A 113,577-nucleotide genomic window follows, 5' to 3' on the forward strand; every position below is an offset into this window, starting at 1 on the left:
ATTATCAAAATTTGTATTAACAATAAATGACTAACAGGTATATATAATAAATTTATATTTATTGATTCATGCATTCAATGAAATAATAAGACACAATATAATGATTACAAAACATGACATATGACCGTTCTCATATGATGGAAGATTCAGAACACGCCATTTAGCGAATATTTTATTGAAGAATAAGATTATCACAATTTCAATTGTTACTTTATTTCAATAAAGGTCCAAATCATGTTATACACAAATAAGCAGAAATGCAGAAAATATAGTGACGCAACGTTTCCCGATGACTCACACAAAATAGGAAGTTTAAAGGCAAATGATGGTTTGCCGACCTCGGAATACTCCCTAGGAAAAGCCTCTTGCTTCAGCAAGAGGCTTTTCCTAGCATAGCACGAAAACGAGCATCTTTAAATATTTCATAAAGATTTAAAAAAAAAAAAAAAAAAAATAACCCAAATACGCAGTATCATCAAAATGTTTAAAAGATTCATTATAATACACGTATTTCAAACTCAGTCTTTTTTCTCGGCAGGTTTTTCAAACACGACCATAGTACCACTCTGCACATGAGAGTGACTAATGTTTCGATGTATAATGATAATCGGTAGTTGAAAAAAATTATAAAGCCAATACAACGGTAACTGTCAATAAACCATCTCAAACACTATACATTTAGTACGTTTTGAGACGACCATCTTTGAACAATAGGATAAATAATAAATATATATTTATGCAAATTTAATTGTTATATTTTGCCCCTTCTTAATTTAAAGTCATAATGCAAGTTCTGTTTAATGTAATACACTATCTAAATTATGATATAATTATACTGTTGTTGATAAAGATATACGCTAGAAGCGAGCTTTACGTATCATATAACGCAGGAAAACATTGTGTACCATATTGAGTAGCGTGAGAACTGTCACGTGGTAAGAGTGTGTGACGTGACCAAAGAAAGTTATATACTGGCTAGGTGAACAGTATAGAAGGTACCATCATAGCGACGGTAGCCATGAAGAAATTCAAGGAGGTGGCGACGGCTACATTTGTTTTTATTATCTGTGCGGTGGATTTATGCGGCGGGCAATCTACAACTGTGAATGTAAACGGTGGACAATCTACGACTTCTCAGCAACCGTCTGTTCAAGGATGGGTTGAATTCGTAAACCAAGGAATGACGCTACTGCCGAGCTATATGACTTTAGAAGAACTACTTGGTACGATGAGCATGATTCCAACGCTAGACGAAAATACATTTGGAATGATTCTTCAAAGTTTAAACATAGATGTACCGAACTCTTCAGAACTTACTAACCTGATGGCAGTTTTGAAAAACCTTTTGAAGATAGTCTCTTGGGGATCTACACAACTTCCGGACGGCAACATTGGCGATCTAGTCAGTTTGATATCAACGATGGATGAACAAAGCCTGGAGTTATTACTTCAAAGCTTGAACGTAGAAATGTTAAGTTCTAAACAATTTGCCGATGCTCAGAGAATCTTACAAGATTTGATAGCATCAGTTCATGATGGACAATCGACTACTGCGAACACAAACACCGGACAGTCTACGACTTTTCAGCCACCATCTGTTCAAGGTTGGGCTGAATTCTTAAACCAGGGAATGAGCCTATTGCCGAGTTCTATGACTTTAGAGGAACTGCTTGGCACGATGTCCATGATTCCGTCGCTGGATGAACAAACCTTTGCGGCAATGCTTCAAAGTTTAAACATCAACGTACCGAATTCTTCAGGACTCAGCAACGCGATGACGGTTTTAGAAGGTCTCTTAAGCATAGTAACATGGGGATCCTCACAACTTCCCGGAGGAAATGTAGGCGACCTGGTCAATTTGATATCAAATATGGACGAAAACAGTCTACAGTCATTACTTCAGAGTTTGAACGTAGATACATTAAGTTCTTCACAATTTGTCGATGCGCTGGCAATTATACAAAATCTAAAAGATTCAGTATCCGATGGGAATGTTCTACCTCCTAGCGGGGATTTAAATGATATTCTGAATATGATATCTACGATGAACGAACAAGATCTGCAGTTATTACTTCAAAGTTTAAACATTGATATTGTGGATCCTTCAGAAATCAGCGGAGTATTGACTGGTTTGCAAACTTTACACACTTTGATATCTTCTGGGATTATCCAGCTTCCCAATGGTGATATTGACGACCTTCTCAATATGGTGTCAACTATTGACGCACAAACCTTGACATCATTGCTTCAAACTTTAAACATAGATGGATTTGACCCGTCCCAACTTGGTGGAGCGATGGCGGTGTTGCAGAGTTTAATAGCTTCAGGAAATACCCAAGTTCCAACCGTTGACACTGACGGCCTTCTCAATTTATTATCATCGTTGGACCCCCAAATATTTGCTTTAATACTCCAAAGTTTAAATTCAGATGGATTTGACCCGTCTCAACTAGGTGGAATGATGGCAATGTTGCAAAATGCAATAGCTTCGGGAGATATCCAAGTTTCAGCCGATGACATCAATGGCCTTCTGACCTTGGTATCTACAATGGACCCCCAAACACTTGCTTTAATACTTCAAAGTGTGAACATAGACGGACTGGACCCAGCACAAGTCGCCGATGTGATGAATATTTTACAAAGTGCACAGAGTGCATTATCTCAGGGTAATTTTCAGCTGCCAAACGGGACAGACTTTAACCCATTGGAATATTTAGACCTAAGCGGACTGAGTACTGGATGCAGTGCCGGTCTGAATTTTGTCATCTCGGAGATCCAGGCAAACAAGACGTGGGCCTTCCGAAGTAAGAAATTTAAATATAATTACAGTAGAAAAATAATCTTAATCCTCATAGCATCGGCATAACCAATGCTAAAAATGTCATCAGTGCGGACTATATAACGTTTATAGTTTTGTCCAATCAAAACGATGATTTCTAACTACCGCATTTATAATTAATGATTAAACGGTTCAGGACGAACTAAAACGAATGTTGAATGCGTGATTAGTTTGCTAGAACCATGAAAAAAAAGTAAAGAAAAAAAAAGAAAAGAAAAAAAGGTCTTCTGATCAAATACTTAATTACCCACAGTTTTGTGAGTAAAAATTTACGGGTAACAAGAGAAAACACTGAAATTGCGTTGGTCAGTCGATTCAAAATGGCGTCTTGTTTTCTAGTGCAACGTCATCACAATACTTAAATAGTATGCGTATTATGCTAATGAATGTTTTCCACACTTTTTACGTATGACTTCTTTTCACAAATAGAAAATTGAACGTTTTTGACAATCACATAAATATTACTCGTCTGAAACAATATATTAATATATGTATTTTTAATTCGCACTCATGAAAAATGTTGATATTCTGTCATACAATATTCTAACAGTAAAAACCATTCAATGCCTTTTACATGCAAAAAATATTTTCTTATGACAATATGACGATATGCTGATTGATTATGGGTAACTTTAAGTAAAGGGAAAGTTTCTCAAGTGTCCGTCCTTTATATAGATATGTTCAATGTTTTGTACGTCATTTGTATAGATATGTACATTTTGATGTCGGACAAGTATCTACATATCATACATTCTCATGTCAGATATTTACAAAGATAAGTACATTATTATTTCTGACATTAACGGGTTGATGGTTCCTGGTTTTCCGAGACTTCACAAAGTTACAATAAACAGGAGTTGGTCGATGTTCAAGTCATTATACACTTGGGATTGGTTGGTATTTTCTGAGATCTGAATATTTTTTCTTGTAGTGATTGACTCCTGGGGTAAGCTTCCATCTGGTGTTTTGGACGGACATATAAACTGGCTTGGTTCCTATGATCAGTGTTTAACCATAGAGGCTGATGTCCAGAAGGGAATTCAATTTGAAACCAACTATTGTGTCGCTGTGAGTATGTTAATCATCATCATCATCATCATCATCATCGTCGTCGTCGTCGTCGTCGTCGTCATGCCTCGAACGAATTTGCGTTTGCATGGGAGAATTTTTGTATTGTTTGCAAGCGATGGCAAGTTATTTTGTCGTCAGTAATAAAACACGTTTTCGAGTCAAGTTTATTAATAAGCGCTTCATCATCCAATCGCAACCTCAAGATATTTCAAAGATTTATAAAAAACATCTTCTTTTTACAATAATAATAATTCTATGAATTATTACCTGAACACTTTGAAAATATGGTCTCTTTATTGCAAAAATATTTCATTTAGAGGAATTGCAGATCATCAAGCAATCGGCTGTCCATTCACAATAAAAGCAGTATGATAAAAAGTTGTCTGACAAAAAAAAGTTTACATTTGTATCATCACATTTACTGAATTACAAAATATTTTCTGCTTAATGCATAGGTAAGTATGGAGGTCGGTGTACATAGAATTGTTGTTTACTACTGATCTGTACATAATCGCTATTTTAGGGCAACGAGGACGCCTTCAAGTTGGGTATGTGTCTGCCGAAGAGCTGTACTGTAGAGGATATTCATAATCTCGCTGGTGAAGGTATGTATAAACTGAAACACCCACCTATCCTCCATGGCCCTAATCACAGGAACCTTATTGTATTATAAAAATTAGAAATTCTATCATAAAAATATATACTGCAATTTTAATATAGACAACATTCGACTTGATGAAGTCACTAAAGTGGCATCACAACACACATGCACGTGACCAGCTTAACCGGTTTGTCAATATCTAGATCACATGTAATATGCGTTGTATTAATATTATGCGGATAGATATTGTAATGTAAACATTTTCTATTTTACAACTCTGGAACAACATGTATGACAAATATTGTACAAAAATGATTAGTTGTTGAATTCACGGGGCTGATATTTCGTGGTTGTCGGAACTAGTTAGCGGACACCAAATTTCGCTCAACACCGCCTTGTTGATATTCTGCAGTGAGAGTTTCTTAACACTTTTTCCCTGTATTTTCACGCCTCATTCAATGACCACAAATATAGTGAAAATGGGTCTCCCGCTAGTATAACAACTTTACCATATTCGTATGTAAGATTCTGTATTTTTGCCTGGCAGTGTTTGGCCTTATCCCTGTGATTGAGTTACCCGCCATCAACTACGTCAGATGTCAAAAAGAAATAGAATACGATACAAAGGCGATCGTAGCTATGTAAGTATATCTTTCTCGCCAGTTCACCGTTTGAGTTAGACGATTACGTCAGTTAAAATGATATTCTGTAATATTACACATTTTGCAAGATAATAATGCTTCAAGAATAATGCCAAACATTCCCTTTTGAAAATTTGAAACTTATTTCACTTTCGAAACGATTGAAATTTCTGTCTATATGAAGGTTAAGATATATATACAATAAAAACATAATTATTTTTGGTTACATAATGTTAAGCGCTTTCGCAGCCTAGCTGCTCCTCAGTACAGTATAACTAAGTAAAGTGTCTATGACGTCATACATCGTTTATATATCGTTTATATATATATACATGTGTAATATTGTGAGGTATGGGGAATTCGCTTTACGCTACATATCGTCAGACAAAACCAACAAACGTCTTTCCAGTTCCAAGTCTTTATATGAATAATCAAAATGTATCTTACAAACGAAAATAATTACAACAAAGGCGAATAACTCATATCCATATGGAGTTAGATTATCTCCCCTAGATTGTACAATTATAAGGTGTCTCACAGACCAGTAACACCATATACATAACACATGTTGATAAGTTTATTGCTGTAACCTTTATATTTGCAGAACAATCATACAATTTTGCAGGACGAATCACTAGTATAGCATTGTTTAATTATAGAACGACACGGTAATATTATTGACAGTTCACGATTTAGCAAATGCGGAAATAATGATATGTATGCAAACGTATTGAACTGGATACATTATTTCAGTGCTTTTGCGTTTGAAGCCTTTCCCTACAGCATAATTACGCTAACAGTATTTTCTATATACATTTTCTATATATATACATTTTCTATATACAATTTCTATACATTTTCTATATACAATTTCTAGTGAAAGTAATGTTGGTGCGCCTATCAATTATTGCGCTTATCTGTTAAAATTTGGAAATGCTCTTAAATTGAGTTCATCAAAATGTTTACAGCTGATGTTAAAATGGCATTTTGCTTTGGAAATAATAAACTTCTCAGATAATCCCGGCATAGGGCTAAACCAGTTGACAAAGAATGGTTCTATTTAACATAACGGACTGTAAGACTATCTACAAAGGTTGATACAATGTCAAGTTATTACTACGTATGTACCATTTGCGAGTGTGAATATCGCGGATACAAATGTAAGTGCATTATAATATTCCTTGTAGAAAATGTTGCCTCTTTTTTGTATTTGTACATGGTTGTGTGCTGTTGTTTTTATCCTGTTTCATATTTCGGAATTCGTTTAATAAGTAAACATTCTGAACCCTTTCCAAAACCATTTTGAGATATGTCTTTACGAAATTCTATATTACTCGTGAAGCTGGAAGGATTGTATGTTAAAAAAGTAATACAGGTAGATAACACATTTTGGTACAATTTTTATACGGGAAATATATGTTAAATATTGAATACAATGGAACGATGCTGTTTCTTCATTCTGGGATTACTAATGTGACTCTATGGACCAGAAATGAAATGTAGAAAGTGAGTGAGGGAGATAAAATAGATATAAACAAATTTAGACGAGACCTCTTTTAAACATTGCCCTCTGATTTAACTCCACGTTACTTTAGAGAGTGGTAAATGCCCCCGCCCCTCCTCGCCACCCCCCCCCCCCCCCCTACTTCCTGTCGTAAGTTACGGACAGTTCCTGACGCCTTTGTGAAACTGTCTTGCAAATGCAAAGTTCGTAGGTTTTGCGTAACATTTTCAAAAAAAAAAAAAAAAAAAAAAATACAATTCAACCAATTTTGTTAATAAATGAATGAGAATATCTAAATGATGAAAGTGATATTTCTACTTCTATTTATTTTTGTATTGTAATTGTCATGCGTATATGAAATATGTTACAGATGCGTGATTGGATCGTTCTTTGTCCTGCTATTATTTGCAACCTTGTTTGATGTTATCCTTGTGAGTCCGAAATTAAGAAGAAAAGCAAAGCAACCAGCAATGGTGGAGGAAAACGATGACGAAAAAGCAGAAAACGGCTTATCTGAAATATCCAGTGTGGATAAGGGAACAAGCATAAATCACGTTGAGATAAAATTCGATACAAAACCGGAGAGATGAAAACAAACGGCGCCGATCCCGGATATATGTATAAAATTAATGGTGACGCCAATCAAACTGAAAACACTACCACTCCATATTCGGGTAAATATTTTTGCTTTGTTTAAATTCCTGTATATGACTTTAATTATTTTCTTCTCATTGCGAACCTTGTCAATATCATATAAGTCGACTCCTGACACATTTGAATATAATCTTAAACATTCACTTTTTGAGCGTATCATTTCAATTCGATTGTAGTGTAGTAAAGCATATCACTAACTACTACAGTATGATATAGTACATTAAATGTCCTTGTATATCATATAAAAATCATATACCTACAGGAATTTGCTCAAGATTAATTCTGTCATTTTCCGTGTGGACCAATGTAAAGAAGTTACTGAATACCGACGACAAACCAGACACCATTGGAGCTATAAATGGAATCCGCTTCTTCAGCATGAGCTGGGTTATTTTAGCTCAAACTTTCAGCAGCGCCCTGGATTCCAACGTTTTTAGTAAGTGTTTTATGTACTAAAGTAGAATATCAAATGTATTACTGTAAAAACATATATTTTAGCGTTGATCTTATTTAAGCGCTTTTCGCGTTGAAAGCCTCCATTCATTTTCATTCCCGGAAATTATTCACTTCAGAATGGCACATATCTACGAAAGCCGTTTGAGACCATTTCCGTAGAGGAAAATGATATTTTTTCGAGTTATATCGCGACACTTTTCCGTTATTACACGAAACTAACACGTATCGCGAAACTAACGCTTTATATCGCGAAAAATAAGCGTTATTACGCGCACTAACGTGTTTTATCGCATAACTCACGCGTTGTTACTTTCGAATGATGAATGTCTTTGTCGACAAATCTTTACGAAAATATTAGTGTTATGATATCTTTTGAAAGAAGTTATAAATTTTCAATCATATGCTTACATCTGAAATCATGATTGTTCGTATTAAAGATTCCGCATAACCGACGAAGAGCAAGCATAATTGATTGAAAATAAGACAAGGCTGTTTTTGATACAATACCAAAAGTTACATATTTTACCCTATTATCATCTTCCTCAAAAAGGTTGGGCTTCTAATTATGTCTTTTGAATTTAAAGTGGATAAATAATTAGTTGCACCCCGAGGAAATTCTATAGTGTTCTGTAATATTTTTATATTTTTTTTATATTTTGTATGGAACTTTCTTCTTTGATAATCGATTATTACTATGATTCCTATTACATTTGTTGATGTTTATGATATACTTTTTAATACCTAGGGTGTCATTTTATGAGTGTTGTGAGTGAAAAATCTTTTAACAAAACTGAAGAAGCGATACAGTAATATTTATATATAAATACACATCTTACTATGATTGGTTGAATTTTAGCGAACCAATGGTCGGGCAAGACTCAGATGTTTGAGCGTCACAGTTTTATGGCAGTGTCCAATGGATTTTTGTCAGTGGATTCATTGTTTGCTATGACGTGAGTATAGATCTGTTGATGGAAATGTTTAAGTGATACATACGTTTGAGAATGCATGGCTCTCGTGTTACATGAACAGCATGTATCCTTTTGCATGAATATTCATTACACGGATTATGTGAATAATTATGTCTCGTGTTGCATGAATAATCATGAATACTTATTTTATGGTATGGGAGTGTCGCCATATGAGGATGCAAGATGGCAGTGAAGAATAAAGATACATTTTCGATGTATTTTGATGGTGATGTAAGTTCGACCATATTATCAAAATAAGATGTGGAGAGCATTTTGATATGTCAATACAATTATAATATTTTGTATAAATCTAATGGCACATACATTGCAAAAAGTGTTTTACTATACTGACTCAACTAGTAATATAGCACGTGAACATATGGTTTGAAAGAGAAATGGCCAGAACTGAAGAAAGGTGGTCAGATCTGACGAAACCTCGTCAGATCTGACGAAAGCTTGTCAGATCTGACGAAAGCTGATCGGAACTGACGAAAGCTGGTCAGAACAGACGAAATCTGGTCACAATCGGAGAGTAGGCCAGTTAGGAGTTTTATGACCCTCCTCCCCCCTCTACCTTCCAAAAAAAAACAACAACAAAAAAAAACAACAAAAAACAAAACAAAACAACAAAAACCAAAACAACAAAAAACAAAACCGATACTTACGACTTACGATATTTTGATCAAATGAATCTTGTATTCACACTACAAGTATGTTGAATTACTACATAAATACGTAGAATGAAAACTATGCTTATATATACAACCCAATAGGCATCAAAATGATGTATAGATTAGTTTGATTCCTTTTTGTATCCTCTTTTCTGTGCAGAATGGTTATAGAAATGTTTGTAGTATTGTGACATAATACATTTTAGTGTACATGTTTACATGACAATTGCATACAAATATGGATGAAGGAACAATAAAAATGGTCTTAACAAATGTAAAAGGTACACCACCGTAATTCATAATTCAACCTGAAGGGCAACATTCAGGTATTGAATAATATTGAATATGACATTAAATGTGTATATATTAGTAAATAGATGCCGTTATTCACAAGAACTTTGACTTGTAATTATGAGTTGTAGAAAAAACCTCGGGGACACAAAGTTCACCAGGAGGTTCTTACCAAACAGCGATCGAATTGAAGAGAGCGTTTAACTATAAATTTAGTAACAGAAGTTGTACAATATCAGATAATTTTCTCATACATGTAGTTCACGACCTAATGAATGCCTTGAACTAATGTAATCATTATCCTAATGCACTTTTAGCGACCACTTAAATTATGCATTAAGTGACGTTGGATTTTGCCTTCGGCAAAGCTTATGTACACCTATTTTCCTATACTGTAACAATTAAGCACGACTACAGTATAACAAATGCTAGGACAACATCTCCAGGGCACTTTCTACACTCCAGATTGACATGTTCACTCAACATATAAACCTATGTGTGATATACAATACAGAGACGCAGTTTGATAATTATAGAAATAATAATAAATTAATTTAACCTAAAAATAGACTCATGTTCCCTTGCTATGTAATATATTCATGTAAATGTTGCTTCTTTTGTAATTTCACTCTTAAAACACAATTTTAATGAAAAGAATGTTTATTTATCAATGAAATTATGAAGCATATATCTTTTAGTTTTTTCCCCCTTTTGAATGAATCTATGCTTCGTTATATTGCTTTGTTCCTGAAAGTAGAAAAAATCCTTCTAATTCAGAGAAAAAAGTTTTCAAAATCAAATTTAAAGTTTACATGGTTTTACACTAGTTAAGGGTTTATATTGTATGTTGACAGCGGGATTTTGGTCTCCTACTTTTTTATGAAGGAGATGAAGAGAGAGAAAGGTTGCATAAACTGGTTCAAATTCTACTTCCATAGGTTCTGGAGGTAAGTCAAGAATGCAAGACATGTATTAAGATCTGGAGGGCTGGTATAATTAGTTCTATTTCTATATATGTATACTACGATTGAATTTCAACATGATCTTGATCAGTATGCAGGGGTGCGGTAACTCAGTCGGTTAGAGCGTCGGCAACGTAATCTCAGGCGAAGACCCGAGGTGTGTAGTTCGACGCTCCCTACCCGTGGGGGTTTGTGTTTCTCGGGGAGCTAAAAAAATGGGCCGGCCTGTGTTGTTATGGCTGTGTTCTTGGGCAAGACACTTTATCTAATTGCTCTGGGTTTGCCTCGAGTGTGTTGTTAATTGAGTTAGTCGCCAACTACTATAAAGAGACTCCGCCTCTTAGTGACCCTGGCTGTTCAAGGTGCGAAAACATCAGCATGTTGTGATTTAGAAAGAAAAATATGTATATTTAAAGATATCCCAGTTAGCTTCACACGGGTGCACCTGTCACAAAACTGCATAAAATTGCACCCATGGTTTGCACACTATCTGATAACCAATAAATGAAAATAGACAACAGTGTCCTAATATCGCGTTTGAGACCTAGATGTATAATAATTGTGTTGACCTTTGCTTGACAGTCGAAAGGAAAATAGGTATCTTGCATAAGTGGTTAGTCAACATTTTAAAACGATGTCCAATACTTGTTATATTGACGTATCTCGGACGAAAAGGTCAACGCGAGAATTTTTTCGGGATGATTCTAATTATTTTTCCTATTTTAATTTTAAAAAACACAATAAAAAGCACGAACTTTTGAAGGGCTGAAATAGCATAACGTATTCAACGTTGGGGTTTTGTATAAAAATATGAAATCCTATTCTTACTTTAAATCAATCATAATTACTCTTTCCCGGCGCTGTAGCATCTAGAAGCATTATGTTATTAATTTTATTTGTCTTGACCTTTCAACATTCAGGTTGACACCACCCTACATGCTGGTTATGATGGTGGATATTGCACTGTTCCGTTATCTTGGCGATGGACCTATGTGGTCACCAGACGGAATCGAGACTAATTTCTGTAAAGACACTTGGTGGACAAACCCTCTATATATAAACAATTTCGTCAAAAGTGAAAACAGAGTACGTATTTAGTAATGTTAATCATACTTGTAACGATTATCAATTATTTTATGAAAGGATTGTCAACAATTGGTTTAATATACCTGAATAATGTTAACTATTTAAAACATAAGCATGAAATGTGGCGGCAATTCGCAGCATACTTATATATTTGCTAGACCAAGTTATTTGTTAATCTTATATTCCTGATATCGTATATAATGGTAAAGGATATTTTACGGTTTACCGTTTAACATAACATAACTTTAACGAGAATTACATAATATCGATATTTGAAATTTTGCACGTGTGATAAATATCGGTATATCCTGTCATGCGAGTAAAATATATGTCATATTCAATATATATGGGAATTTCTATTTATTTTATTTTAAAGCTTAAAGATAAAACATAATATATACGTAAAAAAACCCAAAAAAAACCCCACCAAACCCCCCCCCCCCAAAAAAAAAACCCCACGGTAAATAATAGCATCATCTGAGACATAGTCTTATGACGTTGAACCTGACAATAAACAGTGTCTTTTTGAATGGGCTGCTCAACGGAATTTCAGCAGTTTTGTTTCTGGTTTTGTCTTTTCTTTTGCTCTTACAAGGGTTCTGATTGCAGAAGTGTTGTCGAATGAGTATGCTTGTACGACTGCATTGTATATATCGTAGAGATGCATTACAATAACCAATCACTTTATGTTCGTTTCCTGTGGATTTAATAAAAAAAAGAAGACCTGAAATAAGCCGTGATGATATCATTTTTATCAAGTAAATATTATCTGATACTCATTAGTAACAACTTAGTGTGTTTTAGTAATATTAAAAGCTTATTAACAATTATATTTGACAATATATTAACCCTAGCTGCGCATGCATATAAATAGTTTTTTGTTTTGTTTTTGTTCTGTCGCTTTATACTTTTATAAACGTAGATATATTATTTACATGGAATGATATTCATTAACAGTATGTTAAGCAGCATATAACTTGCATGAAATACATTTGTTCTAATCAACAAAATTAAGTAATTTCATGAAATCAATAGTTGAGATGAGTCCTTATCTCGATAAAGGCATCATACTATGTTATTAAGATTACCGCAACCATCCATAGGGCAGTTGTTAAGTGTTCAAACTGTTTGTCTTCTATCACTTTGTTAAGTGTATGCTTGTGTTATGGTACTTTAAATATTTCTCAGTTACTCAGTTTATATCTTATCTTATCCTCTGTAAAATAACATTGTTCGTGAGACTAGTCCAAACACATGTACAATATTGTAAAATAATAAAACATTATTTCATATTCAATAACATTAACCATATGCATCTTCAGTGTTTTAGCTGGTCTTGGTATTTGACAAATGACATGCAGTTCTACGTCCTCAGTCCAATTCTGCTTGTCCCTCTGTACTTGTAAGTATTAATAAAAAACACCCGAATGTTCGTTTTTATACGTTTTACTTTAATATTATCATCGTGAATTTCTGTTCTTTATTTTTTTCGCGGGCTTTCAATAGTAGTGTTTGCTGGATTGATTCCGCGAAAATTATTAGCTGCTGTCACTAGCCCTCCATCTCTGGGTCACGAGCTCGAAACCCACGTGGGGCAAGTAGATAAGGTGTCCCGATACTTTATCATTAGCCCTCAACCTCTAGGTTACGAGTTCGAAATCCGCGTGGGCCAAGTGGTTAATGTGTCCCTACACTTTATCATTAGCCCCTTAACCTCTGGGTTACGAGTTCGAAACCCACGTTGGCAAATGGTTAAGGGGTCCCGTCACTTTATCATTAGCCCCCCCCCCCCCCCCCCCCCCTTCTTGGTTACGAGTTCGAAACCCACGTGGGGCAAGTGGTTAATGGGTCCCGACACTTTATCATTAGCCCTCAACCTCTTGGTTACGAGTTCGAAACCCACGAGGGGGCAGTTGCCTGAAATGACCGTAGGCAGGTGTTTTTTTTCCGGGTACTCCGGCTTTCCTCGATCTCCAAAATATGGCACGTCCTTAAATGACTCTGGCTGGTAACAGGGCGTTAAACAAAATGGACCGAATTTCATTTACTATACAACTGATGTTAGATATATATTTTTGTTTGTATAATGACATTTTCTGATCCAAGTTGTAGTATTATACCTTTTTTGGTATTGATATTTTTCAGCTCCAAGAAGATTGGAGGATTTATCGCCGCGATATTTCTGGTTGGTGTAACAGGAGCATCAGCTTATATTTCATACGCAAATGACCTCCCATTGTCCCGGTATTCGTCAGATTTAGCACAGTAAGTTTGTACAATGATGATCTATATGTTTTATTTTTCCATGTTTCATATCTACTGTATCTATGTATGTTATAACGGTACTTATATTTCGTTTGTCTCTTATAAAGGCCTTAAAGAAGAAAAGTAGGATTGCACTTGTTAGATATTTTATAAAAATTGATGGTTTGCTTTCTCGTCAAAAATGTAGTGACCGATATAATGAGTGTACTGTCAAATCGACTTCAACGGCCACATAAGTATAGCAAAAACCTGTTAATAAAGGCCACCTGTGTATAAACAAGACCTGTTTATAAAGACCAGCTGTTTATTAAGGCCATTTGTGTTTAACAAAAAGCTGTTTATATGGGCCGCATGCTTATTAAGGTTACCTGCTCATACTAAACTTGTTGATAAAGGTTACCTGTGTTTAACCAAAACCTGATTATAAAGGCTACCTGTGTATAAGCAAAACCTGTTTAAGAAGGCCACCTGTGTTAATCAAAACCTATTTATAAAGGTTACCTGTGTTTAACCAAAACCTGTTTATGAAGGCCACCTGTGTATTACCAATACCTGTTTATGAAGACTTTCTATTCATAAAGAAAATTGTTATATAGGTTACCTGTGTATAACAGAAACATGTTTATAAAGGCCAGTTGTATCTAACTAAGATTGTCTGTAAACATCATACGATTTATTATGGCCTTTTCTCAGAACTCGTCATTTGTTGTCAGAATTAACATTAACAAATGTTGTTCTTTTTAATTTCAGAAACACTGAAGATTATTTCGAGATGTATTACATTAAACCGTACTGTCGGATGGGCCCGTATATCGTCGGTGTAATTTTTGGTTATGCCCTATACAGATCTGGAGGCAAATACAAAATTAATCTGGTGGGTTCATATCATTTTGATAACACGGTTTTTGAAGGAAGCTCCGATATACAAGTTACAAAATATCAAAATGTTTAGAAATACCTGAACATTTTACAATTTTCGTGTTTGGCCATAATGCGTGTACGAGTAAATCGTTAAAATGAACATTCTAACTTTTGATTAGTTTATCCGTTACATTATCCTATCTGTTGTTTTTATAAGTCAAAATGCAGAACGATTATGTTATTCATACCCGTCTTCTTTAAAGTCCATGATGTATGTTAAGCATTGTGATTGCGATAATTCTCAGGTGAATGAGTTACAAAAACAAAAAAAACATATACCATATATGTTAATCTTTCAATACCAAATACGGTCCTCAACTCTATTTTTCCAAACACAGAGGTATTATTTACTGAAGCACTAACCTGAAAGTGAAAGGTAGCACTCGTGTTTTAAATACAATGGATAATGCACGTTTGTATGTACGTACTGATGCATGCATGTTTGAATTAGATGAATGAGCATGGAATCGCGTACGAAAAGAAATAGTACAGAATTTGTAATGCAAGTATGCAATGACGCATGAGATATATTGTGTATTGTAATGAATCGTCATAAGAGTTGATATCATTATTGACTATTGCTAGTTTGGCTGATGGTCATACTCTCTTGGCTCTGAGGGTAAAATTGTTCATAATGCAGCAACACACTACATACTATTTTCGATAGTTTACTAATAGTAACATAATGTTTACTTTTGCTTTCCTTTCAGGTTTTCAGCCGTTTTATCTGGATTTTGATGTCGGCGCTTGCCTGTGTTATGGTGTATGCTATTTACCCCGAGATGAGTGGTAGTTCTGCGAGTGCTGGAGTGACTTCCCTCTATAACGCTGTTCACAAGACCTTGTGGGGAGTCTGCGTCTGTTGGGTTGTGTTTGCATGCGTAACCAGAAATGGAGGTAATTTTTAAAATCAAATGTTAAAATATATTTTTCCAAATATATCTAATACTGTAAATGTAAATACTTTAGCGTTATAGCGCTTTTCGCGATGGAAGCTTTGCGCTCAATTATGATTGCGCTGAATATATATTCTATATAACTATTTCTTGACATATGATATTGGAACCTAATTCATCATTGCGCTTATTTGTTAAAATTATTGCGCGTATTTGTTAAAAATTGGTGATATGCTAAAATAAATGAACATTATAGTCTGAAACTCTGTTGTTGATCAGGCACTTGTCTCTCACCTACGTAGTAAACGAGTTCTAATACATATTTACAATGATTTGTAAAATATTATAAAGAAAAAGAAAATACACAAGATTATCATTATATATTATTCACAAATACTCTTTCTATATATATACTATACTTTCCATTATTGACTAATAACCGGATACTAATTATTTGAAATAAATGTAATATGTTATGGAGAGAACTTTAATATAGGCTAAGGCTGATGTTCAATCCATTTGATTTCCAATAAAATATGTTGAAATGAAATATGCTAAAATTTGAGTGAGTCAAAATTAGTAAGTGTTAAACGTACTACTGATTAGTAAACAGAAACTGTACGCTATTATAACCCTAAATAAGTTAGCATATCTCTTTGTTGTTTCAGTATTTGCACTATAAGCAATTATATCGTGTTCCGCCACTATATTTATCTCCAAGCTTCAGGTCTGAAAAGCGGTTACACTTCCGGTTTTATATGCAATATATTTCTGAACGCTATTATCATTTTATTGTCTTTATTCTTTTGATGTAAGTATACATATATATATATACCGTTGGCGTGACAAGCAAGGCATATGCTATCGATATTAACTTGCTAGTACTTTTTTGTCATGGTTTTGTCTTTTTCTTTGACACGTCTGTATTATCTTACTAATCAATTTCAATGATTCTTATTCTCAGGATTTGTGAACTCCTTTCTATCCTGGGGAGTGTTTGTCCCGCTAAGGCGTCTAACGTACTGTGCCTACCTCGTCCACCCGCTGGTCATTGCGTCGTATTACCAATCACATAGACAAGGCTTCTACATGACAGACTTCAATATAGTAAGTATAACCTGTGATAATGATCGGTATAGCATGACTTCTGGCCCTATGGGGCATTTCTTCCTTCCCTCCTATTTGAAATACGATTTCCATTTTAATTTCTTGGAAAGCGTACCACGATTTACAACCAGATAAGTATTATTGCATAAATAGTTGCAGGCAAAGATAAAAATTCATAAAATAACAAAATGATATTAATTAGTTTTCTTAATTCATTTCATGTTGATCATGCAACAAACACTATGAAAGAATCATTCTATTTATTGATTAAAAATTTCCTGTTTCAAAAATAATAGCGTTACATATTTGTTTATATTTCTTTCTATTTCCAATGGGTTTTTTTAACTACCATTATCATTTTATTTACCAGATCTATCTGTTCCTGGGACACTTGACCTTGACCTACATGGTGGCTTGTGTGATTTACCTCGCATTCCAGGCCCCTCTGATAGGACTTGAGAGAGCTATCATGAGGAGAGACAAGGAGGAGGAAATGGAGGAAAAGTAGTTGCTGAAAGGAATCATGTCTTTACTATAAATATTACACAGCTTCTATATCAAGATCTCTCAGTAGATGTTTCGTTGCGGTTTTGTTATATACATTTATGATATCTCTTTAGCTCAATATCTACCGCCGTCCATATTTATGTAGAATGTTTAAATGTATCATTGTCCTATGGAAAAGTTGATAATATATTTATATCTCTTTTATTCAGACGATATTATATTCTTAGCAATATATATATAAACATCATTATAATGAGCTTCCGATAACTGCACGATCTAAAAGTCTTACTTCATGAATGAATGAACAATGTACATATCTACAAGTATTAAAGGAATTGTCAAGAATTGTTGACATGTCACGTTGTATAATGGAACAGCGACGTTTAATTGTTTTACTACCTATATCAAGGACACCAATGCCATCTGACGCTAAAACTTGACTGCGCCACAATAAATTTGTTTAAAGTTTATATTTACATAACCTGTTATGTGTCGATATTACACTTTATCGTGATGAATATAATGTTCATGCATCATCGCTTCAAGATCCAAACCAATAAAGATATCATTCATATAGTATTGGGAATATAAAATTGGGTTAATTCGTATAAAACCTACATATCAAGTGCGGTTTAATTCAAATTCTGAATATATGAATATATTTATGAATATGTGTAGAGATTATATACATGAAATAGGGTATAAGTGGTTTATATGCTTACTTTTAGCATTATAGAATTGGCATTACATTTTTCATTCATTCTATCAAATACATGCGAGGTGGTTTACGATAAACCAATTAAATCATCTGAATACGTCATGTATCCCTGGTATATGTCACTGGTATTGTTGCGTTCTCCGTCCTCATTTGGGCCACTTACACATCATGCGATTGGTGTTAATGTCATATTTTCAGGAATAATTCTCTGATGTCATATTTCTTGTGGTTATTCTGATACAAAAGAACATAATCTGGTTATCTTTGTGAGCTTATGACATCATATACACGAAATGGTTTATTGACGTCTATGAATAATAAATCGGTAGAAATATTTTGTATTTTTGTTTTATTTATTTTATTAATGTTAAATTAAACACTGCATTTTGAATTTACAAAAGCAATTTGAACTTGGTTTGATCAAAATCAAAACACGGAATTTCCATCCAGGAAATTATCGTAGACTTATACAACTGTAGTTCTGACTGTCACTTTAATACATGTTATCTAGAGTTTTCTCTTCGTTTTCTCTTCACTTCCATTCTCTAACGAGTCATTGGCTTTAAACCTTGACCGTGACTTTGAACAAGGTCAAATATTTGAATACCTATTGTAGCGAGCCAGTCATGCTAATGATTTGCTTATTTTTAAGTCTGTATGTGTCAGAGTATCGGAAGAAAATCATTTCAAATGCAATTTGGTGATAATCTATAATTTTGGCGGGGAAACATTTTTGAAGTGTTTTTTCTACGTTATGTTTGGTGATTTGACCTCGAAACGTTGCACATATCTGCACAAGGACATTTTCCTGTCTATAAGATCAAATAAACCAGTTGAGAAAAGGTTTTAAATTTTCAATTTTTGGTCATTTGACCTCTGTGACCTTTAACGAACGTTAAGGTCAATGAAAGCAGTAAGTTATGTAGGCACCCGTACATGCTATCAACATTCTAAATATGAAATCTGTATGCATGGAGATAAGGAAGAAGAAATAAATTTCATTTCTTTTTTGGAGGGATTTGAATTTTGGTGGGAACTGAACATTGTCAAAGTTCCATTTCAGCACCATTTGTTGTCTCACGACCATACAATTAGCATAATTTGTCTCGGTGAATCATACTTTTTGATATGCAATGAAAAATAACTCATTTTGAATTTTGAATTTTCGACTTTTATTTGACTTATGCTAGGACCTTGACCCCGACACAATTCCTGATAACACGTTACGGAGAAAACTAAGGGACAAAGAACCTGATTTGAGAGATTTCTTTTTACTTTTATTTTAATTAATTATTTGACCTTGAATGAAGGTCAAGGTAAATGAAATGTCATATCTTTTCTAGCCATTCTAAGATGCTATGTCTGTGCCAAAAATCCTTTTTCTTAAAGTGCCGTATCGCCGTCATGTTTCATCCGATGACCAGCAATTTGAACATTTTATCTTATTTGGCAATGGTCTTTCATACGCAATGAAAAAATGATTCATTTTGATTTTTTTTTTTTCATTTTTTAAATATATTTGCCCTCGTACTTGGACCTTGACCTTGACACCTTTTCTGATAGCATTTTAGAGAGAAAAGTCAACTCCGACCATGATCTACATGACACACTGAGCGTGCATGAAATAGAATGATTGTTTGTGAATATATGGTCGTTCAAAGAAATTTTTAACAATCTTTTTTTTTAGGTCTGTGACCTTGACCATTGAATTTATGATTACCAAAATGTTAGTGTAATCATCATTTCCCTGGCATGTATTAACATATGAACGTTTTAACTGTTTTCGTTTTAGATTGAAATGTTTACAATAATGTTCACGAGAAGTGTTAGAATTGTAACAATTACGAAATAGAAATTCCTAAAAATAATCAAGCGGTAGATAAAGCATTAAACCGCTATTGTCCTTTTAGTCTCAATTGAGACTTCGTGTCAGGTGCAGGTGACCTAGACGTCTCAATTGATATAAAAGGTCAATGTTGTTGATAACGAACTTGATTTCATTCTGCCGATCAATAATGATAGCTGCCTTAATCTTACACAAACACAACGAATCTAAACAAACTATTTACAGTAGAGGTGAAATAAACCCTTACTGCGGAATCAAGATCATCCGTGCATAATGTATGTGAAAAGGAATGTCGCAGGTTATTTGATAGATGATACTTTTCATAACTAAATTGACATGTACGTTAGCTTTCTATTAACGTTGTGGAAAATTGCCTATACATGTTTGTAAAATATATTCATGTTCATAATACGTTACCCAGTTATTTGTCCCAACCTACTGGGTTATCTTCGAGTGCCTTAAGGTTAGATCCAAAGTCCACGAGTTATCAGGCGGTTGCGAAATAAACTCACTCATACAAATATCATTTGTGGTGAAGGTCGAATTGTGTGCTTGCTAATTGTTTCGTAGTAACGAAATTTATTTTGGTATATATATTAATCGTTTTTGTAAAGCAGGGAAAAAAGCAAAAGAAAAAAGAAAAAACAAAAGAAAAGAAAAAAGATAAATCTACCTAGTAAAAATACACACCTTTTCCGAAAAAAAGTCATGACTCACAACAAGATAATGTTAATATTTTTGCAGTCATACCACAATCAGGTTATAACAACACTTTTATCGCACATCTAATGCGTCATAGTACAAATTATAAGGTGTGGACCGCCAGATGAGGTGATAAAAAACAATAAACAACCATCATAGGGATAGGATGTATTCTAGCACTCGGCTCAACCTTTAAAATCTTACCCTCGGGTTGAAATATCCCTGTCTATATATCATATGGATTGAGGAATTTTATATAAGATTATATATTTATATATTCATCGCCTGCCATTTGTCTTGTTGCTTAGTATTTACAAAATGGAATGATGATAAAAAATGCACGAGGTTTATTTGGTTACGCTGTAAAAGTAATGACGTCATTGCATTGTGATGATTGTTAATGTGGAAAGTAAAGAAGCAGCATGTATACCATTAATGGCATCTAGCTTAAACGTGGTGCACTCAGTGTACAACGTCAGATACATAAACATTAGAAGAGATAAGGAGTGTCAACTCATCAAAACTGACAATTACACTGTATGTTGGAAAAATATCTATGCTGTCTGAATCAAATAATTGTTATGTAATTTTAATTGCAGAGCTTAAAAATACCTGAATACAACTGATGGCCAGTTTCATACACCGATATGAAGTGAAATAAATCAAATCGATACATGAACTGATTAGATGAGGTTTTTTTTTTAAATACAAATAATGTTAAATTAAACTAAACGAATAAGCGCAAATCTGGCGGTCTATATTTAGCTATGAGGTGTTAGGCGTGTTGCTATCCAGTGATATCTTTATATGTATGCTTATGGTGATCCCTTATCTAACCCACTTATGGATAGGTCTAAATTGTGACGGGATAACAACCACAGCGATGGTAGCCACCATCATGGCGAAACGTAGTACGTCTTTTGTGCTTTGTGTGTTAATTATTTGTTTAGTGGATGTGTACGGGCAATCTTCAACATCACCACCACCGGCACAGAAGCCTGCATTGAATCCACAAGATTATATGAGTCTTCTGAATCAGGGTTTACAACTGTTGAACACATCGATGTCTTCAGACATTTTAAAACAGCTGTCCGGTATTACGTCGTTACTACCAACGATGAACGAACAAACTTTGATGAACATTCTCCAAAGATTGAACATATCTGTAACAAGTTCACAAGTTGATAGTGCCATTAAATTTGCACAAGGTGCATTTTCAGCAGCATCGACCCAACTGAACAGCGCAAATAATTCAAATCTTTTTGGAAAAGCGCAAACAATTTACGGAATGATAAGTCCTCAATGTAAAGCTTCTATGGGCCTGCTGACCTCTCAGGTAGTGCAACAGAAACCTTGGGCACTGCAAAGTAAGTAACAATTTTAATGTTTATTAATGAAAATTAAAAAGAAAACCAATCTGAAAGTCACATTTGTCTTTATAAAACGACTTTATAATAGGTGGTTTAAGAGAGTGTCCTGTTTTGGTACAACGAAGGGGATATAATTAACATTACATACCATTTCCAAACAATCGTTTTTCTATTCTACAGTTTTAACTATCGTACTTTTTATCTCTTTTACGTCCAGTATTTGATACTGAATCTGTGCTTTTGATTTGACTTTGTTTATTAATGTTATAATATTTTCCCACCTTCACAGTAACTTGTCGCCTAAGTGTATATGGCGGGTCGTTTAAGTAGATGCTTACTGTTTCTAAACACTCAGTCTTATTATTCTTATACTTTTTAGAGCAAATTCATACAAATCAATATTTCAAATAATGTTTTGTCCTCTTTTATCGATTTTGAATTGGAATTAACGTTTCCTTATTATTTCGGTATCCCCCCTTATTATCCATGTTGAGGTAGAATTATAGATTTGTTATTATAACGGTATTCTCTGCTGTTTTACCCTCGTTCTACATTTGTATCTTTGTTTTTGGATTAGAGTTATGGTTTCGTAGTTATGTCGCGTTATTGACATTAACTCCTTTGTAATATGAGTTCTATATATAATAGTATCTGTGCTTTATTTTCGTGTTATTTTATTAAATAATTTTCGGAAGAGTTCATTCTAGGAAAATCCAGACATATATATATATATAACACATTTAGACAACTCCTGAAATCAACGAAGATGTTCAGAGCTTCTCGCTCTTTTATAGTATTACGATAGATATTAAATACTCAAAGATACGCCAAACTAACAAATCTTTTGAAAGTAATAACATCAAACAGATAACCCTGACAAGCTTGATATGATAATGTTGATACCACCATACCTGACATTTTACTAAATGTAGGCAATGCAAAATATTAATACACAAATGTATATTAGTTTTTGCATTCGAATGTGATATAAATGGTAAATGAGTTCATTTCAATGGTTTTATCAAATCATACTAATTAGTAGTTAATCTATAATTACAAAGCTAATTATTATATATTTTAAACAAATGACAGCCTTTGGAGGTTTTGAAACTCACTTTGTGCGTCTCTATCCTAAAAAATATTTATTTAATACACAAATGTAAGGAAGTTTTGTCTCCTCGCATAAAGTTAAGATCACTACGACTAATTAATTTAAATGGACCTGATTTTTTCACAATTTTTCTTCAAAAACCCATAGTTAGCTCAAACATCTCTATAATTGTTTTAATATTGAAATACAGACGGTTTCTAATATGTTAGTCCATTCAACACTGATAGAGTATGTTAAAAAGTGGAAATCGTTCTACACAGCCCACATAGTGCTAACAGTCCTTAGACCTTAGTAGCCAGGTGTAAAATTGGTGCAGATATCGGGTAGACATAGGAGCAGTACTCCCGGGTGTGATTTTAATTATCTTAAATTCATCAGTATTATATAATTATTTTCACACCACTATATATATAGTTGTCTACATAAATTGATTGCTGTACACAACATGATATAACACACTGGGCGTACGGGACATATCTAAGATTGTTAACAATAGCAATTCATGTTATAGGCCTATAATACCATTTGCTAAAACAAACAGTACTGCATAATATATCGCTATCTATATAGCTTGATTCCTGTACATAACATGGCGTACTCAACATAATTAATCTACGGCTTGAATTCTAACCGGACAGAAACCACAGCAACGGTAGCCACCGTCATAGCAAAACCAAGCGCGTCTTTTTGTATTTTGTGTGTTTATTATTTGTTTTGTGGGTGTATACAGGAATCTACAATAGCACACACTGAATCAAAATCCAATTAAATGAGTCTTTTAATCAGAGTTACTGTTGAACACCTCGATGTCTTCAGACATTTTAGAACTGTCCAGTATTACATCGATACTGCCAAAGATGAACGAACAAGCTTTGATGAACATTCTACATAGATTGAACACATATGTAACAAGTTCACAAGTTGATAGTGCCATTAGATTTTCACAAGGTGCATATTCTGCAGCAACGACCCAGCTTAAAAATGCTACTACTTCAAACACTTACGAAATTTCGTAAAACGTGTACGGTTTGATAAGTCCTCAATGTAAATCTTCTATGAGCCTTCTAGGCTGTCAAGTGGTGTAACAGAAACCTTGGGCATTGGCAAAGTAAGTTAAGAAGTTATAACGACTGTGAATTAATGTCAATAATGACATGTTATAACTGAGAAATATTTAGTACAGCTAAAATTAGTACGTTAACAGTAAATAACCAATGGTAACTAGGGTATTATATTACGGTTGTATGATATGCAGTAGCACTCATAACACGATTGATAACCCACCTGATTGGTTAATTATTATTCGGGAATAGATGCATGATAGTTCAAGGGCAATTCCGATGGGACGAAAATGATTCAAGTACTTAAATTGTTATATATCAATTGATTAACAACACTACCCATTAAAAATACATATGTAACGATATCTTAAGCAATGTATACCTTAAATTTAGTCCAAAACAGAGGAAATAGCTATATCTGCAGAGCTATGAATCCGGAAATAATTTGTATCAGTGTTTTCACAAGATGACACCGGGGTTTTTAATATTTCAGTGATTGACTCCTGGGGGAAGCCAAATGCCGGTATTTTGACAGGAAGTACAAAATGGATCGGATCCTTTGACCAGTGTTTGGGAGTACAGCCTGATGTCCAGGGGGCGACACCCTTCGAAGTGGGGTATTGCGCAGCCAATATACCTTTCCAAATCAATGTAATTATTCCAAATAAACATAACAGGTTTAACTTGAATATATTTTATTAGTTATGAGTTCTTTACACTAAATCGGAACGATTTATGATGATGATGATGATGATGATGATGATGATGATGTCGATGATGATGATGATGATAATACATTTCGACATTTGTGTTATGGCTTCATAATATTATATGCAAATTGATCCTAAATCTAATGAACACAATTTCTATGCAAATCTACTTTTATTGATGAACCATTCTCTTACAAGTTATCATCGCGACGCTGTATCGACAAATCAAGAGCAACGTTTCAAACGATGTTGTTTTTTTATTATGAAGTGACAACATAACTTTATAAACCAATGAAAATACTTGTTAAAAACCACAAGATTAACTCATTATAAGATTTACATAATTACACGAAAAGATTTGATAATCTATATTTTAATTGAAGCCTATTTATTACCCGATTTTAAGTTGAGGTGATCTTTCCTTCACCAAACAAACAATCTGACATTAAACTATTTATACATTTTGTACGTCAAAGCATATAATCTTTTTATAAAAATGCAGCATTCAGTGGTAAAACAAAACAAATTTGTTTCGAGAATTCATCATCCTTCATACTACATTTTGTATATGACCGTTCGTCTTTGCTCAATCAAACCCACTTTTTTTCGATGGTAGTTGCTCATTCCTCAGTTGGACAAATAAACTTCATTTCTATCCAGTTTTTCATTGTTAAATCACACACATATATTTCTTTGATTGCGTAACATCCATCGGAAAAACCAAACATACATTTTTTCTCTAACTATATATCGTCTTTCAATCAACAATGCAGATATGTTTTGACAATTCATTATATTAACGACCTCCACCTGCACACTTACGTACACACAATGCTCTTTCTTATTGTAAAAAGTATGCACAAGGACATATAGAAACAAACATTTTATCATATAACTCGTAAATAAATACCATATAAATAAACGGTATTTGTAAGCTGATAGACTTTGAACAACAATGTAGTATTGTCAGGCCAACAATACAAATATAACGTTACGTTAGTATACATCATTAGATGGGATGAAGTAAGTTGAATGTCTTTGATTATTCGCAGGGCCAGGCCGTCTCTCTGTACCTGGGAATGTGTATACCGTCAACTTGCAATTATTTCGACGTGCTCAATATTGCTAATGCGTGTAAGTATACTGCAAACTCCTCTTCTTCATTTTCAATAACACTTAATATCAAAATATTTAATCGAAAATGTGGCTAGGACAAGGTAGTCATTCGAAGCTAATATTTTCTTAATTAAGCAATTAACACCTGCTCAGGATATGTATACATTTGCATGACCACGGGCATCGCCCTCAGTCAATATGTGATTTTACCGGTCCGGAATAACAGCAAAATAAATGACCTAATGTACATAATTGATAACTATTAAATGGAGCATCTTTTACGAACTGACGTAGTAATAAAAAAATTGTCCATTGAATGGAAATGGATTGGAGAATGAATATTCCTTGCCTTAAGGTATCAAGAATTTCAACTATTACTGGGAATAGACATGTTAAGCTTCGTAATTTGAAATGGACAGCAGAGATAAGTTTTCCCTCCATTTGACAATATACTTTGTTACTCGCATAAAATAAGATTAAACCAATTCTATCTCTCGAGTTATATTTTAATTATATGTTAAAGTTGAAACATGTTGAAAGTTATGTCGGTGTCTGAAAAAGGTTTGACCACCATCAAAGAAAAATCTTAATAAAACAAGTACATATAATACGTGTCGATTTGACCTACTTTATCATCACGCCGATATTCCGTGATAAAGTACGAACCTGTTGGCCTACATAGCAACAACACCGTCAACCTACAATGTATACCTAGAGAGTCGTCTTTATTTCACAATATCAATATGGCACATGACAGTGTTGGGGGAGTGATAACAAATTACATGGTATGTGCAGATAAGACGGGTTAACAAGGTGTATTGCGAAATTACTTAAATATACCTATAGGTACATGTTTACTTACAGAGCTCGGGTACATCGTATCTGGATATATTTGTTCCTAATCTACCAAGTAAAACTTAACTATAAAATGTTCACTATATTGTGTTAAAACGAAAGCAATGATTAAACACTGTATTTGATTAAAAGTACGTTTTGAACATGAAAGACTTGAAAAAATCCCTTTTAATAGCTGATACATGGCCATGTTGCAATTATAAATGTGATCATGTCAGTAAATGAAGAAATATCAAACCCTCACGGTAGTGTTCCTCGAATCATCATACTCCTTTTTTTAAACTAAATAAATCTCCTGAAAATAATATGAGTATCCTCTAAAACTATCCAGGAATGCAAAGTTACTTTAAAAAACCATGATTTTTACCCAACGTTTCTCATATATATATATATAAATATGGGTCAAAGAAGTAATATAAACAGTATAATCCAGATAACACTGGATCCTCACATAAATGTATTGAGGATACGAATTACTTGTAATGATTATATGGGGCAAAGAAGTAATTCAAACAGTGTGGACAATGAGGCTTGTTAAATTTTCGAGGCAATCCGCCCCTTTATCAAAACACAAAAAATACAAATACAATCACATAATATATATAAGACGTACTGGAAATACAATAAAATACAATAAGAATAATGTTTTAGTAACTGGAGAAACAACACCTAAGATGTTTCCTAATTAATCAGAATAAAGAATGAAGTGTAGTAAGGGACGATAACTCGTTATCGTTCCTTACGGAACGTAATGATAGTATGAGCTAATTCGCGATTTTTGCCGGCTATTGTAGCGATTTGGGGGTGGAAAAAATGACACATACAATTTTGATAGGGTTTTGAACCATTGTAAAACTCGGCTCGATCTAGGTCTGGATGTATCTGGTATCCCTGTGGAAATTCGTATTTATGAGATATTTTGGGTCAAACATGCCAAAATCGTCACTTTGACCGGTAGCTTCTGTTTAACCGGTCCTTAAAAATCAGCGATTCAATCCAAAAATTTGAAACTCCAAATATAACAAGAAGAGATAGTTCTGAAGAAAAGCGTATCTTTAGTTTTTCTATATCTTTCATAGAACGGCCACAATAGGGTTTTGAAAAAGGGTCGTATTTTATCGAGAGGTGGCGGATGTTACGTCACGAGTCACCTAAATATCCAATCAGTAGGCCCGGATGCATTCACCTTCCTATTAAATCTTCTGCCCAAACGGGAAAAACCCACAATCTATTTTTGATTTTGTTCTGTGGTCCCTAGAAGCCCTGATTTTGACATCATAATGATATGCATGACATTTGTTTTTATCTTTGATCGTATATGTAATTATTTATCGATTAGAATACCGCGAGTACATCTGTTACTAAGATGAACTTAGGGTTGATTGTTTGGTTGTTTTATCACCACGTGTATATATTGCAATCAGGATCGTTTTGAGGCTGGGTCTCCTTATAGTAGTGGGTGACTACAACAACACACGAGAGACCCTAACGTATGCTTGCATAGATGCCAATTGCTGTCTCATAATCAATTAATGTGTCATATTCCAGAAAACTGAAGAATTATGAAAATTATTACAGTGGTAACCCCCAAACCTTCAATTTCCTCCCGCCAGTATCAATATTTAAACGTATTTGAGAGTTTTAAATGTCGCGCGAATAAATTAAGTGCAGGTGAGAAAATTAAGTGAAAGTGAGGAAATTAAGAGCAAGTGAAGGTATTATGCTAAATGAAAGGAAATAAAGGTTTTTAGTGTTACCAGTGTTATAAGATAACCAATAATCTATTTAGTGTCCCACTTAAAAAAAATGACACAAATGTTCTTCAAGGTCATGGGGTTTGCAACTGATCTTTTATTTTCCGATCGGTCAGCCAAGATGGCCGCCGCAGACTTATTTGCCTCTGCCTGGTGAAAATTTAGATATTCTTTGATTTCGATTACCATTGGTATATGGTATATATTGGTATTAGGGGACTGCAAATTCCATTGCATCGGTATCATTGCCAAGGCTTCCGATTGGTCGAAGTTTAGACAATGGATTTGGATGCAAAATGGTACATTTTTGTAAATAGGGGAATTCGTATTCAACCACATGGGATTCATTGCCATATAACCACGCTGATGCTTCTTATTGGTCGAAATATTGACATTGAACGATTTTGATATAAACCAGGACTCGTGCATGGAACCTCTGAACTCAAGACGGACATTTCTGTATCACCCTCAGCATTTATTTTTTTCTGTCTTTCGTGCTCATCCAGAGTTATCTTCCCTAACTACACTTCATTCTTTCTGTGACACTCCTTTAGGTGTCACCCCACTAGTAGGCCCTCGGCCAATTAAGTATCGGCCGAGGGGGATCGTTTTTACAACATTACGATATTTTTTGTTGTTTAAACCTACTATATTTGTGTAACTGTTCCATGTTCTATGTCTATATGTGATCGTATGTAATTTACCTGTGTCTTGATAAAGGGGAAGATTGCCTCGAAAATTCGACAATTTACTTGACTGTACTGTGGTTATTACTATTTGACATATATCTATTTCTAGTAATACGCATCCAACATTTGTTTGTTAGGATCCAGTACCTATATTGGTTTATACCGTCGTTATTACTTACTAGACCCAGTAGACAATATTGATCAATTCATTTTTGCAGTGACGTCATTAATTCCTGTAAGCAAACCGCCTACCGCCACCTACGCCCTATGTAACAAAGAAATAGAGTATGATACTCGAGCTATCATAGCTTTGTAAGTATTTTTCTCCAGTTAAATTTATTGTTTTAGAAGATGCTATCGCGTGGCAAAAAAAAACTAAAATAAAAAACTAAATAAGAAATCAACGAAACAAAACATCCTGAAATCAATATCTTCTCCAAACCCTTATCTTACTACAATGTACGTTTCAATTTTATGTAACACAATATGAAGAATGAAAGTAATTTTCTATTATTATTATCAAATTAAAATTGATTATCAAAATAGTATAATGTCTACACTTAGAAATGAAATTGGCCAGAGGACGAAAATGTCGGTATATTTGTAAAATGTAACATTATAATTGAACAATTATTTCAGGGTCGTGTGTGGTTTCTTCCTGGCTTTGGTGATATTTGCAACAATATTTGACGTGTTTATCGTGAGTCCAGAGTTAAAAAGGATAGCTAAACCAACTGCCGTGGAGAAAGTGGACGACACCACCAAAACAACTAATGGTATATCTTACATCTCGAAAGATTTGACAGGACCTAATCTGGAAAAGATGGAAATTGAAATGAACGTTGTAAACGAACACATGCAAACAAACGGTAACCATCCTGGGTCAATGTACAAACTCCACGACGAAACAGTCCAAGCAAAAATCAGAAAGTCTTCAAACTATCCTGGTGAATACTTCTTCAATTAATTTGATGCTTTATATTACTAGGTATTAACAAATTAATGGTATTGTTAAGCATAGTTATCCAGGTAAATTGTTTTTCTAATTAATAATAACATGTATTATTACACAGGTAAACTTTATTATTATTATTATTATTTTGTATTACTATCCAGGTAAATCCAGTTAAGATATGGTTTGATGTTACTTTCCAGGTAAATCTATTCATGATACATAATAAGTTGAACATTACCATCTCATAAACTGCCAACCGGCGCATTAATAATATGCCAAGTGAATCACACCGCAGTAGCGGAAAAAAATAAATACACATTTTTCTTTTGAAAATATAGCCGGACAGTTGATATTTTGTAGCTTCAACTGTTAATTTACATCAAATATTAATATTACACTGAATGTCCCTGTCTAATTTGTTTATTATCTTAGGCGCTATTTTTTATGCGGAATAATATTGTAGAACTGTTAACAGGCTCACAGCAGATAATGGCGATGGAACTTGAGTTCCGTTACTTATTGTGATTTTTTTTAAATCGCAAGTGGTAAATATAATTATTGAACTGCTATCAGTTAGCAGTTATAATCAATATCGAATTACAAAGAAGTTATGTATAATGAAGAACTTCGAGAAATGAGGTTTGCCATCATGATTTCGTTTAGACATATTGTATACATTTGTGAGATTTGAAAGTCGAGTTTGTTATTCTGGTTTATGTTGCTGATACTCTTGTATTTCACAGAATATGTTAATAGTTTTCATCCAGATTGATATGAAAATCGCCATCAAGGAATCGAACTACGGTTATATTTCCAAAACAACTGGTCTTATTCTCCTTGTATATAATAACAATTTCTTTGTTAATAATCCGTGTCCATTCTTCCTGTAGGTGTTAATTAACTTGTACTTTTCTTGACGTCAGGAATGTGCGCAAAGTTAGTCCTGTCCTTTTCGGCATGGACCAATGGCAAGAAACTGCTCAGTACTGAACAAGCGAGAGGAACTCTTGGTGCTATCAACGGTATTCGCTTCCTGAGCATGACATGGGTTATCCTTGGACACACCTATATTTTTGGTCTTATCTTCGGTGTCTATGGTATGTCTTAATCTGCACTACACGTTTACATTAGCATGATGGGTGGCACCGGTCTAGGTATCATCAATAACGGCCATAAAATTATCTTATCGCTTTCGCCCCTATTGGTGTCATACAGATTAATTAAGATCTATCTGTATATCACGGAAAATTCTACCTAACTCATTACTAGTAGATAATATAAAATACCAAAAATGCAATTGAACTACTCCTTAACAATCAAGACAGTTTTGTTAAATATACAAATATCCGATATTTATAGATTTCAAGAGTGATGCTATCATTTTGTTATCGTTCACCATTGTGCGATATTGTTTTCGAACAGTCTAAGCTACATTAGTCATGATGGCGATTCTGGTTAATACTGATGTTTATACTATCAACTTTAGAAAGTTAAGTCACCACTGGTGTAATGTCCATTCAATTATCTATTACGACCGTAATAAGATCGGAGTGAGACAGGCCTGTATTTTTATTAACTTCACTCGTGTCAAGGCTTTTCAGCCCAGGCCCCGATCATGTATATTACACAGGTGTATACCGACACTGTATTCTGTATCTGTATCAGAAGGCACCATAACCATGCAGGAATAAACATGTAGTTAGCATATACAACAGAGTCAGTCATTACTTTAATTACGGCCACACAAACGCAATATAACAATGGCGACCAGGATTAAACTATGAAGAAGAAATACATGGACTAAAATTTTCCAGTGTTAGCTACCGTGCAGTACACTTGTAGTTTTATCACAAATTGGAAAAATGGCAACTGGATTACCAACATTCCCGCATTTTTCTGTACACGAAAATGCTGTCGACATCAGATGGAAAAAATGGGTGAAGAGGTTGGATAACCTATTGGTTGGTATGGACATCAAAGACAAAGACAGGAAACGTGCATTGTTCTTACATTTTGCTGGAGATGAAGTCGATGGCATTTTCGATACTCTACCCGACACGGGCAACGATTATAAACCTGCTGTTGAAAGATTAACAGAGTACTTTGCGCCGAAGACACAGAATTTGAAGTTTTCAAATTTCGCCAGACAAGACAAATGTCCAGTGAGAATATTGACAGCTTCCACACCAGACTGAGACAACTAGGACAAAACTGTGAATTTGTTGATTGTGACAAGGAGATCAAATCACAAATAATTCAGGGATGCAGTTCAACCAGACTTCGGAGAAGAGCGCTACAGGAGGAAATGAATCTTCATAAGTTAATAGCGATGGCCCGAAGTATGGAGATTTCACACCTACAACCTCAGGAAATTGAAAAAAACTGATCGTTCCTACCCACAGGGAGAAGACACGAACGCTGTAAAAAGAAAATCAAATGGCGGTTGGAGTAAACAGAACCGAACACACTCAAACAAGCCATCACGGGTATGTCGAAACTGTGAAGGAAATTTTCCTCACGAGAAGCCCTGTCCAGCAAAAGGGAAAGTATGTCACTCTTGTCAAAAGTACAATCATTTCTCGAAAGTATGCAAATCGAAAAAACTTGTTAAACAAGTAGAAGACAAATCAAGTCAACCACGCAATGAAAGTTCATCAGACGAGTATCTTTATGGTATTTAGACAATCAACCAGGTTAAATCAAAACAACCTAAAACTGAAGTAACTGTTGATGGATTGACTCTTAATATCCTTGTTGACACAGGATCAAGCATCAATGTCATGGAGGAAAAAAGTTACAACAAAATCAGAAATAAGAAAAAGCTACAGAAAGCATCAACAAAACTGTTTGCGTATGCCTCAACAAAACCTTTACCTGTAATTGGAACTTTTGTTGCAAGCATAGAAAGTAAACAGAGACTTGTCACTGCGCTATTTTATGTAGTAAAGGGATGCAACGGAAACTTACTGAGCTATGAAACGTCAGTAAATCTTCAACTCGTTCCTGTTATCTCTGCTGTATCGGAACAGAGAAAAGAGAAGCTATACGAAAAATATGCATCAATTTTCGAGGGTATCGGGAAATTGGAAAACACCCAGGTAGATATACACATTGATGACAATGTTAAACCTGTCAACCACACAGACGTATTCCTTTTCATGTTAGGAAACATGTAGAAGCTTAGCTAGACAGACTTGAAAAATTGGACATCATTGAGAAAGTGACAGGACCAACACCTTGGGTATCCCCGATCGTCGTGGTTCCTAAACCGAAAAGTCCAGGAGAAATTAGGATATGCGTAGACATGAGACTACCCAATAAGGCTATACAAAGAGAAAGACACATCACACCGACTATTGATGACTTGATGGTAGATTTAAATGGTGCAAAAGTGTTCTCAAAACTAGACCTCAGAGCAGGTTATCATCATCTAGAGTTGACAGAAAAGGCCAGAAATATCACAACATTCTCAACACACGTTGCACTTCGAAGATACAAACGATTGAGTTTTGGTGTATTGTCAGCAGCAGAAATTTTCCAAGATACGTTACGGACATGTCTGGAAGATCTCAAAGGTGTAAGAAGTGTCAGTGATGATATCATTGTTTTTGGCAAGACCTAAGAAGAACATCACAGAAATCTCGAAGCAGTATTTCAAAGGTTGAAGGAAAATAACTTAACACTTAACAAAAACAAGTGCGAATTCAACAAGAAAAGGCTAGAATTTTATGGGTACATATTTGGAGCGGAAGGAATATCTGCTGATCCAAAAAAAAGTTGAATCAATCAAGAACGCTGCTACTCCAATAAACATATCAGAGGTACGAAGCTTCCTAGGTATGACAAACTACGTTGGACGATTCATACCCGACTATTCTACTACAACAGAACCGCTAAGGAGATTAACAAAGAGTACAACACCATGGAAATGGACAGACAGTCAGCAAAAAGCGTTTGAAAAGCTCAAACAAGACCTGACTAGTGACACTGTGATGTCGTATTTCGACCAGACGAAGCTGACTAATCTTGTAGTGGATGCAAGTCCCGTTGGATTAGGTGCTATCTTATCTCAAGAAGGAAAGATTATCGCATACGCAAGCAGAGCTTTGACAGATGTTGAACAGCGATACTCACAGACAGAGTGTGAGGCACTAGCTATTGTGTGAAGTTGTGAACATTTTTATCTGTATCTCTATGGACATACATTTACACTCATCAGTGACCATAAACCTAGAGTGCATCTTTAATAATCCAAAATCAAAACCACCAGGAAGGATAGAGAGATGGCGATTACGACTTCAACAATATGATTTCAAGGTTTTATACAAACCAGGCAAATCCAATGCAGCCGACTATATGTCAAGACACCCAACAAGTTTACAAAGCGGTAAACATTCTGAAATAGCGGAAAGCTATATACGCTATATCGCAACAAACGCAGTACCAAAGGCAATGACACTCTACGAAATATGTATGGCTACTAAGCAGGATATGGAAATGCAAATGATCATACAATCTGTCAAATCGGGAATATGGAAAAACATTACAACAGCAAAACCATGGAAACATTGTCAAGAGTACGCAGTAACCTGACAGTTGTTACTACAAAGGATGGTGAAGTGTTATTATGTGAAAACAAACTGGTTATTCCAAACACTCTACATCAACGAACAATAGAACTGGCCCATGAGGGACATCAGGGAAATGTGAAAACAAAACAATTACTGCGGGAAAAAGTTTGGTTCCCCGGCATAGACAAAAAAGTCCAAGAGATGTGTAAGGGATGTATTCCGTGCCTTGCATCAGTACCAAAGACAACTACTGAACCATTACGGACGACAGAACTTCCAGAAGCTCCGTGGACTAGAGTAAGCATGGATTTTTGTGGACCATTCCCGTCCGGATCATACTTAATGGTACTTGTGGATGATTACTCAAGGTATCCAGTGGTTGAGATACTATCAAACGTGTCAGCACGTACTGTCATACCAGTACTAGACAAAATCTTTGCAATGTTTGGAATTCCACAAAAGCTCAAAACGGACAATGGGCCGCCGTTTAATGGAAACGAATTTCAGAAATTTGCGGAGGATTTAGGTTTCAAACATCAAAAGGTTACACCATTATGGCCTCAAGCAAATGGAGAAGAAGAGCGCTTCATGAGGACTCTAGGAAAGTCGATTAGCGCTGCTCATGCTGAAAATCGTGTATGGAAACAAGAACTATTCCGTTTCTTACGTAATTATCGAGCAACACCTCACACTACAACAGGTGTATCGCAATCAGAATTACTGTTTGGACGAAACATTCGCATCAAGATACCGAGCATTGAAGTCAAAACTAGCGATGACTCCATTGTGAGAGAAACTGACAACAAAAGAAAACGAAAGATGAAGGAGCAATCAGATAGCACAAGGCATGCTACTGAATCAAAGCTAAAAGTAGGAGACACCGTTCTTGTTAAACAGAACAAACATGACAAGATGACAACCCCATTTGATCCAAAATCATACCGGATAAAATCTAAGAAAGGATTCATGGTGACAGCTGAAAGAAACAATCATCAAATTACCAGAAATTCTTCATTTTTCAAACGAGTTATGACACCACCATCGGAACAATGTCCCGAGGAGGAGGAAGAAAGAAACATGGATGATAAACCAAGCATCAGGAGGTCAGCACGACGAAAGAAACCACCGAATCTATGGAAAGATTTTGTGTATTCATGAAGTATATTTCAAGGGCATAATAATCCCTTGTATTCCTACAGTAGGATAGTGTGTTTAGTTAAGCAGTGCGTTGTGTATCAAAGGGCATAACAAAACCCTTAACTCACAATTAGATATTGTTATATATATATATAGATAATAGAGAAGACAATGATCAGAGGACAATATTCAGAACCAATCCGTGAAGGAAGTTTACATCATTTTAGAACATTTACCGTAAGGTGAAAATTCCATTTGGACGTCACCATCGTTAATCACAAGAGCCTGTGTGATTTTAAACAGACACTAATTGGACATGATTACCGCCAGACAGGACAGCCCCGTCCAGGACTCATTATAACAAAACCCCATATACTCCGAGGGGAGATCAAATTGAAATTTGCTGACCAAATTAATTGGTACAGATTGGACTTGGCTAAACTATTTGCTTATATGAAGTCTCATTCTGTAAAATGGGGAGAGATGTAATGTCCATTCAATTATCTATTACGACCGTAATAAGATCGGAGTGAGACAGGCCTGTATTTTGATTAACTTCACTCGTGTCAAGGCTTATCAGCCCAGGCCCCGATCATGTATATTACACAGGTGTATACCGACACTGTATTCTGTATCTGTATCAGAAGGCACCATAGCCATGCAGGAATAAACATGTAGTTAGCATATACAACAGAGTCAGTCATTACTTTAATTACGGCCACACAAACGCAATATAACAACTGGGTTTCATTTATTCAATGAAATACACATATCTGATTTCAACATGGGTATGGGATATTATATCATCCCTCACTACATAAATATTCACATATACCATTAAACACAAGACTTACAGTTTAAAGACCATGTTTTATCACTCAATAAACCATTAAATACCACAAACGGCATTACAATTAAACGTTTGCCGCCCATTAAACACAAGGTATGTCTTTTAAATACAATGCTTGTCATTCCATCAGCAGATATGTCTGTTAACTACGAATATTAACAATCCCTTTCTAGTTATCAATATAATTAGTTTAAGAAGTATTTATTGTTGCTCTTTGAGATACATGAACAGGCACATATTTCAATTACAAACCTATTACACTTTAGATTATGCTTGTATTGTATTATGTTTCAGCAAATCCATTGTCATTCATGTCTCAGATGCTTCAACGGCTAAGTTTCATGGCAATAACTAATGCACTCTTGTCAGTGGATACTTTCTTTACACTAAGGTAATGTTATATATCATTTCGGATATATGTCAGTTTAACATGACTGTTAATAAATACGTATTGGATATATTACTTACATAATAAGATATACTCATTCTTCTTCTCCTTTTGTCGTTGGCTTTATTCGTTTTTAAGGCTGATCTTTGTATTGTTGGTTTCGTTCGTTTTTAAGACTGATCTTTTTGTCGTTGGTTTCGTGCGTTTTTAACACTGATCTTTTTGTCGTTGGTTTCGTTCGTTTTTAACACTGATCGTTTTGTCGTTGGTTTCGTTCGTTTTTAACACTGATCTTTTTGTTTATATTTTCAGCGGGCTGTTGGTCTCGTACATGTTTATGAAGGAGATGAAGAGAGAAAGAGGTCGTATCAACTGGTTCATGTTCTACTTCCATAGGTTCTGGAGGTAAGTCTTTCTCACAGAAAGATGAAATGAAAAGATGTGTTACTGGCTGCCTACTGGACTCCTACCTCAGATTAAAGAAATAAAGAGAGAGAAGTCGACAACTTCTTATTCTATTTCCAAATGAATGTAGGTCTGTGGCATTTGTAAGCATAAAGCGAACGCAAAACTTGTAGATCAAAGAATCTATTACAGTTTTGATCGCTATCGTTTGCAACATTGTCCAACCTGGACTTTATAAATGATGACAGTAAATATAAACAATTATCTGATTCCAATGTTACAACCATGTAATGCACGATATACAACTTGTGTTCGTTTTCGATGACCACTGCCTGGTATTCCTGTGGATGACACTAGGTGACGTGGCTTATTTGAATCCCTGTTCAATCTCATACTGTATCCATTTCCGTTGTCTGTATCATTAGATGGTTAGCCAGCCTCATGACTAAATTATTATGCTTCTTTGTCTGTACGTAGCCTAACGTCCTCGCAACAGCCAATGTCGGAGCCGAAGTAAATACTATTTGGCTTACTTTTATAATTGAAAGCAATGTCTTTATTCGCTTCTTGTATTATCTTTTTCTTTAGGTTGACACCCCCATACATGCTGGTGATGATGATAGACATTGCATTGTTACGTTACATGGGGGATGGACCAGCTTGGGTTCCAACCGGTTTCGAACAGGATTTCTGCAAAGACACCTGGTGGACTAATTTAGCCTACGTGAACAATCTGATCAAGACGGACAAACAGGTACGTTACCAAAAAATAATTGATCATGGCGTGATTTTTGTACTGTACATATGTACGTATGAAATTACATAATGGGATATGATCCACTCATTACAAGAGTCTTATATCATAATAATAGCATGATTTAATCGATATTAAAAAATGAATTAGAAATTTAGATATTTCAGCAATAGGTATATTGGAACTATTTTTGAAATGTTGACATTCCGCCCACGCCATTTATTATCTAGCAATATTATCTAATTCATTACATCCTAAGAGGTACAAACTATAAAAATACTAGAATATAGGAACAGAAAATACCTTCAGTATCTTAGTGCATGACGGTGGTTGAGTTTCTGATTGTAATATCCGCAGAAATAGATTTAAGGTATCTTATTTATGCCTCAAATTTGATTTGCTCTCCCAATAACAAAGCTCGTCATTATCATCATCTTCGTCTTTCTCCTGAATGCTCTTTCTTTTTGTGTATTTTCCCTGTTCGAATCCTCCTTGATACCATGGACGTTCTATGGTCATTAATCCTGAAACAAATACCAGAGAGCACATTGTTGTGAGTGCTATGGTTTTCTATATGATAGTATTTTGATATCTTCACAGTGTTTTGCCTGGGCATGGTATTTGGCAAATGATATGCAGTTCTACGTCATCAGTCCTCTTCTTCTAGTCCCACTTTATTTGTAAGTACACCTAAAACTCATATACAGGTAAACAATACCATATAGTCTGGTTAACTTATAAAACTGATATTGTATGCATGTACTAATAGAGTTATTGTCGGGTAAGGAATCCTAGTTGTAAGACAAAGGGGGGGGGGGGGGGGGGGGGGGGGGGGGGGGGGGGAGATGACAGGGAAAATATTCATCATCTGTGATGGTTTTGTACGATATAGAAAATCTTTTCAATGTTAAATCTCATATATATATATATATATATATATATGTATATTTTAAAATATATCTTTTTAGAAAAAGTATATATCTCACATTCGTACGTTTCTTTATTTTCATAAAATCTTCCACCGTAGAGAGTGGCAAATGATTGACTGATGATGACGTGATGAAGTGGTTTTCCGATTGTCGTATGATTGATATTAGTTTTCTTTGTTTCCAGCTCAAAAAAGATCGGAGGAGTGATTACTGCAATCTTTTTGATAGGAATAACAATTATTACTGCAGTTGTTTCAGCACATTATCAGCTACCGGCTACACAATTCTCAACGGTACCAAACCCGTAAGTCTTTTTTTCTTGTGAGTTTCTTGCTTTAAGTTTGACATAATTAATTAATGGTCGTTTTTTGTATCGTCGACGTCAGTAGCAGTGGTGTGTTATATTGACGTATTACGTCAGTAGCAGTGGTGTGTTACATTTACGTATTACGTCAGTAGCAGTGGTGTGTTATATTTACGTATTACGTCAGTAGGAGCGGTTTGTTACATTTACGTATTACGTCAGTAGCAGTGGTGAGTTATATTTACGTATTACGTCAGTAGCAGTGGTGTGCTATATTAACGTATTACGTGAGTAGCAGTGGTGAGTTACATTTACGTATTACGTGAGTAGCAGTGGTGTGTTACATTTACGTATTACGTGAGTAGCAGTGGTGTGTTACATTTACGTATTACGTGAGTAGCAGTGGTGTGTTACATTTACTTATTACGTCAGTAGCAGTGGTGTGTTACATTTACGTATTACGTCAGTAGCAGTGGTGTGTTACATTTACGTATTACGTCAGTAGCAGTGGTGTGTTATATTGACGTATTACGTCAGTAGCAGTGGTGTGTTACATTTACGTATTACGTCAGTAGCAGTGGTGTATTACATTTACGTATTACGTCAGTAGATGTGGTGTGTTACATTTACGTATTACGTCAGTAGTGGTGGTGTGTTACATTTACGTATTACGTGAGTAGCAGTGGTGTGTTACATTTACGTATTACGTGAGTAGCAGTGGTGTGTTACATTTACGTATTACGTCAGTAGCAGTGGTGTGTTACATTTACGCATTACGTCAGTAGCAGTGGTGTGTTACATTTACGTATTACGTCAGTAGCTGTGGTGTGTTACATTAACGTATTACGTCAGTAGCAGTGGTGTGTTACATTTACGTATTACGTCAGTAGCTGTGGTGTGTTACATTTACGTATTACGTCAGTAGCAGTGGTGTGTTAGATTTACGTATTACGTCAGTAGCAGTGGTGTGTTACATTGACGTATTACGTCAGTAGCAGTGGTGAGTTACATTTACGTATTACGTCAGTAGCAGTGGTGTGTTACATTTACGTATTACGTCAGTAGATGTGGTGTGTTAGATTTACGTATTACGTCAGTAGCAGTGATGTGTTACATTTACGTATTACGTCAGCAGTAGTGGTGTGTTAGATTTACATTTGTACGTATTACGTCAGTAGCAGTGGTGTGTTAGATTTACATTTGTACGTATTACGTCAGTAGCAGTGGTGAGTTACATTTACGTATTACGTCAGTAGCAGTGGTGTGTTACATTTACGTATTACGTCAGTAGCAGTGGTGTATTACATTTACGTATTACGTCAGAAGATGTGGTGTGTTACATTTACGTATTACGTCAGTAGTGGTGGTGTGTTACATTTACGTATTACGTGAGTAGCAGTGGTGTGTTACATTTACGTATTACGTGAGTAGCAGTGGTGTGTTACATTTACGTATTACGTCAGTAGCAGTGGTGTGTTACATTTACGCATTACGTCAGTAGCAGTGGTGTGTTACATTTACGTATTACGTCAGTAGCTGTGGTGTGTTACATTAACGTATTACGTCAGTAGCAGTGGTGTGTTACATTTACGTATTACGTCAGTAGCTGTGGTGTGTTACATTTACGTATTACGTCAGTAGCAGTGGTGTGTTACATTTACGTATTACGTCAGTAGCAGTTGTGTGTTACATTTACGTATTTATACCCCGTTCTCTCTTTGGAAATACTGCATTATTTTGATGTGAAATAATCATATAACAGAAATGCGGATGCCGCCCGTGATGTAGAAGACAATTTCTTAAATAAAATCTCACTCTTAATAATGGTAGTTTTCCTTTATTCAACATTGTGATCAAATTAGTGGAATTTTTACCCTCATATGTTTACTGTATACAGCATACACGTATACCATTAATGGTAAATAAACATAGACGCTTTTACACTTCAAAATAGATCTTATTCGAACAGAGAAGAACCTAAATAATATCAGTTTACGTAACTTAGAAGAGAAGGAGGAAATGTCCTATTTCCAAACGATCGATTAACTATAAACATTAAAAACTGCATTTCAGTCACACAGCCGACTATTTCCCGAAGTACTACATAAAACCATACTGTCGTATGGGGCCATACATCGTTGGAATTATAACAGGATATATCCTCTACAAAACTGAAGGCAAATACAAAATCAAACCGGTGAGATGATTTATCTTAATTTTTATCTGAGAATATGCTGTAAAAGACTAACTTTTGATACATTATCAGTATGAGCCAAAACAGATCCATTCAATATCACTTTTAAGAAATGAGACGACAGGACACAAAACAGTTTGTCTAATTTAAACAGGTGATATCAAATAGATTTTACATTTAACACCATGGCAATATCCTCAGGACCATGATAGCTTTCCTGTATTTTTACGGTTGCAAAAAGTATTAGTAAGAGAAAAACACTGATATGATCAAGGTAGTTTCCGGGTGTTTTCATTAATAATACCATTAATTATTCGAATGCAGAAAATGCCTGTTTTTATTTGATATTTCAGATCTATGTCAAAATGTTCTTTTCATAAATTCCATCTGTACAGATTTGGACAGTTTACGAAGGTGTTACATTAAAGAACAATAATTAATTGTTTAAAATCAATTTACCTTTGTCAATTTCAGGCATTGAACATTTTAATCTGGGCATTTGTGACAGCCTTGGCCTGTATGGTATTGTACGGTACTTACCAGGAGTCGATCGGTCATGCCATGAGTGTTGGCATCGCAGCATTGTACAACGCTGTTCACAAAAGTCTGTGGGGGGTCTGTGTTTGCTGGGTCGTGTTTGCATGCGTAACCGGAAATGGAGGTAATGTAACTACGAAAACCATGTTTAATTTGCAATGTCTTATGGGATATTCAAACTAGTTTTGAACTAGTTATGATATCTCTTACTGTTTGTGCACGATACCCAGCAGATGTCAGAGACATGTAAATTATGACTTCACTAGTTGTAGTTTCATATATTGTTCTCAATGGTTAGCACCGTTGTTGTACCTATTTATTATTATGCTAATACGGTCTTAAATCAGTTATGCATTAAAATTTGAGATCCCCAAATCTCGTTTAAAACTCGTTTACAGTAATTCATTCATAAATGTTTAAGTTATTAATAAAGCCAAATACATAACAGCTAAGTAATGTAAAGCGTCAAAATATTATTATTCAATCATGTCAAAATAATTTCAACCTATCTATATTCTAGGTTTCGTGAACACGCTGCTATCGTGGAGTCCGTTTGTCCCACTTGGCCGTCTTACCTACTGTGCTTATCTTGTCCACCCGATCGTAATGACCATCTATTACAGAACGTTAAGACAAACAGTATATGCAACGGACTTCGTCATAGTAAGTATAAAAAGAGAATTAGGTTTGTTTATATCATCGACAGCATATGTATTGCTTGTCACAAAAAAAACCACAAAAAACTTGTATAAATTGACACACGCGGTATGGAAATATATCTAACCAACACCAACAAATGACACCTATGATATGGAAATACATGTGTATATCTAGTTAGCACCAACAATTGACGCCAATTGTATGGAAATATATCCTATTTGCGCCAACAATTGACACCAATTGTATGGAAATATATCCTATTAGCGCCAACAATTGACACCAATGGTATGAAAATATATCTAGTTAGCGCCAACAATTGACACCAATTGTATGGAAATATATCCTATTAGCACCAACAATTGACACCAATTGTATGGCAATATATCCTATAAGCGCCAACAATTGACACCAATTGTATGGAAATATATCTTATTAGCGCCAACAATTGACACCAATTGTATGGAAATATATCCTATTAGCACCAACAAATGACACTCATGCTATGGAAATATATCTAATTAGCACCAACAAATGACACCCATGATATGGAAATATAACTAACACCAACTATTGACACCTATGATATGGAAATATATCTAGTTAGCACCAACAATTGACGCCAATTGTATGGAAATATATCCTATTAGCGCCAACAAATGACACCAATTGTATGGAAATATATCCTATTAGCGCCAACAATTGACACCAATGGTATGAAAATATATCTAGTTAGCACCAACAATTGACACCAATTGTATGGAAATATATCCTATTAGCGCCAACAAATGACACCAATTGTATGGAAATATATCTAGTTACCACCAACAATTGACACTTATGCTATGGAAATATATCTAGTTAGCACCAACAATTGACACCAATTGTATGGAAATATATCTAGTTAGCACCAACAATTGACACCAATTGTATGGAAATATATCCTATTTGCGCCAACAATTGACACCAATTGTATGGAAATATATCCTATTAGCGCCAACAATTGACACCAATGGTATGAAAATATATCCTATTAGCACCAACAATTGACACCAATGGTATGGAAATATATCCTATTAGCACCAACAATTGACACCAATTGTATGGAAATATATCCTATTTGCGCCAACAATTGACACCAATTGTATGGAAATATATCTAGTTAGCACCAACAATTGACACCAATGGTATGGAAATATATCTAGTTACCACCAACAATTGACACCAATTGTATGGAAATATATCTAGTTAGCACCAACAATTGACACCAATTGTATGGAAATATATCTAGTTAGCACCAACAATTGACACCAATTGTATGGAAATATATCTAGTTACCACCAACAATTGACACCAATGGTATGGAAATATATCTAGTTACCACCAACAATTGACACCAATTGTATGGAAATATATCTAGTTACCACCAACAATTGACACCAATTGTATGGAAATATATCCTATTTGCGCCAACAATTGACACCAATGGTATGGAATATATCCTATTAGCGCCAACAATTGACACCAATGGTATGGAAATATATCTAGTTACCACCAACAATTGACACCAATTGTATGGAAATATATCCTATTTGCGCCAACAATTGACACCAATGGTATGGAATATATCCTATTTGCGCCAACAATTGACACCAATTGTATGGAAATATATCTAGTTAGCACCAACAATTGACACCAATGGTATGGAAATATATCCTATTAGCACCAACAATTGACACCAATTGTATGGAAATATATCTAGTTACCACCAACAATTGACACCAATTGTATGGAAATATATCTAGTTACCACCAACAATTGACACCAATTGTATGGAAATATATCCTATTTGCGCCAACAATTGACACCAATGGTATGGAATATATCCTATTAGCGCCAACAATTGACACCAATGGTATGGAAATATATCTAGTTAGCACCAACAATTGACACCAATGGTATGAAAATATATCTAGTTAGCACCAACAATTGACACCAATGGTATGGAAATATATCCTATTAGCACCAACAATTGACACCAATTGTATGGAAATATATCCTATTAGCGCCAACAATTGACACCAATGGTATGGAATATATCCTATTCGCACCAACAATTGACACCAATGGTATGGAAATATATCTAGTTAGCACCAACAATTGACACCAATGGTATGAAAATATATCTAGTTAGCACCAACAATTGACACCAATGGTATGGAAATATATCCTATAAGCGCCAACAATTGACACCAATGGTATGGAATATATCCTATTAGCGCCAACAATTGACACCAATGGTATGGAATATATCCTATTAGCGCCAACAATTGACACCAATGGTATGGAAATATATCTAGTTAGCACCAACAATTGACACCAATGGTATGAAAATATATCTAGTTAGCACCAACAATTGACACCAATGGTATGGAAATATATCCTATAAGCGCCAACAATTGACACCAATTGTATGGAATATATCCTATTCGCACCAACAATTGACACCTATGATATGGAAATATATCCTATTAGCACCAACAATTGACAACAATTGTATGGAAATATATCCTATTAGCACCAACAAATGACACCAATTGTATGGAAATATATCCTATAAGCGCCAACAATTGACACCAATGGTATGAAAATATATCTAGTTAGCGCCAACAATTGACACCAATGGTATGAAAATATATCTAGTTAGCACCAACAATTGACACCAATTGTATGGAAATATATCCTATTAGCACCAACAAATGACACTCATGCTATGGAAATATATCTAATTAGCACCAACAAATGACACCCATGATATGGAAATATAACTAACACCAACTATTGACACCTATGATATGGAAATATATCTAGTTAGCACCAACAATTGACGCCAATTGTATGGAAATATATCCTATTAGCGCCAACAAATGACACCAATTGTATGGAAATATATCCTATAAGCGCCAACAATTGACACCAATGGTATGAAAATATATCTAGTTAGCGCCAACAATTGACACCAATGGTATGAAAATATATCTAGTTAGCACCAACAATTGACACCAATTGTATGGAAATATATCTAGTTAGCACCAACAATTGACACCAATTGTATGGAAATATATCCTATTAGCACCAACAATTGACACCAATTGTATGGAAATATATCCTATTAGCACCAACAAATGACACTCATGCTATGGAAATATATCTAATTAGCACCAACAAATGACACCCATGATATGGAAATATAACTAACACCAACTATTGACACCTATGATATGGAAATATATCTAGTTAGCACCAACAATTGACGCCAATTGTATGGAAATATATCCTATTAGCGCCAACAAATGACACCAATTGTATGGAAATATATCCTATTAGCGCCAACAATTGACACCAATTGTATGGAAATATATCCTATTAGCGCCAACAATTGACACCAATGGTATGGAATATATCTAGTTAGCACCAACAATTGACACCAATGGTATGGAAATATATCCTATTAGCACCAACAATTGACACCAATTGTATGGAAATATATCCTATTAGCACCAACAATTGACACCAATTGTATGGAAATATATCCTATTAGCACCAACAATTGACACCAATGGTATGGAAATATATCTAGTTAGCGCCAACAATTGACACCAATGGTATGGAAATATATCCTATTAGCACCAACAATTGACACCAATTGTACGGAAATATATCCTATTAGCACCAACAATTGACACCAATTGTATGGAAATATATCTAGTTAGCGCCAACAATTGACACCAATGGTATGGAAATATATCCTATAAGCACCAACAATTGACACCAATGGTATGGAAATATATCTAGTTAGCACCAACAATTGACACCAATGGTATGAAAATATATCTAGTTAGCACCAACAATTGACACCAATTGTATGGAAATATATCTAGTTAGCGCCAACAATTGACGCCAATTGTATGGAAATATATCCTATTAGCGCCAACAATTGACGCCAATTGTATGAAAATATATCTAGTTAGCACCAACAATTGACGCCAATTGTATGGAAATATATCTAGTTAGCGCCAACAATTGACACCAATGGTATGAAAATATATCTAGTTAGCGCCAACAATTGACACCAATGGTATGAAAATATATCTAGTTAGCACCAACAATTGACGCCAATTGTATGGAAATATATCCTATTTGCGCCAACAATTGACACCAATTGTATGGAAATATATCCTATTCGCAACAACAATTGACACTCATGCTATGGAAATATATCTAATTAGCACCAACAAATGACACCCATGATATGGAAATATAACTAACACCAACTATTGACACCTATGATATGGAAATATATCTAGTTAGCACCAACAATTGACACCAATTGTATGGAAATATATCCTATTCGCACCAACAATTGACACCAATGGTATGGAAATATATCCTATTAGCGCCAACAATTGACACCAATTGTATGGAAATATATCTAGTTAGCACCAACAAATGACACTTATGCTATGGAAATATAACTAACACCAACAATTGACACCAATGATATGAAAATATATCCTATTGGCCCTAACAAACAGAAACAATAGCCCTGTCCCCATAATGCTTGCTTACAACATCAAAAGTTGCATACAAAATATAGAGGGTGGAGCAAGATAGAATTCCCTCGGGATGTATTTAATCATTTATCCAATTTGAAGTAATAAAATGAAATAAGATGCTCAACTTTTTGACATGGTGATATCGTAACGTATTTAGCTTTGGGCATTGTTTAAAATGTATAACAGACGATTCTTGATTTTAATCTGTCTTAGTTTCTATATGTCGGAGATAAAGTATCTTAAATCAACCAAAGTATTTATCGTAGATAACGACAACGCCAGCTAAAGAATGTGAGCAAAACTTATTCTAACACACTACAAGTATTTAATTTATCCTAATTTAATATATATTTTGAAACAACATATGTACGATTTGATATAGTTTTAACATTGTGAAGATACGTAATATGTACTGTACATGTAATGGTCGATAGCAAGTCTGCCCTGCAGGTAGGGCGTAAGAATTGTACCTGCTGCCCCCATTGCATGATCGTAAGAGGCGACTAAACTTGGGATCTTATCTTTTCTCTTCTTTCTTGATAACTTTCTTCTTCCTAATGTCTCCCTTGACAATGCCTCACTTTTGGCCTTTAGTTGAGCGTTCGCCGCTGTGAGGAAGGCTTTGGGTTCTGTACCCTAGCCGAAACATACCAGAGTCTATAAAAATGGCAGTTGCTACCCCTGCTTATCGCTCAGCATATTTGGAGTGGGACGACTGGTTGGCCCGTTGTCAGTATAATGTGACCGGGTGGGGTGTGCTGCTGGGTGTCTTCGGCAGTATGCTTCAGTGAGATAGCACTTTAAATCGGCAAAAGTTCCGGCCTATCACAAGGAGACTTAACACGAACATACCACAGCCTCCCAAAACACACATACGCACCCACCACACACATGCATGTCGCACGCACGGGAGGCCGTCCTTAAATGACCTTGGCTGTTAATAGGACGTTAAACAAAATAAACCAAACCAAACCAAACGATAGCAAGTAAACACAATGTTGTGCATTTTATCTTTTGGATATATAGATATACATGTGTCATGGGACATTGCACATATCTTAACTAGGATATCAAAACTCTAGAATTTTAGAACTGAAATACATATTTGTCTGAAATCATCTGACAGGAGTTGTTAGTGAAATTGATTAAAAGAAATAAAAGTATAACAATTTATTGGAATCAGAAGACACACGTGTTAAAATCTAACAACTCAAAAAACTGATGATGACGACGACGACGACGACGACGACGACGACGATGATGGCTATATACATTGTATTCCACCACTGTATAAATGATTTTTATGTCTTCTTCCTTAGATATACCTGTTCATGGGTCACCTGGTCATTTCTTACTTGGTGGCGTTTCTAACATCCCTGGCGTTCGAGTCCCCGATGATGGGACTTGAGAAGACACTTCTCGGAAAACTGAGGAAAAAGAACGTATAGATCTTGGAGTCAAATACATATTCATAATATAGTCGAATAGCTATTCATAATATAGTCGAATAGCTATTCATAATATAGTCGAATGGATATTCTTAATATAGTCGAATAGATATTCATAATATACATTTATAGATCAATACACTTTCCATTAAAGAGTAATTAAGGAAATCAAAGCTACATGCTTCACATGGATCAAAGGAAATCGATACGCTAATAGTATTATACTATTTCTAAACACTGTTTTTTTCTAGTAGGTATTTCTCATTTAATTAAGTGAAGCACGTTTCCTAGTTCATTGCATATTAATGTATGTAAATATTAGCGAACTTCTTCCAGAAAGCACGTGTAAATGCTAACAAAAACATTAGCATGTAGACTACTGTATGAGACCCCAAAATAATCATTAAAAATATCACATTTTACAGTTTTCGTGTCCATTATTTGTTTTTGTTTTAATGCATTTATTAAAAGAAAAAAGAATGTTTATGCTTAGGTGTATAAGGAGGCATAGATGACCTGTATCGCTCACCTGGTTGGAATTGACCAAATGTCAAAATAATGCTCATGTTTAACTCGTTAATAGCTTTGTTGATGTCAAACAATGGTATATTTGGTTATGGTATGATGATCTTAACTGATTAAAAGATATAACTGAGAATTTCAGTTCCTTTCGGTTAGAAAAGACCATAGGGACATTGTTTAAAGAAACTAAGTCCCCTGGAGTTTGGAAGGACATTTGAGCTTTTTTTACATCAGAATTGGATCATGTTCTAAAAAATATCACAAAGGAACTAATTATAAGTCTTTAGGAATTGCACCAGGGCCTATCTTTATAACTGGATTGTGTTGTATATGATTATTTGGTGATATCTTGGCGATTTCAAATATTTAACTAATATAGAAACTTAGTCAGTATGGATGAGGAAAGACCCCTTAGCCTATTTTTACAAATGGATTTTTGCTTTGCCCAACAACGCTATATATGATTATGGGGTGAGGATCTTGACGATTCACAGTATATAACAAACCCGAACAGAACAGACCAATCAAGAATACATCCAAGGGCCTATTATGACATTAGGAATGTGTTTATCTCCTGATGACCAACAATGCTATGTATATGGTTATAGGGGGGATTTCAACGGATTAGAAAATACGATTTTTGATTTTAAAGACTTTAAAGGCTCCACCCCTCTGGCCAAAGGCGAATTAGACTCACCATTTATACAAAGTTTGTTCCCCTTCCCCTAAGGATGTTTCTAGCCAAATTTAATTAAAATATATTTGGGGTCAGAGTTACATTATATGCAAAATCTGTTTCTCATCCCCGTAGGATGTGCCTGACCAAATTTGGTTCGAATCCATTCAGTACGTTGTGACGAGTAGCGATTTCAAGGACTTACTTTTATTTCCCTATTAGGTTAAAATCTATTCAGTACCTTATAGCACTGTGTTCGGGATGAGGAAGATATTGATGGTTTGTGGGATTTCGAAGATTTCCTAGTGACCATCAAGACATCCGATATTCGGGCCATCAACCATTTGATGTTTGACCACCTGGCTATGGAAAGCATGCAAAGATCAGAAATGCCGTGAAGGACTACAGAAAAAAATATTAAATTACAGATTATCTTTTGCAAAAACAAAGTTATGTTCAGACGCTCACTATTTATCCTGGCATATAATACTGATATTTCATAGTTTATCGCATTTATTTGCGTTTCTTGTCAGTGTATTCATAAATGTTTTAGTCAATTTGCAACAATGTTAGCAGGCTCCTGGTAACTTCAACTCAGCGGATTGTACAAAAGACACACAATGTCCACAACATTGATACCATTCGAGAGTTCAGTACGGTCAAGCCAAAAACGAATCAGACTTCATCATACAGCAATTTAGAACTTATCAGTGATACAAAAGTATTGCTGACAAGTCGGAAATCATCCCATTTTATACAGGTGTACAGGTGAAGTAAAACGTTAAGGTGTAAATAACTTAAAAAATAAAATGTACACGTCTTAGTCCAACCATAGTATAATGACCTAGCCTACTGTGTTCTGTTTACTGTTTTGATACACATGGCCGCCGAAAAATATAAAGAAAATATAATCGATAAATTACGTATATTCCCCCCGAAACATGCACAGTAAAGAAACTAAAAATACTTGTCTATCATTGATTTACTTATCTATACCCAAATTCTGAAACCGGCGATGCATCAGTAGCAATAATATTCGAGATTATTCCATCATGAGCAGACGTCGTGACAACACATGATAATGCAGCCCATAATCAAAAAATAATAATATGAATACTATACGTCTATATTCTTATAATGTATGTATCGTTTTCACAAAATATTATGCTGTAATGTGTACGACTCCGTATGTAAATCGCGTGTCTGTATGGCAAAGATAATTTTACCCATGTATTTTGTTTTGATATGTAATCGTGCACAATATTGTTTATTAAATAAACTATTGTTTTCGTGTAAAACTAATTTCTTTGTTCTTATTTATTGCTTATTTGTGATTATGTTATCAAGCACTTGTTCGGCATACATACGATGATACGAGAGTATTGTTGTCTCTGTATACACGGACATAGATTAGTCGAACCATCGAATAAGTCGAACCATCGGATAAGTCGAGTATTTTGCTTGAGTCCCGTCGACTTCGACTTATCCGAGTTTTACTGTATTTATCAAACATCTTAACGATATCGACTCGTACATCTCTATGCCTTAAGCCCAGTTCGCTATTTATATACGTAAAATTGCCGTTTAAGGAGCATGTCATCCACAGTTATATTCACCTTAATCCATCAATAAATCAGCAATTGTAATCGCATTTTATTTTAGACAAAACAGAGATAAAAGTTATAATAAAATATTTTTTTAAAACAATGTCACTCATCACATAATTCTACCCACGGGTAATTTCGACCACTATCTGGTGGCCTTCTTCAGCCCTTACTGTGGTCAGTCAGGGGATTCCGACTATTCTTGTGTGGGATTCAGTCACATGACCCACCTGTTACTCTAAACGTGCATATTTTGGCGTACATTACCGAATTTAAACAGATTAACGCACTCATAATACCTGTTATAGAAAACAATAGTAAGAAAATACAAGTATCCCAATAATAATATTGTAGAATGTCTACAGCTTGGAAATCGCTTAGATAGGATTACCATTAAAAGGTGTTAAAGTATGACTATGTCATGTTATCTTTAAAACGATATGGTCGTGGGAAAGTGATGTACATTTTTTCAGAACACCTTTTTCGACGGTTACTTTTTTTTTAAATTTGTTTTTCTAATGCGGATTTTTTTTTGTCTTCTCATTTAAAAGGTATCGGCATAAACACATTTTGTAGGTAATAATTTAAAAAAAAAACCGATTATGTCCTGTTATTACTTGAAAATGAAGGTTTATGGGTTTATCTTGTTTAACGTTCTATTAATAACCATGTCATCTAAGGACGTGCCAGGTTTGGAGGTGGAGGAAAGCGGAAATACCTGGAGAAAAACCACCGGCCTACGGTCAGTACCAGGCATCTGTCCCACGTGCGTCTCGAACTCGCAACCCAGAGGTGGAGGGCTAGTGATAAAGTGTTGGGAGACCGTAGTTGGAAATGAGGTTGTATTGAATCTAACATATTGTGTAGTATAACACTGACGTTAGATTTATCACATTCGAACTAACTACGCTGTTTCTAAGCAAAATTTGATATTCATTAATTCTAATTGAATTTTGATACCGATTTCCCTAGAAATATGCGATAATTTTATGATTAATATAAACTATACCAGTTATTAATGTTTCTTAGTTAACAATACGGGGCAATAATACAAACGTGTACACATTGAAAAAATAATCAGGGAAAATAGACACGTGAACCAAATGGCAATTCTTACTCGATAAAACCATAGTAGAATCTGAAGAAAATTATATACACTTTTATAGATTTCTATGATGTTCGATCAAATTCACCATTTATTTTACGGTGGTTTGCCAAACGTTTGGCAGTCGGGAGAGAATTTGAAGACAACCAACTCTTTTTAGTTTTTTCTTCACTCCTTTTCAAATTTTCATTTATGTGACATGTAAGAAAAATTCTTTAATATGAAAGTCGACGACATAACAAATCTTGCAAAAGATATCCTGCTAGCAGCTTGACTAGGTTTGCCATTTTAACCAAATTATCATCAATTAATTGCTGTTGATATCTTAAGTGTATCATGATTGAAATACAATGTAATGTCCATATTTTAAATGTATAGTCGAGGTGAAATAATTTTATAACGAATCCACACAACTAATAATAAATGGCCTTATCGCTAATGCCATATATACGTTGGGATACGAAAATGTCACTGTGTGTAACCTGTTACTCACACAAACTGCCTACACCCTCAAAACAATGTTGCTGTATGAAGGAAATCGACAATTATTAAGAAAAATACCAAGTATCGCAATTCCAGTTTTTGGAATTAAGGATGAAATTTCTTTGAAAAATTAAAATTGAAATATTATTTTTGACGTGAAAAGATGTGGGGTCACCTGCCTATACAAAGACCACTCGAGCGGTTCGATCCGGGCCAACAATAGTGTTCAATATCATTTGGTAGAACTTGTCTCGTAATTGTTGAAAATCAGTAGTAAACTTTACAATAACATTGCATTTTTCATTAAACGACCGCTAGGTACTTAAAATTGATTTTTCGCATGTTGATATAGATCTATTTTTAAAAGTAACCATAAATCACTTTCGATGCAGCACGCACCATCATAATTACATTGAAATATTCATCTCGTCTGTATCATAATTCGAGAAATAAAATGCAATACATGCTAATTATTACGGTACAAGTTGCTGATAACGCATAAAACTTACATCTAAATGATTTCTGCCTTATTATGATTCGATGATTCTATGCTTAGTGTTATAATATGAACTTAACGTACCAATATACTTATTGTCAATGTACCGAAGTACATAAACGTAACAAACCGTATATCGTATTCATTTTTATGTAAAAAAAACCCACAGCGTACCATATTGTACAGCGTGAAAGTGGTCACGTGTACCAGGTATATGAGACGTCTATGATTTAAGACAAGAATCATAGAGACGGAGACATGACCGTAGTGATGGTAGCCATGAAGAAATTCACGGTAGTGGCTAAAGCTTTTATGCTTATTGTTTTTGTTGTCCATGTCAATGGAGTAAAATCGTCGACAGAAAACATAAACAGCGGAAAACCTACAACTTCTCAACCACCATCTGTTCAAGGATGGGTTGAATTCGTAAACCAAGGAATGACGCTACTGCCGAGCTATATGACTTTAGAAGAACTACTTGGTACGATGAGCATGATTCCAACGCTAGACGAAAATACATTTGGGATTATTCTTCAAAGTTTAAACATAGATGTACCGAACTCTTCAGAACTTACTAACCTGATGGCAGTTTTGAAAAACCTTTTGAAGATAGTCTCTTGGGGATCTACACAACTTCCGGACGGCAACATTGGCGATCTAGTCAGTTTGATATCAACGATGGACGATCAAAATCTGGAGTTATTATTTCAGAGTTTGAACGTAGATATGTTAAGCTCTACACAATTTGCCGATGCTCAGAGAATCTTACAAGATTTGATAGCATCAGTTCATGATGGACAATCGACGACTGCGAACACAAACACCGGACAATCTACGACTTTTAGGCCACCATCTGTTCAAGGTTGGGCTGAATTCTTAAACCAAGCAATGAGCATATTGCCGAGTTCTATGACTTTAGAGGAACTGCTTGGCACGATGTCTATGATTCCGTCGCTGGATGAACAAACCTTTGCGGCATTGCTTCAAAGTTTAAACATTAAGGTACCGAATTCTTCAGAACTCAGCAACGCGATGACGGTTTTAGAAGGTCTCTTAAGCATAGTAACATGGGGATCCTCACAACTTCCCGGAGGCAATGTAGACGACCTGGTCAATTTGATATCAAATATGGATGAAAACAGTCTTCAGTCATTACTTCAGAGTTTGAACGTAGATGAATTAAGTTCTTCACAATTTGCTGATGCCCTGGCAATTTTACAAGATTTAAAAAAATCAGTTTCCGATGAAAATGTATCACCTCCCAGTGGCGATTTAAATGATATTCTTAACATGATATCGACGATGAACGAACAAGATCTGCAGTTATTACTTCAAAGTGTTAACATTAATATTATGAATCCTTCAGAAATCAGTGGTATGTTGACTGTTTTGCAAACCTTACACAATTTGATATCTGCAGGAAGTATTCAAGTTCCTAATGGCGATATTGACGAATTTCTAAATATGATGACATCTATGGACGTTCAGAGTTTGACGTTGTTACTACAAAACTCAAATATAAACGGGATCGACCCATCGCAACTTAGCGATGCGCTGGCTGTTTTACAAAGCTTACAGAGTTCAACATCTGTGGATAATTCCCAGAAAAACAACAGCACGAATTCAAATCTGATAAACAATGTGGACTTAGCTGAACTAAGCCCCGACTGCAGTGCCGGTATAAGCTTTATTGTTTCAGAAATAGTAGGACAGAACCAATGGGCACTACAAGGTAAGTTATTGATACGAAACAGAATAGATGACAATGGAGCGGTAGGATTAGTCTAATTATCTTAATATCTCCATTGATAATTATATTTCTGGAGAGGAACTCTCCTCCTTCTCAAATTTGTTATGCAAGCATGTCTTAGTTGGTGTGATATTTTGACCCTTGTTGCGAGTATAACATTTTTCGATATGAATGTCCCATGATAACATATAGACTTAGAGATTCAGGTAGATGGGGACCAATAGAAAGCTGTATTGTCGGCACTATGTTCTTAAAGGAAGTATTATGTTTCCCAATAGTGGTATTGTGTTTCTTATGCCATGTAGTTGGTTGTCACCGTTGTCGAAAATCTCTTATTTTTATACTGTTTCATTGACGAATCCAAATAAAACTGCATTTTGTTTTTTGACATTGTTTTCTCGAACTTTGGCTGGAATTGATTATCTTGTCTAAACTTTGGTATTCTCTTTCTTTTTGTTGATTAAGTTAGACATAACATCTTATACGCCTGTATAGATATCTATGCTGTGTTGAATTTTCTGAATCAGTTCAATTTTGTCGGTATAATGGAAACGTTTGATTGTGGATAGATACAATCAGATAGCTACATATATATATTATGTAATAGTAGCTTTATCTGAATGTTTATGTTACGTTTAGGCAAGTCTTGATTTATCCCGGGGGAAGACTTTAATTATTACACTGGCATCTAAAAGCTATGGTACTCTGGGCGTTTGGTCCCTGTTCATACCGTCACATTATATATAATAGATAATAAGTGACTGCATTTAAGATCATTCAAATAATGCTGTCATACTAGGCTAATAGATATTATCCATCTAGAAATATATTCGGGATAAACACCGAATCACACATATTTTTTGTTTGTTTTGTAAAAACACATAATCTATAGCTTGATTATTCCTCTTTTGTTACATTGAATGTATTGTCCTTCACTTTTTCAAAGACGTTTCGATAAACCGTCAACGGCATAAGATATCGATAAATTACATCAATTAGGAATGCTACCTGCATGAATTTAAATAGAGATATTTTGTACGAAGGAGATTTGCCACATCAGATAGAATATTAATTATTAATTAATATTATAGAGGCAGTTCGTACCTAATAATGGTGATTTTTCTATTTGAATCAAGTATATTGCTGCACAAATGGATATTAATATGGTTCAGGACTCTTCAGTCACCATTTAGAGAAAAATGGAATTATCCGTACAAATCGCAAACATGATGAAAGGTAATATGTTACAGAAATATCTACATGCCAATTAAACCGATAAAGGTAGGATACAAAAACTAATTAATGAATGATAACATCTCAAAAAGGAGAATATCTGCTCGTATTTCCTATTCGATATTACTAACAATACCAACACTGTTAAAGTTAAGTCAAATGCTACCAATGCCAATTCTCTAAATGGGAACCGGTGTAGTATCAACGAGATGGTCTAACTACTGGCGGAGATGTCGATCTTCCTATCAAAATAAGCATTTACAACAATATGATTTTGATCTACTGTTCACCAGCCTTCATCTCTGAAAAACTTACATAAACTGTAACTTAAAGTATATTGTTTCGTCAACCGTCGACATATATAAGAAAATAAGTAACACTTTGGAATATTAAATCAACAGTGGTGTGTTAACACCGTAGGTAGGCCTAGTGGGGTTGCTACTATCTAGAAATGGAAAGATATATCAAACAGCTTGATAATGGCATAAGAATTATTCTCTCATTTCGTGTGGGGATAACGGATGATATTTTTATTGATTTATTTGTTTTGTTTACCTAACCGTGTGTCAGTTTTCAAAATGTGTGAAAAACAACCCCGTATATCTTGCTTTACAAGACGGAAGTGAGATTCTAGGTTTTCCTATTGATATTTATTTATTTCTTTGTTGCAGTAATTGACTCGTGGGGAAAACCAGCCGCTGGTATTTTGGACGGAAATATTAACTGGCTTGGGTCATATGATCAATGCCTATCTATAGAACCCGAATATCAGGAGGAAAACACCTTCCAACTCAACTACTGTGTCTCTGTAAATATTCACAATTATATTCGAGTTCATGGTATTAAAGTTTGGTACAAGTCTACAGAAGCATCTTATTAAGTAGGTTGCTAAGATATTTCTCTTCTTAAACTGAAATAACATCGTCACCCTAAGTATCTATCTTCAGCATCGGCATATATATATATATAGTAATAATAATAAAAAACACAAACCAGAAATTCACACTAGCGCTTTCACATGCTTTGAGAGCAAGCTCTTCAGGTGTAATGAAAGGATTTATTTGTGACGTCATCACTGTGTGTCATGGGTACGTCAAAACAACATAGATTGATGACGTCAATATATATACAAATGTATATATATATATATAATCTTCTGGTTGCAATGCAACACGCGTTGCCTTTAAACGGGTTAATTATCTACCTGTTAACAAAATTATATTCCTGTACATTTATGGAATTATTGTTTTGTTAATATGCCCGGATCATTTGTTGAGATTTTACTACTTTTGAGGAGGTGCAGATTTTATTGGTGACTGTAAAGTATTTAGATTTATTTGTTGCATGTACTCTATATTTCCAGGGTTTCAAATACAACGCCCTGAACGTTCCGATCCTAGGAATGTGTCTTCCAAAAAGTTGTACTGAAAATGACGTTAAAATTATCACTAACTCGGGTAAATATATTTTCAATCAAACATAAGTTTTAAAGAAAAATATTTAAGGGCGGATTATACATGTGGACTGCATACAAAAGAGTGTTGTGTTTCAAAAATATCTGGTATCACCTTTTTTAAACTTTCTGATGAAACAAACAATGTGTATTTATTTAACACAACGAATACAACAGAGTATTATATCCAGCCTCGGTTTTAATAACTTGGTAAATTCTGTACAGTCAAATCAGCATTAGCGACTTCCTGAATTAAATGGCTTAATCTCATACGTGACTAAATTTCCCGTTCAAATATAATTTACTATACTAGTTCCATGGCTTAAGAGATCACTTGTAATATGTGATATTTTATTGCTACTCATGGAAGGTAAACTATGTCTGATTTTACTGGTTCACTGCAAATACTAAAACAATTTATTCTTAATACATTTACAACAAAAAATGTCGGATATGAATTCCATACATGTTATTACATAAAGATGAAGTAACAAAAACACTGACATCAAAGTACAAGATATTTGATAGTAAAACTTATATTAAATTTGATATTAATGTTCCTTATTTTTACAGTGCTTCAACAAATTTCTATGGATGAACCACTAACGGCCAACTACGCCAGATGCAAAAGTGAAATCGAACACGATACAATTACTATAGTAGCAATGTAGGAAAAAACTATCTTCTTCGTCCATACTTCTTTGTTTAGAATTGGATATATATAAATAATGAAAAGGACTAAGTTAGTAGTTGAAGTATTACATTTTTATTTAGAATTAGATATATATAAATAATGAAAAGGACTAAGTTAGTAGTTGAAGTATTACATTTGTATTTAGAATTATATATGTATATATCATGAAAAGGACTAAGTTAGTAGTTAAAGTATTACATTTGTATTTAGAATTAGATATACATAAATGGTGAAAATGACTAAGTTAGTAGTTGAAGTATTACATTTGTATTTCAAACACACAAGCAAAATCATAGTCAAATTTCGTTATCTTAAACTTTTATATCTCTAATAGCCTAATAATTACAAAGTACAAATTCAGTTCCGACGGTGAAATGTGTGTATATAATATACACTATATATAATATTACCTCAAGTATTCGAGATATTTCAATTTTTTATGGCATGGCTGATTTCGAGATCAAGAAGTTCGACTGTTATATATCAAAGAAACGAGTTGACTAAAAGATAAATATTTTATTTCGTTAAAGTTGGGTCAATGTCGTAAGGGTTTTTACAAAGGATACCCAAGTTAATTGCAAAATAGAATAACAATAAAAATGTAATACAATAGATACAGAATATAATATTTGTGGTGTAGTAATTTTCGCGGTTTCAGTGGAAGATATGTATCCACGAATACAAATGCTAGTTTATAGAAGTAAGTAGGACCTATCCACGATAATTGTACCACAGAAATTGTATAAATAGCTTAAAAACACGGAAGACGATACCTATGAATATATCTACACTGTATCTTATGCTGTACAACATGTTAAATGGTAAATATAACTTGATTCACATTACCTACAACGTTTTTTCAGATGTGTGTGCTCTATTTTCCTTGCTTTTATGGTATTTGCGACCTTTTATGACGTGTTCATCTTGAGTCCAAAACTAGAAAGCACGGACGAACCATCCGTTACAAAGATTGAGGAAGATACCAGTAAAACCACCAATGACTTAACTTTTGTCTCAGTAGAGAACAATGAAAGCTGTCAGGAGGCAGACCTAGAATCAAATTCTAAGGTCTACCACATCGATACAAAAGATAGTAATCCAAAACTTAAAAACCGAGACGGACATTTGGAGAGCAAAACGCCTTCTCACCATTCGGGTAACTCCCCTCCTATTTGTTTGCTTGCTTGCATTCAGAAAAATGTAATAGAGAAATCAGTGAAATACGTTTATGCAGTGTTCCTGATAATAATTTTCATTCCAATGGTATACCTTATACTTACTTTTATACAATTTATCAATATTTACGACTTCAACGCGTATTGGCATGTTTTGTTTTGTTTCACTAAGACATCCTCAATAACTAAAATAACGCCATGGTAATATCCTAATATCCTTTTTATCACAACAGGTTTGTTTGTAAAGCTAGTTCTGTCCTTTTCTGTGTTGACGAATGGGAGAAAGCTGCTTTGTACCAAAACAACGAGAGAAAACATCGGAGCAGTCACCGGAATCCGATTCATGACTATGGCATGGATTATCCTTGGACATACGTATTACACCAATGCCATACTGTCAAAGAATAGTAGGTCTTGTTTAGCGTCATTGTCAATAAAATTATCTGGTGGTGATCAACTTCGGACGAAGTTATTTATAGATGTCTCAAAACTATGGAGTTTATATGTGACAGTTTACGGGTATATTCCTATCCTCACGATGTCGACTGCTGATAAAAAAACCTCCCAACACTGTCCGTGAGACCTTCCAACACTGTCCGTGAGACCTTCCAACACTGTCCGTGAGACCTTCCGACACTGTCCGTGAGACCTTCCGACACTGTCCGTGAGACCTTCCGACACTGTCCGTGAGACCTTCCGACACTGTCCGTGAGACCTTCCGACACTGTCCGTGAGACCTTCCAACACTGTCCGTGAGACCTTCCAACACTGTCCGTGAGACCTTCCAACACTGTCCGTGAGACCTTCCGACACTGTCCGTGAGACCTTCCAACACTGTCCGCGAGATACAGATTGATAGGGAAAAGTCTATGGTCGACATCATGATAACCTAGGGAAACAATATCTTTCATTGTGCGATATGACGTTTAATTCACAATGATTCCGTTTTCCATCATCATGTCACTCTAAGTTTATTTTTGGGATACACCTTGATTTGCTTTGATTTGCAAAGTTAATGTAGTCGATACAATATTAGACAGGTACCGTTAACATCTGTACCTTTATTAACAACTTTCAGTTTAAAACTATAATTACATTATATTTTGTTCTCATTTTGTCGATTTTGAGTAAGAGAGCCGGGTTTACGGTATGAATCTTTCTCTCGTATTTATAATATGATTGTTTTATTGTATGGTCATTTTCTGTTTATTCGTTAAAAAAGAGTTATAGTGAGGAGATTGTAAGTGCAATCAAAAACAATAACAATAAATCTAATCTAATAAATCTGATTTCAGTGAGCATGCTGCCGTACTATAGTCGCATCCAGCAACGTCTAAGTATTATGCCTGTGGTAAATGGAATGCTTTCGGTGGATACTTTCTTTGTCCTTAGGTAATACTTGATCATATAAATACTTGTCTTTCTATTGATTCGCAATTTTGATAATTCCTGTGCCAAAACCTTATACTTGTATTTGTATGCCAAATATACGCTCGAGGTTTTGTATTTGGTAAATCATATTGTTCTCATTTTATTCGCAATTTTAGCGCATGATCTCCCGCGTCTCCAAAATATAATGATTTGTTTCGTGCAATATTACCATAGAAACTATTATTAGTTTTTACTTTTGGCTCATTGATATCTTTAATTGTAATACTTAGTATTATTGCCCCATATTTCTTAAGATTAGTATATTTTTCAATTATTCAATCACAACCGATACTAATATTGAATCACGTTTCGTACGGTTTAATTGCAGTTCCAGTTTATAACTAACGTTTCCGTTTAAAACACATCAATTAATAATATTGGCTCACTTTCTGTTTTGTATCACAGCAGTTACTAATATTAACTCACGTTTCGTTCGGTATCACATCAGTTACTAATATTAACTCACGTTTCGTTCGATATCACATCAGTAGCTACTAGTAACTCTCTTTTCTTGTGATATTACATGAGTTAATGTTATCAATTGACAGCTTTTTGTGACATCCAAACGATTACCATTGTTTGCTAACGTTTCAGGTGATATCAATTAATGTAAACACTTTCACTACAATTGTTATTATTAACTCGTGGTTCATGTGTAATCACAATTAATGTATAGACTCACTATCACTTTAGTTTATATTATGAACTCACGGTTCCTGTGAAATCACAAGATTACAATTGATATCATTGACTGACTTTTCTTGTATCAGAATCGTTCCAATTCTTTACTCCAGTTTCTCCGATATCACTTTTCAAATCGGTATAAATTCACTAAAATATTAATATTGATACAACTTCTTGTAGTATCACAACTATGGCTATTAAAGATTCGTGCTGTATGTGATTTCACAACAGATACTGTCCTTGACTATCTTTTGATTCTTTTGACCTCACAAACAATTCTAATATAGGCAGCTTTCATTCGAACTTATTTTCATAATAAATGTTTATTTGAATGACTCATTATTAATTATCGTTCCATTCTTGTGTTAACATCTATATCCAGTTGTATTTCAGTGTTGATACCAGCTGTCAGGTTTATGACATTTTCTTACTTTGACAGTGGTCTACTGGTGTCCTACTATTTTATGAAGGAAATGAAGAGACAAAAAGGTCGTATCAACTGGTTCATGTTCTACTTCCATAGATTATTGAGGTAAATCATGTACACAGATATAATAATACCTATGTTGCTCCAAATAATTTAGGATAAATTAGGTCTATAAATGGCCGTCTTTCAGAAACGCTTGTTCTACAAAAATATTTGTTTTACTTAAAATACCTATTGCAAACTAACGGTTTATTTTCGCTTTTATGTCGGAACATTTTTCAGGGAAAGGTAAACAGCCATGTAATTAGTTAGTGTTTGAATTTGTTTTAAAGTTCACGTATCTAGTCGATTCACTATCACTACACCGGTTAAAAATCTGAGAGCATAACACAAAATATTGCCAGGAATTCTGAAGTGTATACCACATGGTGATTTGACCCTTTCTCTAAATATGTTTTCGATTTGTATTCCTAGTAGTTCCTTTACCATACAGGTTGAATAAAATGTTTAATTTCCATTCAACACCTTTAATATTAATTAAGTATGTTTAAGGGCCGCTTATATCATGTTGCAGGCCTTTTAGCATGAAACATTTTTAAGTCCCTTTCACCGACATAGGAATTGACGAGTTATTCAAATGATTGATTCCTACAGCCGTCATTTATCCTGTCATTTGTTTAAGACTTCTGAAGTAAAACACAACGACATGATGTAATATAATGTGAAATGTGACTGTAACTAGCGCTTACGTGGAAAGCAAGTCACATCAGTAGTTATGACATTGTTTCAGTGTAATTTTGTATTAAAAATATTCAATATCACTTAAGACGTACCTATGTGTGTATTTAATTCCTTTCCTATATATTCTTTTCTTACAACGAATTATTTTACAAATACAAGACATTATCTCATAGTCTACTTCATTAAAGTGTAATTGTACTACAGTTTAGTACGTTTTACCTTTAGTTGCATGGTTTAAAATACAGTCAATCCTCTTTATCTCGATCTCTGAGAACTCTACGAACCTGCTTAGGTCGAAATAATTATAATATACCTCGTATATTCGAAGTGTTTTTATGGCCCAATCGACTCATATTATGAGGTTAGTCTGCTTAGACTATTTTCTCACAAAGATTAGATAATATTACTCATTTAGCGATTTCTCTGAAATATTTAGATTGCAGTATTTCATTATCATTCGATAATATTTTTTATAATATCTGGAGTAGTGTATATGCGTAGCCACTTTTTAATGATTTCTTTTATTTGTTCACCCAATCAGAATAACACCAACGTATATGTTGGTGATATTGATGGATGTCGCTTTCTCCCGTTACTATGCCGACGGTCCATCGTGGTCGCAGACTGAATTTACATCTGGTTATTGTAAGGACTCCTGGTGGACTAACCTTCTTTATGTGAACAATTTCATCAACACTGACAAAAAGGTTGGTTATCTATAAATCCTACTATTATCAGATAGTTTTATATGATACGAGTATGTATACATTACTATTCATTAAATGTAAAATCCAACATCCAGTCGTGTTATAAGGTCGACATAACAATGTAAAATCCAATATCTAGTCGTGTTATAAGGTCGACTTTACAAATAATTTCCTATATCTAGTCGTGGTATAGGGTCATTTTACAATATAGAATCCTATATCTAGTCGTGGTATAAGGTCGATATTACAATGTAAAATCCTATATCTAGTCGTGGTATAAGGTCGATATTATAATGTAAAATCCAATATCTAATCGTGGTATAAGGTTGACTTTACAAATAATTTCCTACATCTAGTCGTGGTATAAGGTCGAAATTACAATGTAAAATCCTATATCTAGTCGTGGTATAAGGTCGATATTATAATGTAAAATTCAATATCTAATCGTGGTATAAGGTTGACTTTACAAATAATTTCCTATATCTAGTCGTGGTATAAGGTCGAAATTACAATGTAAAATCCTATATCTAGTCGTGGTATAAGGTCGATATTATAATGTAAAATCCAATATCTAATCGTGGTATAAGGTTGACTTTACAAATAATTTCCTACATCTAGTCGTGGTATAAGGTCGAAATTACAATGTAAAATCCTATATCTAGTCGTGGTATAAGGTCGATATTATAATGTAAAATTCAATATCTAATCGTGGTATAAGGTTGACTTTACAAATAATTTCCTATATCTAGTCGTGGTATAAGGTCGAAATTACAATGTAAAATCCTATATCTAGTCGTGGTATAAGGTCGATATTATAATGTAAAATCCTATATCTAGTCGTGGTATAGGGTCGATATTATAATGTAAAATCCAATATCTAGTCGTGGTATAAGGTTGACTTTACAAAATGATTTCCTATATCTAGTCGTGGTATAAAATCTTGTCCTGTGTTATCTCGACATTACAAAATAAATTCCTATACCCAATGTCCGTGATGGTATTCTTAATTTGAAATTACATATGTGTGTAAAACAATTAAATACAATTGCAGTGTTTTACATGGGCATGGTTCTTGGCAAATGATATGCAGTTCTACATCCTCAGTCCACTCCTACTAGTCCCACTTTACTTGTAAGTACATATCTACAAAGTAAGCAAGGTACACACATTTTTTTTTTTTTTTGCTTTTTTTTTTATTTAGTTGTTAAAAAGTGTTGTGTTCTTTATATACATGTATATTATCCTTCTTCCTAATTCATACAACTCTACATCAATGCCGCATACTGACGTGTCATATTTTTTGTTTTTGTTTTCTGTATCTCTGTTGTCACAGAAAACTATGTTTGGAAATGTGGTGGACATATTCATTATCGCCACGGAAAAGCAGTCATTAACACCTCTAAACCAAACCTGTCAAGCGCTAGTCACTATATGCGCGATGATGATGATGATGATGGTGATGATGATGATGATCTCGTTTGCTTGTTTCGAACACAGAAATACATGTTTCTTAAAAAGAAAGAAGCTTCCTCGTAACCTGAGAGTAGATACCATAGAATGTTTGATTTCTTCCTACGTGGAGCTCCCATGTCTAATTTATTAGTTGTCTGTAGTTATGTACTGAATAGGTCGATTTACAATCAAGTTTTTGTTGAATAACCAACTCTGAAACATTTTAAAACTGTTTTTGTATAATATCTATATCAAATTACAGTGGAGACAATATTTCACTAATCTTTCCTTTTATCTTTAGTCGTCGTACAAGCTGTGGCTGTGTGTTGTCAAGACAATCGATCAATACGTTGCTATTTCGGGCTTAGGTTAAAACTGACCATAGTGTTATCTAATATGTTATCTAATTATAAAATATAGAAAATTTCATTAATAGTGGTATATTCATCATTTGACTAAATTGCCCTTAGTCTATGACGCATCATAAATAATGTTCGATAGCGCCTGATACATGACAGGTAAGTTCTGTCCGTGCAATATGTAGGTCTCTGGACGTAGGTACATTCTAATTAAGGGCAGCTTCATATGATAGCTGGTTGTACAAACAGTTCCAAAAACAACCACACACACACACTTAATGTGACTTCAGAATTTGTGAAAAGAAATTAAAATTTATTAACATATTTTTCAATAACAAGTTTTAGCCGCCAGATGTATTTTGCAGCTCCAAAAAGATCGGAGCAGTTGTCGTCACGATCTTTCTGCTCGGAGGAACGATAGGTGCAGCCATTACTGCCGCTCAGTATCCATCAGCCAACACCTTGTTAATCCCGATACCAACTCTGTAAGTCTTTAATTAATTATTTTTTAAATAAAATTATTCTGCTTTGCCACCGACGAAGAAAGGGATAGGTTCCTTTTTGGGACTTTTGAGTATTTAATCTTCCAGGTTTCAACATGTTTTGAATGGCTTAACAGCAAATTGTAAAATCAATTTGGACGATTGCGATCTTACACTCCCTTCGGTTCTCCTAATGTTAAATTGTTCTATTCATACATATGCTAGCAGTTTCTTCATATTATTAAAAACAAAAAAAAAATACGAACGAAACAGTTAAATATTAAAATATTATTATATATGGTCCAATAAAGCTGGAAGAAAAGTATAAAGGCAGGCAATGGAATACCAATAAGGTAGAGTATCTAAAATAGCAGGAGAAATTTTCCGTGAAATCTAAAGGGAGAACCCTCTTAGAAGCACCAGCTAAAATAGGACCTTTAAAAAGGTTTTGGATATTGTACTTATTGTATGACTCTTAATTAAAGGAAACATAAAGACACTAAACAGTCACCAAGTATTTTATACTCGTGATTTCAGTGATCCCGATACTGACGCAAATAACTTTCGTAAAAGCAAAGACTTCTTCAATGAATATTTCATTAAGCCGTACAGTCACATAGGACCCTATGTCTTGGGTATTGTGACTGGGTATATCCTCTTCAAAACTGGAGGCAAATGCAGGATCAATAAGGTAAGTGTTCTGTATACTTATTTTGAAATGTCCCAGACCATGAATAATAACGCATTGGTTAAACACTACAGCCGTTGAACCATATCTGTGGACGATGAAAGTATAACACTATTGCGAACAGTAACCGCGGCTTCAGAGAGTAAAACGTTTACTCATTGCACATATCGCTTAAAGTAGCTCAAAGTAACTTCAAGGACACAAACATGGTGTGCACGTATGTCCGGCTGTGTACAAAAGTTTTCCCGCGTAGGGAGAATTCGAACTTGCAGTTTTTGCTTAAATTACGATTTCCGTGTGATTGTGTATACCGATGGTTGACTGGTAACTAGAAAGATTCTTTCAGGTAAGAAAAAAAGTATTACTCAATCGAAACACGTTAGACCAAGATGACGAATGTTCATAACTTCACCCTCGCTTCGATTCTAATAATTCGAGTACGCATGCCTGACAAACGTTTTGTAAACAACACTTAGGCCTAGCGGGCCGCTGCTAGGTTTGATCATTTGGATTGCTTCCAATGGATGTGATGTGATTTTTAATTGAAATTACATGTAAACGCATAACAGCCCTGGCCGGTTGGCCGTAACTTCAGTTAAACGACGACAACAATGCCGACAAAGACCGTAAGATTTAGTTGCATCGGTACTAGTACGAATGGCAGGGCTGAACATGACGGTACAAAATAAAACATGTCGGGGGGAAGCGACAGTTCTACCTGTGATCGGAAACCGATCGGCCGAACGACAAACAAGATAGGTTGTCGATTGTATTGTTATTCATTGTCATTGTATTGTTATTCTGGTATTTCAAATCCCTTTTTCTGTCATTATTTTGATCAATGAGGAGATGAATACAAAACCGTGGGCTGAATTTATGTATCATTTTCCGTTGATGTCAACATTAAATTAAAACTCCACCTACTTCAAGTACAGCCAATCACCGCCCTCGTAACACGAGTAGGATGCGGATTACTGTTTGTTTCAAAATATGCAATACAATCAACACTTGTTCAGGTAGTGAAGTATTTTTCCCGTCCACAGATTGTGTCAACGACAGTAAGATGAGTTGTCTCAGCAATCAACATGTGATATTCAACATTCAGAATTAGAATTTTGTGCCAGTGTAACACACGACATTCATCATGCGACCTTTAACATAGCAACTCTGAATGTTAAATGTCGTATGACGTATTACCGCGCTGACACAACATTCAAATTAGTTTTTTTACGGACATCACTCTTATAAACCAAAATGTTAACAGGACTTGAAGATAGATGCGTTATTATTTTACAGAAAAAGACCACAACTTTAACTTTGAAAACCTATTTGCCATATCCCTTTCAGAGAAGCTAGCTGAGGGTGATGATACACATCAGTGTTCGTTCAGTATAGTAGAAAGCTTTACATTTGTATGTGTTTGTATTTGTTTTGTTTGACGTGTTAAATTTCAATTTTATTTTGTTTGGTGCTAAATTAATTCATGATAGAGTTGTGTTAAATTCAGAATTTAAAATTCAAAAATAGTTTTATAAGTGTCGTTTAATATAACAAACAGTTATTGACAATGATGTGGTTAATACAGGAAATTGTTAGACTTCGGAATATGTTATTTCCATCCGTCTCCGGTCTCTGGAATATCAAATTTTCTCAGGTTAACAATTTCCTGTATAAACTAACCAAAATCAAGCATCTATAATGTGACTTTGGTGATATATGAAACCTATGAAATTATTGTTCGATTTGAACGCATTGATATTTTTTGTTATTGTTGAAGTAAACAATTCATTTATGACAATTTCAGCCATTGAACGTTTTCATGTGGATGCTTTCGGCTTCCCTTTCCGGTTTGGTGGTGTTTGGTCTTTACGAGGATTTCAGGGGCAATCCGATGAGCTCTGAACTTTTAATTCTGTACTATGCTGTTAACAAAACCGTGTGGGGAGCCTGCATATGTTGGGTCGTATTTGCATGTGCAACTGGAAATGGAGGTAAGGTTGGCATTTGATTATTGATTTGAAAAAGAAAACATGAAGCAGTTGGCATATACAGTTGATCTGTTCAGTTTTAAATGGGATGTTATTTGAATGTATGGTAACTGATGATCTGATATAACGGCGGAGAACATATTATGTTCTATATGTGATCGGATATAGTGGCGGGGAACATATTATGTTCTATATGTGATCGGATATAACGGCGGAGAACATATTATGTCCTATATGTGATCTGATATAGTGGCGGAGAACATATTATGTCCTATATGTGATCTGATATAGTGGCGGAGAACATATTATGTCCTATATGTGATCTGATATAGTGGCGGAGAACATATTATGTCCTATATGTGATCTGATATAGTGGCGGAGAACATATTATGTCCTATATGTGATCTGATATAGTGGCGGAGAACATATTATGTCCTATATGTGATCTGATATAGTGGCGGAGAACATATTATGTCCTATATGTGATCTGATATAGTGGCGGAGAACATATTATGTCCTATATGTGATCTGATATAGTGGCGGAGAACATATTATGTCCTATATGTGATCTGATATAGTGGCGGAGAACATACTATGTCCTATATGTGATCTGATATAGTGGCGGAGAACATATTATGTCCTATATGTGATCTGATATAGTGGCGGAGAACATATTATGTCCTATATGTGATCTGATATAGTGGCGGAGAACATATTATGTCCTATATGTGATCTGATATAGTGGCGGAGAACATATTATGTCCTATATGTGATCTGATATAGCGGCGGAGAACATATTATGTCCTATATGTGATCTGATATAGTGGCGGAGAACATATTATGTCCTATATGTGATCTGATATAACGGCGGAGAACATATTATGTCCTATATGTGATCTGATATAACGGCGGAGAACATATTATGTCCTATATGTGATCTGATATAGTGGCGGAGAACATATTATGTCCTATATGTGATCTGATATAACGGCGGAGAACATATTATGTCCTATATGTGATCTGATATAACGGCGGAGAACATATTATGTCCTATATGTGATCTGATATAACGGGCGGAGAACATATTATGTCCTATATGTGATCTGATATAACGGCGGAGAACATATTATGTCCTATATGTGATCTGATATAGTGGCGGAGAACATATTATGTCCTATATGTGATCTGATATAGTGGCGGAGAACATATTATGTCCTATATGTGATCTGATATAGTGGCGGAGGACATATTATGTCCTATATGTGATCTGATATAACGGCGGAGAACATATTATGTCCTATATGTGATCTGATATAACGGCGGAGAACATATTATGTCCTATATGTGATCTGATATAGTGGCGGAGGACATATTATGTCCGATATATGATCTGATATAGTGGCGGAGAACATATTATGTCCTATATGTGATCTGATATAGTGGCGGAGAACATATTATGTCCTATATGTGATCTGATATAACGGCGGAGAACATACTATGTCCTATATGTGATCTGATATAACGGCGGAGAACATATTATGTCCTATATGTGATCTGATATAGTGGCGGAGAACATATTATGTCTTATACGTGATCTGATATAGTGGAGAACATATTATGTCCTATATGTGATCTGATATAGTGGCGGAGAACATATTATGTCCTATATGTGATCTGATATAACGGGGAACATATTATGTCCTATATGTGATCTGATATAACGGCGGAGAACATATATGTCCTATATGTGATCTGATATAACGGCGGAGAACATATTATGTCCTATATGTGATCTGATATAGTGGAGAACATATTATGTCCCTTATGTGATCTGATATAGTCGCGGGGAACATATTATGTCCTATATGTGATCTGATATAGTGGCGGAGAACATATTATGTCCTATATGTGATCTGATATAACGGCGGAGAACATATTATGTCCTATATGTGATCTGATATAGTGGAGAACATATTATGTCCTATATGTGATCTGATATACGTGCGGAGAACATATTATGTCCTATATGTGATCTGATATAGTGGCGGAGAACATATTATGTCCTATATGTGATCTGATATAGTGGCGGAGAACATATTATGTCCTATATGTGATCTGATATAACGGCGGAGAACATACTTTGTCCTATATGTGATCTGATATAGTGGCGGAGAACATATTATGTCCTATATGTGATCTGATATAGGCGGAGAACATATTATGTCCTATATGTGATCTGATATAGTGGCGGAGAACATATTATGTCCTATATGTGATCTGATATAGCGGCGGAGAACATATTATGTCCTATATGTGATCTGATATAACGGCGGAGAACATATTATGTCCTATATGTGATCTGATATAGTGGCGGAGAACATATTATGTCCTATATGTGATCTGATATAGTGGCGGAGAACATATTATGTCCTATATGTGATCTGATATAGTGGCGGAGAACATATTATGTCCTATATGTGATCTGATATAGTGGCGGAGAACATACTATGTCCTATATGTGATCTGATATAGTGGCGGAGAACATATTATGTCCTATATGTGATCTGATATAACGGCGGAGAACATATTATGTCCTATATGTGATCTGATATAGTGGCGGAGAACATATTATGTCCTATATGTGATCTGATATAGTGGCGGAGAACATATTATGTCCTATATGTGATCTGATATAGTGGCGGAGAACATATTATGTCCTATATGTGATCTGATATAGTGGCGGAGAACATATTATGTCCTATATGTGATCTGATATAACGACGAAGAACATATTATGTCCTATATGTGATCTGATATAGTGGCGGAGAACATATTATGTCCTATATGTGATCTGATATAACGGCGGAGAACATACTATGTCCTATATGTGATCTGATATAACGGCGGAGAACATGTTATGTCCTATATGTGATCTGATATAACGGCGGAGAACATATTATGTCCTATATGTGATCTGATATAACGGCGGAGAACATACTATGTCCTATATGTGATCTGATATAACGGCGGAGAACATATTATGTCCTATATGTGATCTGATATAACGGCGGAGAACATACTATGTCCTATATGTGATCTGATATAGTGGCGGAGAACATATTATGTCCTATATGTGATCTGATATAGTGGCGGAGGACATATTATGTCCGATATATGATCTGATATAGTGGCGGAGAACATATTATGTCCTATATGTGATCTGATATAGTGGCGGAGAACATATTATGTCCTATATGTGATCTGATATAACGGCGGAGAACATACTATGTCCTATATGTGATCTGATATAGTGGCGGAGAACATATTATGTCCTATATGCGATCTGATATAACGGCGGAGGACATATTATGTCCTATATGTGATCTGATATAGTGGAGAACATATTATGTCCTATATGTGATCTGATATAGTGGCGGGGAACATATTATGTCCTATATGTGATCTGATATAACGGCGGAGAACATACTATGTCCTATATGTGATCTGATATAACGGCGGAGAACATATTATGTCTTATACGTGATCTGATATAGTGGAGAACATATTATGTCCTATATGTGATCTGATATAGCGGCGGAGAACATATTATGTCCTATATGTGATCTGATATAACGGCGGAGAACATATTATGTCCTATATGTGATCTGATATAACGGCGGAGAACATATTATGTCCTATATGTGATCTGATATAACGGCGGAGAACATTTTATGTCCTATATGTGATCTGATATAACGGCGGAGAACATATTATGTCCTATATGTGATCTGATATAACGGCGGAGAACATACTATGTCCTATATGTGATCTTATATAGTGGCGGAGAACATATTATGTCTTATACGTGATCTGATATAGTGGAGAACATATTATGTCCTATATGTGATCTGATATAGTGGCGGGGAACATATTATGTCCTATATGTGATCTGATATAACGGGGAACATATTATGTCCTATATGTGATCTGATATAACGGCGGAGAACATATTATGTCCTATATGTGATCTGATATAACGGGGAACATATTATGTCCTATATGTGATCTGATATAACGGCGGAGAACATATTATGTCCTATATGTGATCTGATATAGTGGAGAACATATTGTGTCCTATACGTGATCTGATATAGTGGAGAACATATTATGTCCCTTATGTGATCTGATATAGTGGCGGGGAACATATTATGTCCTATATGTGATCTGATATAGTGGCGGAGAACATACTATGTCCTATATGTGATCTGATATAACGGCGGAGAACATCTTATGTCCTATATGTGATCTGATATAGTGGCGGAGAACATATTATGTCCTATATGTGATCTGATATAACGGCGGAGAACATATTATGTCCTATATGTGATCTGATATAACGGCGGAGAACATATTATGTCCTATATGTGATCTGATATAACGGCGGAGAACATATTATGTCCTATATGTGATCTGATATAGTGGCGGAGAACATATTATGTCCTATATGTGATCTGATATAGTGGCGGAGAACATACTATGTCCTATATGTGATCTGATATAGTGGCGGAGAACATATTATGTCCTATATGTGATCTGATATAGTGGCGGAGTACATACTATGTCCTATATGTGATCTGATATAGTGGCGGAGAACATACTATGTCCTATATGTGATCTGATATAGTGGCGGAGAACATATTATGTCCTATATGTGATCTGATATAACGGCGGAGAACATACTATGTCCTATATGTGATCTGATATAGTGGCGGAGAACATATTATGTCCTATATGTGATCTGATATAGTAGCGGAGGACATATTATGTCCGATATATGATCTGATATAGTGGCGGAGAACATATTATGTCCTATATGTGATCTGATATAGTGGCGGAGAACATATTATGTCCTATATGTGATCTGATATAACGGCGGAGAACATACTTTGTCCTATATGTGATCTGATATAGTGGCGGAGAACATATTATGTCCTATATGTGATCTGATATAACGGCGGAGGACATATTATGTCCTATATGTGATCTGATATAGTGGCGGAGAACATATTATGTCCTATATGTGATCTGATATAGTGGCGGAGAACATATTATGTCCTATATGTGATCTGATATAACGGCGGAGAACATACTATGTCCTATATGTGATCTGATATAACGGCGGAGAACATATTATGTCCTATATGTGATCTGATATAACGGCGGAGAACATATTATGTCCTATATGTGATCTGATATAACGGCGAAGAACATATTATGTCCTATATGTGATCTGATATAGTGGCGGAGAACATATTATGTCCTATATGTGATCTGATATAACGGCGAAGAACATATTATGTCCTATATGTGATCTGATATAACGGCGGAGAACATATTATGTCCTATATGTGATCTGATATAGTGGCGGAGAACATATTATGTCTTATACGTGATCTGATATAGTGGAGAACATATTATGTCCTATATGTGATCTGATATAGTGGCGGGGAACATATTATGTCCTATATGTGATCTGATATAACGGGGAACATATTATGTCCTATATGTGATCTGATATAACGGCGGAGAACATAGTATGTCCTATATGTGATCTGATATAACGGGGAACATATTATGTCCTATATGTGATCTGATATAACGGCGGAGAACATATTATGTCCTATATGTGATCTGATATAGTGGAGAACATATTGTGTCCTATACGTGATCTGATATAGTGGAGAATATATTATGTCCCTTATGTGATCTGATATAGTGGCGGGGAACATATTTTGTCCTATATGTGATCTGATATAGTGGCGGAGAACATACTATGTCCTATATGTGATCTGATATAACGGCGGAGAACATCTTATGTCCTATATGTGATCTGATATAGTGGCGGAGAACATATTATGTCCTATATGTGATCTGATATAACGGCGGAGAACATATTATGTCCTATATGTGATCTGATATAACGGCGGAGAACATATTATGTCCTATATGTGATCTGATATAACGGGGAACATATTATGTCCTATATGTGATCTGATATAGTGGCGGAGAACATATAATGTCCTATATGTGATCTGATATAACGGCGGTGGATATATTATGTCCTATATGTGATCTGATATAGTGGCGGAGAACATATTATGTCCTATATGTGATCTGATATAACGGCGGAGAACATATTATGTCCTATATGTGATCTGATATAACGGCGGAGAACATATTATGTCCTATATGTGATCTGATATAGTGGCGGAGAACATATAATGTCCTATATGTGATCTGATATAACGGCGGAGGATATATTATGTCCTATATGTGATCTGATATAGTGGCGGAGAACATATTATGTCCTATATGTGATCTGATATAGTGGCGGAGAACATATTATGTCCTATATGTGATCTGATATAACGGCGGAGAACATACTATGTCCTATATGTGATCTGATATAACGGCGGAGAACATATTATGTCCTATATGTGATCTGATATAGTGGAGAACATATTATGTCCTATATGTGATCTGATATAGTGGCGGAGAACATATTATGTCCTATATGTGATCTGATATAACGGCGGAGGACATATTATGTCCTATATGTGATCAGATATAGTGCCGTGTGTGTAACAGTGTCGATGCTTAGTTTAAAAGCATGACGTGATAGTTATATAAAGGAAGCCCTCGGGGTGTACGATACCTTCGGATGAATAACCTTTATATCATTCTGAAACCATAGTCATTAATGAACAATATCAACAATTAATGACAACGAAGAAAACATCACGCAACATACTTAACAGTAGGTCAATATATATATCGTACTAAGTACTAGCACACTTACTTGAAAGCAGAAGGGAAGCTATCATTTGTAGCTGCTTCAACTCTTTTTCTGATGTTTTTTTTTTGTGAATTGCCGAAATTGAAAATAAAATGTCTTGTTTAATTAAATTCCGACAGAATCGTATCAGAAAAAAACCCTTTCCTGATATGTCAATCTGTAAAGCAACAAAACTCCTTCAATTCCATATCTTATGTGAAACTAAGCCATATACTTTCCATCCTAACCAGAGAAGAATATTAATTATCCAAATATACCAATACAAAATATTTGAGTATGTCACTGAAAAAAGCAAATAACAAAAAAAAAAAAAAAAAAAAATGATTTGGAACGGATATTAGATGTCTCATAATAATACAACTACACTGTACATAGTTAAACACAAATATTTTATTTCATATCTCATCAATTTTATGCCAGAATGTATACCAGTACAACTATTACAAACAAAGACTCAAATATATCCGATGTGAGTTCAGCAATGATCTACACACATATTAAAATAGATCTGGGATGTTTTTGTGAAATTAGTTGCATCGATACTAACGGCGGGATTGTAGTAACTACGCATATACATGACTAACAATAAATCTTCATTGTAAGACAAAAATGTCTTCAAATTATCTTTTGAATCTAATAAAACAGTTTCAAAATCAAATTATAATAATTGGTATTTCAGGATTTGTGAATACACTTTTGTCGTGGAGTCCGTTCATCTCCCTCAGCCGACTAACCTTTTGTGCCTACCTTGTCCATCCTTCGGTCATTTTGGCATATAATTTATCCCTAAGACAAGGGGTATATGCGAGTGACTACAGTGTGGTAAGTCAAAGGTTTCCACGTGCAAAAAGGGGTTTTAAGTCTACTTTAAAACAATATTTCACTTTTAACACAGTGCCTTGGGAACATTTAATCATTTCCCCAAATAGACGTTTGTATTTATATGATACGAGAGCTTGTATCTTATCTAAAAAAAAAAGCATAACGTAATATATATACATGTGTGTGTGTGTGTGTGTGTGTGTGTTTGGTGTGTGTGTGTGTTTTCCGACGAGGTCGTATGGTCTTATTTTTTATATTTGTTTTTGATAATTCCCTATGTAATAAAACCATGTACAAAACTAAATTCCCATAATGTGTTTAGTACATAGTTAACATGCTTAATTCTAACTAGATAAATACATAAATACAAATAAATATCTAAAAACAAGGAGAGTGATTCCGTAATGTTTGATATTGTTTTATGTGTATTGCATCAGATATATCATGGTTATATAATATATAATTTATTCTACTTCATCAGATATACATGTTCATTGGACATCTGATCATGACGCTGATGGGAGCCTTTGTTACCTCCCTTGCGTTCGAGTCCCCAATAATTGGACTTGAAAAGGCAATCCTCAGAAGGGATAAGAAGAACAAATAGCTGATGGGAAAGAACACATATGCGGATGTATATCCATTCTTCTGGCCTTGAGTGACAAACGAAAAACAATTATAGCTACCCATGAAAAAATGGTAGAAATATCAATTATACAAAACATTTTCTAAAACTGTATAACTATGTTATACATATTCGATCGCTTTCACTGCAATGCACGCATTATCACAGACACTGATTTTAAATGTATTTATTTGTTGGGCGAGTTTTCTTACCATCATTATAGATAACTGTTGTATTTTAGAGCTAATATTGGTATTAAAACTAAATGGTTCATTCGTTTTTTGTATAAATATTTTGATGACATGACCAGAGATACTTCTGAGTTAAAAAGTATTTATAACATGATATGTCTGGATGAGTTTTTAGCGTGTTCATACTATATGTCTGGATGAGATTTAACGTATTCATACAGTGAAACCTCTATAAACCGAACATACATGGGACATGGATATTTGTTCGGTTAACAGAGGGTTCGGTTTGGAGGAGTTAGTCGAAATAACCGGTCGAGTTCCGAATATAATTGGTCGGACGATGTTTTCTTACAATGTACCCGATTACAAACCGGCACGTAGGTAGACAATTTGGTTTGTCTGAATAATATGAATATTATGAAAGTTAATCAATGTATATATTGCAGATTATATAAGAAAGACAAATAAATATAACTAGATTTGAACAGTATTTTTACATGTACAACTGCACTTTACGATCGGCCTACATTTTGTTACATCCGGTGAAGCTTCGTCATGTGGAGGGGGTCGATACGGAATATTTTACACATCGAGAAATATGTGGTGTGAAGATTTTTTGTTTCAATGTTAATTACAATTGATCAGTTGATACTGGTCGTATTTCCGACATCCGTCTAAAAAAACATCACGGGCTTCATTTACGACCATGCAAATACAACCTCCTGTGGGACTCATTTAAATTAGATGCGAAACTCGCGATTGCGCTTCTAGCTCTACTTGCATTGCGAAGATAAACAAACCGCCGCGCTTCAATGAAGTGTGGCATTGATTCATAATTGTCATGTTGATTATACACTAGGCCTACCGTCATAAGCCCCCTTGTGGTATATATTGGATGCCCGAACAAATCATCTATGATATGTCTGGATGGGTTTTAACGTATTCATACTATAATATGTCTGGAAGAGTTTTAACTTATTCATACTTTGATATGTTTGGTGAGTTTTAACTTGTCCATACTATGATATCTCTGGATGAATTCTAACGTGTTCATACTATGATATGTTTGAATGAGTTTTAACGTGTTCATACTATGATATGCCTGGATGAGTCGTCACAAAATTAGTATAAGCTCCTGATCTATACGAAGTTATCATAATGTCAATGTCATCACACTCACAGGGGCTCGTTGTCGAATTTTCAGAAATGCTACACACGACAACATTAAAAGTCTAGCATTTATAAAAAGAAAATCTTGTGAAAAATCGGCAGTATTGACATAGATTCCGGTTGTGTATGCATACTGAATTTCAGTTTTGTGGTTATTCACTGATCAATGTCAGTGAATAACCACAAAACTGTACTCCAAAATCGAGCCCCTGTGAAGTTGAACATCGTCTGCTAGGCCTAAGTTAGCGACACTGATGTGGCGGATTAGACTGGAATCGAACGAAATATCCTTGGAATCTTTTTCACCTACAGTCAAGACGACTTTCATTTAAAATTTAAAAGCTGATATTCTTCTGAAAATAACGTAAATCCAGTCGATAGAAACATAGGCTAAATGTTTCCGAGGAACCTGTGCAATACCCGTTCAACGCCGGATGACTTCTAAATGTAAACCGTATAGCATTGCGCCGGAAAACGGGTTCGATTTTAAACAATCAGAAAATATGCAATTGTGAACAATTTGACCATATCTATAAACGCATATGAAATATAAGACAAAGCCAAATTTGTGCAAAAACCATTTAATGTGATTGCTATTAATAACGACATCAATGACTATATTATTCCTTCTGGAATTTCGGCTACAGTAAATAAAAAAGTCCCATTATACTACACAGACAACCAATCCTTACAATCAGTAGTATTTAATGTTGAGTTGTTAAGCATTTTGCTTGTTTCAGTTAGGAAGTGGACCGAAAACATTATTTCATTTTCGGGAACTCCAACAAATATGATAAAATACATACAAAGTATGATGGAAAATCAAACGAATTTTCGGAATATGTCACTGGGTGCAAATAAAGAAATTGTCTTTATATAATTTTAACACTTACTCTTTTGTTCATATTAATGCCCTGTCCTGAGTAGCTTGTGAACAGACATTGGAGATACAGTGTGGTAAATGTTCAGAAATACACCGGGCATGGAATGGTCCCTCTTTGTGATTTGACAAATCTTGTTCTTGGTTTCTCCTTTCAAACCTATCAAAGATGTCTAACACAAATGTTTAAACACAGAATAAAATACTTTGTCAACGTAGAAACGCACCGTCATATGTAACATGTTATCTTTAAAAAATCAACAACAGTTAGATTTAAGGCAAATACAAAATCCCTGTGACGTCAGGAGATTGACAAGATATGGCCTTGTGCACACTTATCTTTATAACATCAATGCAGTTCTATTTTAAATTTCACACAGTACACATTTTTTTTATCAATTCTAAAATTTTGTTAGCTAAACATGAAATATACAGAATACATGAATAAAGACAAACATTCACGTTTATACATCTACAGGTACACTTTTACTCCAGCAAATAAATTATTATAAATTACTACATTCAAATATACTTGAATATGTCATAATGTATGTAAATAAGAATATAAATCAACAAAAGATATACGTTCACGCATTTTGAAGTAACATTAAAACGAAGCTCTCTATGACGCGGAACCTGTTGCCTCCTTATTCCGACAAATACCAGAACTGCAATATCCTTCAAATGGTTAATATATTAATGGAAAACACTAAAGCTTTTAATGGTGTGCTCGGTTGCAAACCCATTCCTCTGACAAGAAATGTCCGTCAACGAAAGCTTCAGAACTGATTTCGCAACATTAGTTTACATGGTCATAGTGAGTCGGCCTGAAAAAATGAACTATCTGAAGAACTTTGTCCTTGATGCTCCAGTACCGATTGGCCAAGCCAGACATTGCCTCCCAATCCTAAGAAGAAGGATGAAAGCATGCTTACATATATATGATTAAAAGTCTCCAAAAAGTGTTCACATCGGTCAGAAATCTGAAGTACTCCAGAAAAGTGAAGAAATAACGCATTTGGGCCAATGAACGACCTATTAAAGACACAGTCAAAAGACTAGCAACGATCCTGGTGATTTTTTATATCTTGATTATGAAATGACAAAATATATGTGAAATAGAATCTTGGCCGCCGTAAATTGCTGTTCATATCACTCAGTCTCTTTCCAAGTCATAACCACTTTTCCTACTCCTTAATTTATTTTCAGTCACTTACAGATAGAGGTATACTTCGAAATATTCAAATTTCTACCTTTGAAAAATACTGGAATTTTATTTTTTTATACAAATAACTAACCTTTTGCTATTAGTCTATCTCAGTGATCTTCTGTATCTATAACATGTGAACTCTGTAGTACTTGTCCCTAGTATTCGAAATACTATCTGTACTCCATAGCTAATATCCCTAATCAGCAGCAAAATCTTACTTTATCTAATCTCAAATTACAATAAAATTTGACACTGTCTTAATATATGTGTATATTACCCGACTTATTCTGTGCAGAATATCAGAAAATACATAGTATTTCTAAGTATCAATAACACCCTGCCACTCTAGAATAGTATAGTTTTATACAGAAACCAACATACACTCTAGTGCAACATAACGGTTGATATCACTATGCCTAGCCTACTCTGTACTCTCAGAATAATAGCAAAATAAGTATTACACAATCCGACCTATTTCAACACTGATGGCCTTATGCTGTTATCAGTCATTCAGTACTCGATAGCTACAAACTGAGAATTCAAACATGATACGTAGATAGTGACTGAGTGTGACATTAACCTGCAAAAACATACAAATGTATTTCCTACAACAATACGCTGTGTTATTTCACTCTAAAGCCATCGTATAGATCTACCGACTATTGGATATATACATGTTATATTCCACTATAGGAACATAACCTCCCGGTCTTTTGATTGGTCAAGAATTCGAACTTTGACCAGAGCTATAATTGCTGTATTGAATTCATCAATTATCGAATGACGTCACATCAGCGGGTCCAAGTAATCACCAGTCAACTTTATTTGCATATGCAAAATAAGACTTGGCCACGTTTCCCTTTGATTTAAGCCGATATTATTGTGGTAGAAACAGGTCACACGACTCGTGATTTTTAGATATGGCATTTATCACGCTCGTAAGTTATTTCTTAAAAGATACAAAAGACACTCGTTAAAGCTTTAAAAAATAACTTACTCGAGTGAAAAAAAAATCATATTCAACAACCATTTGTTGTTAACCTCTACATAACACGACGACATCCCCTGTCAATTTCACAATCCCACAGGTTACACTTTGAACAGCTCACAACAGATAAATTCAAATGCCTACATATCTATACAAAACACGATGTCCCAGACGAGCAGAGGCTTTTATCTCAGGTCCGTCGCCACTTCAGATGCCCTTTACTCTCTCTAACTTTGGTTTTGCTTCGTATGTGGTTGTTCCTCGACACACATTAGTCTGTCTGTGAGACAAATGAGTAACCGAAGGAAGACTCATTTGAATACCGGTATAGGCAATGTGTTGCATCTTTGAACAAGATATTTTACTCCTTTTGGTTCATGATAGCTCAGTTGTAAATGGATACCTGAAAATTGACGAGGGCACTAAACGTACCTGCATGAAATTTTCACAGATGATGGAGTCGTTGTGTTTCCCTCAGTTATACCATTATCACATTCTACAACCTCTTTTTATTTCCCCTAGTAGACCAGACAATTTCTAATCGTGATTAATTTCCTTTCTGTATACTTTGAGAAGACGCAGACCTACTATACAATTTCGTAGACTTGGCTACGTCTTTTTCTACGTTTTGAGGAAATTTGAGAATTCGTACATGACTTATGTACAGGTGTATTGTAGAAGGTAGGCGTGATCTTTTTTTTAAATTCGTTGTTGCGGTGAAAACAAATTAAGGCAGACCTAAGAAAGAATGCATGTATGCTCAAGTTATGGCAAGTTTTAGATCATGCCAATTGATTTTAATTGAAAAAGACTTAATTTTACTCTCTTCAGTACTTGATTTGGTAAAGGGGTGGACGGCTACATCGGTTTGCGAAATCTATTTCGAATTTCTGTTTTTGGACCATGTTAGGACAACCTGATGGTATTTCATGACACTATTGACGCCCATTGATATTCTATAAAACCTAACTTGCAGTAAAGCTGTCTCATATTAATACCGTTTTAACTTTCTGTGAATTGATCTATGCCATCTTAATATTTTGTTATTGTTTTTGAATTCCGAATCTAAGTAATTGTTATAGTTTTTTGATAACCTTTTACAGATTGAATTGAACTAAAACGATAAATAATGTGGATACATGATCAGACCTTGTTTCATATTATATTTTCATAACGAAATATTTTCAAAAAGAATATTTACTTTTAGTTGTAAAAATAAATATAAAGATAAGCTTTCTCAGATTTCTATTATTAATAACCAACATTTTCAACACATCACTCGACACAAACATGTTACCACACGACTGGAAACACGCACACGTCAGCCCCATTTATAGGAAAGGAGACAAGTACAACTCCACAAACTACCGTCCCATATCACTCACCTGCATCACATGTAAACTCATGGAACATGTCATAACAAGCACCATAATGAAACACTTGGAGAACAATAACATTTTATACAACCTAAAACACGGATTTCGTTCTTAAAGATCTTGTGAAACACAACTTACTACATTCATCCATGACCTTGCCCAAAACGCTAACACAAACACTCAAACAGATATCATCATGGACTTTGCCAAAGCCTTTAACAAAGTACCACACAAAAGACTTCAGTACAAACTTAAATTCTATGGGATTACAGGGAACACACTCGCACGGATAACAGACTTCTTGACACACCGCACCCAAACAGAAGTACTTGATGGGAAAATACCAGTAACATCAGGAGTAACCCCAATGAACCTGTTTGGGACCCATCCTCTTCCTCATCTACATAAATGACTTACCAGATTACATTAAACACAGACTTTTTGCAGATGACAGCATCATTTACAAAACAATACACAACATCAATGACGCAACCAAACTACAACAAGACATAGACTCAGCAGGCAAATGGGAACACGATTAGCTGATGACCTTTCACCCCGACAAATGCAATATCATATGTACATCCAACAAACGCACAAAAATTAAATACCCATGAAAGCTCCACAATCACACATTACAACAAGTAGATTCCAGCAAGTACTTAGTCATAACATTACAGAACAACCTCAATTGGGACACGCATATAAACATCACATCAAACAAATCACCAGGATTTTTGAAACGGAACCTAAAAATAAACTCACAACACATCAAAGAACATGCAAACAAGGCCATTGTTAGACATAAACTGGAATACTGCTCCTCCATATGGGACCCTCACAACACAAGTCAAATAAACCAGTTACAAAAGATACAACGCAGAGCAGCACGATACGTACAAAACAGATACCACAACACAAGCTCATTACAAGACATGCTAGACAACTTAAATTGGCCATCACTACAAACAAGACTCATTCTGTTCTACAAAATCATACACAAACATGTATCCATAGAATGCAGCAACATCCTTCACCCAACAGACCCTAGAACCAGACAAGAACACCCCTACACTTACAAACACATATCTGCTACCAAGGACACATATAAATTCTCCTTCTTTTCTCACACAATTACACAATGGAACCTCCTCCCGGTAGCAGCAGTACAGTGCACAAAACTAGAGGGCTTCAAGGCAAACATACCACACTCAGTCCTTGAACCCCTCATAAACAAACACTTGGTCAAACAAGTTTTTTTTATCCTTTTAACCATACTAAAAAAAATCTCTTTCTTTTTAAATCAGCGCCCCTGTGCACCCAACACCAAAACACTCCACGAAATCGCCATTATTGACGGAAGGGAGTTACCATAATTAGAAGAGGAAAAGAATGAAAAATTCTTTAAAATTAAAACAATAAAACTGAGCTTTCCACATTGCTTTGTGTTACGTTTCAAAATTTGCTACCGTTGCTTTGAAGCTATTGGATTTTGCAAAAATTATACTTAACCCTGTATTTCTTTAATAGAACTTCGTGGACACACCTTACAACTGAATTTAAACGAAGTGAGTAGTAAACGATAAACGTTGGTGACTGAAAACACACCAACAGTGCCTACAATCCGCAATATCAAAGGATTGTACTAAAGCACACAAGATATTAAGAGTTCTTTTCATAAGAAAGAGAGAGTTAGACACAGTACGGTCAAAATGAATAACACTGCATCATACAGATGTTTCGTCCAAGTAGGGCACGTCATTCATGATAGGGACATCATACAGCTGTTTCGTTTTTCCAGAACTTGCCAGTGATGAAAGTGACACCACACAGCTATTTCGTCCTTTCAAGATTCGTCAAGGAGGTTAGTGACGATTTACAGCTGTTTCGTCACTGATGTCGGGGGTCTAAAACGTGAACTTGCGTTACTAAGTTTGAGTGTGTCAAGTGATGGTAAGGTCAGGATATCCCGTTGTCTGTGCATTTAGGTTTGCTGAATTGTCATTTTGTTAAATTTCTCCATATGTAACAGTTTATGTGTCTTTTACGGTCTCATTGCTGTTATTAGCTAAAGTGTATCTTATAATTTAACACATTAAGTACAATCAAAAACATATACTTAAAATATGAGATTATAAATGGATAATACGTCAGATGTAAATGTGGCAGAACCCGGATTTGACCTAGATTTGACGCAGAAGACGTTTATCATTTCGGAACACATCGTCCTAATCTTCCTGTACATTGTATGTTTTCAATGATCTCAATGCAAATACGGTAAACCTCCGATTAGTTCGAACAAAATTAAATAAATATTACCGAACCTGTTCGAGTTATTCGAAATTATGCTTCAGAAAATAAGTGCGAGTTCGAACTAACCGAGCCGATTTCGGTGAAAATACTGTCAGACACAAACACATCCATTGTAAATCTGATACGTAACAACGGCGGTCTGAACAATGGCCCATTTATTAATAAGTAAAATTATAATATTTTATTTAATTCAATGTTAATTGATCGTTAAATGTTCTTTATTTCGCGATAATTATAATGATTATTGCGCCGCTCGGGCAATGCGTAGCAATAGGCCCCATGTACCATTTCTTGTCCTAGTTTTATCGATTACGAGTTAGAATTATGCATCATGATGTCGGTATTTTCTGTTGTTAAGTACATTATGGCTTGCATATAAACATATCCTAACCCCATGACGAAGGTTAAAAATATTTGCAGACTTATCCTTCGTGATACCGTTGAACAAAATATTGTATAAATAACAAAACAACAACTCATTCGGTTTCAATAACGCCTAATGACCTTTTAATTTCATTTCCCTGCCTGATACATTTGGCAAATTTAAAACAAATACGCATTCCACAATTACTTAAAATAGTTTTGATTTACATAATTCCACGTTCAAACAAAATATAATTACGTTTAAACATCATGTTGTGTGATAATACAAGCTTTGTATTGTTAATATTCAGTTTTCGGTTAATGATGATATTTCTGTTCGATTAATTTGTATTGAATTTATAGAAAAACGCATGGAAATCTCCACATAAGTAGTACACTCGAAAATACATCTAATGTGAATATGACAATATCGATACAAGTTTACAGTCAACGTATATTTTAAAATGTAAAATTTCAAAATATAATGTTTAAAATTTTAAAAGGTACTTTCAAAATCTTCAGCTAAATAATAAATGCGATAACTGACATTTATGTGATCTGTTTTTCTTTGACAAATACTGTGTGTGCGCCATTTGATCATTGCGCTAATTGATTGAATGAAGTTCAGCACTAAAATTGGAGTGCGCCAAAATAAATACTTCATAAAATACAGTGTATTTCCGTCAATGTGTTAATATGGATTTCTAAGGTCTCCAATTTTAGTGATACACTTTATACTTACTTTTAGGTAACAACCTAATTTTAGCAAATTATCGAAATGATAAACTGGCAGAAAAGATATATTTGCAGTTTAAAACAGTATTACGAAACTACAATAATCTCTATTGTGAATAGGCAGATTCGTTTCAGAACGAAACGTGTAGAAATAAGATTGCTGGTTAGAAGTATCTTAACTGTATTTTTGATAAAAGTGTAATGTTATAGATATCTTTTATGATTATTCATTGTTTTCATGTGTATTCAACCTATTTGACCTAAGTTGTTCACAAGTGTCCAATATAACATTTGATTGTATTTGTGTGTGTGTGTGTGTGTGTGTGTGTGTGTGAGTGTGTGTGTGTGTGTGTGTGTTTATTTTCCGTCAGTTATTTGTTCTTCTTGTTCCTTCTGAGGATTGCCTTTTCTAGTCCAATGATCGGGGACTCGAACGCAAGGGAGGTTACAAAAGCCACCATCAACGTCATGATCAGATTTCCAATGAACATGTATACCTGATGAAGTATAATCAATTATATATATATATATATTATCATCACAACTCTTTTACGGTATACACATTCAGCAACAGACATCAAAGTACAGTAAATAGCGACATTTTCACTTAGAATGTTTTCGCCTTATCGCCAAGATATCCCAATATGTACTTTGTTGATTATCGTAGATGATATTGGCTTCAATTACAAATGAAATACATAAGGATTAGAATAATAAAATTGTAAAACTGTATATGTACCATGTATATGTACCTTTGATATACATTGTATGACTGAACTCCATACAAACTTTATGAACGTGTTTGGAATTGTACCAGTAATCATGAACGACAAATTGATAAGAGATAACATCCTAATTTTCGTCTTACCATGATGCCAATTTAATGTATACGTAACAACTATTTCGACTCGTGTTTAGCACTAAAGGTCGGGATGTCACTGATGTTTGAGAGAGTTCAGTGATTCCTAAAATGTTTGGATATTTACTTTGACTAGGCGTTAGAAAGAATGTATTTACCATGTTGTAGTCCCTCGCATATATTCCTTCTCGTGTAGATAAACAATATGCCATAATGACCAAAGGATGGACAAGGTAGGCACAATAGCTAAGCCGACTGAGGGAGATGAACGGACTCCACGACAGAAGTGTATTCACAAATCCTAAAAAGTCAATTAAAAAAGGGTTCATACATTGTAATTTTAAACATCCAGTCATTATTCTAATTAAGATAGTCCGGTCATGATGAAAATGAAATACAAAGTGACATCAAATTCCTGCCATGATGAATTCTTATTTTATGAAATTTGCCGTCGGTTTTGTTTTTCATCCATGTACAAGTAGAAGTGAACAAGAGAAAACACCGGTCAGTCAGTAGTCATGCCACGGTGATATTGATCAGGTTTGCTTAAAATCACCGATGCATACCTGATACTACTTGAATCAGTTGCGACTAAAAGAATATCTGAGCACAGGAAAATTTCTTTATTTCACACCTGATTATATTTCACACACCAGCTGGTAAGACAATTGGGAACTCGATAAGTCTCGAGTGTTCCGTGTGTAACTGTTTTGAGAATTCCGAACTGATATTACTTGAAAAACATGGGCGAATCTAAAACGGGCGAATATGTGTTGTGTTACTCAAGGGCGAAAATAACCTTGAGCGAAAATTACCATGTATAGAGTATACGTAACTCTATAAGTTTAAGGGAAAAGTATTATAGCATTATCCAAGTCACATCAAGATATTAAGTCCGTATTCATGACATTCCTATTTTGAAAACTCACTTCCTTATATAAATTTCAAGTATGGGAATGTAATCAACCTTACCTCCATTTCCGGTTGCACATGCAAATACGATCCAGCAGATGCAGGCTCCCCACACGGTGCTGCGAACAGTACAGTAGAAGACTATAATCTCAAATCTTACAGGATTACCTCTGAAGTCCTCGTAAAGGCCGTACACTGTCAAGGAAACAAGGGATGCCATAACTATCCAGATGAAAAGGTTCAAGGGCTGAAAGGTAAATCAGGTATACATTAAAATAAATAATCGGTCAATAAGTTGATGGTGTTTATAGATGCCTGAAAGCACATAACAAAACAAATGACTAAACTTGTTGCATAAATATAAGTGACATACTTGGGCGATTGACTATTCAAAATATTGATGTACTTTCATCAATTCCGTTTGACTGATGTGGAAGCGAGTGAAAAATCAAATTATTCACCAGGGTTAACGTTTCACACTATTCTATTGCTCAGTATTGTTGTACTTTCTTGCGAGTTATACATTACGATGACGTCACATTGTTTACAGGTCACGGATTGTGGCTTAACCTCCTAACACGAAGGCTTCATTATGTGTTTTTCACTGATTTTGTTATTTTTGTTCTGTTTCAAATAATCATAAACAACATGAGATGTATGAATATAGGTTTACGAAAAATGGTATGATGTGTATGAAATCTTAGCTTTAACTACTTCAATGCATTCGTGATCCCAGCTTGGATCGGCTGTCATGGCAACGCTTAGGACTGTTGTTTAACCACAGTTTTGAATCTACAAACGTTTATGCACAACCGAACACGTTCTTCATGATACCCAATGCCTTTGGTAATTACATACAAATAATTATCTGATAACGATACATTAAGTTTGTGTATCTATATTTATTCGTCTTTACATGCCGACTTTTTATGATTAAAGTACTGAAGAGTTCCAATACTGAAGCATGAACATCAACATTTGCCTTATAAATCTTCTTAGAGCACTCCATCATCCAAAATCAATACTTATGAAACAGATAAGAGCGTGAACAACGGAAAACGCTGTACATTCTTATAAGTTGAAAAACTTAGTGAATATATAGCAGAATGTACTGCACTTTTCTCCAGTTTCTGAGTACGATGAACAAGTGTTATCACATTTATTTGTACGAAAAATATGTTAATAGTGTGCTCTGCCACAAATGTAGCGTTTCGTGCCGGTTACGTGACCACGCAAATCACGAGGACGGACGAAAATATTGAAATAAGGACGTTGGACACGGAACATTTAAATCTTGTTGTGAAAACATTCCGAACTAACGAGAAATTTATCAAACGATGCATGCGTTTATTAAAAAAAAAACATAAGGATTTTTGTTCTGTTCAGTTATAAATGCCACATTCCCGACGGCGTATCGATATTTTTTGATAAAATCTATATTTCTTTGACAACAATGTAACAAGTATCATACTTTATATCTATAAACAACAGTATATTAACTTGGACTGGACTCAATACTCAAAGGTTTAACGTTTTAGAATGTCTATATTTGCAATCCTACATGCGTACTGAAGCACAGACATTTGTGTTATCAGTATACATGATATGTTAGCTCATAGAAGGACGGTATGATGGATACTAGATTTGCTCACCAGGATATTTGTTTACAGCCAAAGCGTCACTATCTACCTGTATGTCTCAGTGGGTAGGTAGAGGAGTGTTAATGGGTAACTTTTATAATTCATATTTCAGAATCTAAATCACGAGATAAATTATCGGTATGTCCTGCCATACGAAGGTGATAAATAAAATCAAACTTCAGATATATTTCGTTTTTCACAGTGAAAAAAAAAAATGATAAGGCTGCAAGGGTTTACGAGGCCTGAGGTAAGACAGGGACAATATGGTGTCCCTAGGTTTGATAACATTCATTCACCCATGCTACATTCATACCACTTCTAGACAATGCAATAAAAATTATCACTACGTTTTAAGTACATTGTATATCATAAGATCTTTATAAACTTTGGCTGCGATTTTTATGCGATGGATATAACAAGAAAGAAGAAAAAGAGAGAGTGAAATAACTTACATTAAATTGTTTATACTTGCCTAAAAGGACGTCATCTTGTTTATAATGATTTCGATTTTATTTAGGTATATTTTTCTCGACTGGTTTAGTTTGTTTTTCATCGTTTCGCTGTTCCATCAACAGCTGAGTACATTAAAGGACTGTCTCATGTGTGCGTGGCCTCGGGATTTTGTTTTGTGTAACATATTGATATTTTAGTTATATCCTACCTTATTTGTTATTATACATATTCAATTTTATATATTGATATTATATCCTAGCTTCAAAATGTTGTTTTGTACCTAATTTTATATATTTGTATTATACCCTAGCTTCAAGACTTTTATATATTCATATCCGAGCGAACTGATTACATGTATTTTTTACCGAATGCGATACGGTTTTATTTTATATTCTTAGTATATCACCTTCAGAATTTTTTATTTGTACCGAACGCTTTACAGACTTTATATCTCGTAATAGTTTTATGCGTTTGCATGAAATGCATGTGCAATTCCAACATCAAATCACAACATATATTCCATGGTCTGTTTTCAGAATAAAAAAAATGTCTCTTATCTAAGTAAACATTTACGTTCAATCTGGAAGAGGACATGACCGAAAGAAATGTTATCTTTTTTAATACTTCCTCATATAATTTTAATCGCCTAATGAAGGATTACAACACATTTCATATGCCCTAAATTATTTGACAGCTGAATAGATATATGCATTAGCATTGGTTGACGAGAAATTAGTTATTGGATGCTTTATGTTTTGTTCTGTTTGATGTAACTTAAATTGGAATGTCTGGATAAAGATCCCTGTTGCTATCATTTCGCAGAAGTTAGTAGTGTATATATAAGACTTCATAATTAAAGTTATTCAGCACTTTTCTTTTAAGTGGTAGTTTTAAGAGTGTATATCTTTACTGAATGCAGCAAAGATACATCTGTATATCATATTTCCAGGGTAATGTAAAACAACCTTTTATTGTATTTTCCGTAATTTCTTTTTACGAATGTTATACTGTTATAAAGTTCAAAGCGTAATATTTGTGCAGGATGCTATACGATTAACAATTTAACTGTGGTCATAGTATACGTAGTACTCTCTGCGTTTAGAGTTGCGGAATACACATTCATTATTAAGAGTGTTAACCAATAAATGCCTGCGAGCTATTTCACACTACCAGGAAATTGGCTATAATTAATTTCCGCAAACACCCTATAGTTATCCCGCCGGGAAATAGGGTGTGAGAGTAAAATTGTAATAATTTTTATCCACAGAAGATAAATTGGGTTTCTAGCCGTTTCAAGTCATTGAGTGATACGATATATAGAGGTAACACAACGAGTGATTGTTGGATATGGAATTTATTTCACACGAGTAAGTTATTTTTTAAAAGTTACAAAAGGCATGAGTTTTAGCGAGTGTCTTTTGCAGCTTTCAAAAAATAACTTACTCGTGTAAGATACATTCTATATCCAACAATTACGAGGCGTGTGACAAGTTTCTACCAGAATAATATAGGCTTGAATAAAAGGGAACCGCGTTTCCCGTATGCAAATAAAGTGTACTGGTGACGTTCGGGACGCGGTGATGTGACGTCATTCAATTATTGATGACGTCAATAACAATTGCAGCTTGGGTCAAAGTTCGAATTCTTGACCAATCAAAAGACCGGAAGGTGATATATGACATATATGTATCCAACAGTTGGCACATTTATACAATGGCTTGAGAGTGGAATAACACAGCGTATTGTGGTAGAAATGTATGGTAATCAACATCAAACTACGGCATCCATTCCATATATCATTGATATAATCAGGAATAGTTTAAGACAAGAAACCATAACATTTACCTTATTGATCCTGCATTTGCCTCTAGTTTTGAAGAGGATATAACCCGTCACAATCCCCAATACGTAGGGTCCTATGTGACTGTACGGTTTGATGTATTCGTTGAAGTTGTCTTTCATTTTATAAAAGTTTTCCACCTGCGTATCACTTAAATTGAAAATATAATCATTAGTACGTGCTAATTACTAGTATTTAAACAACATTAAATATATAACTCCTTTTTCAGCGAAGTACTTGTAATGTTGTTTTATGATGTGTTAAAATCATCTCAAAACAGAATAATATTGCAAAGAACCAGTCGGTATCCCCCTCCCCGCTCCTCTCCTCCCCCTCCCCCTTTTCCCATAATTCATCGCTGTATAGTTGGCAGTATATTTGGGGAATACGTTCGTTATAATCGCAAAACAAAAACTTCAACATTTTTTTTAATTCAACAACTATACAGTATGTGAAGTCGAAGAAACATGTGTGACTTGATTGGACTGATATACTGTAAAAGTGGATATTTTCGCGTGTGGAAATTTTCGCTTACCCAGCTTCCAAAGTGTTCGCGTTGTGGATATTTTCGCGCCGTCAAGATATTTTTGTGCTAACTTGTATCTTTTATATTTAGTATTTTTATGTGTTAATATATTCGCGTGTGGAAATTTTCGCGGAGATTTACTGATAGCGAAATAAGCGAAAATTTCCACACCGCGAATATTTCCACTTTTACAGTAACTTAAGTTTATAGTACAACACCTAATGAACGGGGAATGACGAATAGCTGATGACATTTTAAATATCGAGGGGGGGTGGGGGGGGGGGGGGGGGGTGGAATAAGGAAAAATAGGAAATCGATGAGTATACGAATCACGCCAATATACTCGTCTCCTGGCGGTTTTCATTCTGATTTAATTTCACAAATTTTTTAACGCTACTACTTAATGCAACTAACAAAACTTTCGATATAATTATTTTAGTTTGTTTAAATTAAGAAGATTAGAATTACATTCGAATATGAAACTACGTTTATTTGAATATAAGAGACGACCAAAAACTCAATGGCATTTATGAATTGTAATATAGAAATCAGACAAAAGATTGGACAATACATGGACATAAAAAGTCCAGGGGCCAGTTTCATTGATATCCCTTGTTTGGATATTACATAGAGCAGCATTGCTTGATATAAGTTAAAAGTCTTACTTAAGGAATGTTTCGTAAATTTTGATAAACTGTCCTATTGGCAATTTTAAATTGAAGAATTTTCTTCAGTTAAGGAAAATTGATCAAAATGAGGTCATATGTCTAAAAAGCAAATATGACAATTTCTTCTTGGTGGCAAAGCATTGATAACTTAATTTAGACATTCTTAATAAGACTTACGGTTTTTGTCCTGGCATAGTTAATGATGACGACAAAGGTGGAAAACGGATTGTAGAAATGGCACTAGCTACAAGTCCTCCTATCAGAAAGATTGCGCTGACAACTGCTCCGATCTTTCTTGAGCTGTAAAATTGATTTGGATGCTTATTTGCTCTGTTAAAATAAAAACTACTAAACAATCATGTCATATCTACCGTTGTTTTATCCAAAGACTAGTTTCTTCTGAGTATTCCTGTTACATCAGTATAGTTTTCGACGTAAACTAAGTGAACCAGTGTGCTATCATCGTTCATAAGTGTGATACCTGTCAATGTATGTTTCAAACTACAATTAGACAAATGTGACGTTGCATACTATCTAGAACATAGGGTTGCATTTTGTTGTATAAGTTGTATACAATAATTTAAAAAACGAATGTAAATGTTTAATATTTTCTCGAAATAGTTTAAATGTTGTATGGGAACTATGCATGTTAGTAATTAGTATTTAATTCTTGTTATACTATTGTTAGATAATATTCGCATTACTATTAAAAGACTTGGAATGTATAAACTGACAAAAAACAAACAAAAAAATTAAAAAAAATATGTGAGTGCATTTGACACGAAGTTTGAACTATTGGTCATATGTAGGACACGAATGATGTATTTAAAGATTGGTGGAATGTTTTAATATCATATTCATATCATTCCCTATGTCGAAGTTAGCTTGATGCGTACTTACAAATAAAGTGGGACCAGCAGGAGAGGACTGATGATGTAGAGCTGCATGTCACTTGCCAGATACCATGTCCAGCCTAAACACTGTAAATATATCAGATTGTTAGATTCAACATTGTACCACGAAATATGGGGATTTTACATTATAATGTCGACCTGATACCACGACAAGATATCGGAATTGACATTGTAAGATCGACCTGCTACCGCAACTAGATTTAGGAATTTACAATGAAATATCGACATTCTACCAGGACTAGATTAAGAAATTTACACAGTAATACATGTACCAACCTGCTACCATGACTAGATTTAGGGATTAACAGTGTAATATCTACCAGCTACCACGATAAAATATCATATGTTATATTTTAATGGCGATCAGCTGCCACGACAAGATATCATATTTAACATAAAAACGACCTTCAGCTATCACAATAACATATCAGATTTTACATTGTTATATCGACCAGCTACCATGACAAGATATCAGATTTTACATTTTAATGACGATCAGCTACCACAATAAAATATAAGATTTTACATTGTTATGACTATTAGCTACCACGACAAGATATCAGATTTTACATTTTAATGGCGATCAGCTACCACAATAAAATATAAGATTTTACATTTGTATGACGATCAGCTACCACGACAAGATATCAGATTTAACATGAAAAATGACCTTCAGCTACCACAATAAAATGTCAGATTTTACATTGTAATATCGACCAGCTACCACGACAATATATTAGATTTTACATTTTAATGATGATCAGCTACCACGATAAAATATTAGATTTTACATTTTAATGACGATAAGCTACCACGACAAGATATCAGATTTTACATTTTAATGACGATAAGCTACCAGGACAAGATATCAGATTTTACATTGTGATATCGACCTGCTACCGCAACAAGATATAAGATTTTACATTGTAATGACGATCAGCTACCACGACAAAATATCAGATTTTACATTGTAATATCGACCTGCTACCGCAACAAGATATCAGATTTTACATTGTAATATCGACCTGCTACGGCAACTAGATTTAGGAAGTTTGCATTGTAATGACGACTTTAAAACATGACTAGATTTAGGAACTGTCATTGTAATATCGATCAGGTACTACGAATAAGAATATAGATTTACGTTGTTATGATGACCTGCCACCACGACTACATTTAAGAATTTACATAACAATAGCAACCGTATACATTAACTCGAATATTTACGCATACAAATCAACTAAAATGCATTATTATTTTGTCTATATATATATATTTATCTATTAAGTAACAAACCGGTTTGTCTCTTTTGACAAAATTGTTCACATAAAGTAGGTTAGTCCACCAGGATTCTTTACAAAAATCCGTCCATACTTCCTCTGACGACCACGCTGGGCCATCGCCAGTGTACCGGAAGAATGAAACTTCAAACATTATCACAAGCATGTACGTTGGGGTCAACCTAAATAGGAAAATGGATGGAAGACTAACATAAGAATCAAATTATCATACATTTACATAACCAAATATGACATAGAGGGTTATAATGGAGTTTTTCAGTATGAAACTACAGTACAACACGTATACTAAAGTTTGACGATGCTTCACGCTTACACTATTGTTGCTATTAAAATAATTCTTCATCGTGTATTAACGATATGTTTTACATAAAATCCGTTTATAGTGAGCTATCAGATAGTTACGGACAAACCAAGAGCCTTACACCATCTCAAGCAGAGGCGATTGCCCGACCATAGTGAGTTTATTTCAAAATGATAAAAGTGTCCTATAACTTTGTTTACCAAACGTATTTTTATTATAGAGGGACTAAGTCGGGACCTACCAGGGAGAAATCCCGACCTAACCAGGGAGAAAATTTTATAAAGATATGAGTTGGAACATATTCCGAAAGAGGTTCCTTTAACCTACGTCTACGCATCTTGGTAATCCATGGTTATATTTAATGACACGTTCTAAAATTGAGAACCGGGGAAGTTGCGGCGGTACCACCAAACACATTTACGTTTAAAATATTTTAATTGCTATTCGCCGTTTCTTAAGACATCAAATGATAACATAACATTGTTACGTGACCAAGAAAATCCCTCTTTTAAGATTGGGCTAAGAGGTTTCGGCAAAATGAAATGTTAACCTGCAACTGGGGAAATCCTGAACGAGAGGTTCACAACGCAAATTGATAATATCGGCTGTAAATAGTAATACTGAAATTTCCCAGGCTTCAGTATTTTTGACTGATTAAGAAAGACGATTGTCGATCAACGGGCTATTCCAATTCTAAACAAAATGATAGACGAAAATACTGAAGCCTGGAAAATTCCATTCCATTCATAGCGCCAAAGAAAGGTTAGGGCCGTTTTCCAGATACTGTACCAATCTTCAATTTTCCATTGTAAACATAAAAAAAGGCAAGGCGACATCAAGATGTTCCGGGATAATTCTTTAGAAACAACGAAGTAATGAATTTAACTTTGACATTCTAAACAGGAATATCAACTGTAGGTTTTTAATTGAAGCTGAAGAATATGATGCAACTGAAAATTTCAATATGATCAATAGCGGTAAAAGAAAAATCAATTTAACACCAATACATGAAGAACACCATTCTTGAGTGAAAAGATGTGTTAATTTTCAAAATGAATATCTGTTGATCTGCGTTAAGTTTTAAGTATTGTGTTTGGAAACTCAAATTTACCTTGCCAACGATTGTGGTATCGTTTCCTATCAGAAAACGAACACTGACTTTAATTAGGTCAATACAAAAGCCTTGCATTTAATCTAAACAAGTTCAATAACTTATAATGATGACATTTAGTATTTTTTGCGAACAGAATAAAAAGTCTTGTTAATAGACGAAACATTTATGAAAGACTAGCAGTAATGATATATTTGATTTAATATATTCCATATAATTTGTGACGGTACACCTTGTTGTATTGTACGTATATGAGAAACTTACCGCAAGAATCTATGGAAGTAGAACATGAACCAATTAATGCGACCTTTCTGTCTCTTCATCTCATTCATGAAAAAGTAGGACACCAGTAAACCACTGTAAATACATCAAAATATCATTTCCTGAAACTAGCAACGCAATTATGATTCAACACGACTGATATTAGATGTTAACACTCAAATGAGCGTTCAATAAATCTGTCATTTAAATTAACGACCTTATGAGTTAATAGTTGAATACAAGCTACCAGATATAGAAATGGCTGTAATATCAAACGAAATGTTAGTTCATGTTTACTGTTATCTCGCAGAAACTATCAGTTAATAATGGTAATGATTGTATATTTCTATAACATTGTGTTACGAGAAACATACGATGATAACTAGAATTATTATACATTTACCTTTTTTCTCTATATAAAAGTAATGTAATAATTTGACTATCAGCCTCGAGAGGATTGCGCATGTGTTTTTAGGACTATCACACCGTCTGACAGTTCGAAAAAAACTGTCACACGGCAAACTGTCACACGGCGAACTGTCACACCCCTTCTATGTAACAACACGTTAGAGGACTTCATCGCTGTAATTTACCTCGCCAAAACACACACGCCTCTTCGCAGACAAAGAAACAAAATATTCAAAAGCGATGACGATCTATTCTAACAACTACTCTAACATTCTGTACTTCCAAAAACAAAAGCACGTGTCGATAGTAGTAACTGTTGAAATATCCCAGGAAACTAGAACAAATACTGAGTGTTGTGATAATGAATGCTATGTAATCAAAATGACCAATAAGATTAGACCAGAGCAATACGCTCCATCCGGCATTACCTCAGGGCAAAGAAAGAATCTACCCCCAACGCTCCATTGACGACTGCCATGTACGTTGGGTGTTCCTGCGCATGCTTTGCAAATGGAAACACGTTCACTGAAATTCAAAAATGTTTCATATTTGTTTAATTTTTATGGTTATCTGGTACCCTTTCACAAAAAAAAAAGTCTTCGTTTTGTGTGTTTGAACGAATTAATTGTATACGACAATATAATGTATTAAGGCTATATAACAGACATTGCAGACATGTGTATTTATTACGTATCAATAACCATTGCATTATTGTCTCCCGTAAGACTATTTAATTATATACTCATAAAAAGAGTCATGTTATGAACAGAATCTTTTAAACTCGTCCAATAATTCTATATCACTATACTATATGTATTAAGTACAAATAACATTTAAATTCTCTACGATAGACATTAAAGGACACAAAACAAGACTAACCAATCCTTTTCAGAGTGCCACTAAAGAAAAAACCATGTACAAAGATGATCCATGCCAGAGACATGAAGCGGATCCCGGAGATCGCCCCTATATTTCCTGTCGCCTGCTTTGTACTAAGCAATTTCCTCCCATTCCTCCACACAGAAAAGGACAGAAATATCTTTACACACAAACCTGTCGTAATAAAACAGGAATTATCAGTATCACGAGATCGTAATAAAACAGGAATTATCAGTATCACGAGATCGTAATAAAACAGGAATTATCAGTATCACGAGATCGTAATAAAACAGGAATTATCAGTATCACGAGATCGTAATAAAACAGGAATTATCAGTATCTTTACACACAAACCTATCGTAATAAAACAGGAATTATCAGTATCAAGAGATCGTAATAAAACAGGAATTATCAGTATCTTTACACACAAACCTGTCGTAATAAAACAGGAATTATCAGTATCACGAGATCGTAATAAGACAGGAATTATCAGTATCACGAGATCGTAATAAAACAGGAATTATCAGTATCTTTACACACAAACCTATCGTAGTAAAACAGGAATTATCAGTATCACGAGATCGTAATAAAACAGGAATTATCAGTATCTTTACACACAAACCTGTCGTAATAAAACAGGAATTATCAGTATCACGAGATCGTAATAAGACAGGAATTATCAGTATCACGAGATCGTAATAAAACAGGAATTATCAGTATCTTTACACACAAACCTATCGTAATAAAACAGGAATTATCAGTATCACGAGATCGTAATAAAACAGGAATTATCAGTATCACGAGATCGTAATAAAACAGGAATTATCAGTATCTTTACACACAAACCTATCGTAGTAAAACAGGAATTATCAGTATCACGAGATCGTAATAAAACAGGAATTATCAGTATCTTTACACACAAACCTGTCGTAATAAAACAGGAATTATCAGTATCACGAGATCGTAATAAGACAGGAATTATCAGTATCACGAGATCGTAATAAAACAGGAATTATCAGTATCTTTACACATAAACCTGTCGTAATAAAACAGGAATTATCAGTATCACGAGATCGTAATAAAACAGGAATTATCAGTATCTTTACACACAAACCTGTCGTAATAAAACAGGAATTATCAGTATCACGAGATCGTAATATAACAGGAATTATCAGTTAAGGAGGTCGTAATAAAGAAAAATGATCAGCTGGCTATGTGAGTTCCTCATGCTGAAGGTATTTAAAACAAATGCAACAAACTTACCAAACATTGACATAACTGTAATCAATTAAGCAGGAAAGGAAAACACATTATTAGAAATAACAGACATGTATTCCCTGATATTTCCTTAATACTTTTCTGTGTTGTGTTTTTTTCTATACCCTTAGATATCAATTATCAAACGTCCCTGACAAAGACATTAAACATCGATCAAATAGGATGTTACCCGAATGCTTAGACATTTTCTTGTTCCAGTGCTCGTCATATTCTGTTTTTGTGGGGTGGCTGTCTTTTGTCTTTATGGTGTCGATCTTTGTATTGGTTTCTACCTCTGTCTGTTGACAGCCCTCTTTATTCTCCACTGAGACAAAAGTTAAATCATTGGTAGTGTGTTTGATAATTTCCTTCGTCGCTGTAACCAATTGCTTGTCCATGGTTTGTAGTTTTGGACTCAGGATGAACACATCATAAAAGGTCGCAAATACCATCAAAGCCAGGAAAATAGAACACACACATCTGAAACAGTGTGGTAGGCAATATTAGTCAACATTAGTTTTACAGTGGAACCTGACTTAACGACCACCTTAAAACTACAACCACCCCGCTATTACGGGCACCTTTTCAGTCCAGTTATATTTCTCTATATTTCTTTGTATTGGTCCCTTCAGTAATACACCCATCCCACTATTCCGTATTACGAACACTTTTGACTGTCCCAAAGACCACTAATTAACGTTAATTCACCCTATAAATGCAAACAGTATGTCAGGCAATCGATTTTTTGTTTATCTAAACGAACTTAACGAATATGATCTAGCTGGACTGGAAGGGTGTTATTATCGATCTTTTGTTTACTTTTCAGGGTATGTAAAAGACTGATGTATGGCTATTGATAACTTTAAAACCATGTACATTTTTCTTTCTTCGCCAGCCCAAATTTAGAAACCGAATCATTTCTTTGCCGCTATATAACGTCATTAGAATTTCATCTGATATACTCAGTCTTGTTGTTTTCCACAATGCATCATGTTTGACTTGATCTGTATGCGTCAATTTAAAAGAGCTCGATAGTTTTCTCTTTTATGTTATGATAAATGAATTTGTCATCCGGTCCGTGTTTAGTAATTGGTTAATAATACAGATTGATATTGAGGCAGTGGCACAGTCTTTCAAAAATGATACTGGCTATGATCGTAAGGAAGTCATGAAAATTCTTAATTCGACCCCTCACTAATCATTGCAAATACATACGGTGTTTGTATACGATACGCTTTGTTCCTGTACATTTCGGTGTTTATTTCATTACTTGTAGGCACAAACATTCATACAATCATCATTCGGACATAGATTCCATAAATAAAAATCGTGCATGTTTATGATGTCCGAACACAACAATGTCCCTTTAAACATGATAAACGATGAATTCGGGAATATTACAACGATTAATAATAAATTAGAATTAGTACATCACAAACATTTTATATTATACAGGAAAATGTGTATATTACTAATATTTGATGGACTATTTACCTTGGTCTATTGTTACCTTACGATATATCGTTCACTTATCTAACCATATAGCATCTATTATTGTTAACCAATTTGGTAAAATATCATAATGAAGTCTAACTTGTTATCTCAAAATTAGTTGTGTCATTAAAAATTTCGAGATATCCGAGTATGTGAGGTAGCTGAATACGTTTCATATATTTTGTACTGGTGATATTTTTACCTTACATAAGCATGTTTTTTAGGTTTAAAATCGCGAGATAGCGAGGTTTAACAAACGCATTTTGTATTATTTCAAATTAGAATGATTTATAACTACATTGTATATTCAAGGAAGTCTGCGTGAGGAGGAGACACTATACTTACATTCCTACAATAGTACTTATATCGTATACACTTTCCTTCTTGCATCGGGCGTAGTTAAGGCTTAATGGTATGTCCATCGGGATTTCACGAAACACTGTAAAAATAAGACATATTTTCATAAAATTCCATGCAATTTCATAGATAATTCCATACTTTGAGATGTCGATATTTTCACCTTAACGATTCTCTGATAGCATTATATTACACCTGAAATGAATATTGAGAATGTATATCTTCGTAAGCCTTTTAAATTGCATCAAGACTTTCCAACATAAATATGAAATGGAAGCTAGCAAAATCCTTGGAGATGCACGGAAACACATTTGTAAGAAAAACAAATATGTTAAAAAATATATAATATCATTTCTTGCATTTGTTACTTAAACATTTTGTCAAATTATTTCAGTCACTGAATGTTTGAAGAAGTTGCCAACCATATCTTTTATAGTCCCTATATTCATGATGTCACAAAAAAGTCGAATGTGTAACAGCTACAAGACGATAATCCTTTGTGCAATATCTATATAAAATGTGCATACATCAGAAAGTAAGAAAAAAAAAATAAAGCTTCCAGAACACTAAAATAATTTATTTCCATTCCACTGGTAGATTCAGCCGTGAACTATGTTTTTGCAATGTATGTTTAATTGAAAATATATTTACTTGAACTGGTGATATTTTTAACATCATTTTCAGTACACATCTTCGGTACACACATTCCTATGATAGGAATGACCATGTTTTCAAATTGGAAACCCTAGAAAGAATTAAAACACAATAAATTAATTACCGAGCAAAACTATAACTATAATAAATATTCCTCACATCTTCACAAATATGGTACATGAACCTATGCAAACCTGATCGGCTACAATGATACCTAAAGTGACGACACAATTTTAGTTTTAGAATATAGGATTCTAGATCAGTACTTTGTGCTGTATACTTATATCTTATACACGTAGACCTTCAGACAAATGTTTAAACACCTTCCAGAACATGGACAGCTCGTGATTAAACTAAATATAGTACTTACAGAGACACAGTAGTTAATTGGAAAGGTGGTTTTCCCCTTGGTCTCTGACTCTATAGCTAAACACTGATCGGATGAACCAAGCAAGTTATTATTTCCGTCCAAGACACCGGATGGTAGTTTTCCCCAGGAATCAATCACTGCAAGAAAACATCCAAATTCAGATCTAAAGAACAAAACAACTAATGCCAAGTGTGTCTTTTAACAGCTCAATAGCAGTATATGAGGTTACTGGGATGATTTTAAAACGTGTTAAAGCGGTAATGCTCATGTTTCGATATTGGAACTCATCAGTGTGTTATGTATCGAAGGCAAAATGGAAAAGAACAAACGTTGATAGACAAATGTAGCGAATCGTAAGTACTTAAATGAATTATTTGCAGACATTTTTCCAAAACAATGTATCTTGAAGAACGTTTTCTGATATTCATACAAGTTTGTAAACTTAACACTGTGAAAAAAACACCAATTTTATCGTTGCTATGACAGCCATACGCAGCTACGATTATACAGTGGAACCTCTATAAACCGAACATGCATGGGACGTGACTATTTGTTCGGTTTACAGAGGGTTCGTTTTGGAGAAGTTGATCGAAAAATGACCGGTCGAATTCCGGATATAATTGGTCGGACGATGTTTTATTAGAATGCACCCGATTACAAACCGGCACGTACACACGTAGACAATATTTGGTTTGTCTGAATAATATGCATATTATGAAAGTTAATCAATGTATATATTGCAGAATATATAAGAAAGGCAAATGACTATAACTAGAGTTTTAAACAGTATTTTCACATGTACAACGACACTTTACGATCGACCTACATTTTGTTACATCCGGTGAAGATTCCGTCATGTGGATGGGGCCGATAGTCCAATACGGAATATTTTACATATCGACTAATATTAAAGGGTGTGAAGATGTTTTTTTTCAATATCAATTACAATTGATCAGATGATACTGGTCGTATTTCCCACATCGCTGTTGTCTAAAAAAAACATCACAGGCTTCATTTACGAAAACAACCCCCTTTGGGCCTCATTTAAATTAAATGCGAAACTCAGGCTTCTAGCTCTACTTGCATTGAGAAGATAAACGTACCGACGCGCTTCAATGAAGTGTGACATTGTTTCATAATTGTCGTGTTGATTATACACTAGGCCATCAGTCATAATGCCCCCTTGGGATATATATTGGATACCTGTACAAATCACCTACGTAGGTCCCGAGACAATAAGGCTTCACACAATACCCGTCACAGTTGTTGTTTCATGGTTGACTGGCCTGACCTCGTGTCATAATCGCTCAGGTAAGGCCGGTTTTCAGAAGTAATTTTTGGTATATTTTAACAGAAACCAGACACAAAATCAGTCCGTTGTTCGGAATTCAGAGGGATCGGTATTTCGAAGTTTTTTAATATTATAATAAAGAAGGACCAATTCCGTACAATGTCAATTCGTTCGGTATTCAGAGGTGTTCGGTTTTTAGAAGGTTCGGTTTTCGGAAGTTGCACTGATAAGGTAAACTTTGAAGTAGAATCTATAATACGTAACTGTTTTGGCAAACTTACATTCATATCACCGTTTTAAACGAACCAACTAACACCACATATAGAAAACCTGAAATACAGTCTTCATTTCAGATAAAGACAAAAAGCGGAACATGTAAACAATGTGACATCACGAAATGTATAAATTGCAATAATGTACATATATGTATATTCACATGAACAAACTACCTATTGCGCAATAAATAGGGCTTTACATTTACCTAGATGTACAAATCGTCATACACAGAGACATTCAAACACTGATATGTATGGTAACTATTTTTCAATGTTCATTATTAATTTTCTTTTTCTAGAAAGTATTACCCCTGTCCATCTTACCTACGGTATAAGTATGTCAAAGTGATCACCTAATTCTTATTATGAACCATACAATGTTACGTAATCATGTTTGGCAATTTGATAAATAAACAAAGTGCAACTTTGCTCAGAGGTCCCGGGAACAGTACAAGAATAAGACCAGAATTCGGATGTTCTAACAACCAATACCGTACAAGGAACCTTTAAACCATGATCTCGGCCGTCAACCTGCACCTCTCGAAATTCTAAGTTGGAAATACTTCGGCCAGCAGCAGACATCCATTCCGGTAATTGTGGCACTTAGGAACAGGACCCAGCATATCAAACCAGCCTGGACATGCTAACATAACAGGTTGGTGAAGAAGGGAATTTACTATATATGATGATGCAAAATGAAGGTTATCAATGTAGAGATTGATATTAATACAGACCTGTTGTAATATATGTACATTACTTACTTTTTAGTGCCCACTGACTCTGTCCTATCGCTTCCGAAACAAGTTCACCGAGAGCGACACTACATTCGGGACTTACTACAGCTAAGTCCACATTGTCTATCAAGTTGGAATCCGTGTCTTCGGCTCCTTGGGAATTATCGCCAGATGTTGAACTGTGTAAAGTTTGTAAAAGAGCCAACGCGTCTTTAAGTTCGGAAGGGTCGATACCGTTCATGTTTGAGCTTTGAAGAAATAACGTCAAACTTTGTACGTCCATAGTTGTCATCATATGGAGAAGTTTGTCAATATCACCGTTAGGAACTTGGATATTACCTGAAGATATTAGACTGTGTAAAGTTTTCAAACCAGTCAATACTCCGCTAATTTCTGAAGGATCAAACATATTAATGTTCAAACTTTGAAGTAATAACTGCAGATCTTTTTCGTTCATCGTAGATATCATATTAAGAATATCAATTAAATCCCCGTTAGGAGGTAGGTCATTCCCATCGGATACTGATTTTTTCAAATCTCGTAGAATCGCCAAGGCATCGGCAAATTGTGAAGAACTTAATGTATCTACGTTCAAACTCTGAAGTAATGACTGTAGACTGTTTTCGTCCATATTTGATATCAAATTGACCAGGTCGCCTACATTTCCTCCTGGAAGTTGTGAGGATCCCCATGTTACTATGCTTAAGAGACCTTCTAAAACCGTCATCGCGTTGCTGAGTTCTGAAGAATTCGGTACGTTGATGTTTAAACTTTGAAGCATTGCCGCGAAGGTTTGTTCATCCAGCGACGGAATCATGGACATCGTGCCAAGCAGTTCCTCTAAAGTCATAGAACTCGGCAATAGGCTCATTCCTTGGTTTAAGAATTCAGCCCAACCTTGAACAGATGGTGGCTGAAAAGTCGTAGACTGTCCGCTTTTTATGTTTACAGTGGTCGACTGTCCATGAACGGATGTTATTAAATCTTGTAGGATTCTCTGTGCATCAGAAAATTGTGTAGAGCTTAACATATCTACGTTCAAACTCTGAAGTAATAAATCCAGGCTTTGTTCGTCCATCGTTGATATCAAACTGACTAGATCGCCAATGTTGCCGTCCGGAAGTTGTGTAGATCCCCAAGAGACTATCTTCAAAAGGTTTTTCAAAACTGCCACCAGGTTAGTAAGTTCTGAAGAGTTCGGTACATCTATGTTTAAACTTTGAAGAATCATTCCAAATGTATTTTCGTCTAGCGTTGGAATCATGCCCATCGTACCAAGTAGTTCTTCTAAAGTCATATAGCTCGGCAGTAGCGTCATTCCTTGGTTTAAGAATACAACCCATCCTTGAACAGATGGTGGTTGAGAAGTTGTAGGTTTTCCGCTGTTTATGTTTTCTGTCGACGATTTTACTCCATTGCCATGGACAACATAAACAATAAGCATAAAAGCTGTAGCCACTACCGTGAATTTCTTCATGGCTACCATCACTATGGTCGTGTCTCCGTCTTTATGTTTATATCATAAACTTCTCACACACTTGGTACACTTGGTACACGTGACCTCCGCACGCTGTATAATATAGTGCGCTGTTTTGTCAACCTTTATATAACTGAAATACGCAGTCAACCATGTGCAAAGCTATATCAGAATTTAGTATATTGTTATGGTTAAGATTGTCGTAGAGCATTTAACATAATTATATTGAACTTTTATTGATAAGGAAGAAGAAAAAAAGTTTAATCTGAAATTGACAATTTGTTTGATAGTTTAAGAGTGAATACTTTTATGGGAGTTGCAGGTTAAACACCGTGACATTTGTATATAGACCTGCTATTGTTAAGTTACGCCGATTGAATAATATGGAATCAACGCTAATGCCATATTCACTAGTGGTGTTGATTCATATCTCCATGATTCCACTATGACAACGGGGCATGGAGGGAACATTGTAATCCAATTATGACACACTTAATGTTAATGTAAAACTGGGAAAAGGACAATTAAGTCAAATTCTATCAATCATATCATATTGTTTTTATTCCATACAGTTGTAGTGTTGTATTCTGTATTAACTATACATATCGAGCTGATAATTTTAGTACAACTACCTCATACGTATCAAAAGTAAGCCATTCTATACGCGCTTTGACATGTATAAGAACGCGTAAACCTATCACCTAATAAAAAACATTGTTTTGAAACCGAAGCAATAGCAAGCAAAGCAATTAAGTAACATCATCTTACAGTAAACGACACAGTGAATGAATATTATAATATCACATTATATTTGTATGGCAGGAGTATATTTAACATGTTCATGAAAGAAAACGGATTTTTCTGCATTGACAGAAATTCATTTCATGGCTTGTGTGCAAAGTCTGTATTAAAGCAAACCTATACATAACAGAAAAGTGTCAGAAAATATAACAGACCTCCATTGAAAATATACTTTTTTAGTAACATTGGTTCTCTAATTGAAATCGGAAATACAATAGAGTATACCAAACAAGCATTGTCCCAAAATATGCTAGGAACGAATTCTTGTTCATACATATGTGCATAAGCTCGTTTCGTAAATATACTTATTAAACTCGGAAATATTTAGATATATTGACTGCTTCATAAAATATCAAATTATTGAACTAGACTCCATAATACATTGATGCCCATGTAAGTTCCTCCTTTTAATGGCCTATTCGTAATGGTGCTGGTATTCAATATCTTAACAATTATAATATCTCTGTCTATTCCGGCAAGGCTCGATATTCGCCGAGATGTTCAGATCGACCTCGTTCACTGTGTGAGTGTGTGGGTTAGTGAGGTGGTCCGTAACACAAAGTATGTCTACTACACTTGAGTCAGTTCATGTTCACACAAACTGTTATATTTTAAATTTTGAAACCGAATAAAATGTAATAGAATATGGTGGTTGCTACTCTCGGTGAAATATTGAAGGTAATTCCTTTGTAAAAGGTCAAATCCATGTGATGACGTGTAGGTCAAATCCATATGATGACGTGTAGGTCAAATCCATATGATGAGGTGTAGGTCAAATACATATGATGACGTGTAGGTCAAATCCATATGATGAGGTGTAGGTCAAATCCATGTGATGAGGTGTAGGGTCAAATACATATAATGAGGTGTAGGTCAAATCCATGTGATGAGGTGTAGGGTCAAATCCATGTGATGAGGTGTAGGTCAAATCCATGTGATGAGGTGTAGGTCAAATACATGTGATAAGGTGTAGGTCAAACCCATGTGATAAGGTGTAGGTCAAATCCATGTGATAAGGTGTAGGGTCAAATCCATGTGATAAGGTGTAGGTCAAATCCATGTGATGAGGTGTAGGTCAAATCCATGTGATGAGGTGTAGGTCAAATCCATGTGATGAGGTGTAGGTCAAATCCATGTGATGAGGTGTAGGTCAAATCCATTTGATGAGGTGTAGGTCAAATCCATGTGATGAGGTGTAGGTCAAATCCATGTGATAAGGTGTAGGTCAAATCCATGTGATGAGGTGTAGGTCAAATCCATGTGATGAGGTGTAGGTCAAATCCATGTGATGAGGTGTAGGTCAAATCCATGTGATGAGGTGTAGGTCAAATCCATGTGATGAGGTGTAGGTCAAATCCATGTGATTAGGTGTAGGGTCAAATCCATGTGATGAGGTGTAGGTCAAATCCATGTGATGAGGTGTAGGTCAAATCCATGTGATGAGGTGTAGGCCAAATCCATGTGATGAGGTGTAGGTCAAATCCATGTGATAAGGTGTTGGTCAAATCCATGTGATAAGGTGTAGGTCAAATCAATGTGATGAGGTGTAGGTCAAATCCATGTGATAAGGTGTAGGTCAAATCCATGTGATAAGGTGTAGGTCAAATCCATGTGATAAGGTGTAGGTCAAATCAATGTGATGAGGTGTAGGTCAAATCCATGTGATGAGGTGTAGGTCAAATCCATGTGATGAGGTGTAGGGTCAAATCCATGTGATAAGGTGTAGGTCAAATCCATGTGATGAGGTGTAGGTCAAATCCATGTGATGAGGTGTAGGTCAAATCCATGTGATGAGGTGTAGGTCAAATCCATGTGATGAGGTGTAGGTCAAATCCATGTGATGAGGTGTAGGTCAAATCCATGTGATGAGGTGTAGGTCAAATACATGTGATGGATGTAGGTCAAATCCATATGATGAGGGGTGGGGTTATTCTTTGTGACGAGGCAGGGGTGAGGCATATTAGAAGAGCTATTAGAAGAGGGGTTGGGGTAAGTCTATGTGACGAGGGGTTTGGGTAAGTCTATTTGATAAGAGGTGGGGTTATTCATTGAGACGAGGCAGGGGTGAAGTACATTAAAAGAGCTATTAGAAGAGGGGTGGTTGTAAGTCTCTCTGACGAAGGGTGAGTGTAAGTCTATGTGACGAGGGGTTGAGGTAAGTCTATTTGATAAGGGGTGGGGTTATTGTTTGTCACGAGGGAGGGTGAGGTATATTAGGAGAGCTATTAGAAGAAGGGGTGGTTACAAGTCTTTGTGACGAGGGGTGGGGACAAGTCCATGTGACGAGGGATGGGTGAATATCTTTGTGACGAGGGGTACGAGGGATGGGTGTATGTCTTTGTGACGAGGGATGGGGTACGTCTATATGACGAGAGGTGGGTGAATGTGTATGTGACGAGGGGTAGGGGTTAAGTCTACGTGACGAGAGGTGGGGGTAGGTTTATATGACGAGGAGTGGGAGTAAGGCTATGTGACGAGGGATGGGTGTAAGTCTATGTGACGAGGGTAAGGGGTAAGTCTATGTAATGAGGGATGGAGGTAACCCTCTTTGACGAGAGGTAGGGGTAGGTCTATATTACGCGGCGCGAGGATTAGTCTATGTGACGAGGGGTGGGGATAAGTCTATGTGACGATGGGTGGGTGTATGTGACGAGGGATGGGTGTAAGTCTATGTGACGATGGGTGGGTGTATGTGACGAGGGGTGCAGCTAAGTCTATATGACGAGGCATTGGTGTAAGTCTATGTGACGAGGATGGGGTAAGGTCTATTAGAAGAGGGGTAGGGTAAATTCATATGACGAAGGGTGGGATAACTCTTTGTGATGTGGTGGGGTACATCTATATGACGAAGGATTGGGCAAATTTGCGTGATTAGGGTCTGGATTTAATATATGTGAACCCAGCTTTTATTGATTAAAGAATAAATGTGAAGCATTTAACATTCCCCCAAACGCGTTTACGTTGCGTTTGCGTTCCTTTCGTTTGGTTTCGTTTGCGCTTCGTTTCGTCGAGCGTTTTTCGTTTGCGTTTGCGTTTTGCGCTCATTTCCGTTCGTTTGCGTTTGCGTTTGCGTTTAGTTGCGTTTGCGTTTGCGTGCGTTTGCGTTTTGCGTTTCCTTTCGTTTGAGTTTCGTCTGCCGGATGTAATTCCCTGTTAGAATTGACAACATATGAGTACGCATGCGCGTGTAAAACTAAAAGTGGAGCCAGCTGCTGGGTGTGGCACGACGATTATCCGTGTTCGGGAAAGCCCCGATATATGTATTTTTAGCTACCTGTACTTACTTACCGTGAGTGCCGCTGTTGTCCTTTTAATTCATTATGGATTCATCGCTGTGTTAATGGTTAATTGACGGAATTGGAAAAATATTAGTCTTAATCTTAGTGAACAAGTTATTTGTTTTGACATAAATATAATACTTTTACAATTTTCTTGTTTCAGGTATCCCATGGCTGTAATACGATTGCAGAAAATCGGACCAAATTTCTAACCAGTTGCTGCAGTTTTCTTACTTGTATACGGCCTGAGCGAATCTGGCTATTTATCACTTTTGATAAATACTTTATACCTATATCCGTTAACATATTTTGACATATTTACCCGATAGCGTTCTAATAAATTTCCAAATACGCAGACATATATACATCACATGTACATGTATATCTGATCGATTTCATAAATACGTCTTTGCTAATATAATGGGACACATCAGAGACTCAATTTACGTCCGTAAACAGTTGTGTATCGTACAATATTTTTGTTGAATACAACGAGATACACATTTAATCACACATTTTTATATCGTGTACAGTAGCAGATTGATAATTTTCTGAACAGCAGGTATACATAGTGTAACATTTTGACGATTTTCTAAATATAACTAACTTCTCATCAACAAGATAATTGACATGTAATTAGTGTCATCTTGACCAGCAGACGTTGTGTATTGTAACTAACTAGGGCAGTGGCAACATCAGATTCTTTCAACAATAACATAGTGCATGAATTTTTGCTTCTTATGAAATTTTCTCTTCACAAATGGACGACGGACATCCAAACGGTAACACATTCAGGCTATACCGTGGATAATTAAAGTAGTGGATATCCATGTCAAGGACACGTCATACATCGATCCCCCAAACAAAAATCAAATTAAAAATATCTGTCGAAAGTAACAGTGTTAAATATTATCTTATATTTTTGTATTATTTTGGACCAACGATGTACATATGTATAACGTAATATCAATGATACGTAAGTTGCTGATATCGAGTCTACTGTGTGTTTAATCAATAAGCATCTTGAGTACTAAAGTATTTGTTTGCTCCAAGCCCGGTCCCGTACCTGTACCCGAATCAGATCTAACAGTTTGATAAGGGCTGGAGGCGTTGGTTAGACAGGTACTCTACTTACCTGTCAAGCACTCGTGTTAGGTCAAGACATTATCCACGGGTGGCCCAATTAGCCATGTGCAGGTTTCGGGTATATGTCCGGTAGACATTCCGTTCTGACCAAATGTAATTTTGATAGAGTTGGCGCTTTCGTAAATGCAGCAAGTTATTTATATAACCTCGAATATGATATATAGTTGTTAGTTTGGTATTATTTGTAAAAGGGGGTAATTTTACATCCATATCAGACGATTCACTATTAAAATGGGGAACATTATACAACTCACAAACATAATGGTTCTATTTTGCGACATCGATCATATTATACTCGCAAAATGCACCATGTTTATTATCAATTAACAAGGAAGACCAGCAAATTAATATGTGTTCTGATGTTTTTTATGTTCTATCCGTCCGTGGGTCCAAGTTTTTAATCTTGATTGAAATTCATAGAAAATCTCGATTTAACCAGAGACATATTTATTATATAGGTCTCTGATTCAACTGTGGCTGAAAACTGACGTACAATGAACATCGATACATTAAGACATTCACGGTGATATTTACAGCTAGCAAAGCTATAATATTGATTAAATCCAATACGACTAATTAATAGATGACGGGTATCCTTTCCAACTCGTATCCGTCAACCTATAAAGATGTGGCCACATTTACTCACAAAAATAACAACGTCTGGGTAACTTGTTCCTATTATTTTCATATTTGGAATATACGTGTATTTCAGTTTTTGACCAAGCTATCAAATCATTGTTTTAAATGACACATGCGCAGTCAATATCAAACAACAATGTATTTATGTGCAAGTTATTCATCTGACCGAAATTACATTGTGACTGCTTCCACTCCTTCTACATATTATCTATTTAACAGGTTTTACGTCCTCTGTACTACAACTACATCATATATGAACCGAAAGAAACCGCAAAATGAACTGTAAAAGGAAATATAACGAAAACGAAAGTGAGAGATTGTGATGTCACAATTTGTAGGTGATCGCAATATGGCAGGCGTAAAAACGCCTCCATAAAAATAGTCGTACGATATGTTCGTCTTGTTCTGTTAAATGAATTATTAGAATGTGACCCACTATTGTATATATACTTCCCGTTATAAAGAGAAAGTTACCAACATGGACAATACAAGTACATCCCGTTTTCTTTATGTTTCACAAACCTATAAACATGCTAACGATACACATGTCTGTTTCTATTCAGGAAATTATCAAAATGGTCCATGATACATATGTGTCTCTGTACGATATTTACGTCAATTTGATTTCGAAAATAATCAAAATGTTACAAGATAACTGTACGTCCTGTTATATTATGAATATTGTCAAAATGTTACATATATCAGTGTGTATGTGTGTGTTTAAATCAAACAAGATGGCCAGGCTCGTTACGGCTAGATACAGGTAAGACAACTGCATCTGATTGGATTTTCTGCAGACGTATTTCAGCCACGGGATACATGAAACAAGAAAATTGAAACACTGTGATATTTACGTAAAACAAATATATCATTTTGAATTTGATCACCAAGACAATTATTTGTCCGGGCCGGCCAGTTAAACAGGATTTTAA

General features: G+C 35.0%; 4 protein-coding genes across 5 annotated transcripts; 3 read left to right on the plus strand and 1 right to left on the minus strand.

Annotated features, from left to right (window-relative positions):
* The first annotated feature begins 987 nt into the window (after positions 1 to 987).
* On the plus strand, positions 988 to 18,500 carry LOC117344981 (nose resistant to fluoxetine protein 6-like). 2 transcript variants are annotated; one of them, XM_033907884.1, is made up of 11 exons: positions 7,121 to 7,330; positions 7,573 to 7,746; positions 8,623 to 8,719; positions 10,554 to 10,646; positions 11,582 to 11,747; positions 13,070 to 13,149; positions 13,893 to 14,012; positions 14,763 to 14,886; positions 15,644 to 15,830; positions 16,794 to 16,936; positions 17,307 to 18,500. In XM_033907884.1, exons 1-11 carry the CDS (start codon positions 7,243 to 7,245, stop codon positions 17,442 to 17,444), a joined length of 1,410 nt encoding a protein of 469 aa, XP_033763775.1. In that variant the 5' UTR covers positions 7,121 to 7,242; the 3' UTR covers positions 17,445 to 18,500. The 2 variants fall into 2 exon arrangements, 1 of the variants encoding a protein (XP_033763775.1); XR_004536317.1 differs by lacking the exons at positions 8,623 to 8,719; positions 10,554 to 10,646; positions 11,582 to 11,747; ... (4 more) ...; positions 16,794 to 16,936; positions 17,307 to 18,500 and adding exons at positions 988 to 2,804; positions 3,771 to 3,907; positions 4,434 to 4,515; positions 5,059 to 5,152 and having other exon boundaries at positions 7,027 to 7,330; positions 7,573 to 7,690.
* A 3,073-nt stretch (positions 18,501 to 21,573) lies between these two features.
* Positions 21,574 to 49,544, plus strand: LOC117344979 (nose resistant to fluoxetine protein 6-like). The gene is made up of 15 exons (XM_033907883.1): positions 21,574 to 22,076; positions 24,745 to 24,902; positions 26,014 to 26,095; positions 29,594 to 29,687; positions 30,015 to 30,322; positions 31,254 to 31,427; positions 37,183 to 37,279; positions 37,589 to 37,681; positions 38,270 to 38,435; positions 39,036 to 39,115; positions 39,549 to 39,668; positions 41,742 to 41,865; positions 42,337 to 42,523; positions 42,920 to 43,062; positions 48,992 to 49,544. Exons 1-15 carry the CDS (start codon positions 21,593 to 21,595, stop codon positions 49,118 to 49,120), a joined length of 2,439 nt encoding a protein of 812 aa, XP_033763774.1. The 5' UTR covers positions 21,574 to 21,592; the 3' UTR covers positions 49,121 to 49,544.
* Positions 49,545 to 54,263: 4,719 nt separating this feature from the next.
* On the plus strand, positions 54,264 to 79,809 carry LOC117344977 (nose resistant to fluoxetine protein 6-like). Its single transcript, XM_033907881.1, has 15 exons — positions 54,264 to 55,738; positions 57,661 to 57,797; positions 58,353 to 58,446; positions 59,016 to 59,109; positions 60,000 to 60,292; positions 60,545 to 60,718; positions 61,607 to 61,703; positions 62,866 to 62,958; positions 64,136 to 64,301; positions 65,353 to 65,432; positions 66,478 to 66,597; positions 67,132 to 67,285; positions 69,087 to 69,273; positions 76,806 to 76,948; positions 77,430 to 79,809. The coding sequence occupies exons 1-15, from the start codon at positions 54,265 to 54,267 to the stop codon at positions 77,553 to 77,555; spliced, it is 3,432 nt and encodes a 1,143-aa protein (XP_033763772.1). The 5' UTR covers position 54,264; the 3' UTR covers positions 77,556 to 79,809.
* A 6,371-nt stretch (positions 79,810 to 86,180) lies between these two features.
* Positions 86,181 to 106,802, minus strand: LOC117344978 (nose resistant to fluoxetine protein 6-like). Its single transcript, XM_033907882.1, has 15 exons — positions 105,332 to 106,802; positions 103,005 to 103,141; positions 102,632 to 102,725; positions 101,969 to 102,062; positions 100,320 to 100,609; positions 98,873 to 99,046; positions 98,422 to 98,518; positions 97,589 to 97,681; positions 95,908 to 96,073; positions 94,598 to 94,677; positions 93,875 to 93,997; positions 92,509 to 92,653; positions 88,631 to 88,817; positions 87,817 to 87,959; positions 86,181 to 87,296 (listed from the first exon to the last, which is right to left on the minus strand). The coding sequence occupies exons 1-15, from the start codon at positions 106,788 to 106,790 to the stop codon at positions 87,171 to 87,173; spliced, it is 3,408 nt and encodes a 1,135-aa protein (XP_033763773.1). The 5' UTR covers positions 106,791 to 106,802; the 3' UTR covers positions 86,181 to 87,170.
* Positions 106,803 to 113,577: the final 6,775 nt, after the last annotated feature.

The sequence above is a fragment of the Pecten maximus genome, chromosome 16 (assembly GCF_902652985.1).
Source record: "Pecten maximus chromosome 16, xPecMax1.1, whole genome shotgun sequence".
Lineage (NCBI taxonomy): Eukaryota > Metazoa > Mollusca > Bivalvia > Pectinida > Pectinidae > Pecten > Pecten maximus.

Coding starts and splice junctions, on each gene's coding strand:
- LOC117344981 (XM_033907884.1), top strand. CDS start 7,243: ATGAAAACAAACGGCGCCGATCCCGGATATATGTATAAAATTAATGGT. Junction 11,748..13,069: donor TCGTCAAAAGTGAAAACAGA/GTACGTATTTAG, acceptor ATGCATCTTCAG/TGTTTTAGCTGGTCTTGGTA. Junction 14,887..15,643: donor GCAAATACAAAATTAATCTG/GTGGGTTCATAT, acceptor CTTTCCTTTCAG/GTTTTCAGCCGTTTTATCTG.
- LOC117344979 (XM_033907883.1), top strand. CDS start 21,593: ATGGTAGCCACCATCATGGCGAAACGTAGTACGTCTTTTGTGCTTTGT. Junction 24,903..26,013: donor ATATACCTTTCCAAATCAAT/GTAATTATTCCA, acceptor GATTATTCGCAG/GGCCAGGCCGTCTCTCTGTA. Junction 26,096..29,593: donor GCTCAATATTGCTAATGCGT/GTAAGTATACTG, acceptor TCATTTTTGCAG/TGACGTCATTAATTCCTGTA.
- LOC117344977 (XM_033907881.1), top strand. CDS start 54,265: ATGACCGTAGTGATGGTAGCCATGAAGAAATTCACGGTAGTGGCTAAA. Junction 64,302..65,352: donor TCATCAACACTGACAAAAAG/GTTGGTTATCTA, acceptor ATACAATTGCAG/TGTTTTACATGGGCATGGTT. Junction 69,274..76,805: donor ATGTGCAACTGGAAATGGAG/GTAAGGTTGGCA, acceptor TTGGTATTTCAG/GATTTGTGAATACACTTTTG.
- LOC117344978 (XM_033907882.1), bottom strand. CDS start 106,790: ATGGTAGCCATGAAGAAATTCACGGTAGTGGCTACAGCTTTTATGCTT. Junction 96,074..97,588: donor TACTTCCATAGATTCTTGCG/GTAAGTTTCTCA, acceptor TTTCCTATTTAG/GTTGACCCCAACGTACATGC. Junction 92,654..93,874: donor ACTATGCCAGGACAAAAACC/GTAAGTCTTATT, acceptor TTTCAATTTAAG/TGATACGCAGGTGGAAAACT.